General features: G+C 45.2%; 16 protein-coding genes across 26 annotated transcripts in view; 3 read left to right on the plus strand and 13 right to left on the minus strand.

The window, feature by feature from the left end:
- Positions 1-3,203: 3,203 nt before the first annotated feature.
- On the minus strand, positions 3,204-5,768 carry acp5a (acid phosphatase 5a, tartrate resistant). Of its 2 annotated transcripts, none has more exons than XM_067259183.1 (6): positions 5,762-5,768; positions 4,843-4,936; positions 4,526-4,725; positions 4,287-4,411; positions 3,803-4,148; positions 3,204-3,634 (listed from the first exon to the last, which is right to left on the minus strand). In XM_067259183.1, exons 2-6 carry the CDS (start codon positions 4,934-4,936, stop codon positions 3,395-3,397), a joined length of 1,005 nt encoding a protein of 334 aa, XP_067115284.1. In that variant the 5' UTR covers positions 5,762-5,768; the 3' UTR covers positions 3,204-3,394. The 2 variants fall into 2 exon arrangements, with proteins under 2 accessions (XP_067115284.1, XP_067115283.1); XM_067259182.1 differs by lacking the exon at positions 5,762-5,768 and adding an exon at positions 5,134-5,240.
- Positions 5,769-7,381: 1,613 nt separating this feature from the next.
- Positions 7,382-16,804, minus strand: LOC136965151 (interleukin enhancer-binding factor 3-like). Of its 4 annotated transcripts, XM_067259186.1 has the most exons (20): positions 16,790-16,804; positions 15,829-15,951; positions 15,489-15,603; positions 14,918-15,120; positions 14,579-14,747; positions 14,273-14,420; positions 12,774-12,865; positions 11,872-11,967; positions 11,646-11,757; positions 11,399-11,496; positions 11,146-11,248; positions 10,900-11,043; positions 10,521-10,726; positions 9,982-10,104; positions 9,520-9,645; positions 9,057-9,218; positions 8,705-8,852; positions 8,514-8,552; positions 7,925-8,302; positions 7,382-7,632 (listed from the first exon to the last, which is right to left on the minus strand). In XM_067259186.1, the coding sequence occupies exons 2-20, from the start codon at positions 15,936-15,938 to the stop codon at positions 7,496-7,498; spliced, it is 2,709 nt and encodes a 902-aa protein (XP_067115287.1). In that variant the 5' UTR covers positions 15,939-15,951; positions 16,790-16,804; the 3' UTR covers positions 7,382-7,495. The 4 variants fall into 4 exon arrangements, with proteins under 4 accessions (XP_067115287.1, XP_067115288.1, XP_067115285.1 ...); XM_067259187.1 differs by lacking the exon at positions 16,790-16,804 and having other exon boundaries at positions 7,940-8,302; positions 15,829-15,952; XM_067259184.1 differs by lacking the exon at positions 16,790-16,804 and having other exon boundaries at positions 15,829-15,952.
- Positions 16,805-17,390: 586 nt separating this feature from the next.
- Positions 17,391-21,208, minus strand: ptger1a (prostaglandin E receptor 1a (subtype EP1)). Its single transcript, XM_067259439.1, has 3 exons — positions 20,906-21,208; positions 19,041-19,963; positions 17,391-18,828 (listed from the first exon to the last, which is right to left on the minus strand). Exons 2-3 carry the CDS (start codon positions 19,917-19,919, stop codon positions 18,559-18,561), a joined length of 1,149 nt encoding a protein of 382 aa, XP_067115540.1. The 5' UTR covers positions 19,920-19,963; positions 20,906-21,208; the 3' UTR covers positions 17,391-18,558.
- A 27,488-nt stretch (positions 21,209-48,696) lies between these two features.
- wiza (WIZ zinc finger a) lies at positions 48,697-55,096 on the minus strand. Its single transcript, XM_067259884.1, has 10 exons — positions 55,059-55,096; positions 54,470-54,549; positions 53,723-54,247; positions 52,875-53,261; positions 52,253-52,699; positions 51,515-51,877; positions 50,806-51,026; positions 50,232-50,469; positions 49,976-50,141; positions 48,697-49,783 (listed from the first exon to the last, which is right to left on the minus strand). The coding sequence occupies exons 2-10, from the start codon at positions 54,492-54,494 to the stop codon at positions 49,570-49,572; spliced, it is 2,586 nt and encodes an 861-aa protein (XP_067115985.1). The 5' UTR covers positions 54,495-54,549; positions 55,059-55,096; the 3' UTR covers positions 48,697-49,569.
- A 269-nt stretch (positions 55,097-55,365) lies between these two features.
- On the plus strand, positions 55,366-59,147 carry prdx2 (peroxiredoxin 2). The gene is made up of 6 exons (XM_067258795.1): positions 55,366-55,446; positions 56,489-56,606; positions 56,970-57,123; positions 57,792-57,914; positions 58,257-58,387; positions 58,635-59,147. The coding sequence occupies exons 2-6, from the start codon at positions 56,504-56,506 to the stop codon at positions 58,715-58,717; spliced, it is 594 nt and encodes a 197-aa protein (XP_067114896.1). The 5' UTR covers positions 55,366-55,446; positions 56,489-56,503; the 3' UTR covers positions 58,718-59,147.
- A 957-nt stretch (positions 59,148-60,104) lies between these two features.
- junba (JunB proto-oncogene, AP-1 transcription factor subunit a) lies at positions 60,105-61,867 on the minus strand. Of its 2 annotated transcripts, XM_067258794.1 has the most exons (2): positions 61,706-61,864; positions 60,105-61,449 (listed from the first exon to the last, which is right to left on the minus strand). In XM_067258794.1, exon 2 carries the CDS (start codon positions 61,409-61,411, stop codon positions 60,527-60,529), a length of 885 nt encoding a protein of 294 aa, XP_067114895.1. In that variant the 5' UTR covers positions 61,412-61,449; positions 61,706-61,864; the 3' UTR covers positions 60,105-60,526. The 2 variants fall into 2 exon arrangements, with proteins under 2 accessions (XP_067114895.1, XP_067114894.1); XM_067258793.1 differs by having other exon boundaries at positions 60,105-61,867.
- A 23,194-nt stretch (positions 61,868-85,061) lies between these two features.
- LOC136965692 (protein Hook homolog 2-like) lies at positions 85,062-85,937 on the plus strand. 2 transcript variants are annotated; one of them, XR_010879323.1, is made up of 3 exons: positions 85,062-85,246; positions 85,371-85,436; positions 85,674-85,937. XR_010879323.1 is itself a non-coding variant. In XM_067259877.1 (3 exons), exons 1-3 carry the CDS (start codon positions 85,193-85,195, stop codon positions 85,809-85,811), a joined length of 237 nt encoding a protein of 78 aa, XP_067115978.1. In that variant the 5' UTR covers positions 85,062-85,192; the 3' UTR covers positions 85,812-85,937. The 2 variants fall into 2 exon arrangements, 1 of the variants encoding a protein (XP_067115978.1); XM_067259877.1 differs by having other exon boundaries at positions 85,695-85,937.
- A 114-nt stretch (positions 85,938-86,051) lies between these two features.
- Positions 86,052-89,859, minus strand: LOC136965402 (bestrophin-2a-like). The gene is made up of 9 exons (XM_067259540.1): positions 89,708-89,859; positions 89,458-89,552; positions 89,005-89,238; positions 88,612-88,766; positions 88,440-88,517; positions 88,159-88,311; positions 87,838-87,918; positions 87,392-87,546; positions 86,052-87,129 (listed from the first exon to the last, which is right to left on the minus strand). The coding sequence occupies exons 1-9, from the start codon at positions 89,857-89,859 to the stop codon at positions 86,319-86,321; spliced, it is 1,914 nt and encodes a 637-aa protein (XP_067115641.1). The 3' UTR covers positions 86,052-86,318.
- get3 (guided entry of tail-anchored proteins factor 3, ATPase) lies at positions 89,778-97,313 on the minus strand. 2 transcript variants are annotated; one of them, XM_067259542.1, is made up of 8 exons: positions 97,170-97,313; positions 96,327-96,474; positions 95,765-95,913; positions 95,348-95,498; positions 94,985-95,092; positions 94,541-94,738; positions 92,934-93,058; positions 89,778-89,889 (listed from the first exon to the last, which is right to left on the minus strand). In XM_067259542.1, exons 1-8 carry the CDS (start codon positions 97,307-97,309, stop codon positions 89,868-89,870), a joined length of 1,041 nt encoding a protein of 346 aa, XP_067115643.1. In that variant the 5' UTR covers positions 97,310-97,313; the 3' UTR covers positions 89,778-89,867. The 2 variants fall into 2 exon arrangements, with proteins under 2 accessions (XP_067115643.1, XP_067115644.1); XM_067259543.1 differs by lacking the exon at positions 89,778-89,889 and having other exon boundaries at positions 91,384-93,058.
- A 757-nt stretch (positions 97,314-98,070) lies between these two features.
- On the minus strand, positions 98,071-99,000 carry LOC136965628 (noggin-like). Its single transcript, XM_067259811.1, has one exon. The coding sequence runs from the start codon at positions 98,998-99,000 to the stop codon at positions 98,071-98,073; it is 930 nt and encodes a 309-aa protein (XP_067115912.1).
- An 802-nt stretch (positions 99,001-99,802) lies between these two features.
- On the minus strand, positions 99,803-108,115 carry LOC136965287 (target of Myb1 membrane trafficking protein-like). 3 transcript variants are annotated; one of them, XM_067259378.1, is made up of 15 exons: positions 107,862-108,115; positions 105,453-105,537; positions 105,188-105,266; positions 104,877-105,026; positions 103,783-103,917; positions 103,494-103,661; positions 103,004-103,120; positions 102,556-102,689; positions 102,243-102,285; positions 102,003-102,138; positions 101,749-101,821; positions 101,473-101,560; positions 100,834-100,893; positions 100,691-100,730; positions 99,803-100,505 (listed from the first exon to the last, which is right to left on the minus strand). In XM_067259378.1, the coding sequence occupies exons 2-15, from the start codon at positions 105,488-105,490 to the stop codon at positions 100,360-100,362; spliced, it is 1,407 nt and encodes a 468-aa protein (XP_067115479.1). In that variant the 5' UTR covers positions 105,491-105,537; positions 107,862-108,115; the 3' UTR covers positions 99,803-100,359. The 3 variants fall into 3 exon arrangements, with proteins under 3 accessions (XP_067115479.1, XP_067115477.1, XP_067115478.1); XM_067259376.1 differs by lacking the exon at positions 107,862-108,115 and adding an exon at positions 107,032-107,188; XM_067259377.1 differs by having other exon boundaries at positions 105,188-105,537.
- Positions 108,116-108,140: 25 nt separating this feature from the next.
- On the minus strand, positions 108,141-109,747 carry bglapl (bone gamma-carboxyglutamate (gla) protein, like). Its single transcript, XM_067259379.1, has 4 exons — positions 109,613-109,747; positions 109,205-109,426; positions 108,643-108,754; positions 108,141-108,264 (listed from the first exon to the last, which is right to left on the minus strand). Exons 1-4 carry the CDS (start codon positions 109,671-109,673, stop codon positions 108,162-108,164), a joined length of 498 nt encoding a protein of 165 aa, XP_067115480.1. The 5' UTR covers positions 109,674-109,747; the 3' UTR covers positions 108,141-108,161.
- A 5,508-nt stretch (positions 109,748-115,255) lies between these two features.
- LOC136965629 (extracellular matrix protein A) lies at positions 115,256-121,353 on the minus strand. Its single transcript, XM_067259812.1, has 2 exons — positions 115,416-121,353; positions 115,256-115,325 (listed from the first exon to the last, which is right to left on the minus strand). Exon 1 carries the CDS (start codon positions 121,351-121,353, stop codon positions 115,423-115,425), a length of 5,931 nt encoding a protein of 1,976 aa, XP_067115913.1. The 3' UTR covers positions 115,256-115,325; positions 115,416-115,422.
- Positions 121,354-123,364: 2,011 nt separating this feature from the next.
- Positions 123,365-125,970, minus strand: LOC136965545 (endoplasmic reticulum resident protein 27). Its single transcript, XM_067259721.1, has 7 exons — positions 125,913-125,970; positions 125,705-125,790; positions 124,827-124,964; positions 124,572-124,688; positions 124,160-124,285; positions 123,616-123,813; positions 123,365-123,454 (listed from the first exon to the last, which is right to left on the minus strand). The coding sequence occupies exons 1-7, from the start codon at positions 125,968-125,970 to the stop codon at positions 123,413-123,415; spliced, it is 765 nt and encodes a 254-aa protein (XP_067115822.1). The 3' UTR covers positions 123,365-123,412.
- A 6,120-nt stretch (positions 125,971-132,090) lies between these two features.
- LOC136965414 (retinal cone rhodopsin-sensitive cGMP 3',5'-cyclic phosphodiesterase subunit gamma-like) lies at positions 132,091-134,329 on the plus strand. Its single transcript, XM_067259556.1, has 3 exons — positions 132,091-132,277; positions 133,466-133,587; positions 133,746-134,329. The coding sequence occupies exons 2-3, from the start codon at positions 133,478-133,480 to the stop codon at positions 133,861-133,863; spliced, it is 228 nt and encodes a 75-aa protein (XP_067115657.1). The 5' UTR covers positions 132,091-132,277; positions 133,466-133,477; the 3' UTR covers positions 133,864-134,329.
- Positions 134,330-134,942: 613 nt separating this feature from the next.
- rbfox2 (RNA binding fox-1 homolog 2) overlaps positions 134,943-137,815 on the minus strand; it is a 29,415-nt gene continuing 26,542 nt past the window's right edge. For both annotated transcript variants that reach the window (XM_067258896.1, XM_067258897.1), the window contains one exon: positions 134,943-137,815. This exon is cut by the window's right edge and continues 627 nt beyond it. The gene's annotated coding sequence lies outside the window, so the exon portion shown is untranslated.

Here is a 137,815-nt window from a genome sequence, read left to right on the forward strand (position 1 = left end):
TCATTCCATCTGTGCTTTAACCAAGTGCCTGTATTGTAAAGGGAGTGGGGTGGGGGGTGGGGGGGAGGAAGGGAGGGAGAGAGAGATTAGAGAGAGAAGATTACACGGGTGGCTTAGATAGCTCCAACACATCGTCCTTTTATTACTTTTGAGCCAGGGAATTAAATGATCACCAAGCAGCTAAAAGTGAACAGGGAGCTTCAGAAAACATCGCCGGCTGGTTGTTAGGACGAAAGCTTAAACTACCGGAAATTGAAAATTGTATTTGCTGTGATTGATTTCAACTGTGCTCTGATTCTAGGTGTAGTTGGTAGCTGAGTGTATTTTTCTTAGGCCTGCTGTTTGAGGATTATGTTTAGTATTGCAACAAACAAAAAAAATCAGATGATGATTAATCATGGCAGTCAGATCCTTGAAGTTTAAAAATAGATAAGGAACAAGGATCTGAGGAAAAGCTTTTTCATCGCTGTCTGTCCCATTGACAGCAATTGGACACATCAAATGTCTAATAAAAACTTTATGAATATTGAACAAAAATATCAAGTTTTCCAGGTCAGACAAGTTAGCCTTTTGTCCTCAATGTAGGAGTCTCGGAGTCTCGGTCTTAATGCTATTAAGCTCAACAGTGACACCTGGTTTACTTAAAGCTCGGCAAGGACCAGCAGCCCCGTCCGGTTCAGAAGGCTTAACGTTGGTCAAATGAGGATCGAACGAAGGGCAGGCAGAGAGAGAGAACAAGTAGGACAGCAGAATGTTCCAGAGATCTCTGTAATCGAATGTCCGGACGATGTCCTCCCAACATAGATTAGATAACTCATGTAACATTTCCCAACCATGTCTGAAACTGTAACCTTATCATGTGACATGATTATCCATCAAGGTGTTGACTGGGCTTTAAAAATTCAATATTTAGAGATTGTCATTTTCTCTCAGACTACTGATGAAGAAAATCAAAGTACTAAGTCCTTGGGTTAATTTTTCTAAGTTTGAAAACAGCACAAAAACTTCCAGAGTTTGATGCAAAGTGTTTAATCAGAATCCAATACAAAACATGGTGATTCCTTTCAAACGTGAGCCAAATTCTGCAGAATCAGACTGAGAAATATTCTCCGGACATTACATTTTATATCAAAACCTTATCAGTTCTGTAATTTTGCTATTGGTACAATATTGTTTATCACAAATGCATAATTCATTTTACACTCTATTGGTCTCTCTCTCTAGAGGCTTCAAGTTACAGGTGCAAAGAGAAATCCCCTATTTTTTTTAGACTTGCTCTGACCTTGATGGCCAGGCACACTGGGCGCCTTGTTGTTTACTATGGTGGGAACCTAATCTTGTAGCCTTCTTTCACACCCAGCTCCAATCATCAAAAATAACACTTTTGGGGCTTCATTTTCCTTCTATATCTTAGGGGAAATACTAAACAATCAAAGTGGTTTTGCATCAGGCTTTTTCAGTAGTGTAACATATAAAAGTATAAAAGTACAAAGGTGATTAAAAGGCATACTTCAATAATATAATCCATACTCATTCTCCATCTTTCATAATTACAGCAGTGTGATATTATTCCACTTCACTACTGTCTGCAGTTGATTGACCTGCAGAGGTATAAGTGTTAGAATATGCACAAATGGATTCTCTCAATCCAACCAAAAGGGAACCTTTAAACAAAACTGCCTCCACCTGTAGCAGTGGTCTGTCTGGTTGAGGGGGAAAAGACTCCAGTCAGATGACATTTGAGATTTAATCCCAAATGAGATTGGACTCTGCTGTGGAACATGTGAGGGCTGGATTATCCCTTGCATCGGTTTTGGGATATTTTCGGGCGATCTGCAGGTTTGGGACTGAGCTGGAAGCTGGACGCTACACAGCCCACCTAGAAAGGTCTGCTGGTGAAACTGAGTTCATGGTTGGTGGACTGCCAAGTAACTTAACCCTTGTGTTATCTTCGGGTCATTCTGACCCATCAGTCATTGTGACCCACCGTCGTATTGCGACAGATTTACCGCATACAAAGACAAAGTGAAGCATTTTCTTTTAACAGCTAGGCTGTCTTAGACCCCCCACATTGCAAAGGTTAAAATAAAATTATTTTAATTTGTTTTTGTATTGGGTAAAATTGGGTAAACACAACGATGGTTCGTTATGAACCTTTGGGTCATGTGACCCGGAGGCAGCACGAGGGTTAAGGTGAGGTCAGGTGTTTGGTAAAAGATCATGGTCAAGTCCTGTGTTGGCGAAAATATAAAGGTCACCCCCTCCTACGCAAAGGTTAAGCTTCTACGGGATGAAAGACGACAGCCACCTGGCTAGCTGTTGTCAGAACCTTGACATACATCTTAAATGACTGCTGGTACACATTTGGGGGGTAGATCATTTGAGACGCAGGTGTTCCAGCACACTAGTGCCTTAGCTGAGCCAATTTCTGTCATCGTCAGCCATCTTTGCCCATGGGTTGGTTTGTCCTGAGAATTGTAACTCTGCCAATCTGGTCTCATCTCTCATAATCCCCCTTTGGCAGGAAGGGGGTTCTCGCTCCAACAGATAAGAGCTCATTGCTCACCTCAACCAACTTAGCCATCTGATGACATAGGTACGTCCTGGGACAGTCAGGGCTGGGCACAATTCCATCCAGAATTTAATGTGGAAAGCCACCATTTAATTTGGCCATTGGTTACATGTTTAGTTTCAAGATTGATAAAAAGCAGTTTGCATAAAACGTCCCCTACCCTATTAATATTGAACCACTGTGTTTAAGACTGTCATGCATAAACTGTAAACCTTTCAAAAATACCTCATGCTCCTTCTCCTACATTTAACAACCACATCCAAGTACTCTGAATAGTTAACTGCTTTAGTCCTTGTGACTTTGCAGAGATTCAGTCCGAGTACAGAAGCGCACTGATAATCTGAAAAATGGTTCCGGTTCCAAGACGAATCAAACTGCAGTGTTCTTACCACAAGGCATGAAGCCATTATTTGGCTACACTTCATTGCATATGGAAATCCTAGAGTAAAAAAAAAAAAGTATAAAGGCACTAGAGGGCAGAAAGTATACATGACTGTCTCCCTCTTCCTGTCAAAGTAATTATAGGCAAAGGATTAGATCAAAAGTAGTTTTTTTTTTATTTAAAAATTGGTCACAATAAAAAGTTGGCTTTTTAACAACATTACACCCCCCCCCCCCCCTCCTACCCCCATTTAAAATTCTCACTTTTCTATTTATAGTTTAAAATGGCTCTAAAAGTGGTTATTCCAGAGTTTACAAATGAACTCAAACTGAAATGCTAGCCACCAAACTCGACTCATTCATCCACAAATCCTGTACATCAAATAATAAAAATAAAAAAACAAAACACATTCCCTGGCTCCCACCCAGTCACCCCCTCCACTAGGACAGGTCCCTGTGGGGCAGGACAGTTCGGTAGAGTGAGGTGCCTCTGGCCTCGATGAAGGTCAGGATCATCTTGTCCTTTGTGACCTCTGCGTGGACGAAGCCTCCCAGCGTGGACGCCTTGCCAGTGAAGAACTTAATAGCGTCACGGGGGACGTGGTGCCAGTGGCGAACGTCTGGATCCAGGAAGTTGCCTGCGCCGCTCACCACATATCCCACTCCACCCTCCTTGATGAACTAGAGAGAAGAACAGGAGCTGGTTTTTAGCATGGCAAATGCGACCGATCAGATCAGTCACTCAGTCCACCCCATATGGGCTTAACCCAGACTCTACAGTTCCCTGTTCAGAAGGGCCAAATGACCTACACAGACTTATAATATAGCTTTCCAAAAAGCTCCACCAACCTGAAGATTGTGGTCATGGCCACAGAAGTAGGCGGTGGCCTTGTACTTGACGAGAAGGGGGCGAAGCCTCTTGAGCAGGCAGTCTGTCGGGCCGTGCTCCGACACGGACCACACCGGGTAGTGTCCTGCCACCAACAGGAAGTCGGCTTTGGACTTGGCCATCCTCTCCTGCAGCCAGACGAGCTGGCGGTTGGCGTCGGAGGTGAGGAGCGGGCCGCGAGGCTTCTGATCCTCGTAGTCGTCGGAGTTGCCGCAGAGCATCACGGTATCCAGCATGATGATGCTCAGGGTCTTCTTGGTGTTGGGGATGCGGAAGTTCAGCTCGTAATAGTAGTAAGGGAAGCGCCTGGACACGGAGAGATGAGGAAAGGTGTGGCCAGGAAACAGCCATTAGAATCCTGTTTACATGGGAATATCAATTGCCAAAGAACTGACGTCCAACTCGATAGACGAGAGCTCAGAGGGCAGATGGGGGAATACTCACCATCTGTCTGACTTGTGGCTGTACTCGATCTGTGCACGCACATTCCCTGCATGGTCATGATTGCCAGCGAGGATATACCAGGGGATGTTGAGGGACTTTGCCGTATACACCGCCTCGAAAGTGTCCTGACAGAAAGTTAAACACAAATATGAACTTGGAGGCCCAACTACAAAGCTGGCAGCTCTTTCAAGAGACTTCATAGAAGCTCATTAGCCGTCTGAACTGTGACCCGGACTGACCTGGAACCTCGGAGAGTCCACGCTGTCTACTCCTTTGTAGTAGAAATTGTCGCCGAGGGCCAGAACAAAGTCAGCTCCCATCTGCTCTGCTACTCTCCCCATCTCCAGGGCAGTGGCCTTTTCCACGGGAGTGATATACGGAGGAAGGGGCACTCCACCCCAGTCGCCCAATGCCAAGAACTTAATAGACGTCCGGTTTTCTAGAAAGGGAACACAAACCATACAATTAACGAGTCAAGTGAGGACAGTTCCCATTTCCAGAAGCAATCGTTGAAAATGTCAAGTGTATATTATGGAAGTATAAAAAGGTGATTTACTGCTGTCGCCTTGGTCAAGGTCCATGAAGGTGGTTGGGTAACACTGAACCAGTAGGATGGCATTGAGCATCGTGGCTAACAAAGTGAGTGCCATCTGAAAGAAACAAAAGCAAAACCAATGTTAAGAATGCTGTTTGCTCATCAAAATACATCTGCAAAGACATCAAGAGAAGTATTTGCTATTTTGTGTAAAAAAAAAAAATCGAACATCAGCCACTGCAGTTGTCATGCGTAAAGAGTCTCCCTAACACTTTTCCTAGAATATAATAAGTTCTACCAAGGAATACTCACTATGTGTTCCCAAACGATCTCTCTTCCCCTTTCTCCCTCCTTCAAGCAGGCATTGCCTCTTATAGGGCCACAAAGGCTGCTTAATGACTGGTTATACCCTGATTGGACCGGTTACAGCTGGAACTAATTGCTATAACCCAGCTACATAGCTCTAGGTTAGAAAAGGAGGGGTCACAAAGGTCAAAACATCCTATTTCAGCAGTCACCATGGCAGAGTCATTTCAAGTGACCTCCTCTCCAACTTCAATACACATTATGAATCTTGGTTGAAAATTGTTATTGCCTACATGAGATGGTGAGTACAGTGAAAGCTTTTTCTGAAAAACTAGCTGAAAAGGTAAATAGAGTGGCTACCCTCCTTATCCAAAGGAAAACAAAGCTGTCTGACATTGATAATACACCTAATCTTTCTTTGTTGTTGCTCTTTGTTTGTCAGACTTGTTTTTACATTAAATAAGCTGCATCTGTATGCGTGTGTTTGTTTGAAAAAGAATGTAACCCATCCTAAAATTCACTCATGTCTGTAATCAAATAACTGCCCTATCAGATGCACGACAAAACCACTCAAGCTGATTGGGAAAACAATGCCTTCTATCATCCTCCCCACAAAAAGAGATAATACACTCACTCTGAATGGCGATGGTGTCCTGGCTCAAGAAGAGTGCGCAGAGAGTCTATCTCCCTATCCTCCTATCTGCTTCTCTGCCTCTCCACGTCCGCTGCTTTTATCTAGCCGCGCGACGGTGTTCCAAAGCTGGGCCACGCCGCCGGGGCGTGTTCGTTGCTCACCCATGAGTCAAGTCTCGGGACCTGGTGCCCTGACTCCACTTCTTCCACCTCAGTGTTAATCAGTGTTTCTCATTTAACTTCTTCATTTTTTTTGGGCTCCCCTCCCCCCTTTTCCTCTCCCTGCCACTGTCCTCCTTGAATGCCTTTAGATGTAGGACCTGACAATTTAACGACTTGACCCCTTGACAGTCAAAACACTTGGGTGTTAAACGGCCGTTCAAACTTGTTCCAAGAAGTCCTGGTTGACCTCGTCTTTTGATCCGGACGGTCAGCTAAGTCCCTCTCGTCTAGTCACAGAGTGTTGTGATCATGTCTCGTACACCCAGAACCCTCCTGATGTCAGTGGTCAGACGTTTGACCTCGATCGACAGGAAACCCCACCTGACCCATATTGACGTGAACCTGGTTTGACACTATACAAACACACTCTCACGACATGATTTAGTCTGCATGACAATACATGATTCTAGAGGTTGAAACTCATGTCTAATCATCCAAAAGTCACTAAACTGCAACTTTATATGCCACTTATCAAAATGTAATACATGTATTACTGTAAATTATATTGTTGCTCGGAAGCTAATTTGCTTTGCTACAAAGGGCCCATATCCCACATTGAGGACTGACAATCACGGCTATGGAAGTTTATTGAAAAAGCCATGCGGGCAATGCATGCCAGCGCCAACTTTTAACATTTGTCTCATGGGAGTGTCTTGCATGAACTCCCCAACCTCCATGTTGAGGTGAGGAATATCCCTGGTATCTTAAACATTCAGTGACCAGGCCACTTTGTCAAATGGCTTCCCTATGTAGCAAGGCCCTGCAAAGTTTGGGATCTTGGTTTTTCTGCAATAAGATAATTGATTTCGGCTTAAGATAAGCCTCAGATGCAGGAATAGACCCATCATCAGAATGATAAAAATGTTGTTTAGATGAAACTCTCGCTATAAGCTGTTAACATCTTGCTTTGCACAACAACAACAAACATCTTGCTTTGCACAACAACAACAACAAAAACATCATATGACCCAAGAGTTTGTTCTCCATGAAATCTCCCCATCCCCCCTGGCCCAAGGCAAATCTACACACAGCTATCATTCATCGCTCCTGTTTGCAAATGTGTATGTCTGGAACCTCTCCATTTATCTTAAATTTCCAAGGGGTGTTATCAAAGGGCTCATACAAAAATGCGTTTGGACACAATTGGGTACAACCAGGGCAAAAGAAAGGTCATCTTGGGTTTACAAAAATGCCCTTCTCAGATGAACGTTACGTGATTGGCCCGACCAAATTCTGTCCAGAAGGAAATGTGTTTGAATGGGACGGTGGCCAGACGATTCTGCCAGAGCAAATAAAATGAGCTCTCAGATAGCTTGGCAACCAGAAAAATTCACCACTTTATAAATTAAAAAGTCTGTCTTGAAAGGAAGTGAAAAAATAGACCTTGTAGAAACCCACATTTGAAATTATAATGGTTTATTTGGATACATTTATTGACAATGTCCAGAGTACAAACAAATGAGCCTGCTCCAGAGGCAGTTTATGGAAGAATAAAAGAGGTGGGATTAAAGTCCTATTTGAACTGATAGTTTGTGTTTCCGTAGCCAATGGGGAACGAGCCCTGGCCCTCACCTCCGTAGCCCTGGGGTGGGCCCCCGTACGTACTGAAACCCGGTTGGTTGCCCCAATCAGTCGGTTGATTGCCGTAACCTGAGGGGGGGGGAAAATGCAATCAAACCAACCAATGAGACGGAGGAAAGAAGTGATACCATCATTGATGAGCTTCCTAAGAGCAGTAAACTACATCGGATTTTAAAAAAAGAGTGAAGAGTGCAAGCTGTCCTTTATGGTTTCTGTAGTCCTTTATCAAAGCCAATTATTGACACTACTATAATAAGACTTTATTTATACAGCATTAAGTTCTTCACTGGCAAGGTATCTACTACTACTACCACTACTAGACATCCATACACAGTGTATATGTGTGTGACAGTTTACTCACCATATCCCCACTCACCATACACTTGGCCACCGGTGACAGAGCTGGGGTACGCTGTGCTGTATACAGAGTAGTCCACCGCTGCCTGGCCCACCGGCGGGGCCCCCTGCTGGGTCAGCTGCTTCTTCTTGTCCTCCCCGTAGCCGTAGCTGTAGGGGCTCGGCTGGTCCAGGGGAGTGAGGGCCGACCGGTAGCCGGCCCCGCCGCCGGGGGGCCCGGTCTGGGGTGTGGATGCGCCCCCGGGGGCGGAGGGGGGTTTGGGCGGGGCGGAGTAGGAGGCGACGTCTGGGTAGAAGGTGCCGTAGCCGCTGGCGTCGGGCGTGGTGGCCGCCTCGTCGGGGACCGCGGCCTCGGTGGAAGCTCCGGAACTGAAAGGCTTATCTGTGGAGAGGACACAGGAGGATGGGTGTGGGTCGCGTCAGCTCGCTTGGGACGTATCCTAAAAGGAACGCCGCAGTCAGGCTTACTGTATCTAGGTCAAGGGTGGAAGTCGATGACAGCCAGTGACAGCAAGTTATTATGGCAACGATTGATGTTCCCTTTCAAGAACTCCCCTCCCGCCCCCCCACCCCAAAGCAAAGTGAACACTTACGATAGCCAGAGCCTGTGTTGCTACCGTAGGTGTAGTTTGCTGGTAAAAACGGACAAGGAAAACGACTAAGCAAAAAACACACCTAGGTTTGAATACAGTTGCCTTACCAAGTTCGCCGTTAAATTGTAGGACGACAAAATGGCGACTTTGAAGAATTTGTGTGCAAGTGGAAAACGGAAGGCATTCCTTACTTTGGTTGTAGTTGCCGCTGTAACCACTGTTCGAGCTACCGGGGCTGAACGGTTTCCCCCGACCTCTGCCCCGACCCCGGCCACGACCCCAGCTGTTGGAGCTAGGGTCTGACGGAATGCCCCGGATTGTCCCAAAGCCTGGGATATGCTGTGGTGAGAGAAACAGCATAGAAGGAAGGCCGATGGACAGCAATGAGGAGCATTTCCTTATGTGTAGGGATCAGTTACTTCAAGGTTTGCAAATGACTTCAGCTGGGTTTTGCACACTTAAAAAAGGTTTACCCAAGAACGTGTGTGTGTGTGTGTGTGTGCGCAAAAAGGTCCAAGGATTCCAAGAAGATGCCTCCATTACCATGTCAGTGTAAGTGACCTTCTTCTTCTTGCTGGGGTCCTGGTAGTAGGAGGGGCCCGAGCCTTCTGGGAAGAGCTTCTCCAGAGCGGCCAGGGCAGCGTAGGCCTTTGCCTCCTTCTTGTTAGATCCTCTCCCTTTGAACTTCTGTCCATCTACCTCCACCTACAGGCCAGAGGAGAAACAGACATGTCGTACTTAACCAGCGATGTCATAACAGTTTAGACACATTCAGTACATGCATAATGTGAATATTTTACCCGTGTACATGTGTCATATCTATGTATATCTATATCTAGCATCAAAGCTAAAAAAGGGACAGTTGAAACTTAAGAGTGATCAAAAATCTCTGGAGGTTCCTCATTTCAGGCTAAAAACGAACCCAACGACCGTCTCCAGTGTCCCATGTGTTCCTAGTCTGGGAGCGGGACGTGCCTCTGACTGTGGTGTGGAGCGGCTGACTCACCTCCATGATGAAGCACTTGTCGTGGCTGCCGCCCGTCTCGGCCGAGAGCTCGTAGCGGAGGCTGCGCCGCTTCTCGTTCAGCTCCATCACCGGGTTCTTGCCGTGCTTGGTGAGGATGGGGCCGTTCTGTCAGGGAGGGGGCAAACCCGCTCGAGATGAGTTACGGCGCTTGAATGATGAAGTGAATACATGTTGTGTCTTTTGAATACCACCCAGAATGGGATAAAGGCTACAAATGGTTGCCGAGCCCAAAAAATGGGCATGCCACGGTTGCTCACGGGTGTAGCGTGTGGGCTGAGGCCCTAATGTAGAGGACAGTTCCAGTTCCGGCCATCTCTGCATGTCTCCCCCCCCCTCCCCTTTCCCTACATTTCCTGTCCACCTCTAACAGTATTTATCCAATAAAACCCAAAATAAAATACAAAAAAAAGTAAAAAAAAATATAATAATCTAAACGCTAACCTCGACCGGTGCTGCAGTTGCTACAGTTGTGCTGGCTGTGGACGTTCCTGAGGAGGTGGGGTCTTTATCGCTGGGTTCTGTTTTACTCTCAGTCCCCATGGGTAGACCCAGCTCCTGGAGTACCTGGAGAACCCAGACAGAAGGGGGAGGTGGAGGATCGTCAAACGGTGACAGGGTTTTAGAGGATTTATGACAAGCCAGGTAAGTGCCATCTTAAACAATGGCAATGACTTTCTATAAGAATGTAACCTGGTTTGAGTTTGACAGTTGGGTAATTAGCTTTGAGGTACTTAGCCATCTATGCTAACATGAAGAGGAGATATGCCTATAGTTCTCCAACCATGGCAATTTAAATAATTTGTCAATGGTAAATAGCACTCAAAAGGTTGTTGATCAAATGTTAAATAAAATATTAGGTTTGAACTCATTACAGGTCTTAGAAGAGCTTGAAGAGTCAATGGAGATAACCAAATGTTAACAATTGCTGACTAAACAATCCCAACTTATGCTAACAATGCTATCAATTATCCTTGCAGTACCTTTCCAGCTAGGTTGAGCTTCGCGGCACGTTTTGACGGGCCCAAGGCCTCGTAGGTCTGGCCGTCTACCTCCACGGCCATGGTGAAGACCGGCTCGTGGACTGGCCCGGTCTGCGATGCTAGCCGGAATTGCAGACCCGGTTTGTACTGGTTCAGACGCATTAGGTTGTTCATGAAAACGATAGGATCTGTCTTGTCTTCAGAGGCTGGGTAGTGACAGGAAAAAAATGGATGGATGGAGAGAAAGAGAGAGAGAATAAGGAGACATTTTACATTATTAACACATAAATTATTGGCATCATAAATATCACTTTAGAGCTCCCTTAACAGATATTTCTGTAGTCAGTGGATAGCCGTGGTGTGAGAGAGTTCCCCCTACATTTTCTCTGAAACTTCTGTTGTTTCTGGAACTTGAGGATCTTCCTCTTCTTGTTGTCGAGTTGGCTGTCATCCCCTGTAGTGTCGGTCCCTGTGAAAGGCCTTTTGGGTGGCTGGCTGTAGGCACCTGTGGCTGGGATCTGGGCTGAAGGGAGGTGGGCAAGAGGTAAACAGGTTTGAGACAGGATCCTTATCAGACAGGCCACAAACCCTGACAATTATTCATTTAAAGAGTTAAAGAAGGTACCGGAAACATCTCGGGGTCCAATCGGTCGTCGGGCCCTGGCGGCAATGGCGTCCATGCCCAGCACTTTGTACACCTGTCCAAAGGCAGCCAACCGCAAGGCATACTAGGGGGGGGGGGGGGGGGGGGGGGGAGAAGAGAAGCACCCAGAGGTTTAAGATTTAAATGTAAAAGGTCCGGTACACCTAAGAAGGTCTTACCTTGCTTCCTCACATTCTTTTATTGTGACTCAGCATCAGGATGGTTGTACCAATACCTGGGCACTCTGGGTGATGTCTTCACGCTGCTGAGGGTCAAGATGGCCGATGGCGTCCATCTTCTCTTTCTCACAGGGGTCCTTGATCCCAGGGCCGTCTGTGCACAGGGAGAGGTACAGACATTGAAAATGCACAAAGATGCGTCAATGAAAGTTGTACAAAGCTGTACTTTTAGGCTGTTATTCCTTTTGGGGCCTGATCGTTCATGTACACAAAATGGAAGTCCACAGATGGTTGGATGCTTACCAGGCAGGAGGATTCCGGAAGCCACACACTCAAGGACTCGTCGGAAGGCTTCTCCTGCTCCCATTGGCCGGTCGCTGGTTGCAATGGCCTTCTCACATAGCAGCTCCAGTGGCTAGGCAGGCACAATCGAGAAAAATTATTGACTTGGAGCCGAATAACGGCTTAAAAACGTTTTGATATCTTTCCGTCAAAAGACAGCAAATGACCCCATTATGAGGTAACTCACCCATCCACGGAGTGGCGTCCAGGTGGGGACACGGGAGCACATCTCCCTCAGGATACGGATGACGACGACGGCAGACTTCAGATCGTTGACCTTCGCCTGAGGGACACAAACATCGTCCGACTCAAGGTTAGGACGAGGTCGCCTCCGATGACAACCTAGGCACACCATCCTTCAGTACCGTGTGCTGACCGGTAGGGGGGTTGAACACCACCACGCGTTTCACATTTGATTGGAAGTTCTAATCTGGGTGGACGGTTTTGGTTTGCGAAGCAGTTTTTGCTACAGATGCAATGTTTGGAAGATGGTCATGTATGCCATATAAAACAGGTGCAATACCCCTGGAAAACCACCAGGAGTCAAAGAAAGCTCATGCAGAATAACGATGTGGTTAAATCAACCTGTTTCATGAACCACTTTGGCTGTCAGGCTCATTAGAACTGCAATAGGGACATATGGAGAGATTGTGCCTGAGCTTAATTTACATGAGTAGATTATCAGGAACATTGCACCTGGACATACAGTACCACAGGGAACATGGAACTTAATACTGTACATGGGATAAATGCTGTACTGCACTGATCTCTAAGAGAGGGGGTTAGTGCAGAAAGCCTGCAAACATCAACAACAATGACATTTATTCCAAAGGCATGGACTAAAACAATAACTAACTGGTAGTTAGGTACCGAATTGGACCATTTGAATAACAATAATGGGGGGGGAGGGGGGGGGGATATGATACAGCTGGGAGGTTTCAAGTGTTCGTATCAGCAGTGGTTGAGGGAGTCAAAAGCAGGCAGCATACTTAATGTTTTTTTATTTTTTATATATATATATTAAAAAAAAGATAAAGAGTGTAGAACTCAAAAAAGCTTCATGGGACAAGTAAAGACGGGGATGCAAACCTGGAACCACTTGGCGTGGCGGAGGGACGCCAAGGCAGTTAGGCATTTCTGCCTGTCCAGAACGTCCGGCGGATCGCTTGCTGTTTGCGTTTCTATTGGACGAGGGGTTGGTAGGATAAGAAGACAAGGTACGGTTTGACCAAGCGGGGGGATTCTGCTTCTGTCGCCAGCTCAGCGATGAGGCAGCTTTTCCCCAAAGCACCAGCAGCAGGGCAGGGGGAGGGAGGGGGCGGGGGTTCACCCCCCCACGCCTTTTCAAAGAATGGTTTCTAATCCTACTTCCAACTATCCCTCATCCCACAAGCACTTTTCACTAAGAGTCAAAAGTACTATACTCATAACAGGTATAAAGATAATACAAACTTGTAATACGTCTACCTCTTTTTATTTAAAAGTATTTACTTAACTATTTCCATACTTGTACTACGTATATGTAGTGCATCCTAACTCGTCTAACCGCCCCTTCCCTCCGCCAAGCGGCGTGCTGCTTTGCCCCTTTCCGAGACAGAGTCCAGTTGGTCAAAGGTCCAGCGTCCCTAAAAAACTTGACACACTAGAAGGCTTTAGTGGAGAGAATCAGATTTGGGCACCACAGTTGAAATCAGATGCATTAGGAGGTTCGGCTCCGTGCTGCAGCAAAACTGATGGCCTCCCCCCCCCCCCCCCCTCTCACCGTTCCAAATGGCTTCACGTGGTCGAGACCAGGTCTGGTGAGGCTGACTGACCTTTGAAGTCGTCCCTCACCTGCAGGCAGCCTAATTGCATTTCCACATGCAGATCCTTGTCTTGACGCATGCAGTATCCATTCATACGTACACAACACCCCCTCCCCACCCACCCGCACACACACATCCATCCTTTAGTTCCATTTTATTTTGACCACATGATTTCTGCGCCACCCAGGCAGAGTGAAAGGGTCTCTGGATTATTTTCTGTAAACCTTGATGCCGATCAGTTTTGCTGCAACACGAGCTTCAAAAGACACATGCAGTCAGATCTATATACGCGCTTTGTCACTCAAAAAGCCTTCACTTTATTTGTTTACTTTAATGTCACTGACTGGAATAAAGACAATCGATTAATATTATGCGTAATTGGCATCAAACACATGATTCAACAATGCATAGGCGGCTACAGTGGCATCGTACCCAGCGATGGTCTACTGCCATCTTGTTTAATTTCGACGACAAATCCTTAACTTTTTTTTGTATCCGAGCACCAGTGAAGAGCCAATAGTCATTGTCTGTTCACTTGCGCCGGCCCACAGCAGCCACTGTGCACTTCCACTGACCTCCAAAAAAGGCGGATCGAATGAAGCTGCATAACCGACTACAATTCCAGGCATCTGTGCATGATTGGCGGACCAGTGGAGCTGCACAGCACCAGCTTGAGGAGAGAGGCTGATCTGCTTATGCAGGCCTGTTGGAATGTGATTGGAAGGTGTACGGGGGGGGGGCCTGGGTTCGGAGGCCCGGGAAGAGGGGGGGGGGGGTTCGTACCTTCATCCGCCTGAGTCTCGGCCTCCATCCTGACCAGGGGGGAGGTCAGGTGTATGGTGAGGGTCAAGACGGGCTCCTTGGTGCTCCTGACCATGATGGACGCCTCCTCGGGGCACTGGGTCACCTCGTATTTGTCCTCTGTGACCAGCTGTAGCCGGTGGCAAAAATGGATCAAAAAAGGAAAAAGGAGTTATTTTTATTCATAAACCTCTTGCCGTGTTAACAGTTCTTGTTTTCCCTCGCCAGTATACAATTGAAATGATTTAGTCTGTCTCCCCTAAGACAGAGAGACAAGTTGGACCAAACCTTCATTTGTGCCGAGAGGCTTTCAGCCACTTGCTTGAGGAGGGTGACGGTGGGCTTTTGGCTACACAGCAGCACTAGCTCCAGGTCCATGTCCCCTTTCAGCAGGAGGCCCTTGGCCACCAGGCCCACCCTCATGACCCCCCGCAGGACACGTGGGGCAGGGGCACCGCTGGGGTAGGATGGGTGGGTGGATGGATGGGAAGTAAAGATAGGGAAGGAGAAAAACAAACATTAAGCCAACATGTTTCAGTATGTGTGAGTGAAAACTGGAGACGAAACAACATTCCTAACTCTTTGCGAACCTGTAAAAAAAAAGAAAAACTGAAAAAACGTGCTCACCTCTCCATCTCGGCAGCGGGTGAGAAGCCGCTCTGCTCGTCCAGCAGGTCCGAGACGGCCTTGAGGGCGCACTCCACATGGGACACCACTGTCTGGATGGCCTCCAGCTCCTGGGAGGACGGATACACCGCCGAGTGCTTGGCCATCATGTGGCGGTCGTCTGTGATGAACATGCGCATGGGCGGCTGGCGTACCGGAGGGGCCTGGAGATGAGAAGGGGCCAGTTAACTGTGGGTTGTTGGAAGAAGTGGAGCTGAGGCATGCAAGTGGTGTGTATCAAAACATTGAGGCTACATTCCAGACTGTCACAGGGTTAAACAACAGGGGGGGTTGAGGAAGTGGGTGTATTGGAAAGCAGCTTGGAAAACTAGTATGGTGACAGAGCTAAACATAGATGTGGGAATGTGCCAATGTGTCCTTAGATGTACACATAAATCAAAATATAACCACTGACGGTGTCTGTCTGATAGTTTCCATGACTACTTTCCGGCTCAGAGAGAAATAACTGGGACGGATATGGTCTGTTTGGAACCCTAACACCAGCTGGAGAGAGAAAAGCTGAAATATTCACCTCAATTTTGAGACGTTTCACCTCTATCTCCTCTATGGCAGTTATGTACTCATGGTACTGCCTTAACTCTTCTTCGTAGCAGAGACAATCGTACCAGTAACGGAGCTCTTCATACCTGAAAACGATGGGAGGTATAGAAGATGTACGCATTGAGACATTTTTCACCTGAAAGTGTCTGAGCAGATTGTCGAGAACTAGAACAACAATGTGGGAGGCAAAGCTGTTCTACTGTTTACAGTAACAAAGAGGTAGGAGTGTTGCCTCTGTCTGTTTAACTGACCAGAGCTTGGAAGTAGCCTACATTAGTTTAGCCTGGTCTTGCTACAGCTAACCACCTCACCTGTCGAAGTCGTGTGGGAGAAGGCGGTGGCCATTCTGTATCAGGCTATCCCAGTAGAGAAGCTCCTCGTAAGCCTTGCGCTCATCCCAGACAGGCGCTGGCATCGCCATGACAACAAGGACCCTTTTTTCACAACCTAGGCAAAGAAACACCTGTAAGCACGTGAACAGTAACGAATTATTCAGCTAACAGTGTAGCAGTTTGTGTTGTCAGTAGCTAATGACTAGAACATGGGGAAAAGCAGAAGGTCAGTTAAAGAAAGCTTCCTACATTTACATTGATACATTGTATCCAAAGAGACCTAACTAGTCTACTAGAGAATGTACAGAGAAAGATCATGTCATGGATAAGAAGTACATAGTCAGCTACAGTATTTCGGTGGTCAGAACGGTACTTCCTAGTTAGCTTAAGTTACAGTACGGTCTAATAGAACACACAGTCTGGCTATCGTCGTTCACCAATAGTCTTATTGTAAGATGATGCACACAGCTGTTTTTAACGCTCAACCCATGAACACACATACGGCATGGCTATGTAAGCTGCTGCCGCGCTGGTGACCAAAGTCAGACGAGCTACTGTAGCTAGCTCTAGGTCTACTGTACTCACCTAGCGAGTGTTGCAATGCGTGATAAAATTACTGTTTCAAGTAGTCATCGAACTAGTTGTCATTTATTCACTGCTGACGAGGCAAACTAATATAATAAACACTACAAGGTCGCTTGTTTACAGGCTAGCTACGTCCTCGGACTAGCTAGCTAACGTTAGCTAACCTACCTAGCAACTTACTAAGTAGCTAGGTAGGTTAGCTACGCCAGAAGCTGCAGGCCATTTAAACATGGCAACACACATTGCTAGCTAACTGTAATTATTTAAGTACTAGACGAACACGATGCAATATTCAAATGTTTCACTGGAATAGGTGTACAGTCATTACAATACACTAATCGTTGCAGACACTCACCAGTGAGAGAATTCTTAATTTCTGCGAACACGTACGCGCATGCGCCAAGGGTGGGGACAATTTTGTGGACCGACCAACCAACGAGAGCGAGGTGTTAGTGGTTTGTGTGTCCTACTCGTGTGTCGCTGTACTGCAGTTGGTAGACGTGACCAAGGGGTGTCGCTGACACCAGCACTAGGGTACGGGGTTTTCTCATCTTTGACATAAAATGTAATAATCAACATTTCAGATAGTGATCATTTTGGGGAGTTTGAGGGGTGAGGAAAAGACCCATGCCGATGGCTCTAAACGTGTCTTGCGTATTTTCTCTTTGCTGCAGGTTTGGTCCTGTCTCCTTGCAGGGGGACAGTGCAGTAATGCCACCTACTGCACTGACATGGGTAAGACGTACCATGCACCACACAGCAAGTTATTTCCTCTTAACACATCTCAAGGAAGTTTGTAGGCTGGTTAAAACTTAAAAGTAACCGAGAGGGACAAGTTAATTACTGTTTTTGTTGGAATTTAACTTTCTCTTGTGAGTCTTCAATGTGTGAAAATAAGATACGTGGGTACAGAATCAATTTAAGTCAGCACACCATTTTACTATGCAATCGCACGTCATAGCTTTATTTACAGAACTCATTTCATAACTTTTGAAGACGTCCTCAGATAATTGAGGTATAATACAGGCAATAAATACTTTACATTTTGCAATGTTTGACATTAAGTAGCTTTATGTACATAAAGTAATAGGAAATTATAGTTCTAGCTTTGTTTTCCATTTGATTACAGTTAGGAATTTAAATGTGTGATATAGCTTACTTAGCATTTTGTTCATGAAGAATAGATGGTTCTAACCCTCTGATTTGCCCTTCCGTTCTCTGTTTTGAACTCCATACACACAACTGTTTCAACAGATGCATTAAATACCATGCATGTACCTTAGCATTTATCAACATTCAATGTTGTTTTTTGTTTAAGCACGAAAACTAATTTCAGGTGCCCTCTAAGAAAGACATTCTTTCTTGTTCCTGCCATAAATGAATTTTTTTTTTTAGGACCCTAGCATTAAAAATGAACATTCTGGCCAAAGTCACAATTTTCTAAACATCCACATGTCATCTTGGTAGATTTCAGCATCTTTCAGCCATATAAGGGTGTATTGGGAATGTCTTCTGGCTAACAGTGTGCTCTGGCACACATCCCAAACCTCAAAAGTGCAATGTCACATGGAGGGTTCTAGTTACCTCAGGACTCTTCCATCCACTTATTTGTATTTTGAACCTCATGAGATAGAGTACCAGTTTCTGTACGGCCATCCTGGCGAGAAGATGAATGTGCTGAGCAACACATGAGCTTTGTCTTTCTCTGCATGACTGCCCACCGCTGCCACAAGTGTCACTTCAAAGTTGTCAGGCGATTTTCAATCCATAGCATGTTCAGGTTCAAGCAACCTCATCTTACAGGTTGCCTTCGGACTCTCTCTAGTGTCGTTTTCTCCCTCGAGGACCGTAACCCAGGCATCAGATCTCAAGTCCCTTAAACTTACTGAAACGCAAGCCTTCGTCCGGGAGTCACTACTTCAGCCTGGTGTCCTACCAGGCAGCTGCCCTGCGTGTGTGGGCCTATTTCAACTGAGTATCAACCAACTCAACGTGGTCACACCGGCATCCTCTCGGGTCGGACACTGGTTTGAACACTGGAGATTCATACTGCATGCAGTATTCATACTGTGCATGTATGCTGAATGAAATCCCTGTTCACCAGCCATCACAAGTACCACCACTTCAGATCCTGTTGCCAACATGCTTTTCCGAGCTGTGGAATGACGTGCCATCCCATCGCCGCAACACGCTGCCCTTCAGGTCGGCCTGGCGCTTCGTGATGAGGTAGATCTTCCTGAGCACGGCGCGTCGCAGCAAGATGTAGACCCAGGGGTCCAAAATCTGGTTCCAGGAAGCCAGCCGGACGCCCATCACCATCAGAGTTTTGTAGGTAGACAGGTCGTCACCAATGGAGTCTCCGTAGGAGCGCATCACCGTCATCAGGCCAAAGAGCTGGGCACAGGAGACAGCGTGTCATTGTCAAATACAAGCTATGTCATTTTCACATACACGGGTGCCACATCTACTTTTTATTTTTATTCCCGAAACACAGACTTTGGTCTGGGGCCAAATTGACAAATGAGAAATATTAGGTTGTAGTAGGACTATTTGTATCTTTTTGGCCCTACATTTCCCATGACTCCTCAGTATCTACTCCAACTCACCAGCAGGGGGCTCCAACAGATACAGGAGGTCACCATGATGCCCACCAGCTGCACCACCATCTCAATGTCATGAGACTTTGCCGAGCGGTGAGAGCTGGGCTTTCTCCTCATCCGGGCCAGAACCAGAGTCAGTCCGCTGATGGTGTTACAGACCAGGGCCACGGCCAGTGATGCCAGACCCAGTCCAGAAAAGAGCATGACGAACGCCAGATCCCCCTCGCCGGTGTCCCCCAGCACTTTAATAAAACACCACGTTCCGGGGTACTGGTAGGTGTAGGAGCCCAGCTGGAAACAAGGCAGCAGAGCTACACAGAGGGCTGCCAGCCAGATGAGGGAGAGGGAAAGCTTCGTCCGGGTGGTGGTCACCAACGAGGAGTGGAGAAGGGGCTGGGTGACCCCCAGGCAGCGCTCGGCTGCCATGGCGCAACCCAGGAAGAGAGGGCACAGGCCGAAGAAGACCATGCTGCCTCCAAGGAACTGGCACATGGCGTCGGCCGAGTCGCTCGCCTCGGCCTCCTCCTCCGACACACCTCCGGAGAGGTAGAGCCGGAGGACGAGTGCCCCGGGGATCACGTGGCCGGCGAAGTCGGTGGCCACCAGGGAGCTGGCGAACAGGAGGAAGGTGGCTTTGGAGCGTCGTCGCTGGAGAGAGTAGGCATTGGCCAGGATGAAGAGGGCCACGATGTTGGAGATGATGCCCAGGGTCATGGAGAGGACAGCTGCGATGGGGCCACTGGACATGGGCTTGTCCAGGGACAGGTTCCCCTGCTGGGCCAGCACCTCCATGGTCACCTCCCTCTCCAAGTCCCCATGGCTGTGGTTGGAGAGCGGGTGGAGGGAGGCTGGCCCTGAAGAGTTGTAGTGACTCATGGCTAACATCACTGGGCTGTTGAAGTCAGGAGTCCCATTGTGAAGATAATAAGCTGGGGAAGAGAGAGAAGATGACGCTCAATACAATTATTCTCAACTCCTACTCAAATTACAAAAAAGGCCTAGGAAAGTCCAATCAATACAAACATATTATCATGATTTGTGCTGAAGTGATCTGTGAGTGATGGATTTGATGGAAAATAGATTTTCATGTAATATTCATACTGTAGGTGCAATCGAACACCGCCTGCATGCTAAATCACAGGAAAAATATGTCAATAAGGCATTATATGCAATCTAAATGCCTTCAAATGTTCAGTTACTTCACAGATTCACGATGCACACTATTATGATTTACATAGTTTAAATCTCCACAGGCCTCAAATGATCTTCTAAAATCTTGTAAACGCGGATTACCAGCTGTGCCCCATTCTCAGGGACAACTTGGAAGGCAGGCAAGTTATAACAGTTCCCGTTGACAGAACATAACTATCGAAGCACATTCCTCAAGCGTCAACAAGCTTCAGGTGGTGTTGAAGAGCAGGGTATCTATATAGTACATAACTCAGCGCACATGCACCTTGAACAAAACAGTTTTATAGGCCCATTGACAATTAGAAGTGATGCAAGATAGTTACACTTCCATTAGATTGATTACGAAATTAAGTGTTACATGCAAATGCGCATGGCAAACAATTTAATATTATCTTACACTCCATTATATCAAACATCTTTATCAAGCTGTAACCTATTATACGGTGCTGTCATTTACTGTATAGCCTTCTTGTGTTTTATGGAAAATGCATGTATTAAATATAGAAACTTATTTTAAATAATTTTAGTCGGAAACATAAATAAGACAAGCCTAGACATGTGAATGCAAGATTTTGTTGCCAATCCCCGTGTTTAATGAAAGTTTATAACATTTTTAAAACCGAAACTTTAGTTTGACAATTTTGACACTAGTGAACATACGACGTTAACCATTATCTTACCACATGTTGACTGTCAAATGCAATGTCCATAACAAACTTTATGTCCATAAGAAATTAATGTTCATTCCTTTCAGATAATCCAGAGGTAATCCAAATAACACTTTATGAAACACCTTCACTTAAATCCTCAGCCCACTGATGTATAAAAGTGATTTGCTCTTCTAAAACAACCATTTTCCCATAAAATTACAGCGCTTTATTTATTTATTCTTCGAAAACAATAGGTAATCTCCTTCCCGGACTTCCCACTGTTTCTGAATCCGATTCGAAGTTTATGATACGAACAGTGGAACGGATCAGTCCCGCCGCCGTTAAAAAAAACACAGGTTCTCTGAACAAGTTAACAGTAGCGTTTATATAGCAGCGTCGCCTTTTAGTCAGCCCCTAGGAGGCTCCACTTGTCAAAATCAAGTCGCAGTTTTTCCATGTCAGTTCTAGATGTTTACATTTTTCATTTAATTTACATGTAATTTCGTTACTCACCTCTAAGATGTATTCTCTTTTTGTTATGGGTCGACTCACCTGCAGGAAATAATATTTCAAACAGCAGTACGCTACAGTCACAACCTGTCAAACATCTGACTCTTTTATGAGAACACAGATTAAATAAATATTTTACTAGAAGACAAGGCTTGACGAATGTTTTAGAAAATGATCTATATATATTTCTTCTATAATTAGCACACGATATAAGCCAAGGTATGGAAAGTCAACAGTACAGTGAAAAAACGTTACTTTATCTCTATTAAATTGATTTCAAGATAAAAACCAAATTATTCTAAATGTACAAACACCATTAGAATTTAGCCTACGGAATCAGTCAATTCTGATTAATAATTTTTTGAGTGTAGCCTGTTCAGGGGTCTATTAGTGCCATGCAGTTACATATAATTAATATCCTGACCAAGTGGCAAATTGGTCTGTGTTGGTAATTCTGCAGTCTATTACAGACGTTAAATCCAAGTAAATCTGTTTTAATAAGTCATGCAATTCATTTCCTAAGTGTGACACTGTGTTTTATTCATTTTGCTGATGTCATGCCTACGTAAGTTTAACCTAATGAGTTCCGTTGCTGTTTTCCAAGTCCTTGGATAAATATTAGGTCAAATGTATGATCATGGAGGCATGAAGCATACATTTAAGCACTATTCTATACAGAACTGGGGCCATCAATGATCAAACTTGATCACATTTGATTCAGTGTTTTTAAGGCAGACAGACAGGTTAACAATACAGGTTAACAGACAGACATCTGCCCACTAGAAATATGCTTGCATCAGTGGCTCACATATTCATTATTCCCTTTAGTAACTTTACCACTTGGCCCCTACACTGTCAAGCAGTACGACAGAAGGAGAATGCTAATATCTTGTTGCTTACCTGTTAGGATAGAAGTAAAGCACTTTTTAAATAGTTTATTATGTTTGTTTACTTTCTTCTCTATATAATTCTGTTTGTGCTATAGACCCAAATGTAGATTGTATTTTTTCTTCTTCTACATTTCAAACATGTGGGGGATTGGAATATTAGACCAGAGAATTCATATTTTTATAAAGGTTAATTTTCTGTTAAAAGTCCACTCATATATTTCGCAATACACTTTTGCAGTGGTGAAAAATGCCCAATCAGAGCTCTCACTATTTGATTGACAGCTCAGGAGAAAGGATGGGAGAGTGGTGCACCCCTCAGCCGTGGCATTGGTGCTGCCCACTGGACACAGGTGTGCATGTTTGTTTTATTCAGTCAGAACCTGGCAACCCTTGGTGGCAGCAGGAACATGTCTGTGGTCTGGCATCAGATTAAGAGCAACATTTTAGAACGGACAGTAGTTCTGATGGTAATGGAGGGGGGGGGGGGGGGTTGGAGTAATATTCAAGAGTGAAGGGGTAAAGACAAAACGCGTGATGGAAGAGAGATGAGGATTTCTGATGATGTACTGTACGATTCACTCCACAGTTCTTGAAGGAAACCTCTGCAGAATCGGATAGGGCCACCAAATTAGTCAAAACACCTTTCACAGAGGTAAGCTTTGTTCAGGGAAACTGAGAGGAAACTGTTGAGAGTCAGAGCAGTCAGTGCGCTAACGAAACGAGAACAGCCGTAAAACCACAACATCTGTTGAAGGAAAAAAGTTTGGAGAGGGTGTGTAAGATCAATCGGCTCACCGACGCGAAAAGTTGATGAGAGAAACTGAATGGAATTTCACATTAAGCATTTGCAAGGCAATAAAGAGGAAGTGAATGGAGTCCAGTGCCTGTGATGCAGTGCCCCTGGGACTCTTCCATTGACTCCCATTCAAAATGGACATAGGTTTTGGGGGTACAGTGCCTGTGATGCAGTGCCCCTGGGAATCCTCCCATTGACTCCCATTCAATATGGACTTAGGTTTTGGGGGTACAGTGCCTGTGATGCAGTGCCCCTGGGAATCCTCCCATTGACTCCCATTCAGAATGGACTTAGGTTTTGGGGGTACAGTGCCTGTGATGCAGTGCCACTCCTCAGATCTAACAGAATCTATAGCGACACCCGTGAGAGTTCAAATTCATACAAACAACTCCCTCACTTCCTCTCTTGTTTGCAATTAAGGTCATTCGGGAATGGGGCATGGTGGAATACTATGTTCCTTCCAAAATTGTGCCTACGCACCAAAGCTGTCAAGCTCTGACAGGAGCAATATTGCTTTCAAAGCCAACAGTAGCGGTCTAGGGTCTGATCACATCAATGGCAGGGAAAAGCGTGACAACTGCATCCTCACGAGTTAAAAACACTCGCAAGTTTTGGACTACTTAAACACGTTTACATTAGCACATCTACAAAGAAAGCACAGTTTCAAGTCATGTTGATCTTGGGTTGAGAATATTGTCAAGACAACGTGGGTTTTTTTCTTCTTCTTCTTCTTTATTTTTTTACGGGTTGCTGTGTGCCGAGCGTTTGGCCTTTGTGGACATTTTCCTCTGACTTCCTTTGAAAGGAGACCCCTGCCGTCCTAGTTTTCATCTTAATTGGCCCCTATGAACGTTGCCATTTGGCCCCCACAGCCCTGTGGCCTTTCCAACACCAAGTCTAGGGTCTGAGTGCCCCTGACTGACCACAAAGTGATTTTTAAACCTCAGACAGCTCCCCCTTTCTTGAGTCAACCTGATGGCCTTTGAAGTGCTCTTGGATGAAATGGACTTTGAGAATGGAAGGGTTTGGAGAAAGGCATCGAATGTGAGAATGAGATCTCTATCTATTCCTAATGTTGGAAATGCAATAAGAAAAGACAGCAGGATGTCAGTGATCGCAAGTCATTGCATTCCGTTATAGCATGCAAGATTCGTAACTAGTCCGAATGTACCCCCCTCTCTGAATGTTTCTTCCATAACCAAATCCTGTGCTGTATCTAGATGTATTGTGGATCTCACTAATTGTTATCTTCTCTTTCAACTCAACCCCAAAAGTAATGTTGATTTACGATGACGCTTTTCTATAATCTTCTTTGGATTTATCCATCTAATCAACAGGGTACTATCAGATATCACAATGCGTACTGTATCTCTACCTCCTTTGGGTCAACGAGTTTGTTATTTCCTTGTCCACATTTTGCCCCCAGAACAACTTGTGCATCTAATATCTTAAATATGCAGAAATGTTGACAGACTGTCACGGCAAAATTGCTCTCGACTCGCTATCGTCGCCAAACTGTCTAGAAGCACAGTTGAAATACGTTTATTTAAGTAAAACTATGTGCAATCACTTAAGTTATTCAATGAGACAGACACAGAACCACAGGCAACGGGTTTCCACATTCCCTACTAACAGTTCTTCAGAGATATTGGTTATTGTGATTTAAAAAACACATGCTATCTGTCTAGCCACTTTCAAATTAGCAAGTCGAAAATGTTGCACTGGAATGTTTGTACGATGACATGCAGATGATGATGGGGCTGATGGAGGTGCAGGTCATTGACAAACAGAGGTAAAAAGGAGGCATTCTTGACTGTTCCAAAACTGCAAAGAACAGCCCTCAAGCTACCAACCACTTGATTTGTATTGGACATTTTCTGTGTGTATGTGAGTACTTGACACACAGCTGAACTGGGAGCTGATTATGTACATAAATGTAATTTTTCATGTGGAGGAACCAGGAGAAATAAATCGGAACTTCCATGTTTCATTTTGTCCCGTCAGCAAAGGTGTTTATCATGGAGCAACTTGCCCCTCGCTCACAGTACTTAGATTGAATCAGGTGAAGAAAATGTTGGCCTATATTGATCTTGGTGGGCTTGGGGCATTGAGATAACCTCAGGGAATACGCAGGAGGGCTTATCTTTCTTGAGTGGTTCTGTCAGTGATGGATGGTCTTGGATCCCACTGTTGAAAAGAGGAATGAATGCGGTTTGAGTCAAGGCAGGTGTGTTTCACAGAGGTGTTTGGGGAAACCATAGCCAAACATACACGATTACAATTGTCACGGCCACAGCCATGCCCCCCCCCCCGGTTTCAGTTTTTTGTCCTGCCCTAGTGTTTCCCTGTCATTGTCTTCACCTGTTCTCGTTAGCATTATTGTGTCCACCTGTGTGTCGTTTGGTTCTGTGTATTTAGGTTTCTGTTTTGTGTCCAGTCTTTGTCTTGTCCTTACAATACCTGTTCCTGTGAGTGCCCTATCTGTTCCCAGTTTTTTGAGAATTAAAACCCTTGTTTAGACCATGCCTCGCATCTCTCGTGCATTTGGGTCCTACCCCTCCTCACACCCTGGCAACAATTGTAACAAACGGTCAAGACAAAGCACAGACAAGGGCCTTTTTTTTTGGTCATGTTGTGTTTCATAATGACTACATGCAGATCATAAAATGAATAAGTTCTAACCTTGACCTAACCTTAAAAACCATTCGATTTGTAAAACCAGAATGAAGTCAGGACCCTAGTGGTACCGCGTCTTAACAAATGTATAGGATTCGCAAACCAGATGTCCAGGAACACATCCATAACTGAAAGAGGCCATTTAGGTATTTACACAGCTGATTACACTTGGATGCTCCACCATGACACAAACAACAGCTGTTGCATCATCATATAGATTTGAATCGTTGCAGTGGCCCTGAGCCGCGATCCTCAAAACGGCAATACCAACGTTTGACAAGATAAGGAAAGATACACAAGGTGTGAACTGCATTTGAACCGCACTCGCTTTTGAAAAGGGGCCTTTCGTTTTAAATTTCACAGTAGCTCTTCCGATTAAGTGTTATCCTTCACCTGGATGAACATTAAGCCCCCTTTAAGCACCTTTGCTTATAGTACGTTGTCCAAGCTAACACTCTTTCTTAGTGTTTACTGTTCCATGGATTTATAACCACCCCTTTTTCTGGGCCTCACAGTATCGTTGAATGAGGTCCAGGATAATTTCAACATGGCTTGGAGGTACAGTATAGAAGCCAAGCTTCATTTAAAACTTCAAGTTCATGTGTGGCACCTCAGTCTTTGCACAGAACCAAATATAACAACTATTCACCCCCTACGTCCCACATATGCAGTAAGTTGAAAATGGGCCACATTTGTAGGCCACAGACAGACAACACTGCAGATAAATTATTCTCTGCAAAGTCCAGTGACACGTTCCCAAACAAATACAAATCTCTTTCTGGCAATCGCTGGCGCATTTTAAGGAGAACCATGAACTTCTTCTCTAAACATCTTAAGAATGCCTGGTTTGTTTTTATCACAAGTTTTGGTTAGTTAATCTTCGCCCCTTTTCTCCATCACCGCCTCATCTCTGTCTTTGGAGATTGCTGAAATATAAACACTGTATATCTTTCTGTTATGTGGTGTAAACAATTCCTGTGAAATGCAATGTTTTCTCAATATACGAAACACATAGTAGGAGAGGAAGCATGTGTTATCTAAACTCAACAAGTTAGTGTCATGGGAGATGGCCACTAAGCAATGACCTCTGACCTGGTCGACGTCTTTCATTTATATTAGGCTAAATAAACTTGAACTGTTTTTCCTTCTGTAGGGTGCATTGGAAATACATACAAGATCTTCATTGATGATTGGGTTAAATAGCCCCTGAGGGATATTCGAACTTTTCACAAAGAGAAGCATTCACTTGTGTATGATAAATATTTCAAAAATGTGTTTTTACACGTCATTCCTCAACCTGTCATCAGGCTGTGTCAATAAGGCCAAAGAGTCGAGGGGTTCAGTATACCTCAGAGCCCTAAGATCTGCAGTCTTGTTTAACTTAGAAATCTGTGAGACCACCTCCTCTGGGAGCACTGCAGATATTCTCTCTCTCTCTCTCTCTCTCTCTCTCTCTCTCTCTCTCTCTCTCTCTCTCTCTCTCTCTCTCTCTCTCTCTCTCTCTCTCTCTCTCTCTCTCTCTCTCTCTCTCTCTCTCTCTCTCTCTCTCTCTCTCTCTCTCTCTGTCTGTCTGTCTGTGTCTCTCTCTCTCTGTCTGTGTCTCTCTCTCTCTTTCTCCCCCCCCCTGTCTTAGGAACCATGGATTCCGTGGGTATGAATCGAGGGAGTTGGGGTGGTGGTGGGGGGGGGGGGGCATGCCCTGAGATGTGGGAAACCGGGGTTGTTGGTTTATTACCTCGAATTGTCTGTCTGCCTGCCTCCCGGAATTCCTACTCCATCTCTCTGAAAAACCGACCTTTCTGGTTTACCGCACACACATAAAAATGTCAAGGGGCTCCGAAACAAAAACCTATTTTCCATATCTCTGTCCGCCTTTTCTCTTGGGGCAGGGAGCCGATGGGGGTTTGCGGGTTTGGACAAACGCCTCAAAACAGAAGACCAGTGACAGATGTTGGCGGTGCCTTGCAGTTTGAAAATGGGTTGATGCTGATAGGAACGAGCAGAAGGAGGAATGAGGCCGAACGAGTGTGATAGAGTCATGGAAGGCATCGGGTTGAAAGACGGTGGCATTCCCCTCCACCAATCATAGACTGAAGGTCTCGAAGACAGGGAAAGGCAATAGACATATAACAACATTTAACAGCCGTCAATATCGTCTAATCAGCAAATCTTCCTCACGGCCATGGTCCTTATCGCTTCCATTGGCCCGTTTTATAGAGCTGAGTGATTTGTGTGGGTATCCACAAACAGAACTGTAATCCTAGCGCTGAAACCGTTCTATGAATAATACTATCTATACTTAGCCTTGCTGCATGGTATCAGCAGTGGAGCGGTTGCTCTTGACTAATTGACGTGATTACAAGTCTTCCCTTCTCACTTTGTCACCTTCATCCCACAGATGTTTATTGAGCTGAACAGGTGTCGATAACTCTGTGCCTCCTGCTAAGAGGAAGTGTGCCTCTGAATGTGAGACTAAGACCCACCAGATTTGTCTTTCATTTCGAAGGTAAACAAGGAAGACGCATGTGGTTTTGCAATTTGGTCCTTTATTTGAGTTGGGGGGGGCGGGGTTATTGCTTACCGGTTTGCTATCTCTCTCTCTCTCCCTCTCCCTGTCTGTGTCTCATTGGATCAAGATGTTCCAGTAATGGGATACCAAGCCCAACAGGATGAGGCCATTTTGTCCAAATTAATCGTAACTGTCAAAATTCATTCCTGTGGTTACAGTAAAAAAAAAGAGGGAGTGAGAGATGGCAAGAAATAGACAGAAAATGAGACATAGAAAATGTATTCCAATAATTTAAGCAATGAAAGTAGTAACACTTTTATTAAACCAACTGGAAATACTTTTTCAGATATACTAGTTTCTCATATCTTAAAATACCGTTGTCAAACACCTTCTATAACTGACAGCAATTGCATTGGAACACTCTGTTCTGACAACCTGTTAAAATAAATCCATCTTCACTAAACAGGCCTGTAATGGGGTTGAAAGGGGTGCCTGTGCCCTGCAGGGGTAATATAGAGAACCAGACAATCACATGCTGAGCTTAACTGACCTTAGCTTTGACTTTAACTGCCACTTGCTGCACTGAAGATGTACACTGTGGTATTAGCAACTTGGCCCTTCTGTTTCTTTTCAAATATACGTATTTTGAAGACGTTTGTTAGACTGCAAAGGTACTACAATGACAGTTGCTTGTTGTGGATTTTAGGACCCTTTTAGCAAAACGAAGAGCCCTCACTAAATGGCTTTCCTGTTATACGACGCATAATTGCTTGAGTCTTCACTGTCAGAGGCTTGGCAGAGTGGATGGCTCCTAACCCCGGGGGGGGTGTGATTGTTAGATGGCTGAGCGGTTACGGAATCGGGCTATTAATCAGAAGGTTGCCGGTTTGTTTTCCGGACGTGCCAAATGACGTTGTGTCCTTGGGCAAGGCACCCTACTTGCCTCTGGGAATGTCCCTGTACTTACTGTAAGTCGCTCTGGATAAGAGCATCTGCTAAATGACCAAATGTAAAATGTAAATGTAATCCACAAAGAATGAGCTGATGACAACTCCACATTAGGCAAAATTGTTCTCAAATACTGGTTCAATGCCACTCTTCATTTCCCTTTGCCAAGCAAAACCCAATCTATCCCCTAGACAAACACACATCACAAAGCTATGTCCGTGAGAACTCTGGTTCACTTTCCTAGTGTGTTTACTGTTCACACTGAATGGCTTGGCCCAATCCAACTGCATCATTGTTTTTCCTTTCTTGGCGAATATACTAGCCGGTGTAGGGCTGACTGCCAGATTAAGAGAATTGTAAGTTGTAAATATGGAAAAGAATAGTAATGGTGCTAGACTTGATGAGACCCAGAAAAACTTTTCTCTCGGTTCTGCTCTTGAAGTTTCATGAGTGATAAAAGGTGACAAAAATAAATGTAGTGTACATCACTAACCTGTCACCCGGTGAAAGATAAAAGTAAATGGGATTTCCGGTTGACTTGCAAGGCTTGTGGTAAAAAAAAAACGCAGCATTATAGGAACGAGCAGTGATGCATGACGCCACCCTCCTCCATACCTCACAGGTCGTGTGGTAGCTTGGTTGGCATTTGTAGCAATAACATTTGGCAAGCACGTGGTGTTGGGGTGACAAATGAGGGGACAGTGAAGGTACATAAAAGTGGAGGAAGCAGTGATTAAAATGGACCCGGAGTGCAGTGAGATTGATGAGGTGGAAGTTGGTAGCCAAGTCAGCATTATGAATCACCAGTAGCACACACAGGCAGTGCCTACCTCGCACACACTTGCCCTCGTATACGCACACACACACTGATAGGCGTTCAGTCATCATACTCATTCATCCTTCACTCATCATACACTATAAGCTACTCTAACACACGCACATTGCCCATTCCAGCTGCAGTTATTTTGATTAAAAATAAAGATGTTGATCATCTACATTTCGGACACTTTGCCTACTGGCTAGACGAGGGAGTGGGGACTTTCTCATAGACCAACATATTGCCTCTGGACATGGGCATTACCCAGATAATATTATTTGGTGACCATTGCTGAGGCAGTCAGACATCAATGCCAAATAATTACCTGAATAACCCTGGGGGGAGTAGTGTGTAATAAAGACAAACTGGCCCCTGAAACGACCACACAAAACCATTAGCCAGCAACCAGATGGGATCAAACGACTGCAGAATTTGACGGGGGGATAATTGTCTAAAATAGCAGGGGAGGAATTAGAAAATGAGAGCCCAGACGTGTGGAATAAGCTCACGCGGACATGCCAGTCAGCTCGGTGACTTGTGCACGTGGAGTCGATACATAAAGGAGCATTCCCCTCTTCCACAGCATGTAGCCCTGTGCAATAGTTGTGCAAACTATTGACAGGAAGTGGTGCAATTACTTTTTGTTTTGCTTGGCTCCGGATGTTTGCAAGTCTGAGAAATATGTGAAGGCCATTTTTGTATGAATCTGAAGACTTGCCACCGAGCATCACTACTACTGTATTACATACACCACTATGATACCGTGTCAGCCAGAAGTGGTGAGCAAAGGTTTGTTTGAACAAGTTGGTGGATATAAGCTAGCCTGTAGCCTTAGGGAAAAGGTAGCATGATTTACTCAGTCTGAAAACCCCTGGTCTCTTCCCGTTCTAACTCTCTCATAGACGCTTTGTTGAGAACAGCCTCTTTCTCAATGTTCCAGCCCATTGCTTTTAATAACACAGAGAGGGTCTGTCAATATTTATCATGTTGTGCTTCCCGAAACCCCCCACCTGTGAGTACAATTGGCTCTGCTGCTAGCTGCTCTACCTTTATTAACGCTGCGGTATAAATCACTGCACACTGATTGAACAATTAAAAGGTTTTCACGGCTAAGTGTCAGGTACGGCTTTCTTGTTTATCGTAGGCAGGACTGAACATCAGCCATTAGATTGATTTGGTAATAAATATTATCAACAGTAAAAAAAAAAAAGAGATGTGGATGGAAAAAATAGGAGAGAGAAGGAGATTTTACAGTTGGCCCACCATGAGGATCGCTCAACGTCCAAAATAAGTTGTGATAAAATGAGTTCCACCACCAGCTTTGTAGAGTCGTCGCTCGGATCTATTTTAAACGTAGATGATGAAATATTTCTGCCACTGTGCTGTGTGGTGTTCTGACTGTTGAATGGGCAGTGCTGCAAGGCTCTTCCTAACCCTCTTTTTAGTTGGTGCATTCTTCAGTAACTGTATTGTGATGCAACTGTACAAGACTGAGAGGAAGCTCTACAGATGAGCGACAAGATTACACCTGTTACACAACATCCTTAACCCCCGGCAGTATATTTTAGTAGCCTATCGGTTTGTGCATGGTGTGTTGGCTGTTGAACACAGACTGAATAGTAGATGGGGCACAGTGAGGCACACTCATTGTCAAAGCATGTTTTATTTTTTAAAGTTGTTATTTGTGATAGTTGTTCTTATGAGTAGGGGAGACCGGGTTTGGTTGGAATAATTTTTGCTTCAGCAATAAAAGAACAATCCAGAACAATCTCACTCTGTAACTCACCATAACTCAAATACACTTTCTGTTTGACTCAGGAAGACATTTGTGTGTGTGCATACAGTTTATATATAATAAAGAGTATATAATCACGTTGCAGTATATAAAAGTGGTTTGTGTACACTCAGCCAAATCAGCCATGTTTGAACCATTGCACAACCATAAAACCACAAGAAGTCATTTGTGTGTGGATATTGATTTTATAATTCAAACTCAGGGAAATCACCACAATTTGTGCTTAATTTTACATTAAAAGAGTACTTACGAGTGCATACATTCAGAATCTAAATAGACTGCTGACTAAGGAAGACAAACACCATGTTCTTTGTACAGATCATTTACTTTCTTTTTACAAAGAATTTATGGCCCATAAACAGTTGCAAACAATTTTTCTCAGCATAAATGTAATTGTATGAACTTCACCATTTTAATTTTATAGATGCTGTAACAGTTTTTTTTCTGTTGCTTTATAATACCTACATGGATGATCTTGAATCAGTATGCTCAGGTGTAGGCAAGATTTTATTGAAATGATTGAACTTGGGCAACTTGCAATGCGGGCTGTTGTACCATTCCTCAGGCTTATGGGAAAGTCACTGTGTTCCTTCTACAGCTCTGAAGTGTATCTTAGTCAGAACACTTTGCTTTGGAAACTGTTCAGACCTCTACGTGGGTGGCCTCAAATTAAAGAGATGGGGCAGCTATTTATAACTGGTATTGATGATAGAGAACAATAACATGAAGATCTGAGCGTGTGTGCGTGTGTGGGTGTTGTGTGGGTGTATGTGTGTGTGTGCATGCATGCGTTTGCTATGTGTCTTGTGGCATCACGAGAGGACGTGTGGTAGAGGGGCGTTATGTTTCTCTCCAGGAGTGGCTACCATGCCCAAGATGGCTGACGGGAGAACTACGTCTCCCAGAATGCACCACGTGCATTCTCAGTCCTCTGATTGAAGCGGGAGCTCAGGTGTGGGAGAGAGAGAGTACAAAAGACCCACACACCAAGCAGAGGGGAGCGTACCTGGCACAAACGGAGTTCGTTGCCAGAGGAACTTTGATCTTGCGTATACCGTTGGTAGGATCCAAATGAGGAGCAACTTTATGAACCCTCTGTTTTGCTTTAAAATAACTTGTTTGCTTCCTGAATTATTATTTTTTTGTTGGTGAATAAACCGGTTTCTTTGTTTGAATGCACTTTTGCCTGCTCTGTCCGGTTGTGACGCACTGCCCTACTCCCCGCTTAGTGGTCCAGCCTCTCAAGATACCACAGTCTTCATAATCAAATGGACACCAACCTAAACGTATCGGAATGGAAAACTATACAGTATTCAAAAATTAGCATTGGTGTATGTGCTGCAAGTTGCATGTGAGTGTAGACAAGGGCTCGAGCATGTTTTTGTGCTAATATGCTTGTCTGTGTCAGGTCTGTTTTAGCTAAATCATTGAACGCCAAGCCACGTATTGGCACACGTGTGCAATGTAAACCCGAACCACATGTTTGGCGAGGTCCTCTGGCCGTTCCCAAGGATGGGCACCCGCCATAACCTCTGCTGTTACCCTGCCAGGCATGTAAGAGCACTGGAAAACACTACCTCTCTGTGTGGAGGTTCACCCAACCAACCTCTTTTTAGATAGGATCTCAGGCCTGCATGACTGACAGGATTCTGGGGCCCAGAGGTATTTGAAGGGACAAGGGAACTTACAGCGACAACAAAGATGTAGTCATCGAAAGGAAATAATTGAGATGCTTTGGATTCTTTTGTCATTCCAAGAGGCTCCTTGATATTTTTAGACTCATTGTTTAGTGTTTGAAAAATGTATCAAAAATATAAAGCGTTGGAAAAACATAGTGGAGAATGAAGAATGTTGATAACTTGTATAAAAAGATTTGTGCATAAAAAGTGTTGGCCAAATGTTTGAAATTCTCACCTTTCAAACACAATGAGAGCAGATGTTATTGATAAAGAAACTTAACATTTATAACTTATTAAATAACCAAGTGAACAACCTGACACAAACTATAAATATAAGAATGTTTGATCTATCTGTAATGTGTTTTATAATTAGCTGTCATTTTCCCCTACAACCCTCACAGCTCTTTGATAAGATAGTCTCATATGACATCATAAACAAAATGGATGCCATTGTGATTCGATTTGTTAACTATGATTTGCTCTTGAAATGATCTATCCTTTCATGCTTGTTTCCCTTCAGCATACCTGGACAGGATTGAACATGTATCATGAAAACATTAGTCATGCTGTATCTATTGGCACTCTTACAAAAGTTAACTCGGAAATCTATGTGAGCTTTCCGATAAACTCTTGCTCGATAGACTTGTGACAAAGTGGGTGAGAACATCACAAGACTGGACATGGACCCAAAGCTCATGTCAAAACAATGACTGTTTATTTTCTTGGACACCGCTACCATTACCCCGTATCCAAGAGCTACAGACAAGCCACTTCATTGGGTCAACAACATTGCATCAAATGGCCCTTGAGAAGAAGTGTGTGATTCTAGCTTGGACAGTATGACAAGATAACACATTCACAGCCATTGTATTCTCAATGGTGGGTTAGCGAATTGCATCACAGAAAGAAGGAGACTAAATGTATCTCTTTGCACTCATTACAGAGTTACAGTAGAGTTCAACAAGAGATTCGATTCCCTGGAATCATTAACTCAGCAGACAACCCGAATGGAATGAAGGCCAGCAAGTACACCGAATCCTTTGGTGAAACTCATATAAATCACCCCACAATTTTCTCACACAAAACGGGACCGTTTCGTTTAAAGCCTGTCCAAGAACCAACCAAGAAGAGTGTCTTTGATTAGCGCGGACACCCCAGTGTCTCAATGCTTTACTGGCAGCAGCCTCTGTTCTCCCCAGATAGGTCTGTGCCTGTGAGGGTTTAAACAGAGAAAAACTAGTTATCTGCCAGAAACAGCTTAAGCTAAGCTAATACTCCTGATAGCATTCCATTACCATAGCACAACCCTAAAGCACTTCTGCAGTTTTGGCAGAGGATTGTGTTGACTCTTGATGAGGCACATAAACACATACACACAGGGAAGGTACAGCTCAGTGGTTAGAGCATTTTACAGCAGTTCACAGTTGAAATCCCCTCTGTACTGTCTGAAATGAATTACGTTACATTCGCACATTCGAACCTATACGGCCTTTAAGCCCCCGCATCACTAATCAAGGAGTGTTTGGCTACGAAGCCCAGTGACTTGGACTGGTTGAAGATGTTATCTTCACACACGAGCCGAGAGTGGTGTCGTTCTGTGGTGTTTTGACTGGAGCGGACTTTGATACCAGATGTAGAGAGACAGTCACTTAGCATCCAAAAAAATAAAGCATTTGGTGTTTTCCTCCAGCTGCATCCGCAATAGCCCCGTCTGCCAAGAACACTGGGGCTGCCCACAGGGCTTGTCACCGTCCCGCTCTCTCTCCCCGAAATATGTAACCTTGCATAAGTGATGCACAGACATGGAGAGCTGGGGGAAATAGTTGGTGGAGGAGAAACTGGACGTTCCTAGACAAACGAATTCCCGGCATCGAGGCAGACCGATCTCATGGACACTGTTGCTCCAGAGGCTGGGGACGTTTGAATCCCAGTCCGTGAGATTTTCTGGGTGCGCCCCTGCGCCTTGTCCAACCTGTGTAAATAAAGTTAAAATACTTGAGGAAAAAAGTCTGAAGGGGGTTGGACTTTATGTTGTCTATGTGAAAAAAGAAAGGGAAAATGTACAAAGTGTCGAAGGGGAATAGTTCAGTCACTTCTGCATAGCTCTCTGGCCGTGGACCCCAAAACAACCCTGCAGTGTTGGGGTACTGTACATGTGGTGGTATCGACCTGATTGTAATAGGTGTACTACTACTAACCGTTTTATGTCAGATTTTATACCACCGTAATATTATTTGACACAGGTCAGTTCCTGGGGCCCGGATCTGGAAAATCTGACAACGTAACGACCGTGTCCGTCCGATCTCATCAGTCTTTTACCAAAACAAAGTACCTTCATCCATGTCCAACCCCACCCACCGAACCCCCCACCCCACTGTCATCCAACCGTACTCTGCTGGGCCAAGCACCAGGAAATGTAATTTCGTTTTGGTCAATTTGCTGAGGGAGGAAATTAGATTCAGCATGGGTCACTCTGCTTTAACCACCATGGTGCCTTGACTGTAATTCCTAAACCATTAGGGCCACTTTTCATTAACCGAACACACAATCTCTCTTAGAGAGACAGCTCCAATTCAAACAATAATATGAAAATTGGGGCCTCTGCATTTTCCATTAGGCTAATAACATAACATAAATCAAAGCACAATACAAGGTCCATGTAAAGGTGGAAAGGAAGGTGTTGAAATGTAGAAGCGAAGGTTAGTTGTTTTTGAGAGCCAGGTGTTAGCCTGGCACAGCGTGTTTGTGAAAATGGGTCACAACCTTGACAAGTGTTCACTGATCCATCAGCCCAGCACTGAAAAGCAAGATTGATGCACGTTGTCCAGGATTTTGGTTCAAACTGCAGCCCCCATACGTGACTCACAGGCTTGACTTATGACTTAGGGGATTTATGGGAACATGATTCAGCAATTCTAAACAAACAAACTTATATCAACCAAATGCATTTTTTGGCAACAAGTCCTCATCGATACATTTGAAGCAGAGATGACGAGTCAAGGCTCGGCTCGAACAAATAACCCAATCCCCGGAGCTGGCGTTGGGGTAGAGTGACCTGGCTTAGGGTTAGCAGATGTCAGTTGGACAGCTTCAGGCGCACAGCTGCAGATCGGGTCGCTGCCAGAAGGAACACGCTCGTATCCTTTGAACCTCGTCTCCTTGTCCTGGCTGTTCTGTCCTCCCTGCCGCTTTACACATCCAATGAATTGAAATATGGGGTGTTTAAATTTGAAAAAAATAACTCACCCACCTGACCTCAAACAAAAAAACCAGAGGCCATAAACAGTGCTCTTCTGTAAGTGGTCCTAAATATCACTCAGGTTTTACGGGAAATAGCACAGATGTGAGCGTTCATTGTTTTTGCATGTATTAATGTCTAGCTGGTTTTATTAAAAAATCTGGAATTGAGATTAAGTTCGTTGAGAGCTAGACTGAATCACCTGTTGGATTTCAGTATCAGTTCAAATGAAAGGGATGAAGTCAATTTAACGGACATCGAGGATAAACTATTTTGGGAGATGGTTTGTGGGCACAAGTTTCCTGTGTTATAATTGTTAACCACCAAAAACCCTGAGGTTTTTCAGGTCATCCAAACCCGATTAAATGTAATAATAAAGGTATCATCTGACTTTAAACCACTTACAATTCATTTTGAGTTTGAGGAACTTTTGGGGGAAATTCATATATGCACAAAGCTACGTTTTCTTTGTATTTTTGTGTATTGTCAGAATGATTTTTGCTACGGTTAAATTACAGTCGAATGACTTGAAATGCTGCATTGTGGCCAAAAGTAGTTTTTATGCTGTTTCAATGTGGTTTACGGTTGTTGTGTTGTGGATAAATTATTTTGTTTTGTGTGGTATTGTAATGCTGCAGTATTGTTCAGGTCAAACGTTTTCTTAAATGTTTCGTTTCTGTAAATGCTGTGGTGTAGTGGGTTAGTGTAGTTTTGTTGCCATGGTGTGTTTGCTTCACTGATGTGGTGTTACCTTAAGGCCACCTTTATAAATAGATGTGGTAGTCCTTTTACTATTTATGTTGTTACTGTCTGAAACTCTCTTTGCCACTTGCTTTACTGAGAAGGGTCTGTCTGTCTGTCTGCGGACCGCAAGACAGGGGTGGAACGTGTAGAAGGAGCCGTGTCTGGTACTTTTCCCTAACCCGTTTGAGATTGGCATTTAAACCGACCAATGGGTTACTATCAAAGGGAATGTTTGTGCGTTACTTGTACAGGGCTTGTCTGGGCGTGTCTTGTAGTATTGCAGGCTGAAGATGGATACAATTGGCTTAACCAGGCTCATCTTAAAACTAAGAAGAGCAGGTTCTAATTTTGAGATTAAGGTGTTTAATGATGACAAACTATTTGAAAATACTTCCATTTATTATATTATTATTCACAATTGTTAATAAGAAGACAGTTTTACAGTGGTAGTGTATGTAGTAGTACAGTAGCACAGAAGTACAGTTGTCATATTTTGTGTCCTCATTCTGTGAGATCATTTAGTTTGCTCCTTATTTCACTCTTCCTTTTCTTTTCTTTTTTACTTAAAGAAAAAATCCATGCGTACTGTAACATTCAGTGTCGACAGGAACCAGACAGAAACAATAAAAGACATAATCATCTTGTCATTTATTGTCGAATTAGCAATACTTAGCTTCTGGCTGGGCTAAAGTCACTTCTGCTGCCAACGCGGCTAATCTGTAATGATGATAATCTGGAGCTAGACAGACAGATGATATGAACAGCCACTGTTCGTATTAAATGAAAAACTCCCTTTCGCGTCTGGAGAGGGGCAGCCATACATCACTCTCTCTCCCTCTTTTTCGCTCTGCCCGGGAGTTACGAGTCCCTCGTGGCGTCCGTGGAAGGCATTAAGTCATTTCCCTGGCACGCGCTCTGTCATGTATTGGTCAAGCGTTCTGTCTCAGAGTGTCCCGGGGTTATGGGACCTGCAGCAGTGGACCTCCTTGCTCTGGTTGGGCCCCGTTCCACAACCTACAAGCATACATCATGTGGACATCAAGCTCCTCCGAGAAGGAGTCAGAGAGAGAACAGATGGTGGAGGATAGTGAGTGGGAGAGTGGGGTGCGAAAAAGGGAAAAGAAGAAGGGAGAGTGAAGGACGGGTCCAATGCGATGGATATGACTGGCTCACAAGGAGCGAAGAATCTCTGACGGCCTATCAGTGGGCATTGCTCGTTTGTCTTTCCTCGTTTTCATTCTCGCTGAACATCACAAGTCTTAATTTCTTGCCAAGACTCTTCGTGTCCTCTCCTCTTGCCAGGTCAAGTCATATTTCAATTCCTCACCTCCTCTCTCCTTGCCTCCTCCCAACTCACCTCCTTCTCGGGAAACCCATTGACCTGGCTCCCCTCAGACCTCCACGCTCAGGATAGGACCCGAGGAAGCGACCACAGACTGTTGACATACGGCCTTAAAGGATCGTGTGCAGGTGGTGAAGCGGCAGATTAATGGGTTAATATCCCACTGTTCTGCTATAGAGGGCACATATTTCTTGGCAGACATCCACAGACATCTAAATAAAGAACAAAAGAGATAGGAGTGAAAAGAGAGAAAGACGATACGGATAGTGAGAGTAGCGACAGAGAGAGGTGGATTCATACTGGCAAAACTGAATAGGAGACAGAGGAAGATCAGAGCGGAAAGAAAGAAGATGGAGCATAAAAACCGACAAAGGGTTGAAAGGTGGGAATTGGGGGCATCTTTTGTGTGGCCAGTCCTCAGTAAATGGGACTGCAAATATTTAGTAAGTGTTTCCAGCGGCCTACGCCATTACAACAGATATGGGCCGACGGAAAAGCTTTTAGGGGGGCTGAGATACAGAAATAGATGGACGCCGATGAGACGGAGAAAAACAGAAATATCCGACGGTTTACATTTGCACCCACTCTCAGTCTTCTCCCCACACAGATAATCCTTCTCTCTGCGTTGACTCAAATTGATCCATTCCTAACCAACAGCCAATGTAAATGAGACCAAAACCAACATGTCCGCCCAGAGTTTGTGCAGAAGAACATAAACAAAGACATTTCCCAGGAACGGATGCTGCAATTTCTCTTATAGATTGTCAACTGTGGTAGATAGTGAGTAATTGTCTGTTTGGTGCGGTCTCCATGTCAGATAAATAGGATAGCTAGTTCCCATAAATTCTTGTTATAGGTCTCCATATATCCTTATCACAGAAGTTCTAATGTAGAACACACAGATGGACCCACCATGGACATGGAGCTTTACTGAGCGGCTAAAGTGCAGTTGGTGTCGGAACCTCTGAGATTACATGGAAGATTGAGTAAAGACGAAAAGTTTGACAGAAGCAGTCCAAGAGTGAACAAATCACTCGGAAAGCCCATGAATCATGGTGATCTCAGGGCCAAAAACTTCACATGGGTCCCTTGTCCCACTGCCAAGACACCAAAACAAGAACACGAGTAGGAGGTTGCTGGCCAGCGCTTGACATTTAAAAGGACGTTGACCTAAACATTCCAAAATAAAACCATTCAATGACTTGGTTTTGCAACATTTGGGGACCAATATGGTTGTTTGTTTTATTCCTAGTTTAGAGATTAATCTCCCTGTTCAATGTCTTAGCTCCAGAGGTGTTGTGTCTTTGTTTACACCTGTGACATACTCATCAGTGATTCAAGTCTGGCAATGGAAGCACAATCTGTCCTATTCCTTTGCTGGCGGCAGGAAAAGGCACCAGTCATATTATCTCTTTGATTTTAAAAGTAAATGAACAGTTAAGGAAATCAGTAACATAATACGCAGCTGGAAACAGTTCAAAAGGGAGCCCAAAGTTACACTAAAGCAGTAATAATATTTCAAAACCTCCGTTTGGCAGGCATGACCGAACGAATGAGTGAAACAGTGAAGTGCCTGCTATTTGAAAAAGGGAAATAACACGACACATGTCGCGCGTGTGTCGGAGCGGTGGATAGTGTCTCGGTTCCATTTTCTGAGTGACAGTGGGAAGCTGTTAAAGGTTTCAACACAAAACCCGTACCTCCAACCTCCCGCCTTCCGCCTGCTTAAAAGGAGCTTACATCCCCCTCATTTCAAACGACTGCCCCTGAGCGTGCGGGGGGGGGGGAGGGGGGTTAAAGAGTGGGGGAAATAACTTTCCCCACCCTAATCTTTTACTGGAATATGCTCACTTGCGTGACTGAGTCACCAAATCAGTCTTCCTTGGTCTGACCTATCTTCGTTAGTTTGCCTGCATTCACAGTGTCTGGGTTCTTTCATGTAAACATTATGATGTGGGTGGACTCTAGCAAAATAATATTTAACTCCACTTGACTTGGAACCTTCCATTGGTCTACCCAATGTAACTTTCTGCTGTATTTGACAGTGCTTTCTGCTACTCTGTTACCGTTTATTTATCATCCTGCAACAGATTGTTTGGTGTTGCAGGATCTAAATGTAACAACCAGACATATATTGGAGACCCTGTAATCTCCACAGCCTTCCATGTGGTAACATAGAAAAACTGGTTGAAACCAGACTATGAGACTCGAAATAAGACATCGACTTCAAATGAGGTGGAACCAGTTCTTCTCCTCTTCAGTCTGGCAGGATGAAATCCATTGAATCAGAGTCAGTTCTTGGAATCCGGGAACGATCCATCCATCTTGTGTGCGGCTTCAACCTGACAGCTGTTCGGGTCTCACGGCAGCGCCACCCGTTAACGGAGCTTGTGCCGGGTCCGCTCGGGTCCCAGTTCTTCCTCCTCAACGATCTGAGACCTGAGACATGCCAACTCTCTTCTTCCTCCTCAACGATCTGAGACCTGAGACATGCCAACTCTCTTACTGCCAGGATGTTATCTGCTTTCCATTTTGGTTGTGTCTTACTAGGGGTGTCATCCAATCCGCCTGGCTAAAAATGTCGCGGCACTAAAGTTATACAGTGCCGGGGAAAGAGGGAGTGTCCGTGGAATACAAAACAGGAATATAAAGAGACACCCTTGGTGAATTGCTGATTCAGCTTGAGCATTGAGGCTTCCAAAATGCCTTGTGCACTTCTTATTTTAGAGTGGGGAGTTTTGCAGTTTGTTGCATTTTTGCACTTAATTGGTGTGTTTGAACACGAGATTCATATTTGGTTCAAGTTCTTTAGCAGAAGTGGCTATAGGCCTACTCGGTTGTAACCATGGCAATCACATTTCCAAGGTTAGATGTTGTCTTTTGCAGTGCGCTGGGAATCATGTGCCTTCTTTCCAGAAAGCAGCTTGATCAATGCTTTTCATCATGACATTTTTACCTCAATTACAGTCAAAAATGTAAACCATTCAGGATTGTAGAGTAATTCAAAGTAATTATTGGACGATGGAAAGAAACAAGTATTATAAAACTATACAAAAAAAACGGAATGTGTCAAATGCATTGATGAATGTGCGTCGAGTAATTAGTGTGCATTATGTGATGAAAAGTAAATGAGGCTTTCTCTTCTTCTCCTTGTGGTGGCTGTCAGAGTGCGTACACCACCTAAATCTCATTTCTTTCTCTTGGGGGACCCTGGAACCATACCAGGCACATTAGCGTTATTAAAGCCTATTGGCTCTAAGAAAAACCTGGCCAATCGATAGCATTTATTGAACAGCCAATTTTCAGGCTCAATTTGCATCCAAGACACAAGCTTAATTTACCTAATAGCAAATGAAAAGATCCTAATTGTGACTCTGATTTTTTTTTTCTTTCTGCCTGTCTGATGGCCTTTGACACTATATGGAATCAAAGTCATTCGGGGCGGCCATAGTCTGAGGCCTTAACGCAGCTACGCAGGTTCGAATCCGGCCAGGGCCATTTCTGCATGTCTTCTCCTCGCTCTCTCTACATTTTCTGTCTACCTCTAACTGTCTCTGTCCAATAAAGGCTGAAAAAGCTCAAAGATCATTTTGCCTTAATAAGTAAAAGTGGTAGCTTGGGACTTGAATATTCTAACCCAGGTTTTCACTGGGAATACTATCCATTCATTTAGACCATTTGCACCAATTTGTTTGTTGTCAAATAGTAGACTTAACATTTTAGTCATACAAATACTTGGTCATGACAGTATATGAGGTCATTCCTGCTTGCTCTCATAGACATCCTCAGTGTGGTTCACCACATCGGTGATGTTCTGCTATCATTAATCTTTAATGATTCCTCATTAGAAAATGTGTGGTTTCAACACTCTACAAACAATGAGACATATCAACTACTTGGATAGAGTTGAGTGGAGAGGACATTTCATATCATATCGAAAAGTATTTTCATAGAAAAGATTTAAAGGAGAATGTGGTTACACCCATTTTTACAGGGCCAGCAGTAGTTATAGCAGAGGAACAGACATAGCGTTGTATTTACATAGCCTTAATCCATCCTTTCTACAAAACCACAACATCAGTGCCGGGGGATGATATGTTACATTCTCTCATCAATCCATATCCCATGCATGACATATACAGTACATATTTAGCTTAGGAAGCAGTTTCCCTCCTGTCAGGGTTTTCACATTTGACTTATTTTTTTCCTGGCAGAACAGCAATGAAAAGAATGAACATAGTTTATTCCCTCCGTGGAAGGACCAGGGAAGGTGATAAACTGATCACATCTCTCCATTCTCAGCCCGCATTCTTTTAATTTGGCTTTCACTGTCGTGAATCATTCTTTACAGGAAAAACTTTGTTTCCCCATTAATGTTGTTGAGTGAACAGAGGGCTCTACGTTTGCCCTTTGTATTGTGAGGTACGGAAAAGTGGGCCTAAATAGGCTCCATGTTCACTTGAGATGCCACTAAATGCAATGAGTCATTGCAGAGTTTTCCCAAATGCAGCAATAAAATCTATTCTATATTTAGTGACTGTTACCGTAAAAACGTGCGAGGGAAATCCTGACGCCTTTAAATCTGTCATTAGTGGAAAGAAACATGTCACATCAGAGAAGTAGCTCACTTCCTTTCTGTTGTTCTCGCGATTGGAGATAGTCTCTCTATATCGTGCATTGATGTGTATATCTATATCTATTTACCATATCTCAACAGTTATGCAGATTATGCATCACTGCTGTTGACAGAAATTGCTCTTAATTTTATGAGCCATCAGTTTAATTGAAAACACACTTGGAAACCAAAAAAATTGAATGTTTCCATATCCACTAGAGTCCTTTAACAGAGAGGAATGTGTGCTTGTCTAGCCTGGCCTGGCCCCTACTGCCTTCACTTGTATACCGAAAGCAGAACCCGCACCCCTTACTGGAGAAGCCCCTTCTTTTGATGTTTGGCTTTCCTGGCAGCACTGGTGCCCTGCTCTGCTTCACAAGTTGCGTTGTCACAATGCAGTATCACCTGGGGGAATATGTTTCGCTATTCTGTCTTCAAAAGCAACACTATCTTCTCTGAAAAACGACTGTTCGGGGAACAGGGAAAAGAACATTGTGAAAATGGATCAAAAACAACTTTAGTAACACTTGTGTGTTCCCTCTTTTCTGTGGACAGTTCTGTCTCGCTGAAGTGCAAATCCATCAACCCATCCATCCATCCATCATCTTCCGCTTACCCGGGTTTCGGGTCGCGGGGGCAGCAACCTAAGCAGGGAGGCCCAGACTTCCCTCTCCCCGGCCACTTCCACCAGCTCTTCCTGGGGGACCCCGAGGCGTTCCCAGGCCAGCCGAAAGACATAGTCCCTCCAGCGTGTCCTGGGTCTTCACCGGGGCCTCTTCCCAGTGGGACGTGCCCAGAACACCTCACCAGGGAGGCATCCAGGAGGCATCCTGATCAGATGCCCGAGCCACCTCAACTGGCCCCTCTCGACGATCCATCAACCAGCTGTGTGAAATTAATATTGTTGCCCTTGAGGACCCACGTTTTCAATCTCTGTCTCCCTCTGGAAAGTTATTCCGCAAGAAGGGGAGATGACACAGGCAGAACCGACAGAGGTTGTGTAACACTGTTGGATCCCTCTGAGTATCACTTTGGCCGCGGCAAACTGATCTTGATTAGTCCTCGATAATGTGCTGCTTCCTTCCTCTCCTCTGTCCTTCCCGTCTGGCTGACCTGCTGGATGTGTGTTTCTTTATCCCTGACTCACACACTATGTGACTGAGCAGTCTGCCGTGGGCCCTGAGCTCTGTGTCTGATAGAGCAGTCTGCTATGAGAAATGCACACACACGCAAACACACATCGTATGAAGCTATGCACACATATGCATCCACACACAAACATGGACCCACACACACACACACATCCACGAACATAGACCAGATGGGTGACTAACCAACAGCCTCCCAGACAGAAGAATAAATCAAAAGAAAGCGTGCGAGTTTATCTTAGAGTATCGGGACATGAGCAACAATGGTCAGCTCTGTTTCCTGAAAGTATGTCATGTGGCTGTCTAAACTGATATAAAACAATTCTGGAACAAACATAGTAACCAACCCATAAATCATTGACTCCAGTGACTAGCACACAGATAGATGAAGAAGAAAAAAGAACATGTTGACATGCTAAACAATTTAACGTATGACACTGTTTTTCCTCTACCTGACACTGACACATTCACTTCTTCCTCATGCTAAAACATGATCTCCACCCTCTTTTAGGCACGTGTTGTGTGTGTGGAAAAAAAAACATTCTTATGCCAGCCAAGCTGCAAACCCAAGAGGCACTATTCTTCCCTGGTCCCTTGCAGGAGAAACCGCTACACACAGATCTGGAGCCAGTTTGGGTCTCTTCCTCCTTACAGTCAATGTTGGACCTTGATACACAGAACCTTGCCTCAGAGTCATTGGGGCCCATAGGAGAAGACCTCCAGGTCACCTGACCACCCTGGTTGTTTTGATGAGCAGCCACACGGCCCCCTGGGAAGGATACTGGGGTCCGTTCCCTGGTGTCCGGTGTCAGCATATTCTGAGCATGTCATCGGGGCAGGCAACCTGAGACAGACCTCATATCCTGTAGGTATTACAGTACCAAGTACCAAGGCTTTAGACTGTTACATTACGAACAAGGTTAGCTTACCCCCAAGAGTTGTTTGCATTTTACAAGCTCTACTACAGTATAGAATTAGTAAATCTAATAAAATTCTAACATATTCATTGGGGTGGGGTGGGTGGGTTGTTCATATTAATAAATTATAAGGAAGGATTATACCAAATTATGTAATTTCGTCATTTCCATGGACATTGAGTTCAGTTTACTTAGACATTGATACACTACTAAGAATCTTCCTTTGTGTTTTTCTGTGCCTGTTTCTTCAAGCTTTGGTTCTTCAACAAAAACATGGCTCTATTGAGCCAGTATGTGTCTTTGTTTGTTATGTAACATCTCCAAAAGGCTAACGATAAAAACAAATAAACATACAGTATGTAATCTCATCTCCGGCAGTAATTGTTTCCTATGACCCACTTTTTACTGTCCATCTGGTATGGAGAAACATGAGGAGACATTTCTTTAGACTATCGAGAAATGCAAACAGGAACCAGGACCAGGCAGATAGAATCCATCCTTTGAGACTGATTACAAAGCCACAGACCGTGTGAGAAATCAGAGTGTTGCCAAGAAATCCAGAGACATTTAATAAATCACACCAGGAAATATGACAGTTAAGACCCAGTGTCTTAAAACCTGAGGTGACGGGGTGAAGAACGAATCCTACTCCATTTCTTCCAACACAGATGAGCTCGCACAAGCACTCAATTACACAAATATGGAGACCCACACACACAGTTCCAAACCACAGATTGTCACTCAACAGATGTTATTGGCTTTGCACAACTGCCTCGCTGCCGTTGTCAAGGGGACAAGATAGTTCCACACAGATGCTCGTCATAGTGCAAGTCCAGACTCACAGAATCACTTTCCTGGACTTCGGCAACAGACCTTTGATACGGTTGCTAAAAATACCCCTATCATACTGTACAACAGCCGTCTAGATATTACTGTCCAACCCCATGTGTCATCACGGCAGATGATTAGAGGGTTGTGGCAGGTGAATGGCTCCAGTGATTCCTCTCTTCCTCGTCCAAACACTCAAGCGTTCAATGTTAGGTCTCCTTGATTAGGATTACATACAAATGGAACTATGTGGAAGGCTAAGAACCCAGACGTATGATTTTTTGTAAGACTCTAAGAGAACATCTTTGATTGCGATATAGAGTACCAAGATGTATGAGATCAAATGATTAATTACCTGGCACCCTCAATGATGTATGGTGCCTTTGGTTTGTGGGTGCATTAGATATTGAAGGGCTGCAGACGTACTTAAGAGTTTTTGGAAATACCTGTGATGGACCACCATGAATGTAGAACTCCTAAAACCACAAAGTAGCCACCAACACAGGATTAGAGAGTAGAGACCCAATGTCGACAGTGGTGAATGGCCTACAGAACTATCTAGAAGTCTCAGTCAACTCCTTCCAGGGGCGCCGGGATGGAGAATTGGGACATGAAAGAGTCCCCTGTTCAAATACAGTCATTGAACCGTCAGTCATCATTGAGAGAGCCGTGAACCTTTCCATCTGTCCGCCCAGAAATGGCTGCTTCCAGATAGACAGACAAAAAAAGCAATGATTCATCTGCCGGATGCTCTCGGCAGACTAACCGCTCTCTCTCCCTCTTCCTCCCTCGCCTTCATTTCCAGCCCCTTGAGTGGGCCTCACAAGTGCTTAACGGCAAAACGGCATTCACAGAAACGCTAGGGTCCAGGAATATGGAATTAGCGGCCTTTAAAAGGGATCGCTCGGGCCTCTGAGGTTTTTTGAGCGGGGCGGTGAGAAGAGGTCCTCGGGGAACGTCGGCGCGGGCCTCGCCGTCTGGGAAGTAGGAACGGAGGGAGAGAAAGAGAGAGGCAGAGGTGGGCTCATGCTAAATCGATTCTAGAAGCGACCGCGTTTTCAAATAAGACAGGCGGAGCGTGACGACTGTATGGAAGCCCGTAAGTGATCTTGTTCTCAGGTCTCTCGCTCCCGTCTCTGACCCACCTCCCTGGTCGCTCCCTCGCCACTTCCCCTCAAAGAGTCCATCAGCGTCTGGTTAATGTACTGTACATGAAGCACCAAACGTGTCAATAGGGACAGGCATTTATGACTCGCATTCGTGTTGGTGGAGGCCTTTTGGCCGTCTATTACACTTATTTACTGTGAATGATTCAACTGAAACACTTTTACCACCAGCAAATCCATTTAGTTACCCCAATGTGAATGCAAATTCTATAAAACATCATTATCTAGCCTTCATTACCACAGCTAAATCAAGTTCCACAACCTGCCCTCAAGTAGCAAGACAATAAAATGGCCGCCTAAGGTTTCTAATGTTGTTTATGTGCTGGAGGACTGCTGGGTAAGCTAGAAAACTAAAACCTGCCACTTTAACCGCCTTTTCTCCCTCAGTATCTCGGAAAGATTGATGAACCCAGTTGGGCTCAGGCTAATGAAGTAAGGATGTGAGGGATAAGACTGCAGCACATAGAAGAAGCCACACTTCTTGATTTACACAGACAGTAGTGCTGGTGACGTGAGACCACTGTGAGGAAAGGCCCACTGTGTGTATTTTCGGTGTTTGTATGCAGAGGATATGTAGACATTGGTCCATGCTTAGAAACTAACGAAGATTGAGTAGGAGAAAAGCCCAGTTATTCTCTCGCATTGGTTAAGATTGACATTGTTTGGCCTAAAAGGCCCCCTGTTTGACTTTACAAGGATGTTTGAAGCCATCGAAGCACATTTTGGAATGAACTCCATTATACACAGTCTGGTTAGGGGCTTGGGTAAGGTGCTGTCAATCATCAGTATTATACTGACATTCCACAGACATAACAGGAATGAAAGTCTCAGCATTCAACACTAGGGTCTTAGGTTGAAAAGTGGCTAAACTCTAGACATAGGACCAACAGTAGAACACAGATGAGGTTTTGGGGAGAGGAAAAGAGAATTACAGGGTTTGGCTTCTCTGGGGTAACAATAGAGAAAGGTGGTTGTTCAGAAAGAATTTTGAGAAAGTGTAAGTGGTGGATTCAGACATTTGAAGGTCTGCTTTTGTCTCGTTAGTTTATAAGGAAATGGTGTTGTGGTTTTTGTTTGTTTAGCAACCTAAATGTGAGGACGCAAGAGCTGTAATTCACACCTTGAATGACACAGCATCCGGTCGTTAACATCCTACTTTATAGAACATGTCAATTCTGAAATTACATGTTGTAAAATATCCACTCTTTATTTCCCAAGCTAATTAGATAACATTTAAAAGACATAAAATCCTAAAAAAAGCTGATTACAAACTTCTGTAGAGTAATGAAAATAATCCAACACTTAACATCCTTCTGGGAGTCCAGTATGTTTTACAGTTTCATAATAGCAGGTTTCTGAGAAGCAGTCCATGGCAACAGTAATGTAGTTAACGACCATGATAGACTGCATTACACTTGTATGGACCATCACCATATAATTTCACTCAATACTGCATATTGAAATTGCTCTATTCAAATTCATTAATGCATTACATGATTACCGCCCCCGCCCCCCCCCCAAAGTGCAATATCAGCTAAATAAAAAAAGTTAAGGAAAGCACTCTTGCTACGCAACGGTGCACTTTTGGATACAGTTGAACACTGTTGTAAAAACATTACCATTGTGACCACGGAACTTCATTCCTGAGTGTTCGTTAGTGGAGGTGCGCTATTATGGCTCAGGCATGCCCCCTAATGGAGTTATGGAGGTACTACAGGAGGTTCTACAGCAAAACAAATAGGCCCTACGGTGATTTATGTGTTATCAATTATTTTGAGTTTTTTTTTTTGTTGTTGCTGTAACTTCAATTAAAAAGTGATATCTTCAGGAAAACATGATAGATATGATAGAGTGCACAATAATTTAAGAGGATGATTTAAGTGAATTCCTTCACACAGCTAGCCCTGTTTTCCACCAGTTTACAGTAGATACTCTCTTCCTGAGAAGGTTTGAGAGAGCCAACACTAAAATCAATCCGTTTCAGTGGCAAATCATCGTCTTTTCAGAATGAAAAGTTAGGAGTGACAACGTTAGTGGTGGCCTCTGTCCCCACATCGTGCCAGGAGGTCATGGGTTCTAGACGGTCAGAGGGCCCAGGAGGACCGGGGACAAGGTGGATGGGATGGGGGAAGAGACCGGGACCAGGCCCGGGACCATGGGCTGGGGGTCCTGGCTGGGCGTGGGGGGCGGGGAGGGCTTATTGTAGCTCAGGTCCAGGATGTGCTTCTGGAGGTGCCGGATCCAGTCCTCCTGGACCGAGCGAGGCCCGTGGAACACCTCCTCGCAGAACCTTCCGGACGGGGTGCGAAAGAGGGTTCCGTTTAGTATCTATTGATATGATCCTTCACTTGAATCACTGGGTGTGTCGAAATGATGTGTTGTAAGTCGACCACAGGTTACGAAGCTTTCAAAGCTTCTGGAAGTTACCTCTGTGTTAAGTGTACTCTGATCTCTGAGTGGAGAGATATAGGCCCGGACTAACCTGCACTTGAGGGAGTAGACTTTGCCCACCAACTTGACCAGGGGGGAGAGAGGGGGCCTAGGCAGCAGGGCGGGGATGTTTCCTGACCGAGAGGGCTGCTGGGAATTGGAGTCCCCTTCTCCGTCCTCCGTGTGGACGGGCGTCTTAAGAGGACGCCGGTCAAAACCTGGAGATTGGAGAAAAAAAGAATGTACTGGAGATCAAGTTTGTCAGTGTCAGTTTGTGTGTGTGTGTGTGCGCGTGTGTCCACTCTCACCTCTAGGCGAGCGCACGTTGAGGTCACCCCGGCCGGTCTGCATTTGGTTGTGTGTCAGTGTGTGCTTGTGGCCCATGTGTGTGTTGTGGGAACGCTCCTGGGAGGCTTTGGACGACCCCGCAGCGACCCCCGCCACCTCCCGGCCTGCCCGGCGCCCCAGCTGAAGCCCCACGGCCTTCTGGGAACCCGAGGGTACAGACTCGGATTTCATCGACGGAGGAGGGAGGTGGGCCAGCCTCTGGAGAAGGGAGGAAAAAAGGGTTCGAAAGACGGATTCATCCACATGCAGTACGTCATGCCTTTGAGGCTGAATATGCACCGCAGTTCGAATGCGGTTTATTTTACCTCAGAGTTTGCACTGTGCAAATTATACAGCACCGTGCCTAAAGTCTGAGGCACAATTAAAACATTTACAAATGAAGCATAAACACAGAAGACCAAAATATAAATATGTGCGATACAACATTCATGTAAAAAATAAAATCTTGGGAATTCTACACTGCTCTGTGTTTTTTATTAGTCATTTCCAGTCCCTCGTGTCCGTTGGAACCTGAAGCGACCAGCGAGGCCTCACCTTCTTGATGTACAGGTCTCCCACGCGGTAGCGCCGGGTGATCTCCGCCACCTTGGCCGGCTCCCTCTGGATCCACTGGGTGAGGATCTCGATGGGGGAGCCCTTCACGCCCTCGCCCTTCTCCACCACGCCCAGCTGCCGCAGGTGGGCGCGTGCGTGGCTGGCCAGCGCCTTGCGGTTCTCAAAGTCGAAGCCGCACAGCTCGCAGCACGCGTCCGCCGCTGTTTGGGGGGGCAAGGAGAGAAAAGGGAGGTTTAATGCTTGGTAGGTGACAAGTAGGGGTGGGGGAAGGAGGTTGAGAGTTGATGATTTGATGCTATTTGGAAGGGGGGTGATAAGAGATGGACATAGCCCAGTACGGGATAGGTGTAGCTAATGGTAGACCATCTGACTGCAGATCAAGAGGTGGCAGGTTCAAATCCCCCCCCGTACATCTTTTGTTAGGTCATACATCTATGCTGTTAATTTGGACAATCCAAGTCCATGTACAGTTCTTAGTTTTATACATTTTTTAAGATATTTCCTACTTTGTTTGGTCCCTTGGTTACATGTCATAAACACCTATGTAGGTCAGACATGTTGTTGAGGGTCAGCCGCCTTAAATCACTCGATATCTGACACTACTGCTACGGCTGCTGGACAGTGGAAACGATCTGCAAATAGAAACGCTAACACCTCTAGCTTTACACTAGCATTTAGCGCAGCTTACCAGCATGGGAGGCCGAGCTTTTATCCGGAGAGGGCTTCTCCTTGAGGGAGAAGTCTAGGGGAGGGGTGATCGTCTTGGGGGAAGGCCGCTCCAAGGAGAGCCCGTCTGGGGACCTTTTGGGAACCTGGGGGGCCCAAGAGGCCTGGATCCAGGCCGGGCCGGGGCCGCCGTGGACGGGCTCCCTCTTGATGTCCCCCTTCAGCATGACCTCCTGGAGGGTGTCGATGGGAGACTCGTTGAGGGACCAGGTGACGCCCAGCTGGCGGAGGTGGGAGCGAGCGTGACAGGAGAGGGCCTTGCGGCTGTCGAAGAACTGGCCGCAGAACTCGCAGGGGATTATGGGGATGGCCGACAGGTCGGAGGCTGAGTGTACAGAGGAGGAACAGAGAGAGACAGAGAGAGACAAAGGAGAGAAAGAGTGAGAAAGTAGAGAGAGAGAGAGAGAGAGAGAGAGAGAGAGAGAGAGAGAGAGAGAGAGAGAGAGAGAGAGAGAGGTTTTGGAAGAGATGAGCGGAGAAGGTATAGGAATGAGTGTCAAAATAATAGCTAGTTGTCATTTAAGAGGTGGGAAAACAATGATTTGATGCAGCGTTGGTTGAAATGGAACATTTCCAAGGAACGGTTTAAATGGAACATTTCAAAGAAAAGAATGAAAAAAATCTTCAAAAAAAAACAGAATGACAACCACAGAGTTTGGAAAAATGCCTTGTTTACAGCTACAGCTGAGACTTCCTGTACCTGAGGTATTGAGGGACTGAGTGCTACCAGAAGGGCTTGACCACCGCTGAGAGGGAGAGACAGTCTTGCAACCCTCCAGCTCATCCAGAGTCCCGACATCAGACACCTGGACTTCCACAGGCTCAGGTTTGGGCACGGCTAGCCTGGAGCCTTTCTTCGCCCGGGGCCCGCGGACCTCAGTTCTGGGGGGGCCCTCAGGGGACCCAACCGGGCTAGGGGCCGGAGCAGGCGCCGGGGAGCTAGCTTTAGCGCCGACGGGGTTCGCGGCCGCTAACACGCCGCTGCTGACTAGCTGTTGGACGGTGTCGATGGCGGAGGCTTTCCCCAGGAGGTCAGTGACGCCCAGCTGGCGAAGGTGGGAGCGTGAGTGGCTGGCCAGGCCCTTGCGGTTCTCAAACTCCTCCCCGCAGAGGATGCAGGTGAAGACCTTGGCTGGTGCTGCAGTGCCTGAGAAAACGACAGAGAACGAGATTTGAATCAACTTGTATTTGACCGCATCTATCGTTTCGACGTTTTCAGACGCTCGTTCCAACTGTATAGAACTGGACTCATTTGACTTTGTGTCGAAAAATGCAGCTCGTCCAGTAAGTGCAGTTTTTGAACCACTTATATTCGTACTCACCAGAACTAAACATGTAGTCGTGCGCGAGGCCTCCATCCATCCCAGAGAGCTTGGGCCGTTTCCGCGTCGGCGGCAGAGGGGACGAGGGGGACCCTTTGGGCGTGGCGCCTTGTCCCGCGGGCGACGAACCCGAGGGCCGTTTCACCGACGACTTCGTGGGCGTGTGCTGGTTCGGGGCGTCCTGCTTCCCGCCACTGCCTATCGGCTTGAGGTCCTCGGCGTCCATGATCTGGTGCAGGAGCTCTATGGGCCCGCCCCTGGTCTCCGTGTTCTCCGTGACGCCAAACTGGCGCAGGTGGGCGCGGGCGTGGCTGGCGAGGCCCTTGCGCGTCTCGTACCAGGCGCCGCACAGCTGGCACACGTGCACCTCGTCGTTGCTGTTCATGGCTGCGGTACGGAGTAAGGGGGTGGGGGGGTAAGAACATTTGTTGTCAGGCTAAGGTCTTTCATACATATGTAAACAGAGGTGTAATGGAAGGACGTACGTACTGTACAGCACTGCTGTGCAACCGTCTTAGGCGACAAATATTTCCTTCGGGAATATTCTCATCAGTATTCATTTTTTTTGTGTTTTGTATTTGTGCGGCGGTGTAAAGTGTCATTTTTGTCTTTTCACGTCATTATTTCTCAAAGCATTTTTTCATGTGTATTTGTGCCCAAGACTTTTGCACAGTACTGTGTGTACTATATAGTATGTACAAACTGATATGTACAAGTTAGTTATTTATGTAACTCGTATTATATATGTGCCACTGAGTGACAACAGGGCTTCAACAATTTAGACACGAACCAAACACTATTCCCAGGAGAACGGAGAGGACCCCTATGTGGTTGTGGCTGTGACTTACCCAAGGTGAGGGGCGCGTCGGTCTCCTGTGGAGCCCAGAGGGGCTTGGCAGAGGGAGTGGACGTCCTCGGGACCGTGATTTTGGCTTCCAGGGCCTTGATTGGCAGAGAGGGGAGGAGGAAGGGGGAGACAGAGCTGGGCGGGGGATTGGCCTTCGTGGCGGGCGGCGAGGAGGCGGGCGGCGATCCTTTCAGTGCTGCGGCCACCGGGGAACCCTGAGAAGCCGTTTTTGGTTTTGGCGGCGTCGCGACTTTCGCCACGGGCTTGGAGGAAGAGGAGGAGCGTTTTTCCTTGGCCGTGACTTTCTTCGTCGAGGTGGTCGCGGACAAGGGAGGTGTGAGAAGATGGTCTGGGAGGGAGCCATCTCGCTCCTGGACGATGCGGTAGAGGAGGCTGATGGGAGCGCCGCTTGTCTCCGACAGGGTCACTCCCAGCTGGCGCAGGTGCAGGCGGGCGTGGCTGGAGAGGCCGCGGCGGGACTCGAAGTAGGTCCCGCAAACCTCACACATGACCGGGCCCGAAGACGCTTTGAGACGGGTTGAAAGTACAGAGAAACAGGACATCAAGGAACCTGTCACGGGCTCAGTGCAATGTTTACGCTGCAGAACGTGCACGTTTCATAAAAACATGATCATCTTGTTTTATAATCGTTCAATTATAAACCTCAATCGTTCATTCATAAACCTCACCATTCTGTTGAGGTTTGTCTATGTATAGATCTATGCCACGCCCACAGTGGAGCTCTCACCTTTAGTGTCCGTGGCTGTGGACATCTTGTTGGGTTTGATTCCAGGTTTGAATATAGACCTGTCCTAATACTTACTGTTCCTTTCAACACCAGAGAGAAAACAAAGTATTAATCACTAGGGTAACAGTAACTTCAGCGTCTGACCTATTAAATGACAGTGAGTTAAGGGAGTCCTGTAGTTTGAATGCATTTTTGAAAGGACTGAAGCTTCTATCATTTCCATCACACTGGCCTCAAGACTTCCTGAAAGAACAGTCACAGACAACATGCTCCATTCTAGCTAACCTAGCTAAACAAGAGATATTATGCTATTTGCAACAGCATGATGTGCCATTTAATCACACGTTTAAAGTAGTTATCTATGCATTTTGTATGTTGTTTTCTAGTCAGCTTGTGAAAGTATAGCAAGTATAGCTAGCTACAGTTGCTAGACTATGACATTAGCTAGCTAGTTAGCTAACGTTGGTCAAATAAGCGCTTATCGCTGCACTGGACAATACTGTTGGACTACAGCTAACTGCTGCAAGATGTATATGCCTTCTATCTTAATGAATAATCTATATGTAATACAGAATATGTACAAACTCACGGAATATGGAATATTGTTTTCTTGATATGCCAGTTTTGATAGTTTGCTAACACAAAACACCACCGACTCAAAAGTACTTCCGGATCACAACTTTGATACAATCCACAATGGAAGCTAAACAAAGGTTTCTGCCAATATTTCTTAATAAAATCAATCCTTAAATAAAACTCAATTGTCACTGAATCTTAAAAAGTTTAGAAATATTTAGAAAACAAAATGTTCTTCTCATTTTAGCTTTAGTACAACTTTTATTTTGAAATCAAGTGTAGGGGATTTATTTTCCACTTCCTTCTCTCTTCTGCTTGCCTTTTCTACCACTCACGCGCAGCCGTCTCTCCTGACTGCAGCTGAACTCATATTTCCAAACTACACTTCAGTCTTTAAAAACGTATGTATATTTTATCTGTGTCTATTCCGTCCGTTTGGCGTTGGATTTTCAGTGATATCATATGCATGCTTGCGTTTTTCAAAAGTCTTCGCTTTTGGTCAAGTTGTGTGCAGTGCACCAAACAAAAGAAATCGGATAGCACCTAGCTAATGTTAGCTATTGTAGCCAGTGAAGTAGGACAAATCCTTCTCCTCCCCTCTTTTGACTGGGGCCTCTTTCTAGATAGCTACATCGTTCTTTGCCCCTTTGGCACATATTGTGCTAGACGGTATAGATGACGTGTGGCAGTTTATTTTTATGGCTTAGCTCGCTAACTATCTGCAAAGGAATTGAATTGACTGTGTTTAATGGGAAATTCCTGCAGTACAAGTAGCAATTGTCATACATTCGTTGCATTTATACACAGTCGCGCATGCAAACTGACTGTAAAGAGTACATTGCAATGTCACGCGGCCTGTGTCTCAGATTGAATCAAAGGAATCCCATTCAGTTGTACTTATTTTTATGAGACAGGTTTATTAGGATACTGGGCCATCCAGTTATCTGTTGTGCTCATATGGCGAAACTGCCAACGGGAAGGCTGCTACCTCGGGTTATACAGAATGGTAAAAGTCTGGAGGATGCGGAATTTAGATTTTGATATGAACTTGTACTTCACATCTCCCTCTTATGCAAGCCTCTTGTAACAAAAACCTTTGTTCCCTTCCCAACCCCCTGAACAACTGACCGGCATGTGACCAGGCTTGGTTTGCCTCACTGACCCAGCTTTGTGCTAATACTCTTATCAAATACATCTATCAGCCTAGAAGGCCAAAGGCTAAGAATGTTTTTAAACGGTACAAGGACATTCATTTACGGCCATGTGCATGCAGGCATTCATTTAGGTTTAAAGTACCTTTTCAAGCGATCTAATCGATTTGACGAAAAACTGGGGCTTAGTTTGAACTGCCTATTGACAGACTCCTCCCACGGGTAGTGTTGAAGTTCATATTTGTAGCTGTGCATGGACTGTTCTGTTGACTTAAATATCTGTCTTTGCCAGTGAGCCACCGTAACCATGTCTTCGGGAAATGCCAAGATTGGCCAGGCTGCCCCGCAGTTCAAAGCCACGGCCGTCGTGGACGGACAGTTCAAAGACATTCAGCTGTCCGACTACAAAGGTGAGGAGAGTCATTCTCGTTCATGTCCGTCACTTTGCCTGGGCAACAGTTGGCACTCGTAATACGATTGCATGCAGCTTCATGCAAATCTGCCTACTTTACAAGGACTGCAATATTGCGTAACTAGTTGTGCGTGGAAAGATTCTTGTATTGATACCCTTCAGTTTAGGATTGATGGCCACGTGCATTCCACTGTATGTTTCACGCGTGCGTTGGACATCTCCTTTGACTGTCCAGTTTTTGGAATTGTAACATACTCAGAACCCCTTTCTCCCCAACGCTCTTTCATTCATCCCCCCCCCTTTCTCTCTCCTTCTGTCATGCTCTCTCTCTCTCTCGCCATATCTGCATCTCCTCCTCTAGGGAAGTACGTGGTGTTCTTCTTCTACCCCCTGGACTTCACCTTTGTCTGCCCTACCGAGATCGTGGCCTTCAGCGACAGGGCCGCGGACTTCCGCAAGATTGGCTGCGAGGTCATCGCCGCCTCCACAGACTCCCACTTCAGTCACCTGGCATGGTGAGTTCTGGGATTTGGAGTCAGCCATGGCAGAATTGGGAAAGGATGACGAAATACAGCTTTCCGTTTTTCGTGGACAGTTTATAAACGTTCTATTTATTTTACAATTTCAAATTCTTTGAAACATTTTAAATATTGACTTGTGATTGGTTAAGACCTGTCTAGACCATGTTTGTAGGTCACGCCCACTCATGCCGTGTCTTCTGTTGCTCTGCACAAGGGTGATAAGACACTGGCCTGATATCGGCCATAACGGTCACCGTGGTCTTTCCGAATTGCTTTCTAGAAACATCCTCGACCATGAGGTCACTGAAGATTTCATAAGTGTATTTGTAGGCATTGGAAGCTGTATATATAGCTGATGCTCTATTATTACCTGAAGAATTTCAGCTCCAACAATTTTGCTAATGAAGAGGACATTTGGGCCTCTTATGGTAATTTATATTAAGTACACAGTCTAAGACCAAGTGTAGAACTGCCTAGTCAGGGATCAGATAGGATCTGCGGACACACTGCAAAATTCAACTCGCTCCAAACTGTCGACGACAGTCAAATTTCTGTCAGCAAGTCTAATTTCACCTGCATCAGCCTTAATAAGCAGCAACGGGGGTTTAAACATGCAGCCTGTTGTAACACGTGCTGTAATCGTCGTGTCCGCCTTCTCTCAGGATCAACACACCCAGGAAGCAGGGTGGCCTGGGCCCCATGAGCATCCCCCTGGTGGCCGACCTCACCCAGTCCATCTCCAGGGACTATGGCGTGCTGAAGGAGGAGGACGGAATCGCATATAGGTCAGTGGCGACGTCAGTGCGTGGGTGCGGGATTACGGGTGTGATCGCGCACTCACAACGTTGCAGTGAAAACAGCCACCACCCTTAACCTACTCGGGTGAGGCGACTCGAAAACACAGGCGCTGACGGGTCCTGCTTCTCTCTCTCCCTCTCCCTCTCTCTCCCTCTTTATCTCTGTCACTCTTTCTTTCTCTCACCACCTCTCTCCCTCTTTATCTGTCACTCTCTCCCTCCCTCTTTCTCTCACCCCCCTCCCTCTCCTCCTCCCTTTTTCTCTCTCTCTCTCGCTCTCTCTCGCTCTCTCTCGCTCTCTCTCTCTCTCCATCCCTCGTCCCTCCTTAGGGGTCTGTTTGTGATTGACGACAAGGGCATCCTGAGGCAGATCACCATCAACGACCTGCCCGTCGGTCGCTCCGTGGACGAGACCCTGCGCCTGGTCCAGGCCTTCCAGCATACCGACAAATACGGAGAGGGTGAGTAGGCCCCGGGGAGGGGAGCTCCGCAGTTGGATTGGTCAAGACGCATCGGTGGGCCAGTATGTTTTTGTGGGACAGGTGGAGCCACCTGGATGATTGACAGATCACACGTCCTATTAAATGACTGCTTTGTGTCCTTGTATGCCGCCTGTGTTTTTTGGGGGATTGTGGTCAAATGTCCCATGATTACTACCTCATCCTACTCTTTGGTGTTCGCTCATGGCCCCTCCCCTTTTCTGTGCAGTGTGCCCCGCTGGCTGGAAGCCAGGAAGTGACACCATCGTCCCCGACGTACAGAAGAGCAAGGAGTTCTTCTCCAAACAGTAAAAACCTCAAAGCCTCTCACTCTCGGAAATGTCATCCTAGCACTTAACCTTCAGATGGGAGTTCCTCTCACCCCTCTACCAACCTACTCAGCAGTCTTGGCGTCCAATGAACCACACACACTTGCATGTTTTTGTTTTGTTGAGTGAATCTCTTAACTGCTCTTGGTGTCGTTCCAACTTTAAATCTCTGTGTGAATGATGAGCTACTGGTGGAAAGAAAAAAAATGATATAGTCCCAAGCACTGAAATGTATTTGTCAGTTTTCTTTTCTTTTTTCTTTTTTAAATATTACAACGAAAGTATTTTGTACCTCGGAATTGTTAACTGAATCAGTTTACCATCACATGATTACCACCGTGAAAATTATTTACCTTTAGAACATGTTGGCCGTGTTTGGTGTCTGACAAATAAACCAAGTTGAAGGAACCGAATTGAAGGATTTGTGCTTTGTCATTAAGCTGATTAAATATTGTCCACTAGGTGGAGCTACAGCATTTGAGATTTATGGATTGGATGACTACGTTTATACTGGGTTTTTGGCTTGTCAGTGCATGATCTTCATGGGCATTCTTGTTACACGTCCTTTCTATGTAATCGGCAAAAAGCAACCTTGTTATTTATACGTGCTTGACTAAATGGCAGCCCATTTCAGTTACATTTCTAGATATCTCGGATAAAACGTCCACCAGGCTTTTAGTCAATTTTACGCTGCAGTTTGTTTTGTTGAGATGTTACACTGGCTGAGTTGGAATTGTCTATTTGTTAACTATTTGCTGATGATTTACTTTTCATATTGTTATCCTCAGATAATCATCAATGGCACTGTTTCGGCGTTATTTTCATTTTAACTGGCAGCTTCAACACCATATGTTTTGCCTCTGGAAATTCTGGCTTATGAAGTTCTATTTTTATCTTCGTTATAATTCTCAGAGCAGTTGTTATGGGAACTTAAAAGCGGCCTTGAGTGTTTGGGGAAACTCCCCAAACTGTAATAGACTCTTGACAAACCCATTTATTCACCGGCATACTATTCGTAGATATATACCGCTGTTTGACTGGCAATGTGGGTGGGGGTTCCCGGAAATCTTTCCTTCGAATGACGTACGACAAAAAGAAAACCCCATATATGGACATACGTCTGTACGTCAGTACGGGAAACAACCGACGCGGGTACGTCTCCGACGTCAAGGCCCGCTTCTGTTGTAACATCAGTGTAGGCAACATTAAAATTTCTGGAAATATAACTGATTAAAATGCGTGGGTTCCTCAGCTATTATGTAAACAGTCCTGTTTCTTTTAAGTGGGCGAAACTCTAAAGCTGAAGTTTGAAACAGTTACCTATATCCATTTCAAATCGGGCAGAAAAGAAAAAGACTGCGCATAGCCTATATATTTAAACGTATTTACTTAATATATATATAATATATATACTGTACAAGTACAAAAAGACATGATCAGGATCAACCTGACACACAAAATAACTTACAATGGAATGTATCACGGTTGACAATTGTCAAAGTAAAATTGTAAACAGGCAAAGCCAACGAGATGACACTTCAACTAATAAAAATGTACCGAGTGTTCTTATGGTTTTCATGCTTTCTACTATTTATGGAAAGGAAACCATAACCAATCTCATTCCCCAATGCAAAGATAACAAAACTCATATTTTCAACATGAAAACACATAGATGTTAGTCTACATTGATAGCCTAATGATTTCTGTCCCAGTGCTGTAGATGTTTCTTCCACCCCACCCCCCCCACCCCCACCCCTCTCCCCCCTTTTCCAGTGTTAATTGTCCATTGTCATTAATAAGACTTGATCTTGGACGTAATCATCAGTTGACAGCCGCTGTTGACATGTGTCATTACTTTTTGTTTGAGTTGGGCCACCTGCTCGCGCAGGACTGAAGCGGTGCTCGATAGCCCTGCATTGTCCGTCTTGAGCCCTTTCACCTTGTCTTCAAGACGTGAGATGCGCTCCAGCTTGCGCCGCCGGCACTTGGTCGCAGCTAGCCGGTTCCTCAGCCTCTTACGCTCAGCCTTGATACGCTCCTGGTTCTCCATGTTGATTGGTGACATGGGTGGGGAACCATCGCTGCTCTGCATATCAGGAACGGTCTGTGGCTCCTCTTTCATTCCGCCAAAGCGCTGTGTGTGCAGACTCGCTCCGGACAAAGGGTGCTGGAAGTGGTGGGAGGCGTGTGCAGCGGCTTGGTGGTGCTGGTACTGATGGGGCAGGTAGCTGATGGTGGCGGAGGGGTAGCTGGATGCGGAGGTCAAGTTAGTGTTCGGAGTGCAGCTGTTTAGGGTGGTGTACTCAAGGTGCTCCGGCTGCATGGATGACCCAAAGACCGAGGAGGCCACCGGGCATGTGGACGCCCCGCCGTTTCCGATGGACACGTTTGGCGGTGGCATCTGGTTCATCTTGTGGAGGTCGTCCAGTGCTTTGACGAAACCGTCAGCGAAGCCCTCTTGCTCCTCTGTGATTCCCCTACTGTAGAAATACTGGCCAGGAGTTGGTGTTGTAGTGATGACCCCGTTGCTGTTTTGGATGATCAGTCGCTCCAGTTCCGGAGAGGCAAGTTTGAGCGACCCAACGTCTGCGTTCCCAGCCGGATAGAATTCGCTCTCTGCGCGCAGTTGAGATTTGATGTTTTGGTTTCGATATGACTCGGCGAAGTTCAAGTTCATGTTCTGCTTGAGGAGCTTGTAGTCGTGCAGGGCAGCGCCTGAATGACCATAAGCAGAGAGAAACGTGTCGTCATGATAAAAAGGCTGTTCCATTATTGTGGACATTATTCAAAGCAGACAGTAAGAAGCGAGGCTGAAAATATGATGGACACTGCGATGTCTTCAGTGTCGTAGGGCTAGCCCTTTAGTTTGTCTTTTCCAGCACCAAAAGTCCCGCTGTTGCCTACTTTATGTTGAAGCCCAAAGTTATCAAAAACAGAGCAAAACTTCCAAAATAGTAGAACTCTACTGTACCAAGGAAATAGACGTCGTGTTTGTCTTGACTGTCCTGTCAGTGATGTCCGTTGACTATTCTTAGAGGATGTATTATTCCACACAGTGTCGGGAATGTCTTTGAGCACTGACAGCTAGTCCCTTGTTGAAGTGCTACTCGTGTGTTCTGCCTTTTCATGCGCTACGGTCTGCTTTATAGAAGATCTCTTCTGCTTCAGCGATTGGTTGGCTCTTATTCCACGCCCCGAGAAGTAATGACGGTGTTGCCAGGAACCTAGGCGGTAGTAAACAGTGTGGGGAGAGAGGAAAGTTAAGTAGATAGTATGGTGTAACAATATAGGTTCTGCGTCAAACACCGAAGTTTCGTATTTATTTCACCATGTTCCAACCACTAGCCAATAGCAAACTCAGCAAAATATATTAGACTATTACATATTCACTTGTGGCCCATAGAAGTGTCATTAAATGTTTCTTTACATGGAAAGCAATTTTTCTGCCTTCCATCCCTAAAATGAAGTTTATCACACAAGAATGGTTCTATACCGTGAGAAAAGTGACGTTGCATCAAATGTTAAAGTCACGTAAATATATTTATTTTAGATAAAGAACAACGGTCATTGTCCCTCTCCGTTTGCTTCGATAGCCATGGATTCTATCCAGGATCTATTTGGACTTATCGATAAGGCCGGACTGAGTCATACATTTATAACAGTCCATATATGGTTATCCTGGCGCATCAGTTCCTCTGTGTGTGAAAAGCGGGAAGCCAATCCCATTTTGGAGCGCTTCCAGGATCACGCCTCCGAGCACGGAGAGGTGGGGTAGTAGGTCCTGCTACTCCCTCGCTCCTGCAGGCAGAAGAGTGGGCGGTTGAGAGGCAAATGTGGCACTATAGTGCGATGAATCCAGAATAACCCGTCCTGACCAAAAATAACAATCCGACAGCATGACATGAATACGTGAAAAGGCTGAATTGGTCCACTTTTTCAACATCTCCTTCCACTTTTCTTCCCACACTGTTTACGCACAGAGACTTAAAGTTAGAACCTAATGCACTACGTTGTGAGTGCAAGCCCTGTAAGTGCCCATAGAAACCATGTCGGCATAAATAAATAAACAACTTCACCTGAGGCAAGGTGTTGGGGGGGGGGGGGGGGGGGGGAGGGAGAGACTCCCTGCGCACACCTGGTTTGATAGAAGAGAAAGACGTTTCTGTCTCCTGTGTATGATAATGACCTCTGAATCACTAGCATTCATAGCAAGGCATCCACCCACGCGCTCCCCTCTCCTCCTTCGACTTCCAACCTTACCCATTCCCCCGGGTGGATGTTATCATAGTATATACCTGCCTGTTACGGGGGAAAGTTTTCCTCCAGCATCAGTTTATTTTCAATATCCCCTGTAGCCTAAGCAAGACAGGATTTTTAAGCATCCTCACTGCAGTGCTGTAGTTCAGCTTTACTGTTATTCTCGCCTAAAACCGATTGTGAGTAATGCAACTCTAAACCAAATGTAATATTGCACATGTAGGCCTACTGACAATAATACCTGAAATACATTTATGCCTAACCCAAAGCCGCTCATTTCATGGAAGCTTTACACAATTGCATGGACAGCACATTTTGATGTGTTTAGACATTAGGTCATATTTAGATATTTAGAACTATATAGGACATTCTTTAATTTCGGTGTGGTTTCATGACTTGCATGTTTTTCATGTGAATTCTCTGGACACAAATTATTCCTGTCTATTGTTTTCTATTGCTCTCTTCCACGGCTAATAATTGAGTCTGCATTTCACAGGAGAGAATTTAACACAACAGTTGGTTGAGACGACCCTTCTAGAAGGTTTTCTCGTTCATTTTGAATGGTCACATACAAGCTACATCAGCACTCACCCCAACCTCACCCTCCTCTGCTGCTGACTAAACTTCAGAGGGTGATGCACAAACCGACTGCTCTGTCTCGAGAGGGTCCCTGACCTCATTACAAGGTCTATATTGTTGAAAGATCAATGAGAGGACCACCCCCCCAACCCCATTTGATGTGGTTTGCTGTCATTTGGGGATTTACTTCTGACAGGATAAAAAAATGTCTGTATTGTAATTAGTCAACACTTAATAGATCATGATTGAGTATGTTTAGCACAGAGGGTGTTTGTAATTCTGTAAGTCGCAATATCTTCACTACCCTATAGGGAACTATTCAAAATGTGTCGTGCCTTCCACATTTTCTTGGACTGATTTGGTGATTTTGTTTCCGATAAATCGTCAGTGCTTCATAACAATGTTAATTTAAGAAAATCTATACTGACAATATGTGTACATAATGTCGTCTTGCATTCATTTACATGTGGACACGCTCACATCTACTAAAAATACTATGCCATACGCATATGTTCGCACATTGACGACATACATGTGCCACACGTACACACATACGCACACACTTTTCAGCTCATACAGACGATTTTCATCATTCTCGTTGAAGGGAAGGGTAATGTGGCTTGACAGATTTAATTTGGTTTTCCAGAAGGTGAAAGAAAGGAAGGAAATGGAAGGAAAGACGAAAGAAGGGATGAAGGACTGGAGAAGAAGAGCAGTATGGCAGAGCCCATGGGTGCAATCAACCACGGGGGGTGAGCATGATGCCTTTGGCGATGCTGTGGGAGGGGCCAGTTTGAACCTGTTGGCTCATGGGGCACTGGGCAACCAAGGCCCCTAGCAGGCCAGCACAGAGAGAGGGAGAGAGAAAGAAAGAAAGGGAGTCAGGTGGCTAACCAGTTAGGGAGTCGGGCTATTAATCAGAAGGTTTCCGGTTCGATTCCTGGTCGAGCAAAAATGACACTGTGTCCTTGGGCAAGGCACTTCACCCTAACTTGCTTCGGGGGGAATGTCCCTGTACTTACTGTAAGTCGCTCTGGATCAGAGCGTCTGCTAAATGACTAAATGTAAATGTAAAGAAAGAAAGAGAAAGCTAGAATGAGAGAGAGAATGAGAGGTGCACGGGGAGGGATTGGGAAGAGAGAGAAAGGGAGAGGAGAGGGTGAGGTATAGGGAGATAAAAAGATAGAATGACATGAACAGAGAGACATGCAGGCAGAGGGAGAGAGAGAGAGAGAGAGAGAGAGAGAGAGAGAGAGAGAGAGAGAGAGAGAGAGAGAGAGAGAGAGAGAGAGAGGTGAACAGCAAGTGCCAAGTCGAGGAGAAATATGGAATGAGGCCAATATGTGGGAGTGGTAGAAGCTTCAGGTCAATAGTGAAGGTGAAAAGACAAATGAATGTACTAGCAACGTATAAACAAAAGCAAATGAATACAGAGTAATTATACATTATTGATCTATTTACACTATTTTAGGCTTTAGGGCCCATCTACTGTTATGTGTAGAGCAGAGCTTGCAAGGTGCACATGTATGTCGTGGACAGAATTGTATCTTAATTCTGTTGATGTGAGAGTCAAATATTTATATTTACTGTGCATTGACCTACTTGGTTCAAGTCCACGTGACGGTTCTCTGTCCGTTCGCTATAATTAGTTCTGTTACTTAAAAGTTGAGTGCTCAGTTAGGAAAGGGCAAAACAATAAGCAGCCTAAAGGTGTATGATGCTTCTGTGGCCTTCACGCACGGTGAGCTCAACTCCCTCTTTTCTGCCTCCCTCCTTTCTGCCTCCATCCCCCCCTCCCTCCCTCTAAACCCTTATACAGGCGACTGCCGAGCACTTAACACTGGCCAGCGTGGCTAAATGAACCGCGAAGATTGTCCCTGTGCATGTCTTCTTGGGCAAGGTCTTCTGCGGTCGAAGCGCGGTGAACCAGAAGCGGCCTGTAGGTGCGGTGAGTCAGGTAGCAGTGTCTGCCGGGGCAAAGCGCAAACTGTCCCCGCGAGGCGAAACAACTCGCTCCCTTCCTAACTCCACAAATTAAGTCGGGAGGGGGGAGGCTTGTTAGTCAGTCCCTATAGTGCGCGAGGGTCACTAGAATTAGCAGACAACAGCTTTTTCGTAACCCCCCCCTCTCTTCTCATTTCCTCCGCGAAACCGTCCATCCCCATCTCCAAACCCCCTTCCTTCCCCTGTCGTTATCTGGCCGCCCGTGGGAAAAAAAGGACTCGCCTTGTGTACGTAATCGCTATAATGAAGGCGCGCTTAATCGCCATATCCTCGTTCATAGCTCCAAGATAGTGCTAAGGAGCCTTGTAGCGGTGCGAGACCTTTAGCACAAGACAGAAAGCATTGCTGGGGCCAAATGAGCGTGGCAGGAAAAGACGGTCGGCCTAACTGTCCCCTCAGGCAGACAAAACGCATATGGAGCCGTCCTTACCACTTCCCCTTCATCTCCACGGGCGACTAAACTCCCAGTCGCTCTAACAATCTGAACAAAAGGCTAAAAGTCGGAAGTGCAGGATTTATAATTTGATTTCGTCTGATTTTCCAGACTAATTTGATTTAATTAGGCTTAATTTTGGCATTCAGCCCATTCCTAATAAATTAATGGGTTTTTGGAATAATATGTTTATGCTTCTTAATTTGCATGGAAATTCGGTGTATGGGTGGTTATCGGTTTTTGTTGAATTAGGTTTTACTTACCTTAAAGATCCTTTGTGCACTGGCATCCTTTGTATTCCCGACAATGTTTATTATTTCATTATTGAATACGTTCCTGGGGTGCAGAGTGGGCTACAATGGTGTGGAAGGTCAAAGGTCGTTCAGAGACAAGAACCTAGTGGTCTGCTAAAAACATGACTAGGACCCAGAGTAACAGGCCCTGTTCACAAATTAACACAGCGATTCACATTTATTAACACTCAATGAATTTTGAATTCATTGAATAGTTAATTAATAAACCCCAATCCTGGTCAATGGCTTGTTACTCCTCCAAGGTCACTGACAGGTCACTGAGTGAAAAAGGAGGAGAGAGAGGATGACTGTTAGAGCTGAGTAAGAAGCTATTACACACACACTCTTCTTTAAAACACTCCCAAACATTCCATATTCCATACACACACACACACTCAATTACGTGCATACACTAGGCTAAACATCTGACGTGTGTCGATGAGTAATTGCATTTCACAACCAATGTTCTGTTTCTGATTGGCAGCTTCAAACAAACTGTTTCGTATATCTCAGAAATGTCATGTGTGACAGGTGCAGGCAAGATAGGAGCAGAACAACGATGAGAGATTTCTACTGGTAAATGGGACATCTGTTGTGACAAGACTGTTTAGAGGCCGTTCATTGGAGAGTCGCAGTGGAGTCGCATCAGTACAAGCCTCCACAAGGATGTCTGCAACTGGGGGTGTCTGGTTTGATTTATTAGGCAATACATGTATGGATATGTTGTGTTTAGTGTCAGCCTGCAACTGTTAAACACAGAACCCATAGAAAGTCTATCTTCCCTTTTAAATATCAGTACCTTTTGCAATGTTCAGGTCCAGGATAAATATGCATTGAATTTCAGTCAAATTTATTTATAAAGCACATTTAAAAACAACGTATGTCGACCAAAGTGATGTACCGTCAGAACATATAACCAACTAAACATATTTATAGGACATGACAAACAAAAACAAAAATTCCTACCCAATTGAAGACTCAAATGCTAAAGAAAAATGATAGGTCTTAAGGTGGGATTTTAAAATGTTGCTACTAGTAGAGTAGAGGACCTAATATATAAAGCTGTGTGTCCATCATTTTCTAAAGTGTGTAGTATTAATCCTAACTAACCTGAAAGTTGTAGGTTACAATTGGTGAGTAAAGGCAGAACATGACAAAATGATAGAACGGTTGCAAAAGGTGCAAAAGGTGAATAATTGTGAGTGTACAGTTTCCTAGGAACTATTTTTACCAAAACATTATTGTCACATAGTTGTTTTTTTCCCACTTTGCTATAGGTGCAGCCACATGGTCAGTTGTAGATGTTCCTCTTTGAGGGACAAAAGCAGAAGTGAATGTAAGGTGGAAGGGCTGGGTGTGGATAATGGGGCCAACACCACATTTTCATTTCCTAAAATGCTAAAGACAGCACCACAGATTTAATTTGCTAATATATACTCTTTTGGCAAATATGTAGCATTTAGATCCACGTGCCACAATAGAAGATACCTCTGAAAAAAGGTTCCATATGTGGAAATAATGTCTTCAGGTCTGAAAGAACAATTTATGGCTCCAAACATAAGGAGGTGAAAAGAATTAAATTTTTTATTGGAACATCTGCACAGTGGCACCCTTTTGTTTTGATAGCGTACTACCTATCAGTATTCTTCTCCATACAGTATACACAGTTTAAAATTCCAGGTTGTCCTAAAAATAGAATTTAGTACACTACCGTCAACAATTCCATCAAAGCTACTACCAGCTAAAATACAGATTGAAAAAGAGTTTGTTTCTCATAAATGCAGCAATTGCAAATGTCTAGATTAAGGACAGATTTCTCTCACTGAAGAGAACAGTCAATGTAGTTAGTGTGACCGAAAACGACAGTGCTAATCTCTGTTATAAAATGACTGGGCAGTTTGCTATTGTGTCACAGCCTGTAGTGCTGGCACACATTGATGCACGCAGTTTCCCAGTAGCTGATTTGAATGGGAGGTGGCGTATCGTCACATCTTGTATGCAATCTTTAGTGTCATGATGAACCATCACCAATGGGAATGGGAAATGTCCAGTAGCACTGTCGATTGTCTGACTCTTCCACAGTTCTTAGGCTGGCCTGTTCCAAATAATTGTGTGTGTGTCTGTGTGTGTGAGACAGAGAGAAACAGACAGAGGGAGATAGGCAGAGACAGACCGACTGAGACAAACAGAGACAGAGAGACAGACAGAGACACAAAGAGAGACAGAGAGAGACAGGGAGAGAGACACAGAGAGACAGACAGAGACACAAAGAGAGAGACAGAGGCACAAAGAGAGAGAGACAGAGAGAGACAGAGAGACACAGAGAGAGACAGAGAGAGACAGAGAGACACAGAGAGAGACAGGGAGAGAGAGACAGAGAGAGACAGGGAGAGACAAGGAGAGAGACAAGGAGAGAGACAGAGAGAGACAGGGAGAGACAAGGAGAGAGACAGAGAGAGACAGGGAGAGAGAGAGACAGAGAGAGACAGAGAGAGACAGAGAGAGACAGAGAGAGAGAGAGACAGAGAGACAGAGAGACAGAGAGAGACATGGAGAGAGAAACAGAGAGAGACAGGGAGAGACAGAGAGGCAGAGAGAGAGAGACAGGGAGAGACAGGGAGAGAGAGACAGAGAGAGAGACAGGGAGAGACAGGGAGAGAGAGACAGAGAGAGAGACAGACAGAGAGAGACAGAGAGAGACAGAGAGAGAGACAGACAGAGAGAGACAGAGAGAGACAGACAGAGACAGAGAGAGACAGAGAGAGACAGAGAGAGAGAAACAGAGACAGACAGGGAGAGACAGAGAGACAGAGAGACAGAGAGAGACAGAGAGAGACAGGGAGAGACAGAGAGAGAGACAGGGAGAGAGAAACAGAGAGACAGAGAGAGACAGGGAGAGAGAAACAGAGAGAGACAGGGAGCGACAGAGAGAGAAACAGAGAGACAGAGAGAGACAGGGAGAGAGAAACAGAGAGAGACAGGGAGAGACAGGGAGAGAGAGAGAGAGAGAGAGAGAGAGAGAGAGAGAGAGAGAGAGAGAGAGAGAGAGAGAGAGAGAGAGAGAGAGAGAAAGGACACGTACGTCTCACATGTGGGGTGGCTGTGTGAAAGGGTTTGAGTTTGGCTGAAACTGTGTGGGCGGCCGTGGTGCGTCGAGATGCAAGGCTGATCATCATTTAGGCTCAGCACGTCTGTCCCTGATGCTTCCAGGAAACTGGCCAGGGACAGACTGGGGACGTGTCTGTACGCAAACCACTGTTTTTGTGTTTGAGCAGCCATTATACAAACCATCCTGCAAAACCCCTTGACCCTTTTGACTTAACTAGAATAAAGTCCTTATTAGCTTGTTCCTTTTATTCCTATATATAAACACACACACACACAGGGTGGCTGACAATGTATATATAATTTGATTTCATCAAACTCATTCAGCCGGCCTTACAATCAGGAAATGCAACTATTGGTGGCCCAATTTTTGGTGCTCGTCTGTGGTAGTTTGTAAACCTCAGTTGTTTCAACTACAGGATGTCTAGATCTGATGCCGTATGACATTCGGAAGCCATAACTGGAACAGGAGCCAGTGTCTTTGTTGTCTGTTTTCTGTTTCTAAGAATCTTACAATATTTAATTCATTTGGCAATTAAAGGAATGGTTATATTTCAACGAGGTAACTCAAATCATACTTCTAATCTAAGCATTTACGAGAAGTGGTCTCCAAGCCTCTGCCCACATGTGCTTGTGCAGACTCACACTATCACGCATGCATGATATCGGTTAGATAATAAAAGTCTTCCAGTCAAAAGATACAGGTTCAATTCTACACTGCTCAGAAATTGATACTGCAATAGTCATATGCCACCAAACACCTGTATAAGCTAAACCTATTTGACCTGTGAGAACATTGCCTTACACCCACAACCACACACACACACGCGTACATACACACACACATACACCCACACACTTACACTCATAAACACTCTGTGAATTAGTATAACCTGTAGGTTCACACACATCCATCACAAACAGGACACACTTTGTCACACACACACACACAAACACACACACACACACACACACACTGGCCCAAACCCCCTGATATCCCCAGCAAGGTAGGCTACTTGTTAAATCCCCCCCCAGCCATCTGTGGTAATGGGGAAACATGAGTGGGTGTTTTGTGAGAATTAGCACGCAACTTGTAACACTCTCTTGTTCTTTCTTGCCTTTCTGTGTCAGTCAACAGCTGTTTCTTTACCTTTGTAGCCTGCGATGAGAATGCTCTGATTTGTATGATATATATATATATATTGTAAAGTCAGTATTTGCCTTAATGTCGTTGAAATGCACTTCAACAGGTGGATCAGTATGAGCTAGCAGAACGACAATGCAGCTAACAAAGCTAACAACAATCTTGACACTTGGAAGTCTGACAGGTACAGCTGTGCAGACAGGCGTAGCCTCGATCAGTGACCCACCTCCGCCAGCCTGCTAGAGGCGTAGCAACTGCACTCGACACCACTGCATTGACTGAAACTAGCCAGTAAGCCAGGGAGGGAAAGGCTGCTAGCTTTTAGTCAGGGGAGACCACAACGACTCAATTCTGTCCAGCACTGAAACGGTTAAAACCGTGCATTTCCTTTTTTTTGTTTTCTCACCTTGCTGTCTGGTGTCGGTCGCCAGTGGAAGCGGCTGCGCCCAGAAGCGGTAGAGAGTGTTTTCATTTGATCGAATGTGGGAATAGTCGGCTGTTCTGCGAAATATCATTGCTGTACCGTAGCTGTAGGATCTATGAAAATCTTTGCTAGTCTCGCTGCTCTTTGGTTTTTAGTCATGTAGGCTACTTTGGATGGAGGGACAATCTGCATGTTATGGAACAGTCTTCACTTTATGTAGAGAACAAAATAATTAAAACAGGAATTTAAAACTAGTGGTTTGACAGCAGCCTCGCTGCATCGAGACAAGCCATGGGACAGCAACAAGGCCTAACAAGAACCTGTGTAGTGTTATAGACATGTTGTGGAGGGGTTCACAAGTTATTTAGAGTCAATGTCGAGGGGGGGAGGGGGGTGGTGGTGTGTGTGTGGTGGATAAGGAGTGTGTGTGTGTGTGTGTGTGGTGGATAAGGAGGCAATAGCCATGCCCCCCCTCAACTACTCTCTCAGCCAATGGCTTCTCAGTTGCTGTTGATTGAACTGCACAGTGACTTTATGTGACCACAGCATCAGTACCACTATTATCACTCAGGCTTACTGTCCACCTGCTGTGCCAAATTGTGCCAAACATTCCGCCCCAATATCATGTATTAAAAGATTTTTTATTGGTATTCCTCCTATTCAATGTTTTGTAGCCCTTTCCCCCCACATTGGATGTGTCACTCATTCATAATTCGCTGAAACACAACGAGCCACAAACCTCACTTCCTGTGTGAAATGCAGCAGGAAATGCTAGATTTCCTGTAGTGATCACTCTTGTGCGGGGGTGGCAATTGTGCATTGGTGTGTGTGTGTTTGTGTGTGTGTGTTTGTGTGTGCACTTGTATGTTATATGAACATATGTTTATATGTTCATGCAAAATACATGTGAATGCATGCCACGTGAACATGACTCAAACATTATCTTTTCACAACAACATGGAATAACACAAAATTAAACACTTATGCAAACTTGCAAAAAACTGAAATTGCAATTTGTACCAAACGGTGTCAAATATAGCACCTTGTGATGCTAATTATCAAGTCTTTACAGATGTAATAGTGTGTGTGATTGTAAATGTGTGTGTGCGAGACCAACCGGAAGTGACATCACAAATTCCACTGAGCCAAGGATCTCAACGATCAGGCAGTATCAGTATCAGTCAAATCAGTTTATTCATCATTAGCTGTTTTCTACCTAATGCCTCAATATGACGTCAATCGTGCTCCAGGCATTAAGCAATCAGTAAATCTTACAAATTATATAAAAACTGTCGTACCAGATGATAACAACAGGTAAGGTTCCTGAAAATGGCCCACATGACCCCAAACCACTTGAATGAATGACGTAATTTCATTAGGTAGGTGTGTGTTTAAGAGCAAGGGATTCCTGAAAAAGGTTACAGTACAAGTTTGGGTTGGATTTCAACGTTTATTTTGTTCAATAAACAAATATATAACTGTACAGTGGATCATTTAAATGTGGCATCATAATAAAAGGTATCAGCGGATTTGTGTTTTGGCACACCTTTTCGGACAGCAGTAGCCACCTGACACCTGTGAGGTCTTGTTCATCTTAGTGACGCAGCTTTCAGCTCGATCCCCATACCCCGAACGACTAATATAGAACTGTTGTCACGGAAACAACCAAAAGCCAATCATATCGACGCAGGAGAAATTGCGAGGGGTTGATGAAAAGTCAAACCCAAACCCATCGGAAAGATCAAGACTTGCATATATTCCTCAGTCTGAAATTAGACTCTACGCACAGAAAGTGAAGGGGGTGTACATATGTAAATGGGTGTGTGTGTGTGTATCTTGGAATAGCTCTACTGACGCAGGCATTTGTTCACACAGACCAGCTGTAACACCCCCCCCCCCCACCCCCCGCCATCCCCCCAAAGCTACGACACATCAATCTGTCCTCTCTCTCTCCTCATGGTCTCCTTCTACCCTCCTCTGCCTACCCACACTTTCCACCTCTCTCTCCGTCTCTCCGTCTCTCTTCTGGTCTTCAATCTCTAATCATTCCTTCTGTCTCTTTTCTCTCCCCTTTTTCTGAATTTCTCTCTTTCTCTCTGCCTCGGCTTGATGTTTCCCTCGTTCCCCTTCACCCTCTCCTTCCCTCTTTGCTTTCCCACTCTCTTGGTCTCGACATTCTCTCTCCCAGCTCTCGTCTAAACTTGTATGAATATGCTCTGAGAACATACCTTCCTTTTCCACTCTATGGAAAACATGAAGAAATGGAAAGAATCCATTGACCAAAGCCCCTTCATAAGTACTGTTGATTGATTTGACCTCCAAGCAGCTTGGTAAATTAAGGATAACTGAATCGCTGTTGCTATATGTTGCTATATTGAAACAGGCAACTCGCCATACAACAAGGTGTAAGCTACTTTGTATCTTATAGAAGTCATTTGGAGAAAAAGATGTTTTTTCCAAGGATTTACCACAAGACTAAATAATACAAGACTTTAATGGGTAACTGTTTGTTTGTTTTGTCCCCCTCACTGTTAGCAACGGCATTTTATAGGCTGCGTGAGTTGTTTTCTTGGCATTAAAATCAAACGTAAGGGGCCGATGACATTGTGCAGTTTGTGATGAGTGGTTAGCCAATCTCCCACAAGAAGATATACTAGAAGGGGGGGGTCCTTTGGCACCTGAACTGGAAACTTCACCCCACCACCACACCCCCTCCTGCCCCACACCCCCCACCTTCAATAGGGTGAGAAATGAGTACCGCTTTCCCTCTCCACTTCTTAAAAGACATCCCCACACCCACCCCAGACTCTCAAAGGGGTCACCTATATCTGAATGCAAACCGGAGGAACACGGAGAGCTGCAACTCATCAAAACCGTTTTCTGTTTATCTGTCTGCCATTTGGCAGTGTGTGTGTGCGGTGGTGGGGGGAGGGAGGGAACAAGTCTGTGTGTGAATGTCCGTGTGTTTGAGGTTGTTTTTTTGTGGGGGAGGGGAGTATGTGTGTGTGTGTAAGAGATTTTTGAATATGAGTGTGTGTATGCATGAGTCGCTCTGAGTCACAACTTGTCCCCCTGGGTGCATGGCTAGGCACTGAAGTAGACTGTGTGTGTTTGTGTGTATGTGTGTGAACAGCAAGAGGGAGAGAGAGGGGAGCTGTACCAACATGTATGACTCTTCACTCTCATAGGGGGAGAATGTGTCTACTGCCGTATCTTCAACTTCCTCTGTTTAAACACATGTCTGTACAGCTGTGCCTGGACTCTATATGGCTTGAAGTAGGCTGTATATATAACAAATAAGTCAGAATGGAAGCTGTGGATTTGGTCATTAAATAGTAACAGGCCAAGGGAAACAAGAAAGCAGCGAGTCGATAAAGGTGTTGCAAAAAAAATAAATAACAGTAAGCGCACTGGAACACACAGACTGGGAAAATAGATACATTCGATAACCACGGGGTGCTGAGGGTGAAGAGAGCATGAAATAGGCTGCCCATTCTTTTCACCTCCGCGCTCCCATTAAAAAGAAGGATGCGAACCATTCCTGAATCCTAATCTAATTGAATTTGATTTAATTGTAATGGACACATTGAGACATGAATCACACTCTGATCCTGGTGTTGATTAAGAACAGATACTTGAAGCGGTTTGAGCCACCTAAGGAAGCCCAGTCTCTGATTCAACCTCAGCTGTACAGTGTCCTAATAAAACCCAGACCTAACAGAACCTGACTGACTAGCTAGTTCACAGACTGACTGGTTGACTCACTGGCTGACTGGCTGGCTGGTCGACTAACAGGCTGGTCAACTGACTGGCTGATTGACAGAATGTCTGAGGATTGGCTGGGTGACTGGCTGGCTGGTTGGTGGACTGCTGAATAACGTAACCCACTAACATGTTGATGAACTGGTTGGCTGGCTGCTCAAGGGATCTAGCTCCAGGTAGTTAGTCCCTTAACCAACCAACGGTTGACTGACTGTGTGGCTGCTCAACTGACAGGCTTGTTGACTGACTGTTTAACTGTCTGTCAGCTTGCTTGACTTGCTGACTAGTGTGTGGATTGTGCAAGGCGCTGCTGTCAGTGACTCAGGCATCTGCCTGCAGGGTGCTCAGGGGGAGAAAAATGATTGTTCCATCATTTTAGGGTTCCATCTTGAGCAACTAGCCTGAGGGAACAAGGTAGAGGATCTTTCAATAAAATAAAATATATTTCAACACGCAACTTTTTAGGGGTTTCGTGAAAATGTGAAACTCTTGGTAATATTTAATATTTATAATAAATATTATGCTAAACTGCCGTTGTATAACATCATTTTCCTAACCTATGTACTGCTATATTGCTTACCATATTGTGTTAACAGCCAATAGACTCAAGAGATGTCTCAAGTAGAAGTATACTTTTTTAAATCGTCCCAGTTGGTATTATATGCCACTGTGGCACAATAATAATATGTGAGAAAAAAAAATACTATTTAATAAATCGTTGAACAAAAAAACATAAGCATTTTCAACAGGGACAGACGGAAAAAAAGTTTTGAAAGTTACTTGATCTTAATGAGTTTCTGTGCTGGGTGTAATTCTATGTATCTTTCCAATCAGCCATCCAGTTGCCTGAGACCTTTCTACTCAGATACACTCATCTTCCTGCAAATGCATCCAAAGTTGTCTCTTACCTCCCCTTTATTCTTTGGATACATCTGGATTCAAAGAATCATGAGGTTATCTATAAAACAAATATAACATCATACAAACACACACAGACTTGACTATAAATCACAATGTGTAGTAAGGTGACTACCAACTTTTTGTATTAAGTCATTATGGTGACATCAAAGTACTGCAGTTTAGAAACAATTCCCTGACCTTGATGTACGTCTGTTCGAGCTCTCCCAACTTTCTGATTATGTTCAAATGGTGGTGAACCTGTTAAGATCTTCATTAACATGAGGCATTGTGTCTCTGTACCGTGGTCGTGCAAAACCTGCACACTCGTCCACTGTTGAAAGAATCCAGCCAAGCCGGGGGCAGTTGACATTACAGTTTTTCACAATTGCTAAAACACATTTCTTGAAACAGTCACCCATTTTCTCAAAACTGTAAACACAAAACCTCATCTTCAAGCACTAATTACAAAACCTCTGAATCCTCTTGCAAAATGAAACATTCGCCTCAAAACTGATTTACCTGTGCTCAAAATCAAACACTGCCCTCAAATCATAAACAAAGTGATCAAAATAAAAAAATAGAAAACACATTGTTCAAAACATTGATTTTTTACGTAATCTCAATTTCATATTTATCCGTCATTGTCTTTTGATGAACAAAAACATGTTCTATCATAGTAGCTCAAAATGTATCAGAAATTACTACTCTGCTTTGCTCTTTGCAATTGTTTTGTTCTTTCTCCTCTTTGTACCCCTATACAGTACTGTACCCTGCATCTCACTACTCACTCTTGTTCTTTGTTGATATGAACCTGCAACCAGTCAAAATCTATTGAGCAGTCAGTACTGTTACTGTAACAAATGGAAAGTACAATGTTCAGGGCCATACAATTTGTTCATTGTACAGTATACAGAAATGCAGTATATACAATGCACTGTAGGCTACTACAGTATACAATACTACTGTAAAAGGGACAAAAATCTAAGAAGTAAACATGTGATCAATGTGCTTCTTCTTGTCTTTGGGCTGGGTCAGGCCAGAGCACTTTGTCGACATCACAAGCAATATTTTCCCACCTTCAACAACCTGTTTGCTCTCTGAACTTGCTTATATTGGTTGTGTCACATCATTTTAAACAAGTGAAATCAATTTTGTGTGGTTGTGTTTAGTCAATGACATGTTTTCTCTATTTGTATTTGATTGTTGCCATTTGTGTGAACCAGTATGGATGACATGTGCATTAGTGCAGAATGTGTTTTAAAAATGAAAAATGTGTTTAGAGTTTTGCTGAAAATTTTAAGTGAGATCTGCAAATTGTGTTTTACCATGTGAAATGGTTTAAGGTATTGACAACAGACAGGCACAATTAGCTACATGAGCTCAGGCAACTGAGAACTTTGTTCATCCAATGGGTTTTAGTGTTTTAGCAATTGAGAAAAACTGTATAAGTCTGCATGAAAATATACCGTAGCCTCCATTTTTTTATCTGTAATTGGAAAGCCAACCCACTCAAAACCTCCATTGAGGAAACGATTTCAAAACTAACAATTCTGTGCATGGGTCTACTGGGGATTGATGTGGCCGCCTTGATGTGTGTGACTGCGTGAGACTCTGTTCAACTACAAATGCTAATTCTAACCAAAAATTGGGCTGAGCCAGTGTGTTTGTCCAAGTATGCATGGGTGCTTGTAATATTTTTTCTCTTATTTCTCAACCTCGTCCCCTCACGATGCACGTTAGTATAGGCAATCTTATCTTTCAAGTGTGCTTAGAGCGGTGATTTATCTTATCGCGGACACGCCGCACCAAAAAGAGCGACAGCAGTTGACAGACATGCTTCTTGTGAGACGTGGATGACGGCAGGAAACAGTCCGCTGACTCTTTCCCAGAGCGGATGAGGGAAGTTTAAAGCACCGCGCAGATATTCAAAGGCGGCCGAACGAGACGAAAAAAGTGCCCCTTAAAAGAAGTGCTACGGTGACTCACACCCCCCTTTCCCGGTTTTACGGGAAATGGAATGTGTTTTTATTCAGTTTTTTTCCCCTTCTTCCAGGAGCAGGGTCAGGTGGCGGGTTAATGTCTGTCTGTGTGAATGTGTGTAGTCTGCCTCCGGGAGTACAGCTTTAATTATCGCCTGGAGTCTCGAGTGGGTTGAGAAAACCAGTCAGACAGAAAGTAAGCAACGCTTCTCTGTCCAAAGTAAAAGTTATTGATAATACTTGTGGTGTTGTGGATGATGTGTTAAACAAAGTAATTTGAATGTGTTTTGCACAATGTCAGATCTGCATCTTATGTATCTATTTGTTTTGTCTTCGCTCATAAATCTAAAAGGCCATGATTTCTGAGACAGGCAGGCAGGCAGGCAGACAGACAGACAGGCAGACAGGCAGGCAGGCAGGCAGGCAGGCAGGCAGGCAGGAAGGAAGGAAGGCGTGCAGACAGACAGACAGAGACACAGGCAGGCAAACAGGCAGAAGAGCTTAGGAAACTTGGCCTATTTTGGAGGTTGTTGGTCTAGAGTGGGGTTTTTCCAGTCTTAGGTGGCTATTTTGGTCAGATAAATACAATGTTGTGTGGGGAGAGAGAGAGAGAGAGAGAGAGAGAGAGAGAGAGAGAGAGAGAGAGAGAGAGAGAGAGAGAGAGAGAGAGAGAGAGAGAGAGAGAAGAAGAAGAGATGAGATCACCTTTTTGAGCCGATAAACAACAGCAGCAAGACAAGACAAGTATTGACACGGAAAAAAAACTGCGGCAAAGGTGGAAAACATATTTATAACCCCCCTCCCCTCCCTTATACAGAAACATGTGGGGTCGAGCTTGATATGGAAACATGTCAAGTACATGTTGAGGGGGGGTACCCCACTTTATATCAAGTGTACCCCCTTTATTAACTCTACTCCCCACTTTATATAATGTGTACCCCCTTTATATCAAGTGTATCAAGTCTACTCCCTACTTTATATCAAGTGTACTCTCTTTATATCAAGTGTATCAAATCTACTCCCCACTTTATATCAAGTGTACCCCCTTTATATCAAGTGTATCAAGTCTACTCTACGGTTTGAAATTGTTGTTCTATCCTTGGGTGTTTGGACTGTGTTTTGGGGGTACAATTGTATATCATGTATATCTTGTACACAAGATATACATATACACATTATATCAAGTGTACCCCCAAAAAACAGTCCAATCAAGTGGGGTAAACTTGATATAAACACATGTACCCACTCCACTCCCCCCTTCAAAACACGGTCCAAACACCCAAGGATAGAACGACAATTTCAGTTGGAGCAAGCACGGCTCATTGCTGTGTGTTTGTACTGTCTGTTGGGGTTAACTGTAGTCATTGGCTAGGCCTTTACTGTCTGGTTTGTTTAGGTTTGTTTGGATGTGGCTATGGTAAAAGTAGCCTCACAGCTTGGCTGCATATCTATTTGGGGTTTCTGATTGCAATAGATTTCCTTTTGAGCTTGTGTGTGGGTGTGAGGTTAGGATCTGTGTGTATGGTAGAGGAATATTTGGTGTGTGTGTTTGAAATGTTTGGAGAAGGGTGAATAGATTGTTCTTGTTCAGTCATGGTTGTCTGTGTGTGTGTCTATGACTTTGGTATGTGTGTTTGGGTGTGTGTGTGTGTGTGGGGGGGAGAGAGTTGTTACCGTGTGGTTGTCTGTGGTAGGGTCCCAGGTGTGCTTGGTAGGGACGGGCCAGGGTTTGGCATGGCTGCTGGCCATACCACCTGCATGAGGAGCTCTCAGACAACAACAGCTGCACACAGGTGGCCATGATGGTACGCACTGCTTGTGTGTCTGTCTACTGGAAGCCTACACCCATGTCTGTGTGTGGATACCTGTATGTGTGTAGGTGTATGTGTGTGTGTGTGTGTATATTTCCAGCGGTGTTAAGCCTTAAGCACATGGTGCTCCTTTAAAGGGTGGAGGGGAGATTCTAACTCTGGAGGAGAATGAGGTCATCGTCGCTGATGATCCGCACGCCAAAGTCCATTACTTACAGTTGTGCGTCTCGCACTGCACCGCTGTTGACAAGGTGAATAATGTAGGCTGATACGGAGGTATGACATCCTCCCTGCCTTTCTCCTCTCATCTCTCATTCGCTATTTACCGAAGTTTGCTTCATCGTGGCAGTGAGCCATCACTTGTGTGTGTGCGTGTGTGTTTATGAGGGACAGGGAGGGGTGAAGCACGAGTAAGCGTGGGTGTGTAACTGTTTTCATGTTCATGTCAGCTTATGTTAGTGTGTGTACGCGTGACCAGATCCTTAAGAGCGGCCTATTGTTCCATTCTAATCGCAGGGCTAGATTTTCTGTACACTAGCATCAGGCTTCAAGTCTGGCAGGTTCTCACACACACACACACCTAGGGATAGGTTTATTGAGCAATATCAGCACACAGGAAGGTGTCTGTGTTTGTGTGTGTTTGTGTCTGCGTGTAGGTGTGTATTATTGTGTACCACACCCTTGATTCTATTCATTAAAATAACATTCATAGGAACAATTTGATTCTTCCACTCTGGGCGTATTACCTCAATGTAATTTCATTGCTGCTTTGTTAAACCAAGGTAGGAATGTTTATTTATTATCACACTGTTGAACACGTGTCAAACAGATCAAGTCGAGACCAGACCAGCCAAGAAAATGATGGGTTGCAATCAATACAAGAGATGTTTTGACGCCCATTCTAGCTCAAGAGCATTCTTTTGTTTCCAGAATCGTATGGGCAGTTCCATTAAGTTTCAAGAAACTGGGCTGTCAACACGAGTTTGTCAAGCCAAGGATGGGGCCTGATGCGCTTTTGACAGCCAGGGGTTTAGGCGTTAAAACCCTCCACTGTTACTCCACACACACACACACCCTCCAGCCCGCCACCCTTTTGGGAGGTCACCCCCCCCCCCCCCGAGTCTACGTCCCTAAAAGGATTTTGCCATAGGTGATGGGGGCAGGGGCACGTCGGGGAAGCGGAGAGGGGGGGGGTTGGGGGTCAAAGGGGATGAGGGACAGCCGCTACTGTCTCCTTCTATCAGGTACCCCAGGGGAGACGAGAAGCTGTGGGGGGAGAGGGGGGGGGGGGTCTCCCTTGCGGTGCTCTCCATCCTTTATCCTTTACCACTTTGGGGGGGGGGAGGGGTTGTAGACATCTCGCTCTCTCTCCGTTTCCCCCTCTCTCTCTGTCCCTCTTCCTTCTTCAGAGCAGCTGCATCAGAAGTCCCCCGCCCCATCTGTCGTTCTTCGACTGTGCGTCGCTCTCGATCTGGGCTCGGCTGTGTTTTATCGTCTGACTCCCTTATGGGGAGTTAACCAGTCATGCTTGTACAACGAGTCTCAAAGTATGGCGGATGTGTAGACTGCTGCCCACTACGGTCTTAGTCAAACGTTAACCCGACCTCACATACCTTCCTTATCTCTGTTATCTGTTATATTTCTGACATTTTGAATCTACTATCTACTATCCTTGAATTCTATTTTCCTCACTTTTCATACTTGAAGTGCTTCAGGTATTTAACCTTCTCTGACACGCACTCTGACAAGGACGTGAACTCCATTCTCCTGAGCATGTTGGCACAGCCAACGTTTGTTTTCCACCTCTGTTTTCAGACCGCACCTTAATTTTTTTTCCTTTTCAGGACGTCCAACTGACCACCGTGGAACACTGAAACTCAGACATAAACAGCGGTTGAGGAGGAGAGTCGCCGCGAAAAGAACTCTGCGGTCGGCAACACACCACCCGCTCGCCTGTTTCAGGTGTAAACATGTGCCCCTCCTTCCCTGTCCTCGAGTGGCTGGCATGCCGTGTGCCCAGGCTGAGCCCTGAGTGTTCTAGCCTCCCTCCCTCCACCCCCGAGGCTTTGGGAGTGGTTGGGCCCGGCAGGTCGTCGTGTACCTGTAACTTTGCCAAGGCAGTAAATCTGAGACCTGGCAGGGAGGGGGAAAAGAGGAGGAGAAGTAGGAAGGTGAGAGAGAGATGGGGGGGGAGGGGGAGGGGTTGGTAGTGCCTGTCGTTGCAAACCTCCTGTTTAGCATGGTAATGACCTCATGTCTAGAAGTTGTTTTCATGCTGTTGTCGTACTCTCTCTTTACTTATCTCTCTCTGTCTCTTACTCACGCACACATAAACACACACTGTTAGTCATTTTTGACTGACAACTCAAATGCATTCTGCTGAGAGACAGATGAAGGGGTTAGCTTGTGTGCTGACCAAACGGCCTTGTGTGGTAACCATGTCTACATTGTCTAGCCCATAACATTATTCCATGTTAAAGGTCAGTAAATACCTTTAATTGGAGGTCAGGGGAGATGCAGCCATTTCATTTTGAGGAAGGAAGCACATCTGTGATACTGGAAAGAAATAAGAGAATAGAGGAGATTCTGAAGAGGAACCGGTTAAAATTAGCGGCCTCCTGCCCACTCCCAACATACCCACACGCACGCCCACACACACGTACACACACACACTCCATCTCACATACAAACACACAGTCACAAACTAGACAGGGAAACCTATAGACGAGACGAGTGGTATGAGTTTATAGTGGGCATCCAGTTACCAAGCCCCACCCTCTATCCCGTGTTGTCCCCCCAATCATGTATCACTGCTCATTTTATAGTAGGCATAAAGTATAGGAAATCCTTTTGGGCATACGGTTTATGCCTGCCTATGAAGTATACTCCACCCCTGCTATAGACACAAGCTAACCTGTTACATTACATTTACATTTAGTCATTTAGCAGACGCTCTTATCCAGAGCGACTTACAGTAAGTACAGGGACATTCCCCCGAGGCAAGTAGGGTGAAGTGCCTTGCCCAAGGACACAACGTCATTTGCACGGCCAGGGAATCGAACCGGCAACCTTCAGATTACTAGCCCGACTTCCTCACCACTCAGCCACCTGACTCACCTGACCCACCTGACTCACCTGTTGAGTGCAATTCAACAGGAAATTCTTAGTTTAAGCATGAAGTTCGAAACACACACCCACAAAGACTCTTTTCTAACTCACCCCTCGCTGTTACACAAGCCAAGGACACTATTTCACTCTCAGACTTCAAAGAAACAGTTAGTCAGCACAAAAAACAACATCACATACACCATGTAGTTCAGCCCAGTCCACACTAGGGCAGCCCAGACTACAACATCAAGTCTAAGCACCTTTGTGTGTTTATCTTGATAACCCTTCAGTCCTCGACCAATTAGTCCAGGCTGATTCATACTAGAATAGACAGAACAGGAGATAAAGAGATCTTGTCTAAACAGAGACTGTAGAACAGATATACAGATACACAGACAGGCAGATACAGTGAGTCTCTTGTCTGTTCTCAGACAACAATCGCACGGTGGGACCAACAGACAGAACCAGACAGACAGGTCGTCCATGTAGACAGGAAGTCCTTCCCGGACGAGGGTGTGTACAAGACGGGGAGTGCCCCAGACGTGGGCACACACACACACACACACACACACAGAGGGAGGCATGCAGGCATGCAGGCACGTAAGCGGATAAACACATACTCTCCTGTATGTGAATATTTTTCTTGTTTTTGTGTTGTCTTCATCCTACCTCATTATATGGGTGTTATAGCTGACTGGCTTGACTTGTTTCACTTTGACTAGCCTGTACTTTTAGTCAAGTTCTGTTTCTGTGCCATGGGCCTCTCAATCTCAATATTTTTCTTGTTGAATTATTAGTGGCCGAGAGGTGTAGGTTACAATGGTCTATTATACAATATAAGTAAACTTACACGTTTTTTCTAGTGTATATTTAGAAATATTATTGAAGGCAAATGGCTCACCACAAATAAAAAGCTCAGCGGCGCCCTCTAGTATCAAGATTAATCAACGCTACAAACCTCCAATGCTACAGTAGCAAAAATTACTAAAAACGAAATCCCAAAATGATTACTAAGTTAGGCATGCAACAACAAAGAAAAAACTTGTAGGTCTGCGTAAATACAACAACAACAACAACTAATTTGCCCTGAATGGGAAAACAATTATTAGACCTACATGTACTAAGTAGCCTACGTGTAGAGCTACCTGTTCAGACGTGTTCATACAATGAGCTGAAACAATTACTTTTAACAATATTTATTTTCTAACCTAGCCAGCGAAAGTATGAACTCGTGAACTAAGACGTTTCATTTTAACTGTCGTATGCACTTTTTTACCATTGTTATTCACAGTGTGCATATAGTCGTCGCATTAGTGGGAGGAAGGTTTCGCAACATGTGCACTCATTTGAGGCTAGCTAACTGGAATTGATGGCATAGGCTAGTGTTTTTCCGTTGTTTAGTTTAGTTTTTTTTCATTCAATCTCTGTGCTCCATCTTCCTCCTGAGAGAGTTAATGCTGTCAAGTGTCAAGTTTCAGAGATGCAGTTCCATGAAACAGTTGCTAGTTGAGTTTTTACTCATACATCTTTTTTTCTGTTTGGTCTGATGGGAACCCTTTTCCCACACACTTTTAAAATGATAACTAAGCCCACAACACAAGCTGTAGTCAAACTCCAATAACCGCATGGAGAAACCACAATGAGAACTGTTTCTCTCATATGATAAAAGGGTCGTGAACAGGTTTGTTAATTAATACCCAATTCCAGAGAAACCTTCACAAGATTTTTTTCTCACCACAGAATTCTATGAAGCAAGAAATACACTCACACCAAAACTTAGTACAGGAAACTCTAGCCACATTTCCCCCTAATAACACAGGTGCAGAGATACAGGCTTGACCTTTGTATTAACTGCTTCTCTTTGTAGATAATAGAAACAGTCATACAGTGGTCAAAACCTCAACCTGGAAACCCCATACTGCTACAGACCTAGCTGAAAAAAATGTAGTTCCCCCAAAACAATAACATCAACAATTGTCAACTTCCCTACTTTAGCTCTTCATTCTGGATCCAAATTGTCCCTACATCGTTCTAAAAGAACATTAAATGGGGAACAAATTGATCACTCATGTTTTCAATGCAGAGGAACCTCATTCTCAGTCTCTCCTGCTCCCCACACTGCTATGTTGTCTTCTACTCAACCAATGAAAAACATCTTAAAACAGATGCATTTGCCCTGGTCACTTTTAAGTACGTTTCTCAACTCAAAAGCGAACATTCTGTAGATTCCATGCTTTTGGCAGGACACCAATCCAACTCAACCCCCCCCCCCCCCCCCCCCACCCATCCATCATATTACATAATTTGTAATTGGTGCTAGACTGATGTTGACCATGAAGCCTGCTTGCTGTCTAGTGCTTACCAACAAATCCCACTCCTGAATGTGCCCCTGTCAGCAGGACTGCCACCCCTGGGCCGTCGGTCTCTGGCTTGGGCAGTAAAGCCCACCTCTCCATTGTTCTAACTGGAATGACTAAACCAGGGCCTCGTGTTCGACTGAAAAGAGAGAACAGTCAGCCAGGAGCTGGGAAGCACAGCCTGTTTGGTGTTTGTGTTACAGGGTGTGAGGTGAAAACTCAAGCTGGGTTTTGATTCCGGTCGGTTCTTAGTCCGAGTCGAGGGAGAGGGTGTACTGTGATTGGTCTGATTGGTGGTGCTGATGGCGACGACCCAGGACAAGAACCCACAGTGTGTCACGACGGCGGTGCGTGAGGTGAGCGCGTGTTCCGGTTGTCATAAACGTCTTAAAAATATATAACAACAAACCACCTGATAACTTACTCTCATGCCATTTTAATTGCAGAGAATTCTTATTGTTGAAGTTCCTATCTTTGTAGGAGTCCGATGAGAGAATACAGTCAAGACAAGATGAAGAGGTCATTATTGCAGCTTGGTACAGTATGGTGAGCAAACCTTCACTAAAGCTGATTCACTAGAGGAAGAGTCAAATATGCTATTAAATATAAATATGAAAATATGCTATATCAACTCACCACTATTAGTGAAAGTGTTAGTCTGATATGAGTAGCTGATTTCCAAACACAACTTTTTAAAATGTTGTTTATCTGAAATGAATGTTGTCTAGAATGAGTCACAAAGACAGCGTTTACGGAATGAAGTGATTTTGTTTCTATTTCAAGTGTGTGGCCCTCCAACAACAGAGCCTGACTGAAGGGTCCACATCTTCAAGCCAAGCCCAGTCCTTCCTGGCCCAGCAGAGGCTGTCCACCCAGGCCCGGAGAAGCCTGGGACTCACCCCAAGGATCCTGCCCAGGTAGGAGCACCTGAACCTGGGGCAGTGAGAAAGCCGAGGTAGTCCCCCTGTGGCTGTGGTGAGGAAGGAACCTGGAGGAAATCCTCCTGCCCCGTTATTGTGGAGGAAATACACATTTTATGTGCATTGTTGCCCCCTGCTGATCAAAATACAAACTTGCTGTGTCTCTTCAGCTTTTGTGTCTTGAATTTAATTTATTTGTTCAATAAAATTCACACAAAAAGTGAAGTGCTTGTTATTGAAAAGTTTATTTGAAGTTGTCAGGAGTACAACTAGGATTAGTTTTACTTAAGTTCTTAGCTTTGAATTCTACTTTATTCGAGAGTCTGATACAAAAATGAAAAGTTATCCAATAAGAGAGAAAATGAGTGACCATGGTGGATAATTGTAATTGTGTCATTCATCTAACTGTGTCCATCACATCTTTACGTTATCTTAAATGTGTTCACTTCACTACCTGTTCAGTTCAAGCTGAGGATTGTGGGTCAAGGGGATTTGATCCAATAATATTCTAGGAGCCGGTAAACTCTGACCCCATGCTGACGCTGCGGAGGCGCTGAGGCTCGTCCAATGGGACAGTAAGGAAGGACATTTGGGCTCCACCAACGGATCGCTTCAGAATGGCGGGCGTGCCTCTGTTCTGCTCGCCAATTGGCTGGGTGCTGAGGAGGTCCTGGGTGGAGTGGGCCGGTCTGGAGCGTGGCAGGACGGAGGAGGAGCGGGTGGTGGAGGGTGTAGCCGAGGCGGGTCTGGGTGTCTCCTCCTGGGGTTGTCTCACCGGGGCTTCCCTGGAGGGTTGGAGGGGAGGGGGGAGCAGGGGCACGGAGCTCCCCCTAACTCCCTCGTCGGCGCCTTCCTCCTCTGCCTCGCCCTCACCTCCACTCCTCCCTTCCGCCTCTCCATCCTCCTCCATCTGGCTGGGGAGGGACCCCCCTTGCCTGTCCCGTTCCACCCCGAACTGGATCTCCAGGAGGGGGGTACGAGAGGTGATCCCACCCCCGTAGCTGCACAGGGTACTCTGGGTGTCCTGGCCCAGCACTGAAGGCAGCGACACCCCCGCACCCACCTTCCCCCCTCCCCCTCCGGTGTCGTCGTCATCGTTATCGTCGATGGAGGACGGCGGGTCGATGCTGGGCGAGCGGCGGAACCTCATGAGCTGGGCGGAGGTCCGGCGGAGGGCCCCGCCCATGAGGCCGGTGGGGGAGGGGGCGGTGCTGAGAAGGCGGTTGAAGAGCGCCATGTTGGGGTGATGATTGCCAGACTCCTCCAGGTTCTCCGCGATGTTCTCCAGAGGCTGGAAATGCATCTCTTCTTTAGGGATCCTGAAGGGGGGGAATGGATCACATCTGCTCGTCACCTCTGCGTTTGTTGAGCATGCACGCACGCAGACAGTGACTATAGGGGAAAGGTTTTGCACTTTGCCTTGATCAAATGAACTGAAATGATTGCATTCTCGATGGACAAAATTGGGATCCGATCAAGTGAATTTCGACTTAAAATGATGCCCTTAACTATTTCTTGTCATGCGTTTGTGGGCTTGTGTGTGTGTGACTGAGTGTGTGTTTCGGTTTAGCGAGGACGTACGCCATGTCGAAGGTGGAGCCCTGGAAGGAGGGCTTGCGGAGCACGAAGAGCGTGGCGGCGGTGTAGGGCGGCCGCGGGTTGGAGTCGTTCCAGTAACGATCCCTCTCCATGATGGGCAGGTCGGCGTACATCTCGTCCACTGCCATCATGGAGACCTGAGGGATGGACGACACGCACGCACGTTGAACACACGTCTGTTAACACACGTCTGTTAACACACGCGCGTACCTGTTTTGGGCTTGTCGGGTCTCACAATTAGAGTAACTAGTGCACAGTGCCCGTGATGCAGTCGGTGATTAAGATTCCTGGCATTATTAGAGAGTTACCGGTAATGACACACACACACACACACACACACACACACACGTGCACAAAACACCCAAAAGCGAACATAAACCTACACATCGACTCTTAGCAAATGGGAACATATAATCAGAGATGCAGACCTGAAAGTTCCTATCAATCAGCCAGTTGGTCTCAAAGTCATCGTCATCCTCTCCAAAGGGGTTGATCAGCTGTTCTGCGACCTTGGAGACAGAGAAAGAGGCAGATGGGAAACGTAGTTCATATTCAACTCCCTCTTTGAACCACGATTGCCATTAGGCGCATATGCCATGTGAAACACAGGCAGGAGGGGAGTGGGGTGATGGGGCAGCGGCCTCGGTCTGCAAGCCCTCTGGTCCATGGACTCTGGCTGTTTGTGAGGTGACAGTGAGAGGGACCATAATTGGAACTACTTTATGACATGTACAGCCCTTTCTTCTAACCTTGAGCCAGCCAGCGTAGAAGAAGAACTGCAGCAGGGTGAAGATAGGCACGTAGAGGTCCAGGTCGTGACCCGGGTAACCCTGGCTGGGGTCCAGGAACTGGCGGCCAATCAGACACACCAGGAAGAAGCTGTACACGGCCAGGGTCACTACCTGGGGGCGGGCAGAGAAGATGATGTCATGATTGTCACTGACAAGTTTAACAGAGAGGTTTTCAGTGCTTGAACATGTACTCATGCACACTGGTTCACTCGCACCCACCCCCACACACACACACTTACCTGGGTGTAGACCAGAGGCACACTGATCATGTCATAGTGGAAAAGCAAGCTGCACTTTCCTCGGAATTCATTGAGTTCCTGATAATAGACAATGTGCACGTGTTTGAAATACCATGATTAGAACCTACGGCACAGTATCGCGTTTTTCCTGTTAGTGTGTGTGTGTACCAACCTCCAGCAGCAGTTTGAGGGTGCTGTCATCTTTGACCCTCCCCTCACAGCGGGCCACGGCCACAAGATTGGTGAACCACACGCAGGGTATCCAGTACTTGTTGTAGGGAGAATGGAGGCTCTCAAACTTCTTACGCTCCTCTCTGGTCATGAAGCCTGAAAGGGCATGACAGAGAATGATATCCCTATATAGCCCTTTCAGAAGCAATGTCACAGAGGGCTTCACATACGCCCATAGAACTGCCCCTCTACCAACCTATATTACTATATATTATTTAATCTTATGTGATATTGTTATGACAATCGTCTGCAATCTCATGTGTGGGACAGGTAGGCCTACTTTGGGAGTCGAACTGTGGAACATTTTTTACTTTAGTCCCAGCCACAAACTCACCTGCTTCGACGACGTGGTCCATGGTGGGGAAGCGCTTGAACACAGCAGTGCTGACCGAACGCAGTATCAGTAGCGCGGACAGACTGGCGTAGCGCATCAAGGTCCGCCGCAGAAGCCGCCCGCGCTCATCTCCACCTTGTAGTCCGCCCGAGAGCGTGCACATGAGGCGGTCTGGCAAAGGGATGCTGGTGTACTGGCTCCACCAACGGTTGACGATAAGCGTCACGTAGAAACCTGTTGCGGGCACGAATGCATTCCTCATCCGTTTAATAATAATTAATAATTATGGTTCATATTTGATATTGTGGGATTTTGAACTCTCACATGGGTTAGGCGTGATAACATTGATTCCACCCCCGGCTTATAACCCTAATGTTATGCTAGTCATGGACTTCATTAGTTCAGGCCACGAGTGTCTAGTTGAACCCTGGCCCTGGAATGTGTATGGCTCACCTAATACAAAAGACATGGGGATGAGACTGGCGTAATGGTTGCAGTAGATTGCCAGTTTCTCAAAATACCTCTTCTGGTCATCATAAAGGAAGAACCTGATGAGAAGAACATCAGAGAACGATGTAAGAATATTAAATGAAACTATTTAACAGCTGTCGAAGATTAAATATATGCCTAAATCCCTCGTTTTATTTCTGAGAAATGTAAGCTATTGTTATTTGGTTAAAGTTGGGGTAAAATGCCGTCTAACCTGTAAGTGACACTAATGGCCGTGTACATGGCGAAGAAGGCGATGAACTCCTTGTACAAAACTTTGTATATGCTTCCTCTCCAGGCAAGGAGCAGTTTGGAGAAGCCGCAGAAGCGCGCATTGGCCACCCGCGCTGTGTAGGTGACAGTCATGACGTCGTTTAAATCCCCAGAGAGCGGTTTCTTGTGTGAACAGACAAATGTGTCATTGTTGCATTTCAAGCGTCAACATATAGACACAAGTTCAAAGTTTTCGTTAAACATCATATGGTCCAATTTAGGTGTAGGTACATTTAGGCGGACAACAGTTTTGGGGAGGATACAAGGAACTTATTTTGTTGACCACATCATTTACTCTCAAATTAGTGACTGTAACTTAAGCTCGATCGCTCATCATCTTATCGAAACTGGTAGTTATCCATTCATGCTTAATATGTTGAGGTGGATAATGTTATCGTGCTCGTTTCCCGTAATTGTGGGATACACATTTTCTTACCTTCTTTTTGGTGTGGATGGCGCTTCGATTTTGCTTGCAGCCACTAGATGAGTCAACAAATTTTTGGAACGTAATTGGCCCACGTCCTTAATTGGCACACGTTGTTGTGGTAAAATGAACTTCTAGTTCACAGTGAAATATAAGGGTCTTTATAGAACAAATTGAGTACCAGGCAATCCATAGTCTTCAGATCTTTATACTGATTCATCATACAGAAGTCAACCACAAAGCAATAGCTTAATCCATCCAGCCTCATCGGTGCGTTCAGTGGTGGGCGCCCCGGGGTAAATCCGTAAACGGGAAAGAACGGAGCTCGTTAGCACTGCCCCCCGACAGGGAAAGCAGGACTCGGCACAGTGCACTTGAAATCCGTGATGGACCACAAGCGACAGGCCGCCAAGAGCTACCCATAAAGTCAGGGCACGCGTGCGTAAAGTACAGCAAACATAGAAACCAGGACTAAAGACAATGTAATTGAATAAAGACAAATAAAATATAGTAAAAATACTTAATCCCAACTTTTGTGTTTTTAAATGGTTGGCTAAGTATGTGTTCAACCGGAAAGGCTGTTGTTTTCAAGTCAAGTGCCTTAATTTGCCCAGTCCGCGGCTAAATCTAAAGTGTACTAAAAGCACTAAAACGCCTCCGCGGGATGCTTGTTTGTATGACCTGAACAGTAGATGGAGGTTAGAAGCCAAGTCAGGATCTGTCATGGCAGATTTAGCCGGCCGGTGGTGAGTATCCGTGGTTAACTGTGCTTCATGGACTTTGTGTCCTTGCCCATTCAGAAGGGGTACGAGGCTACTTCGGTCATCAATTACATATTTGAACAGTTCATTACCGTTTCGACAGTTTGAAACATGAATCATACATCAAAGAAACACATATGTCCCTGCGCTGATTCATCTCTATTTTATTTCATAACACCGTTAAAAACAATAAGCATAAATAAAAAGTCATTAGCATAAAATTAATCTGGGCCTGCCCCATAAATCCCCCACCTGTATCAGTTATAATCAAACAAGTATTGTATCTACAAAGTATGCAATTAGACCGATAATTCTTTTTTTTATTTTTTTTACGGGCATTCCTTGTGCTTGGCAGTTCTGGAAGAAGATGTGCACAAAGAGGCAAGCGATTGAAAATGCAACATGTAAATGAGTTTTTTTCTCTCCACAACGTAAAGAATCAACGACCTTCTTTTATTTATTTGGGACAAGGGTTCAAGCAACATTCAGTGATCCTTTATTTGTATTTCCTTATAACAATGCACTACTAAGGCATTTGATAAAGCCAACGTCACTCTGGTGTGCCCAAACGGAGAGTTCTGGACTAAACAGGAGAGAAAAGAGAGGGATGGAGAGGAGAGAAAGTGGCACTTTCAAGCTTTACACAAACACCGGAGGGGACACCTATCTCTTTCAAGCATGTGAACCAAACAGATATACGATCGTGACAAAGTGCTGTCTGGGGGTGGACACTGACAATGCCCGTTCTTGCCCGTGATTCTTGTCAATAAATTAAAAAGTAATACTAAGTCAACTCTTCCACAGAGCTAAACAGTGGTGTGAAGATGGTTTGTACACCACTGTTACATGGAGCAAACAGCCAGAAACAATGGAGGTATATACTGTAGATCGGGTCATTAGAGGCCCATTTAAGAAGGGTTTGGCCTGCTTGAGCTCTTAAAAATGCAGCCTTACACATCCTTGCTCTTTTCCTCTCTGGGAAATCCCTGATCTGCAGCAACTGGATGGGCAGCAGCGGTGAAGAGATTTACATGCTTCAGCCTGTCCAACCATGTTAGATCAGATGTTCCCTCAGGGAAGGGAAGGAGACATCTTTAGAGTATTCAAGCAGTCTTGGTCGGATAAGGGGTTCAATACATCACACACCCCCACACATTAGAAGCACCCCCCTCTCTCTTCATTGCAACTATCTATTCACCCCGACACCCCCACACAAATCTTCACCTACAACCAGACAGAAATAAAGCATTCCTCAACCACCTCCTGTTCCCTACTTCCTCTTTTAATAAAAAGAAAAAAGAGCAAAAACAAATCAAAATGGACACAGCCTAAATAGGAACCACATGGCAAAACCAATGAAGCAAACGAGTTGTCTGAGAGCAGGTTCATACTGGAGAAGTCGACAAAGCAGCACCGGACAAACTTTGCCATCGGGGAGACCTGCAACATTACCAAGGCCGGATAACCAGATGGGGTGAGGTGAGGTTGGGGTAACAGTTTTTGGAGGGAGACGGAAAAAGTTGAAATGCTTTGTGGGAATAGTACGCGTTTCCCCCCCCCGGGTGGTTATGACGAGTGTTGGGGCGAGAAGAAAAAAAACACAAAAGAGCCATTCCTGTGTGGAGCCTCTTCGGTGTATCTCTCTCTCACAAATGTGTGACATGAGCAGGTGGTGTGTGTGTTCTCTCCACCCGCTCCATTTGACGTGTTTGTATATGTGCACCATGTGAGAGTGCGTGTGTGTGTGTAGTCTATATGTCAATTATTGGTGTGTGTGTGGCTTGCTGTAGCAGTAGGTTCCGGTTGTTATCTGACAATGAGGAAGTGGAGGGTGGTCCCGCGGTGCGGGGGGGGGGGGGGGGGGGTGGGGGGGGTGGGTGGGTTTCAGTAAGAGGTGGTGAGTTCAGGCTGCAGGATGAAGAGGACTGTGGACTGTTGTTGTTTGTGTGAATGTTGAGGGGAGGGGGGGGGGGTAGTCTCACTTGGTGGGGGGGTTGTAGGGCTCCAGGAGTTGCTGGGAGAAGGTGTTGACCTTGTCGGCGCCTCGTACTTCGTGGGGCAGCAGTGGTAGCTTGACTATGTGGAAATCTTCATACAGGTCCTCCATCTGTGGCATATTCACATGTCACATATCCATGTTGCTATGACACTCTGCAGGTGGCTCCACACACACACACTCTCTCTCTCTCTCTCTCTCTCTCTCTCTCTCTCTCTCTCTCTCTCTCTCTCTCTCTCTCTCTCTCTCTCTCTCTCTCTCTCTCTCTCTCTCTCTCTCTCTCTCTCTCTCTCTCTGCAGGTGGCTACACACACACACACACACACACACACAGACACGCTGGGAAAAGGTTCCCTACAGCCCCCACAAACAAACCACTCTCTCCCTGGTGTGACGTAACACAAACAAAACTGCCGCATAAACAATCAAACACATACAGTACTGTGCAAAAGTCTTAGGCATGAGAAAACATTTTCATGAAGTAAAGCAAAAAAAATACAAATATAAATAGCAAAAATGAAATGAAAAGGCTAAAATTGCACTTTTACTGCCGCAGAAATACAGAAGACAAAAAAAGACAATATTCATGTCAAACATGACTACTAATCATCGGCTACGAATGGCGCGAGGCTGTTCACACCAGACGCACATTTCTCCGCGCGGGTCGTCAAGCCTTTCACCTCCTATGAACTTACCTGTTTCACATGTCACGCTGACATGGTACATAAACATGGCATAGGCTATATTTTGGATCGTGTTATTCCAACAGCCGCCCAGAATTGATCCTTCTCTACGTTGTCCTTGTCAAATTGGTGCTGGGGGGGTCATACAACTCCCTGTGCTTTTCAACTTCGAGAATTAATATGATGTCGTCCATCTCCTTGAATTTCTCCGATTTTCAAAATCGACTTGGGGGTTCTTTCTCGGTAGGTCTACAAGCGGGTGTGTTGTGTGCAATGTGGGACAACTCGTTTCTCTCTGCCAATAGACAGACCGTTCAGAAACAACTGCGGGCATGCTGGCTCAACAGATCCATCCGTTTATTGTCATTCGTTTTGATCAGGGTAACCACATGGAACGGCCGTTCGTAACCAACATTGTGTAGTTCGATAGCTTAAATTATATAGGGTGAATATTGGTAAAGTACGCAGGCCTACAAAGTAATATTTTATAAATAATTATACAGTTTACAACTTTACAAATGTTCACCGTAGTCGACAATTAATGTAGTCAAATCATAATAACATGTTTTTATATTAAAATATATCAACTAATATGGTGTATTTTATCACCCTGCAGCCGACTTCGCAAGTGTCTCGTGGAAAAATTCGACCAGCTGCCGAAACGATCGCTGCAGAGTGCGAGCCAATCGCGGCGCTTCGTAGTGCCTGTGTGGGCGGTCCAATTTGATAACATGAGCGCCGAAAGAAAAAAGGCAGCGCTTCCAGGCGCTTCGCAGCCAGTGTGTCCCAGGCGCAAGACTTCTGCACAGTACTGTATCTTTCTCCATCTAAAACTACCCTCACACACACACACACACACACACACACACACACACACACACACTCTCCCCCCCCACCCAAGCTCCATTACCTGGTCCAGGTACTTGGACTGGATCTTGTGGCGGGCCTCGCACATCTTGCAGGGCCGCTCAGAGTCGGGGAACACCAGCTGGTTGACGATGATGTTGTGCGTGTCGATGCGACACTTGGCCAGCTCCTGGATCAGCCGCTCCGTCTCGTACAGGGACAGGAACTCTGCGATGCACACGCAGATGAAGGTCGTCTGCTCCTGGGAGGGGGTGAGGAGGTGAGTCAGACACCAGCCCAGACAAACGGACGGACACCAGACGGCATCTTAAGCAGCGTAGGAGGTAAATCTCAGGGGGGGGAAAACACATACATCCTCACACACACACACACACACACACACACACATACATCCTCTCTCACCCACACACACACACACACACACACAAAGGTCAATTGTACCCATGGCGGCACACAGTGTGTGGACCTGAGAAGAGGAGGGACTTACGGGGTCCTTGAACTGTTCACTGACGGAGCGGATGACAGGTAGCGTCTCCTCCAGCTTGGAGGCCAGCTGGTCTGCATTCATGTCCCCCAGACCCAGCATGTTACACATCTGAAGAGGGGACACACACACAGGAGGGGGGTGTAAACACAGAGGAAGAGACATAAATAAATCATTTAGGTGGTAGAGATACAAAAGGAAGAGAATATTCAAAAAGGAGAGGCGTCAAAGAGAACAAAATAAGTGTGAGAGACAAAATAGTCAACTTGCAGTTCCACATTGAAAAGAGGAGTTGGAATTTTGTAGGGTATGACTCCATTTCGAAGAAATTACTACAATGCCCAGACAGGTTTGCCTAGACAGTACCTGGGATATGAAGGGACTGATCTGGTTCTTTATCTGCATGAGTCGACCAAGGCCTCGCTCCACGATGGTGGGGAAGTTGAGCAGGCGCAGTGTGTGGCCAGTAGGGGCAGTGTCAAACACCACCACTGAGAAGTTCATGCCTTTCACTAACCTGTCGCCACAGAAGAAGAGACGGCACGATGAATGCAAACAGCTTGAAAAGGTGTCAGACGTTCCCATATTGTCTTGACTACATCTCAAATAAAAGGCCAAATCAAATATTCATCCTGACGCTGTTACTTTTCAGGTTGAAAGGTCTCTCCAGCTAAAATTTCCACACAGGTGAGTCAAGTTCAGCTTAGCTCCTTGAGGCTCAGACAGCTGTAACAGTGTTTATAATGTGTATGGTCCCTAAGTGTTACCCCGCCAGTATCTGACCTCATGACCTCGGCGTAGCTCATGGCCTCGTCGATGCCTGGGAAGGCGCTCATGGCCTCCTGCATCATCTTCTTGCCCATGCTCAGCATGTTGTCCTCCTCGAAGAACTCGTCTGGGAGCTCCGCCACACCCAGGCTGGGGTCGATCTCCTGCGCTCGCGCACACACACACACACACACACACACACACACAGGGATGTACGGAACACACACACACACACACACATTTTGACAGTGTGAGTTTTAATAACAAGTTTTGTTTATGAGACCTCCGGCAGCTTCGACATTTACCAAAACAATGACTAACGAGCATCTCATCTCTTCATGTGAGACTAACACCAACGTGACAAACTGTGCACTAGAAAGGCACATGTGATGCTTTGGCCACATATTTCATTGATGGAATCACACAGGCTTCTTTGTTTGGCAACAGAAATGGATGATGTTTTTTTTCATTCATGTCCGATGCCTCCAAACCTTATTGAGACAACTTAATCGTTCTGATTTTAAAACGGCACAGATTTATTATGTTATATATAGTTCTGTGACCCAGTTCGACTTACCATGGCAAATAGGTTGTCATAACCCTTGACTTTGGTGGGCACCTTGGAGAACTTTTGGTCGAAGGCATCTGAGATGTTGTGCGCGGGGTCAGTGGAGATGATGAGCACACTCTCGCGAACAGCGGCCAGCTGGACAGCCAGACTGCAGCTGTGTCGTGCCAGAGGGAGGGTGAAATTATACTGTTAGAAGCCCTTTGCGTAATAGCCAAACTCAGATAGTTTTATAATGGAGTTTCAAAAAGGAACATGTACTGTATCTTACATTGATAAGGATGACAATCCATTATACTTGTAGGGGAAATTCTAACACGAAGTTAAGTCATAGTCTACCTTAAGTCATAACTGACTGTAATGCGATCTGCTTGTTTGAATGAGCCACTATCTAAAGTTGTGAGATACATTTCATGTACCTTGCTTGTCAAGTCGACGGCTAAAATAGGGAACTTGCAAAGTCTAAACAACACGAATAATTCAGTTGATACTAGTGTCAAATAACTAGCTCTAGCTAAACCAATGTCAATGAATGAGAGCTATCAATCGATTGGCGTTTTGACAGCAAGCTAGCTACAGTGTAGCACTAGACTATCTGGTTAGTCAAGTTAGCTAAACTAGGCACTAACAAGCTATTAAAACGCTTCCACTGACATTAAATTAAAGCCACAATGCAATCTACAAAGAGTATTCTGTTAAATGTCGAAACCATTCGGTTGATTCGGATTCGGTTGTTGCTTTTGTTGTTTACAGCTACAACGTACACCTTGGTGCTAGTGACGTTAGCAACAGCTAGCAAGCGGCGAGTACTGATGTCACCATGTGACGAAGCATATTTCTCCCTTCACTTACCTGCACGTCGTTTTGCCAACGCCACCCTTTCCTCCTACAAATATCCATTTTAAAGATTTCTGCTCGATTATGTTTTTTAACGTCGGTTCTAATGGCTCAACGTCGGGCGCATCTTCAAATTCTTCCTCCAATGCAGCCATCTTGTGTACAGGTCAGCAATTGGAATGTACCAAATTCGATTAGATGCCGTAAAAAGGGTTAACAGACTGTACCATATTTACTTACCATATTTTATGTCTCCAAGTTTCAAAAAATATACGTAGTCTAACTTAAGCGCACTTATCACACGTATTAAATATACTGTATATATTAATCACAATTTAAACAATGATAAACATAAGACACGTAGATTAAAAAAAGACGCTGAATGTAAAACAGCATTTTAATTAGAGGAACTTTGTGTTTGGGTGCTTGTGTTGCAGATGCAGTTGTTGTTATGAACTGGACTTATAGGATCATGCTTATTTATTAGCCGTTGTTATAAACGTTGTTATTCAATACTTTTACTAACATTTGAACAGAGCGGAATAGTTAAATGTGAGGATGAGCACATTTCTTGTAGCCTGCCTAGGCTACACTAGGTGGAGCACGTTATCAAGCAACAAAATGTGCCTACCAGCCTCTGGAGAGCTTTTGTAAAATCTTGTCAATTAAACACTTCAAACAAAGCACAAAAAAAACATTACCAACACTCATTGTTGAAATAACAAACTTTTTTTGTTGATAGCCTTAAAACTAACACTTGGAATATCCTACAATTATCACTTAAGATGGTAATAAACAAATTAATTACAACCTGTATTTTACTTATTACTAAGTCAATAGTAATTTCACAGGAAGTCACATAGAAAGACTAGGCTTACATGAAATCGTTTTTCAATCAAAAAACAGAATTGGGAAATCAAAGAAATTCTTTGCATGAACATTTACACGCGGTAACAACTGGGTAAGGCACCTGCCTCCACATGCACTTTTTGCCTGATGGCCCTGATCCCACCACAATGACCCTGTCGGACACCGCAATCCCCTTCAACCCAACGCCGTCTTCATCCTCGTGTTCCGTGCAATGGAAGGCAAGGATTTTAAGATGAGTAACTTGTGCCCGTCGGCATGCCATGCCGCTGGGGAAAGAGCAACTTTGGGATGCACCTGGCATTTCACAGTCAGTGTGGCGAAGCCAGCGTGGCCAAAATACTGGACCCATATCAACCCACTTGTAGCGCAAGCCACAGGTGGCGTAACTTACTAACCAGTTTCGGACTGAACTAACAACATTTAAGGGCAGTGAGCTCAAGTCCAAATCCTCGGTTTCCTTTTCAAGTTTGCGTTGATACCGCGCTGCGCCCTCTGTCAGTTCTGGAGACGCGCTTAAGTTGAACACCTTGTTTACAGTGTAGTTCGGTAAGGACGCATTTGGAACATGTCCATGAGATCCAGTTTGCCCAGACTTGGCCGCATCATTTTCCCCCGCCAACGCCCAGACCCCCTCTTCAGAGGGACGCTGAATTGACATCCAGAACGGATCAAAAGACGAACCCAAAACGCGTAGGAGCCGGCGTGGGCGAAGGTGTTTTGGTTTTGGTGTGTAATGGTAGTCCTCCACGTTTAACGAAAGCAAGTAAGGTCGGACTGGCTCAGAAGAAGTAACTGGTTTGGAACGTAAAAATGTCAAATACCAGTCAGTGTCCCTCTGGTCATTCAGGGGTTCAGTGTGTGAGGGTTCCTGGTTTTGAAAATACATAGAGGTGCTAGAACCATTAAAACGGATAATCAGAGTCACCCAAAGCAACAAAGTGCGGCTGTTCCTCCACCAGTTCACCGATCTTGTCATTTTGTAGGTTGAAGATTGTCCTCAGAAGCTGAGTTAAATCAACTCACCCTGGCACAGAGTAGGCAACACTAGACACTCAAGTGCATGGAATTCTTACTTCCTAGGTTTAGCCAACTTAAGAATACAAAGAGTGTAACATTTCTCCAACCCACTCTTGTAATAGGATTCCTGGATACTGTGTAATAAATAGCTTCCCAGGTCCCCAGAATCAACCTCCTCATGTTTTTGTACCCAGTGTATCACAGCAGACATCCTTGAGCTCCGGTACAATAACACAGAGAAATAGACACCTTATCACCTGAAAAACAAGCAAATTATCAGCTAAGGCCAGAACTAGGCACTCAATTCTCTCACATCTTTCAGTCAAGGATGTGATGTTTACCCCATTAGCCAACCAATGGGCTTAAGCCCAAAGCATTAGCTATTGTATGGAATTCATTCTGACCAATGTGGTCCTTCAACTCATGGCTAGTAGTATACCTGTAATTTGAGAAACAGCTACTGATAGGCCACGAATAGGTTGTCATTTAAGACAAAGCCACTGGTTGGTTACAAAAAGATTGTCAATTGAGACACAGATACTGCATAGCCCAATATTGAAGTCTAATACAATAATCATAGTAGTGGTGGACACGTTTGCTGTGACGAAAAGCTGATCTGAGGTGAGATCCTAATTCCCCCAATCAGAAGTGTCATGGTGACCCCCAGACACCAGTAAATAAAGCTTGGGAACCCAGATAAAAGGAAGAGACACGTGATAGGCTGCTCTGTAAGCACAACAAACTAGCAAACCCAGACCAAATATGTTTGTCAGGACCAAAGACCCATTTATTTGTTACTGGAATCACTTGTTCATGGTCAAAGCTGTCCTACGACAACTTCAAGTTGCTTTCAACACTGTTTAATGTTAGAATTTCAAACAATTTTGGTTTCCTTCTCTTACATTTTAATATTACATTTAATATGCACAACGACCTATACAGATGCTATACTACAATCAAAGATTATTCCCGTCTAAGGTTTAATGCTGCTTCAGGCATTTCTTTGATAGTCTCAGGATTTCCACACAGTATGGCTACAGCAATTAGCAAATACATATATTGCAGAACTGAAAAGCCCACATGTGATGTGTGATAGTGTGTGAAGGAGAAAGAAAGGGGCACAAATACATACATTTTTGGATTGCAGGCATTCAAAGGCACTTCTGACAAATGAATGTGTCACTGGTTGTTTGTGTGTTTCACTGGTCACGTCTAAAGTAGACTTACAACAGTGTGTGTGTGTGTGTATCCTCCTGTGTGCTGACCAGTTCATGTAGACCCGCCGTGATCAGTCCAGTCTTGCAGTGCTTCTTTACTCTTAGAGTGAGAAAAGCTGGTCATGTGATGACCTGTCTTGTTGCTGGGCAGATTGGGGTGGCGGTCTGGCTGAGGTAGCGGGGGGCTGGCTGCGTGAAGGGGCTTGGTCCCCCACCTTCGCCCTCTCCTCCAAGAACTTGTCAAATTCTGCAAAGGGGTAGGGGGGGGGTAGAGGGAAAAATTTGTCAGAGAGGTCAAGTTAATGTAGCAATTGACACGACTGATATTAAGACTACCACCACAAGCAATCCTTGCTGGAAAAAAGGGTAGCTCTATTTAAAAACAAGATAATGAGGATGACACTGTGGATGATGAAAGATATCAGGCCATACCATCACTAGTCACTCCGTCCGAGACAGCAGAATCAGGTGGCTGTAAATACGAGGCAAATATTTGGTAGAGACTGGCTGTTTTTAAAAACCTTTGAAACTTTATACAAAAACTCATCAAAAAAACAACAAAGAAATAAACTTACTGTGTCTGACGACAACCACCTGTCAATTTCATCCAACGTGGGGTTCTTGGACGACGTGACCTGAAAAAAGAGGATGAGAAACCAAGGCGTGTCAGAAAGAACAAGTGAGAGAGTGTGTCGATGTGTGTGTAACAAAGGCGGGGAGAGGGGGAGATAATTTGTGTCCTGTTTTTAGCATTCGGGAATATTCCTGAACATGCTAAGAAAGCACAAGAAAAAGAAAAAAAAAGAAAAGTAGAGCACGGGCAGAGAGAGAGAGAGAGACAAAGGCTAATTTGTGACAGTCACGCTTCTTAATCTGACATAAGGCGACTCTCCCTCTGGTGTCCGCTTCCCCGGGATGGATGTTGTCATTCGGAACCATTTCTACATTCACTCTAATTGAGCTGTTCCTCAACTGCAGAGCTTGACATTAAAGCTGACATTTAGTTATCTCCTGGCACAGCAAGGCTCCCAATGACAGGATGACTTTCCAACCCCATCATCGCTCAAAGCCACGACATGCTACCACCGTTGATTGATTGGCCAACCTATTCTTAGGTTTGAGTGCAACGACACGGAGGGGAAGCTTTACAGAGACAGAGAGAGAAACAGAGACGGACAGAGATCGTGTGGGAGTACATGGTTGCTGGCACTGACCCGTGGATTGACTGCTCCTGTGACCTGCAACCTGGTGTCCAAGGCCCCCGCGAGGCCCTCCACTGCTCCGGGGTCCTCATACCGCACACTGGACACACACACACACACACACAGGAGTGAATATTCCCACACACTTACACATCCCATGGAGTTATATGGAGTCCATCTCAACTATTCAGTAAACAGTGTGTGTGCGTGCGTGCGTGAACACACATGGTATATACTGTATATAGTACGTATAGTGCCAGTTTCTGGAGAGCCAGGGACCGCCCTCACCTCTTCCTCTGCTCTGCCAGGGAGCTGCCCCTGGTTTGGGCAAACATATCAAACTCCTCCTCCTCTGCTGGACCTGCCCCGACCCCCAGAGGAAACAGGAACCACAGTGAGAGAAGGAAACAGCAGCATTTATACCTTGTTTTTTTTTTATCCTTTAGGATCTATTCTATAAAAAAAGTTATTGGACTTTGCTGAGAGGGGAGAAGCAGGGACGAGGTTCAGACTGAAATAAATCTCTGCTGGATGTTACTTACAGAGTTGAGGCGCCGGACTTTGATTGGCTGGGGAGCCAGCTGCTGGTTGACTGGGAGCTATGGAGGTCACTGGTTGGCTGAGGGGCTTTGGGGTGGGGCTGAGGTTGATGAGGTTGGAGGAGCTGTTGTTTGGGGTCTGTTTGGGACAAGGAAACATTTGGTCGAAGTCTTTAAATCGGTTATGTAAACTATCGAGTAAACTAAAGAGTACAAGGAAATACTTCAAAAGGATAGCGTTACCTGCTGTGGAGTGGTTCTCTGTGACTTATTAAGTCTGTCAAACCTAAAGAAAAACATAGCCATCATTGCAAAATGATTTACTGTTTTACAAACCCTTCAGTTGGTCTAAATAGCAGGCAATAAAACGATCTTCCTCCAGAGAGGTGAACATAACGTAGAGTACCAGTCAAAGGTTTTCCCATTCATGGGATAATGTGTCCAAACCTTTGACTGGCACTGTACCTTCACTCACACCCCACTATGCAGGTATGGGAGGGGTGCCTGGCTTTAGATTGGCCCGTCATGTCAAAGATGGCTGCTTCCTGCACAGTACCTGTCGTAACGGATGAAGGCGTTGTTGAGGTCGTCGTTGACCACCAGCAGCTCCGCGATGAGGCCCTCGTCCACCAGTCTGGGGATGAGCTCCACCACCCTACCCTGCATGCTCTTGCACACCGAGTACAGCTGCTGCTCTCGGAGGGAGGGAGGGGTAAAAAGTAGGAGGAATGGAGAAGGAGAGGTGGGTGCACAGAGACTCAATAATCGCTCTTACTTTTACGTTCTGCACCAAAATGTTGGGAGTTATGACAAGATGGAGAGAGAGAGAGAGAATATCTGCAGTGCTCCCAGAAGAGGTGGTCTCACCGGTTTCTAAGTTAAACAAGACGAAACGAGAGGGGAGAGTCGTCGTACAGGTAGAATACGGTGAAAGAGAGCAAGTAACGAAGCAAGAAGGAAACACAGATATTTCGGACAGACTCCACTCGTGAAAACACACACACCTGAAGCAGCTCTGTGTCTTGTTGTGCACTCTGGCCTGGTGTGAGTTGGTTGAGCATCTCAGTCATTACGGTCAGGTTGCCCCTGACCAGCGCCAACTCTGCACTTAGCTTCTGCTCCTGAGGGCGTTCACAAACACAACCACAAGTTTCATCATTGGATAGTGTCCCTAAAAAAACACAGTTGTATTCTTCTACCGAAATCAGGTCTGTTTGAAACAGCATTTCCTTTCAAAGCCACAAGATACACACAAGTAATTTCCCTTTGTGCTATTGTGGGGGTTAAATAAAACTCTGTGTGGTTTAACCACAGGTTTGGCTGTTTAGGTTTGCTTCTGTGTTTAAACATGCTGGAAGTGCAGACGAGCTAATCAGCATTTTTGAACACTTCCAAGTGGAACACGGCCAGGAATAGTCATTGACTGGGCTATGGACAACGTCAAATGTAACTATCACAAGGTGATTGACAGGTCTGTCAATCAAGCAGCAGTACCTGTTCGGCAGGGATGAACACAGGCCCCTCGCTAGGCCGTGCAAGTGAAGCACTCTGGGTAGGGGCACTCTGGGTAGGGGCAGAGGTGGACGTCGACGCAGCAGGGCGCGTCTGAGCATCAGCAGAAGGCGCGGCCGCGGTTACGTCCGTGCCGTTCTCTGGAATGCTCTAAAAAGACGAGAAACCCCAAGTCATTTCTAGGAAATATCAAGAGGGAGGAAGGAAAGAAAGAAAGAAATAGCGCGGGTGCGATCCATCCAACGCGCATGAATGTGAGTGTCTGGCTCACTCGGTTGGGCGTGTGTATGGGCGACAGGGCATCCAGGTCTGTCATGGGAAACTCCAGGCCCCGCCTCCTCAGGTCCTCGTACACGCCCACCACCCCAGCCAGGGAGGGAGAGTTCCGGAACGCGTCCGCCCACGCCTGGGAGGGAAGGGAGGAAAGAGAGAGAGGAGGAGGAGGGGAAAAAAAGAGAGAGAGGACAGGGTAGAGGGAGAAAGTGTGCATGGATAGGAAAAGAGCAGGATGGTCAGAGAGGAAGAGAGAAAGCGGGAGACCGAGAGAAATGAGGCAGAATGCGACAGGGAGACAGGTAGAGGAATAGAGAGCAGAAAAGGGAAGGTGGAAACGAAATGAGAGTGAGACCTTTTGAAACCCATTGACATTACGAAAGACATCGACACAAAGGCTTTGTCCCATTCAGAAAAGCCGTCTGTTAACCATGTTGTCATTCTGCACAATTTTTCCATTATATCTAATGGGCCATTTAGACAGAGTGGGCTGGAGGTGACATTAAGTCATTGAATGCAACGAGTCATCTTATTATTGCAAAATGAACGAGGAGGCTAATAGTTGGCTGCTGTCAAATAAACTATCGAACAGACATTGTGCAAGGAAACTGGACTCATGACAAATGGTAAACTGTAAACAAAACTGGAGAAGCACTTCATTTGGGGTGACACTGATGGATAGTCACCATCGAAACCTCTTGATGGTTCAAAAGTGAGTTTCCCGTCCTACCATATACGGTATGGTATTGAGAATGCAGTATTTCTGGAGCACACACTTATATTTATATAACAGAGTTGAATTAGTTAAACTCAATCCTTAGTATAAATACCGCCCACACCCGCAAATGGCTAGCTTTTCGGTGGCGTAGCTACTTAAAGGGGTGTTTATGAAAGGAGGTCAACGAGTTTACGAGTCAGAGGACCCGAGTTCGATCCCCGAGTGGGCACGTGAGAGACAAAGCAATACTGACGAGCAACAACAATGACACTTGTTCCACTTACGTAAGGCTCAACACCAAGGAGCATTCCAGCACTCAGTACCTGTGGGTGTACCTAGCACCTCTCGTAAAGCAGAATGTCTGTATCTCACACCTGTATGAGGCTCAGTACTCGGTCGTGTAGAGCTGTGGGTGGGTTGTACTTGGGAAGGATAGAACGGACTAGAACTCCCTCCACAAACTCCTGAGACGCCACCAGAACGTGGAACCGGTGGCCGCAGTTCTTCACGCACGCCTCCAGAACCTTTTTAAAACCACGGTAAAAAAGGGGAGGGGTATTGGGAAACAAGCGCTATCAGAGACTCAGTCCAAATTAAAGACATACTCTGTAGCTTCAATAAGTGGACAGACACAAGTGGGAAAGTGAGAGATGGACCGAACCAAATGAAAGAGAGGTCCACTCACAGTCAGCGCCAACATGATCTCTCTGAAGTTCTTGTTGCCCACGATCTTCCTCTTTATGGCTTTGGTGGCATCTTTGGGTCTGGGGTCAAAGGCAATAACACAACAAAAGGTGGAAGACATTGGACGTCAGTCTGAGTGAAATCGATGTCGCGTTCCTATTCTCCTAATAGTTATCGGCGGCATCTGGCTGTTTGACGTGGAGAGTGACGCGGCAGTAATTGGAAAACGGCAGTTGCAATGATTATTACAATGAAGACCTCCATACCCCTCTTCCGTCTCGTTGATGATGTCACAGATCTCCATATTGAGGCCCCAGTCTTCTGACTGCAGGGCTCCGCTGGTGGCTCGCTCTGTCAACAACCCGTGACACACAGTTAGGACTGGGAGAGCACACAACCAATGTGGAGACTCAGAAGACCATTTATTAACATTTCACAACACAGGAAACAACAGGCTCCTGGACATACAGTAATGATCATTTCAGGAAGATCGTGGGTGAGTCAGGTGGCTGAGCGGTGAAGGAATCGGGCTAGTAATCCGAAGGTTGCCAGTTCGATTCCCGGTCAAGACAACTGATGTTGTGTCCTTGGGCAAGGCACTTCACCCTACTTGCCTCGGGGGGGAATGTCCCTGTACTTACTGTAAGTCGCTCTGGATAAGAGCGTCTGCTAAATGACTAAATGTAAATGTAACACTGAATTCCACAACTTAAACATCCTGAAAATAATATATTCTCTCTCTCAACTGAAAACGTTTTGGAACTTGTAGAAGTCTTGGTATTTGAATTATGCATTTAGTTCACACACAATCAGTGTTATTGCTTGATTGGATTACCATTGAATAATCAGTCTTATTTTTCAGGTCCAACTAAAGCTGAGGTGCCGTGTGATTACTGCCAGCGTCTGCACTCCCCTCTGCACTCAATAGGCCCCTGATTTACCCTTTATAATTCCCTAATTCTCCTTCTCTCCCTCCTACTCCCCCCTGCACACATCCTCCCACTCACTCCCAACCCCCTTACTCTCTCCTTCCCTTTGCCTCACTCACATTTCACAGCCCCCCCCCCCCACACACACTCCTTTTTCATGTGACTGTCAGCTGATTCGGTTAACGTTCTTGGGGAGGTAGCTGATGCATTCATGTAATGGATGAGGGAGTTGGAAAGGATGCCCAGGAAGGAAGACTTTCTTATCTGTATGACGTAGCCTAAATAAATAATCGTTTAATTAGCCTATCGCAAATGTGGATAGTCAGCTTCACAAATCTAAACATCCATCACGTCATCTTTCAATCATCTATCCATCAAGGCCCTTTAAGTAACGGTGTTTGAACTGACTACTGGAACCTAGCTTGAATACATGTACATAGGCCTACATTCAAATACAACTTTTGTCATGTCCAGTTTCAGTTGGCTACAGGAATTAGGTCAAAACAGGGTATGTATTGAAATAGGGAAAGTAGCCTGCAAGTAACAGTCCCCCTACAATGTCGAATGAGGAAGTTAAAAATGAAACTTTGACACTCCTTGTGATTCGTTACATTTGATGTCATGCAAGATCAGATGACGAATCGAATGGGACATTGCAATTCTAAGACCCACCGCTATTTTATTATTGATTTAGAATACATCTTTAAAGTCCAATATTAACCATAATTGATTAACCCCATTACAATTCTACGTTTGGATTTTAAACTTTGACTCTGAAGCCTAGCGAACTTGACTTTAATATAGTTTAATATGATTTAGTTTCAATTTAGATTAGCAGTATAGCCTAACTATAGTGACTAAATTGCACAAGTTTCGTAGTTCTGAGACGAAATAACAAACGTAGCCTACTGCCTACCTATTCTTTGTCCGACAGGCGTAGTGAACGGGCTTCCTATGAGAAACTCCATTTTTTCCACAATTGCCGACATCCAACCAATATATTTCCCCACGATAATTATCTTCAAACGCTATTTTCCCGTTTGGTTAGTCTCTCTTCAGTGCTGTGCGCGCAGTTTCTGAACTGTGGCCGCGCGGTCACGTGAAACCTAAGCCAGGAAACAGCCTACTACCCTGGAGGACTGCCTACATTCTAGACACAGTCGTGACAGGTAAAGAATGCGATAGAAATTTAGATAATTTTGACATCAGCTGAAAAAGGTAATGTGTAAGAACAAACACGTGACTCAAATTCTACTCAAATTCTACTCTACGTCCTCAATGTTCACGGTGTGCCAGTATACCAGCCCATCATACATTTCAGTATGGTTCCTGCTTTGCTGGCTTCCTGTAGGCTACATAGGCCCTATGTATTTAGCTTTTTTGTCTGTTATAATTTATATATTTTTAAACATGTTTTCATTCAAAGGCCAAAGGTTCTGGTCGTCATATCACCTAAATCATTTCTTAGCCACACCTTAAATTGGCCTTTATCAGCCATATACACCAACTCATTAACCAGAGAAAAATTAATAGTAAGGACACTATTAACAAGACAAAATAATGTATTTTCTTTCAGATACAAATAACGTTTGTTACCTTGAAGATAAATGATGTGCATTTCAACTAAGCGTAATACTACAAAAGGATAAACATGATACATCAGGACAATACATTTGCTGTTTTAGCACCATTTGTGATACTATTGCATTCATCAATATACACTTCTATACTGTAGTTTCCACAGACCTTGTTTGGAGTATCTCCTCGTTACCAAAGCTCAATGCGAAACATCGCTTCCTCGTACATTACAAATATACAAACTTACAGTCTGCACTTGAAAGGACAGTTTCACATGGATTCATGGCTTTCAGACAGCCAAAAAAAACTGGTAGTTGGGTTCCAAAACAGAAGGCAGGAGTAGTTCCTCTTTGATATGTTTCTAGCATTGCCCCTTTAGGAACATACACAAAGATGTAGTTTACACCAACAACGTCAGATAATACTCTATGAGTAAAAAAACAGCTTAGGTGGTTCGGATGGTGTCTTTTAGAAGGGGACGGGGCCGTAGTAAGCGGTGTATGCTGCAACGATGCCTTCGGTGTCGGCCATGTCATCGCACGCCACGTTCAGCTCGCACACCTCGCTAAGGCTAAGTGGGCAGAGAGAGAGAGAGAGGGAGAGGGAGGGAGAATGTTGTTCAGAGACTCAAAAATAACTCAGAGGAAATCGCTGATATCATTATATGTTCGGCATTTTACAATACACAGGTTTGAAGCCAGACTGTACTGCTTGTACATGTTATGTCGGGCACGCAAAGACAACATTTGACCTCATGTGGTGTAGCTGCGGAAGCCATTAACCGTACCGCGTTCCCTAAGCACCATTGCGTCAGCACACTGCAACAACCGCCTCATAACCAGTTGACACCCATGGTTGTTAAAGGACTAATTTAGGCTTCTACATCTCAGAAAAGGCCCCATGGTAGATCTTTCCCAGAAGGCCATGCGTGAGGGTTAATGTGTGTTACCTCTCCAGCTGGAAGGGGGTGAGGGCTGCAGGGGCTGCAGGTATGGCGGGGGCGGCCCTCCTCCTCCTCAACAAGATGGAGGCCAGGTCTCTCTTCATGATCACTTCTGGAGCTGAGGGAAACGCACGCGGACCACACACACTTGATTACACGGTTTGGCTTTATGACCCCAAACAGCTACTACCTCAACCGTGAAGGCTGTTTTCCTTCCTCTTCAAGTACACAGGCGTAAACATTTCACTTCCCCTTTCTTAAGGTTAATGCATTGTGTCGTACACACACACAAATGCATACGAACCCTCTCGCAGATATTGATCAGGACCAGAGCCAGAACACACACACACATACCCTCAGTGCTAGCTCCGGCACTGAGGGTATGGAATGAGTGGGGTGTAATTTCAGTTTCTAGTCCAGTGTTCATTTTTGTGGAAGCGTTTCAATGCGGGGGGACAAAGTTTGAAAAAACAATGGCCACAGACTCTCACTCTATTGGTCACAACACACAAACCCTCAAACAGATATTGATCAGGACCAGAGCCAGAACACACACACACATACATACCCTCAGTGCTGGCTCCGGCTGACTCCGAGGAAGAGGAGGAAGAAGAGGAAGAAGAGTCTGAGGCAGAAGAGTCAGAGGCCGATGATGAGGCAGAGTCAGACGCCGATGAGGAAGCCGAGTCAGATTCCGAGGATGAAGATGAGGAGGAGTCCGAGGCAGAGGAAGTGTCCACAGCAGGTGTAGGTTCAGGTGTAACAACAGCAGCGGGGTCGAGTACTACATCTGTAGATCACAGTCGCAAACTCACCAAACAACCCATGGATACAGCACATTATATCATAACGAAGTACATACATGTTTCAATACACCATAACATTAGTTGTATGAGTAACTATTAAATAGAGTTGTGTGTGTGTACACTGACAGGAATAGAAAGGAATGTCGTAAAAGGTTGTTGAGTTTTCATACCCCAAGTGGACCAGGAGACTGACAGGGCAGCGCAGAGAGAAAGCAGGGTCAAAGTCTTCATGGTGCTTGTTGAGTGGTTGTCTCGTTTTCTGGGATCGCTGGCCTCTTGTCAGTCTCTGGGCTTTCCAGCTGTTGTTTTTTCTTCCTTCTTTCGATGCTGCCTTCTCTCTCTTTCCCTCCATTCCTTGTCAATATATACTGTCGTCCGGGCATCCTCCCATCCGTCATGCACACGACCAGATGCCCTTCGGATTGGTTAGGGAATCGAATGTCAGCCCTTCCGTTTGCATCTACTCACATAATGTTCAAACAGACACCTACTCGCCCCCCTGGCACAGGGTTCTATAAAATCTCACCCACACATGCAAACATTTTGACATACACATGGCACACAAACATGTGTGACCCAGACACTGAAGCCAATAAAACAGCACGCTCGCATGCAAGCAGGGATGTGTGATTAGGCAAAGACCACATCCGAGAAACGTCGGGATACATCTAGAGTGAAACACACACAAACACACCCCCACACACACAGCGTAGATAAAAATAAAAACGCTCGGTATCGGGGAATGAATGGCGATATTTCTTCCAACATGCATGTATTTCTACATACATGTATTTAGGGAGTCAGGTGGCTGAACGGTGAGGGAGTCGGGCTAGTAATCTGAAGGTTGCCAGTTCGATTCCCGGCCGTGCCAAATGACGTTGTGTCCTTGGGCAAGGCACTTCACCCTACTTGCCTCGGGGGGAATGTCCCTGTACTTACTGTAAGTCGCTCTGGATAAGAGCGTCTGCTAAATGACTAAATGTAAATGTATTTATGTGCATTCTGTTGAGTAGATTCAATTCTAAATCCAAAACATGCTTTTTTACGTCAATCATTTTGCAGACCAACCAATCATTTTGTGTTTTTTGGGGGTTTGTTTGTGGGGAAACTGATTCATGGCGAACCCCTGAAACATTCCAACCCCACCCTTCAACGTTGCAAAATAAAAACTACCAACAACACCCCTAAAAGGCATATAGGTCACAAGCATCGTTGGCATCTATAAATAACATATCATCCATAAATTGTGATTGGATTCAAGATCAGTGTAACCCAGGGCCGTAGAACGCCAGTCGCTCGCTTGAGCCAAAATTGATCTCCCACCCCCACAAACCCCAAACTACAGTGCGGGTAAACCACATGCTACTAATCGGGTGACAAGGGACAGCACCCAGACTCATTATCTGACGGAAGGTAATTATAGTGTTGCCTAGTCCCACTCAAACCGCAGCCAGTCGCTATATAAAGAGGCCCAGACTCAGATAGATCCACGGCCTTCCCGACCTCGGGGCCTACGCTTTACAAACAAAAAGAAACAAATAAATAAATGACAGGGGGGCGAAACTAAAGACTCTGAACGGCCCTTGCTTGATGTATTTCCACATATGCACGGGTATTTATAGCAAGCCAGACCCATGTGCCGAGAGCATACAGTGATATGCACATCGGTTTGGAAACGGCCAGCTGTAAGCCCAGCGGTCAATTCGCCATGGGGATCAGAGTTCAAGACTGCTAGCGCTTTTTGGGGGTTTGCCTAGGATGGCTTTGAGATGGTTGGAGTGTGTGGGGACATGGGAGGCCAGCCATATTTCAATTTAAACACTGTATAGAAGTTGAATGTATGTTCAGGCAGATATATCACTATATACATAAATATATTTCAGCGAGGGCCTGTTAGTGCCCACTTCTATCGTACTGTGTCAAATACTGCCAAGATCTCAGTTGTTGCAGGTTGACCTTGCCACCCATCATGGTCTGGTGTTATTCTTGGTGACGGATTTGTCTTGGAATGAGTGGGGTGTAATTTCAGTGTCTAGTCCAGTGTTCATTTTTGTGGAAGCGTTTCAATGCGGGGGGACAAACTTTGAGAAAACACTTGCCACAGACTCTCACTCTATTGGTCAGAGCAAACACAGTGTTTAAACGCTTCAGCTTCGGGTCAGTCGTGTTTTATGGCTGTGTTTCGTCCCTGAAAACCCATACAGAGCAAGCCATGTGGTCATCTAGACAAATGAGGAATGCTTGCTTTTTTACTGTCACTGCTGTTTGTAGAGAGTCTAAGGTTTGTAGGCATACAATCACACACAGTCACACATAGACACAGAACCATTCTCTCTCTCTCTCCATGGCATATTGCATAAGAGTGGAGCTTATTCCGAAGACTAAACTAAACCTATTTTTGTGTAAAATTGAACACCACAGACCAAGTACTTAAAGACCTTTCTATATCCTACTAAAGGGCCTACTCTTTTGTCTTTCATACTGAACTTTCATATAAGGTAACATAAATTTATGAACGGGTAGGCTAACATTTGCAGGTGTAGTAATCTATTGAACATACAGTACGTGCTCATCTCATTGCAGGAGCCATGGCAACTGGAGATTATTTGTGTATGCTTTTACAAGGCCTGGACATGGTTTTAAAACACTTGGAACTGCACTCATATTTCTCTCCTCATGATGGAAATGGGAGTCAGATCCACTTCCCTCAGAAAACAGCAGGGAAGAAGAAGATGCTCAAGATAAGTCAACTCCAGACAAGCCAACCTTAAGTGAGATACGGTCAACACTGACCCAATGATGGTGGAGTCACAACCCTAAAGATAACGCACCTCAACTACCTTAACCCTTGTGTTATCTTCGGGTCATTCTGACCCATCAGTCATTGTGAGCCATGTTTGAATTCTAGGTGTAAAATCATCCCCAACTCTTGGCTGACATGTTCATATTGACACTGCCCATGGAATCCACATGCTGTGGATGTGGAACTGCTAATAATAATAATAACAATAATATATTTTACTTGTAATGCACTTTACATCTGAAACCATTCTCAAAGTTCTACAGTTAAGATTGTAAAAACAAGGTAAGAACATCAATATAAAATACAAATAGATAGTGAGGTCGATTAAAACTCATAAGTGCTGCTAAAAAGAAATGTTTTAGTCCTTTTTTTAGTCTCAGTAGTTTGAGGTGCCCTCAGATGGTCGGGGAGGGCGTTCCAGATCCGAGGAGCGTCAGAACAGAAAGCCCGATCACCCATGGTGCTGAGCTTAGTCCTGGGGAGAAGGAGGCGGTTTGAGTTTGTTGAGTGGAGGGATCGTGTATTAGTTATAGGGGTGAGTAGTTCTTTCAGGTGGGGGGGGGGGGGGGGGGGGGGAATTTCCATAGACGCACTGGTGGGTGAGAAGGGAGACCTTGTATTCAAACCTGGCAGAAACGGGAGGCCAGTGAAGTCCATAGAGAATGGGTGTGATGTGGTCGCATTTTCGCACTCTCATCACACCGTATTTTCGCACTGCTGCTGGGAAGAGATGGGGATTCAATTGTTCGGGTAGAGAGAGGGTGTTGCTGGTATAGGAGAGGGTGTTTGTGTGTTTGCGTGGCGTTTGAGATTTGGGCACTGGAATGAATTCATCCCTAGTGGTGATTGGGTGGCATTGTGATGGTTTGTGCGATTTGTGTGGACAGTTAGAAACTGTGAGCCATGTATTGATGGGCTGTGAGTTTTGTTGTGCACAGCAAACTGTTGAGAAGCACTGAGGCTTCAGGGAGAATCTAAGATATGAGTAAAATCGACGTGGCACATGTTCATCCACTACATCACTCATGTTTGGACAATAACCCCTCCCTTAGTTTTTACACAAGTCCCTTGTACACCACCAGCTCTGGAAACAGACAAGGAGGCCCACACAACAGATGGACCAATATCTATCCCTTTTAGTCCTAGAGCAGCAGCCTTAACCCTTGTGTTATCTTCGGGTCATTCTGACCCATCAGTCATTGTGACCCACCGTTGTATTGCGACAACTTTACCGCATACAAAAACAAAGTGAGGAATTTTCTTTTAATCGTCGGGCTGTCTCAGACCCCCCACATTGCGAAGGTTAAAAGAAAATGCTATTTATTTGTTTTTGTATTGGGTAAAATTGGGTAAACACAACATTGGTTCGTTGTGAACCTTTGGGTCATGTGACCCGAAGGCAGCACAAGGGTTAACACCAACAGTCCAACCAAAACCTGTCCCACAGGGGGTTTCATACACTCTGTCAGTACCTCTGCAGTAGGGTGACCATCCATACAACCCTTCAAAGTCGACCAATAAGCCAACGCCAACTTGGCACATCTCATTTCAAACGGCATTTCCCCTACTCCTACCCATAAGGCAGCCACAGGAGTCGTCTGAATAGCTCCAGTGCATGACCGATATGCCTGAGACCATAGTCTAACTAGTATACATTTTTTAAATGATGACGCAGCAGAACCCTAAACTAGACAGCGATAGTTAACGACAGATCTAATCAATGCCATGTATATCCAGTAAGGAAGACTTGTCTGCTCCCCACACCTGACCTGACTGCATGCATGAGGTTAAGAACCCTCTTACATTTCTCAACTACATACAATATGAGCTTTCCAGGTCAGTCCCTAATCAAACCACAAACCTAACTAAGCCTACTTAAACTCTGGGACCCTCTCAAACAGATTTCCATGTAGGCCTAACAATAACTAATGTTTTTTCCATTGTATATATTATAATGCAAGGAATGTCTGTGTGGTTTTATGGTGGAATTTTAGGGCAACAAGTGTCCAACAATTATCTTGCAAAGTTGCCATTTATCAGGTCTCGTTTCAGGACCCAAAGACCACATTTGAAGTTGTTTGTAACAGCGCTTCGAGATTCCCCCAAAATAATTTGCTGACAGTTTCATGATGGATCTCTTATAGCCATGTTAAGCTGGCACTATTGATCTAAATTAGTGTGGAACTCCACTAAACACTTGAACCACTGATCTCAAGACTGAAGTTGAAATGCTGTGTTGCTTTGATGAATGTTCCGTAAAAAGGAAATATTCATATAAAAGTGCATCGCTTTCCATGACACTCACTCAAGGTAAGCAGACTCCGCAATAACACCAGTACAGCCATGTTAGCAGTGCTGACTGTTGGCATAACATTGAATCGGCTTCTTTTCAAAGGGTTTGTCTTTCATGTCGCAAATCTGGCTAGCCAAGTTACAGAAAGACAATATGAAATAAATACTTTAAGTGGCTGGAAAGTTATTAGCTACAATTGTTAGTTTGTAAACTACACAAACGACCCATGACTCCAGTTTAGCCTATATTGACAACAGGGATTTGATGTAATTGCTGTGTCAGGCATCAAATGAAGACTTGGCCTACTTGCTGGAGAACTTTTCAATTGGAAATGTTTCTTGGGTTTACTGTCACAAGTTTGAGTATTGATTTTAAAACGCCAACACAGCCAGGTGAGAATTGCTGACAAATCAGACTCTTCAATGGGTGGCTAGCCAAGTTACAGAAGTACAATATAAAGTGGACTTTGTTTCAGTATAGATCAGTGAATTTAGTATAGATTAGTGAATTTAGTTATATTAATTAAGGTGTTTACTAATGCAAAAACAGCCTGCACATTGCAAACTCCAATGAAGCAACACCAAATCAACTATCCGACATCAGCAGCTGCAACATGCACTTGGGCACTGCATAGCCTACTAAATAAAAACGTAAAAATGTGTGGTCAACAATATATTGGAAAGGACAAAAACCCCAATGACTGACAAGTAATCAAAGGTGAATGAGGCATTAGTGATCATTTATTGGTCAAGTTGCACATGTTCCAGCTTGAAAGCGTGAAGGAAACCTGAAAACACAGAAACAAAGCAATGATTATGAACACAAATGAAACTAATCTAATGCAAATGACTTGCCTCATATTTAAGCCAGCGCTCACCTCTGGTCTAGTGTCTCCAGTACACCAGGAAAGGGTTATGGCCACGATGGGTTTTGAACTCCCCAGGGGTATAGCGCATTTGGGAGAAGTGAAATTCTCTTCTGTGGTACTTGGAGCGGACATTTGAGAAGGGGCGTTTCCTCAGGCCTGTGGTTTCTTGAGAGGCCTCAGCACCACTATCTGGATGGTACTCCCTACTGCCGCTGTCAGTTCCAGCGCCCTCGTTGCTGGTGCTTGTGCCGCCAGTGTCCTTACCACACCCGGATGGGTCACTGCAGCTGACCCCGCCGCTGTCAGTGTCCATACTGCACCCGGATGGGTCACTGCAACCGACCCCTCCACTGGTTTCAGTGTCCGAGTCACACCCGGATGGGTCACTGCAGCTGACCCCGCCGCTGTCAGTGTCCGTACTGCACCCGGATGGGTCGCTGCAGCTGACCCCGCCGCTGGTTTCAGAGTCCGTACTGCACCCCGATGGGTCGCTGCAGCTGACCCCGCCGCTGTCGTCAGTGTCCGAGTCGCACCCGGATGGGTCACTGCAGCTGACCCCGCCGCTGTCGTCAGTGTCCGAGTCACACCCGGATGGGTCACTGCAGCTGACCCCACCGCTGTCGTCAGTGTACGAGTCACACCCAGATGGGTCACTGCAGCTGACCCCGCCGCTTTCAGAGTCCGTTCTGCACCCGGATGGGTCACTGCAACTGACGCCACCGCTGTCGTCAGTGTCCGAGTCACACCCAGATGGGTCACTGCAGCTTCCCCCGCCGCTGTTTGCAGTGTCCGTACTGCACCCGGATGGGTCACTGCAGCTGACCCCGCCGCTGTCGTCAGTGTCCGTACTGCACCCGGATGGGTCACTGCAGCTGACCCCGCCGCTGGTTTCAGAGTCCGTACTGCACCCCGATGGGTCACTGCAGCTGACCCCGCCGCTGGTTTCATAGTCCGTACTGCACCCCGATGGGTCGCTGCAGCTGACCCCTCCACTGGTTTCAGTGTCCGAGACACACCCGGATGGGTCACTGCAGCTGACCCCTCCACTGGTTTCAGTGTCCGAGACACACCCGGATGGGTCACTGCAACTGACGCCACCACTGTCGTCAGTGTCCGTACTGCACCCGGATGGGTCACTGCAGCTGACCCCGCCGCTGTCGTCAGTGTCCGAGTCACACCCGGATGGGTCACTGCAGCTGACCCCACCGCTGTCAGTGTCCATACTGCAGCCGGATGGGTCACTGCAACCGACCCCTCCACTGGTTTCAGTGTCCAAGTCGCACCCCGATGGGTCACTGCAGCTGACCCCGCTGCTTTCAGAGTCCCTTCTGCACCCGGATGGGTCACTGCAGCTGACCCCTCCACTGGTTTCAGTGTCCGAGACACACCCGGATGGGTCACTGCAGCTGACCCCGCCGCTGTCGTCAGTGTCCGTACTGCACCCGGATGGGTCACTGCAGCTGACCCCGCCGCTGTCGTCAGTGTCCGTACTGCACCCGGATGGGTCAGTGCAGCTGACCCCTCCACTGGTTTCAGTGTCCAAGTCGCACCCCGATGGGTCACTGCAGCTGACCCCTCCACTGGTTTCAGTGTCCGAGACACACCCCGATGGGTTGATGCAGCTGACCCCGCCGCTGTCGTCAGTGTCCGAATCGCACCCGGATGGGTCAATGCAGCTGACCCCGCCGCTTTCAGAGTCCGTAGCGCACCCTGATGGGTCACTGCAGCTGCCCCCGCCGCTGTTGTCATTTTCCAAGTCGCACCCGGATGGGTCACTGCAGATGACCCCGCCGCTTTCAGAGTCCGTACTGCACCCGGATGGGTTACTGCAACTGATCCCGCCGCTGGTTTCAGTGTCCAAGTCGCACCCGGATGGGTCACTGCAGCTGACCCCACCACTGTCGTCAGTGTCCGTACTGCACCCGGATGGGTCACTGCAGCTGACCCCTCCACTGGTTTCAGTGTCCATGTCGCACCCAGATGAGTCACTGCAGCTGACCCCACCGCTGGTTTCAGTGTCCAAGCCGCACCCGGATGGGTCACTGCAGCTGACCCCGCCGCTGTCGTCAGTGTCCGAGTCGCACCCGGATCGGTCACTGCAGCTGACCCCGCCACTGTCGTCAGTGTCCGAGTCGCACCCGGATCGGTCACTGCAGCTGACCCCTCCACTGGTTTCAGTGTCCAAGCCGCACCCGGATGGGTCACTGCAGCTGACCCCTCCGCTGGTTTCAGAGTCCGTACTGCACCCCGATGGGTCGCTGCAGCTGACCCCGCCGCTGTCGTCAGTGTCCGAGTCGCACCCGGATCGGTCACTGCAGCTGACCCCTCCACTGGTTTCAGTGTCCAAGCCGCACCCGGATGGGTCACTGCAGCTGACCCCTCCGCTGGTTTCAGAGTCCGTACTGCACCCCGATGGGTCACTGCAGCTGACCCCGCCGCTGGTTTCAGTGTCCAAGCCGCACCCGGATGGGTCACTGCAGCTGACCCCGCCGCTGGTTTCAGTGTCCAAGCCGCACCCCGATGGGTCGCTGCAGCTGACCCCGCCGCTGTCGTCAGTGTCCGAGTCGCACCCGGATGGGTCAGTGCAGCTGACCCCTCCACTGGTTTCAGTGTCCAAGTCGCACCCCGATGGGTCACTGCAGCTGACCCCGCCGCTTTCAGTGTCCGAGACACACCCGGATGGGTCACTGCAGCTGACCCCGCCGCTGTCGTCAGTGTCCGAGTCGCACCCGGATGGGTCACTGCAGATGACCCCGCCGCTTTCAGAGTCTGTACTGCACCCGGATGGGTTACTGCAACTGATCCCGCCGCTGGTTTCAGTGTCCAAGTCGCACCCGGATGGGTCACTGCAGCTGACCCCACCGCTGGTTTCAGTGTCCAAGCCGCACCCGGATGGGTCACTGCAGCTGACCCCGCCGCTGTCGTCAGTGTCCGAGTCGCACCCGGATGGGTCACTGCAGCTGACCCCTCCACTGGTTTCAGTGTCCAAGACGCACCCGGATGGGTCACTGCAGCTGACCCCGCCGCTGGTTTCAGTGTCCAAGACGCACCCGGATGGGTCACTGCAGCTGACCCCTCCGCTGGTTTCAGAGTCCGTACTGCACCCCGATGGGTCGCTGCAGCTGACCCCGCCGCTGTCGTCAGTTTCCGAGTCGCACCCGGATCGGTCACTGCAGCTGACCCCGCCGCTGTCGTCAGTGTCCGAGTCGCACCCGGATCGGTCACTGCAGCTGACCCCGCCGCTGTCGTCAGTGTCCGAGTCGCACCCGGATCGGTCACTGCAGCTGACCCCTCCACTGGTTTCAGTGTCCAAGCCGCACCTGGATGGGTCACTGCAGCTGACCCCTCCACTGGTTTCAGAGTCCGTACTGCACCCCGATGGGTCGCTGCAGCTGACCCCGCCGCTGTCGTCAGTGTCCGAGTCGCACCCGGATGGGTCAGTGCAGCTGACCCCTCCACTGGTTTCAGTGTCCAAGTCGCACCCCCATGGGTCACTGCAGCTGACCCCTCCACTGGTTTCAGTGTCCGAGACACACCCGGATGGGTCACTGCAGCTGACCCCGCCGCTGTCGTCAGTGTCCGAGTCGCACCCGGATGGGTCACTGCAGCTGACCCCTCCACTGGTTTCAGTGTCCGAGTCGCACCCGGATGGGTCACTGCAGATGACCCCGCCGCTTTCAGAGTCTGTACTGCACCCGGATGGGTTACTGCAACTGATCCCGCCGCTGGTTTCAGTGTCCAAGTCGCACCCGGATGGATCACTGCAGCTGACCCCGCCGCTGTCGTCAGTGTCCGAGTCGCACCCGGATGGGTCACTGCAGCTGACCCCACCACTGTCGTCAGTGTCTGTACTGCACCCGGATGGGTCACTGCAACTGACACCACCGCTGTCGTCATTTTCCAAGTCGCACCCGGATGGGTCACTGCAGCTGACCCCACCGCTGGTTTCAGTGTCCAAGCCGCACCCGGATGGATCACTGCAGCTGACCCCGCCGCTGTCGTCAGTGTCCGAGTCGCACCCGGATGGGTCACTGCAGCTGACCCCTCCACTGGTTTCAGTGTCCAAGCCGCAACCCGATGGGTCACTGCAGCTGACCCCTCCACTGGTTTCAGAGTCCGTACTGCACCCCAATGGGTCGCTGCAGCTGACCCCGCCGCTGTCGTCATTTTCCAAGTCGCACCCGGATGGGTCACTGCAGCTGACCCCACCGCTGGTTTCAGTGTCCAAGCCGCACCCGGATGGGTCACTGCAGCTGACCCCTCCGCTGGTTTCAGAGTCCGTACTGCACCCCGATGGGTCGCTGCAGCTGACCCCGCCGCTGTCGTCAGTGTCCGAGTCGCACCCGGATGGGTCAGTGCAGCTGACCCCTCCACTGGTTTCAGTGTCCGAGACACACCCGGATGGGTCACTGCAGCTGACCCCGCCGCTTTCAGAGTCCGTAGCGCACCCTGATGGGTCACTGCAGCTGCCCCCGCCGCTGTCGTCATTTTCCAAGTCGCACCCGGATGGGTCACTGCAGATGACCCCGCCGCTTTCAGAGTCCGTACTGCACCCGGATGGGTTACTGCAACTGATCCCGCCGCTGGTTTCAGTGTCCAAGTCGCACCCGGATGGGTCACTGCAGCTGACCCCACCACTGTCGTCAGTGTCCGTACTGCACCCGGATGGGTCACTGCAACTGACACCACCGCCGTCGTCATTTTCCAAGTCGCACCCGGATGGGTCACTGCAGCTGACCCCTCCACTGGTTTCAGTGTCCATGTCGCACCCAGATGAGTCACTGCAGCTGACCCCGCCACTGGTTTCAGAGTCCGTACTGCACCCCGATGGGTCGCTGCAGCTGACCCCGCCGCTGTCGTCAGTGTCCGAGTCGCACCCGGATGGGTCAGTGCAGCTGACCCCTCCACTGGTTTCAGTGTCAAAGTCGCACCCCGATGGGTCACTGCAGCTGACCCCTCCACTGGTTTCAGTGTCCGAGAGACACCCGGATGGGTCACTGCAGCTGACCCCGCCGCTGTCGTCAGTGTCCGAGTCGCACCCGGATGGGTCACTGCAGCTGACGCCGCCGCTTTCAGTGTCCGAGTCACACCCGGATGGGTCACTGCAGCTGACCCCGCCGCTGGTTTCAGTGTCCAAGCCGCACCCGGATGGGTCACTGCAGCTGACGCCTCCGCTGGTTTCAGAGTCCGTACTGCACCCCGATGGGTCGCTGCAGCTGACCCCGCCGCTGTCGTCAGTGTCCGAGTCGCACCCGGATGGGTCAGTGCAGCTGACCCCTCCACTGGTTTCAGTGTCCAAGTCGCACCCCGATGGGTCACTGCAGCTGACCCCTCCACTGGTTTCAGTGTCCGAGAGACACCCGGATGGGTCACTGCAGCTGACCCCGCCGCTGTCGTCAGTGTCCGAGTCGCACCCGGATGGGTCACTGCAGCTGACGCCGCCGCTTTCAGTGTCCGAGTCACACCCGGATGGGTCACTGCAGCTGACCACATCACTGTCGTCAGTGTCAGTGTCGCACCTGAATGGGTCATTGCAGCTGACCCCACCACTGTCGTCATTTTCCAAATCGCACCCTGATGGGTCACTGCAACTGACCCCACCGCCATTCTCAGTGTCCATGTCGCACCCGGTTGCGTCACCGCTGTCACAGTTATCCACAAGCATTTTCACTTCAGCATTCAACTCAGTGTGAGTGGACTGACCAGCTTGTGGTAGTTCAGCACTCTTATGCAACAGGAAGGCATTACCAGAGCTAGATGAGTGTTTCATGTACTGGCTCGACAGATAAGGTGATTTGCTGTTCCTTGCAAGTCCAAAGATGCCTTTACCATGCTTCAAGCCCCTTGGGTTAGGCGGTTTCTGAGTGACCATGTTGTTGGTGGGCTTCTCATTCTGCTTCTGTGGTGGAATGAGTTGGGGGCTGGATCCAAGGAAGACGTTTCCCATTGAGTTACCACAGTCACCTGTGGAAAGAGAAACATAAGCCAGTTGAAATGCAAACTGTTGAGCTTGACTCAAATTAAAGGATTCTACTTAAAGTAATGGATTCTACCCACCAAGAAAATAAGAACCTTGAAATACAGGAGCACAGACAGCAGCCCCAACCAGCAGACAACCCATCGAAAAAACCCTAAAAAGACAAGACTCGTTAGATGAAATCCCACTATTAGACATCATAGAAACTCATCATGTTATAAACTCACCTTAGGCATATTGCAAAAGCCACAACCATTTTGCAACTCCAAGGGTATCACAAAGGACGGATTTTCACCAAGAAAAAATTACTGGTTCCATATCTGATGCTTGTTTGCTCTCCCGTTTTAAAGAATAGGTCAGTCCCTGACAACGCCTAACTAATTAATCGCACCTGTTACCAATCAATGTGATCACACATGTGGTTAAGGGATCAGCATTGGTAGGATCTCAAATGCAGTAGGTGGCGGTAATGCACCTCTCAGTGTTGGTTGCAATCCGCCAGTTAAACAGAAAGAACATCTAAACACCGTGCCTTATGCATTTTTTGTTAAGTAGGCCTTACTAGGTACATCTCACATTATTGGTACACCTTCCCGATGGTGGCTTCTGTATACCGATGAGTAGCCTATGGTTTGCTGGCGTATGCTATTCACTGGTTCATGCTATTAACATGTATTTCACTGTTAGCAGTATCACCTGCGTTAAATTGTATTGTGCCTACATTACCTGTGTAGCCTATATTCATATTTAGTTTTCCTTTCGTATTTGTAGTCTATATTGCGTTGGCCCTATTTGTAATTGAGCGTTTAAATCGCTACAACGCAATTTCCACCCGGAGATCAATAAAGTGCCTCGGCGATTTGTCCGCCTATAAACCTACTGTTAAGTATTTTTTTATGAAAAAGGGACAATGCCTAAATGTGGATAGGCTACTTGATTTGAAACGTGTCGATTTGACAATTTCTCTGATCTAACGGAGACAATGATCAGAACGTTCTTAAGGTGAGACACCCCTATGCAAATTCTCACCATCAACCTTAAAAGTTTTTTTCCAATGTTATCCAAACTTTAATTACAATACACCACCACAAACACATACATTTGCATCCAAATATTTAGACAACTATAATATATATATATATGGTTTGTGTAGAAAAAGCCCAGCTGCCTGGCAATGTTTTCCCTGTACCGGCTGATGTTTCCGCTTGGCATTCCAACCCTACTAATTATCCCGATTCCAGTCTGGGCCTTGAAATTCCCTTCTCTGTTTTGAGGATTTTTCAGGGGTTGACGCTGAAAGTTTCTTTCACTTCTGGTTTTTATATTTGATGCAGCTTTGAGACCATCTGTTGCTCTCTTTTGGATCTTTTATAGACACCCGATTGCCTGTACTCTCACTTTAGCATGGTTCACTTGTTAACCTCGTTTTGAGTTTGAACTGTGTGACAGTGTGTTCATGTGTGAGAGTTGATTCTGCACAATTTCTCAGTCTACTACTTTTCTAATCAGCTCCTCTACAATTTTCCACTGTGTTTTACGCTTTCTATTCTGTCCCACTCTACTCAGTCCAGTTTCATCCTATTTTAAACCAGTCCAGGCCATGCCAGACTAGTTCAATGGATGCATGTGCTGTCTAGACAATGTCATTCTGAGAATCTCCTTCTTTCGTTCCTACTCAAGATAGCCTCTCCTCATCATCCCTTCCTCTCCGTTCCTCATCCTTGTTTTGCTTCTCCTCTGGGTCAGTCTTTTGCAGCCTGCCAGTTGTGGTCTTGACCATTGGATCAGCAGAACGGTAAAGAGACAATGCCAGCATCAGAATGACCAGAAACCGCAGACACATGCTCGGAGACAAGCACACACAAAACAACACACAAGTCAGCCAAGAAGGTCCCCTGTTTTATTTACAGTTATCTCTTTGTCATATGGAAAGTTTGTTTCATATAAAGCAAACTTTTAAAGCACAGCATTACAGCTCAGTTTCCAGCATTACAGCTCAGTTTCCAGCATTACAGCTCAGTTTCCAGCATTACAGCTCCGTTTTGGACTCAGGGCCTGCCTCCTTCACCTCCTGAGAACAAAAATAGACATTTCATTCCACAAGCTGCCGTATAAAGAAGTATTATTAACGGAACATTGTGAAATTAACTTTTTAGCTTTAGATATTAGCTTTGTTTTGTTTTTATTTATTGCGGCGACTCGGTGACCTCAATGCCTTCAGCGACCTCTCACCTTTAGATCTCCTCGGAGGAAAGACTGACAGAACTCCCGCACGCGCTCAGTAGAGATCTCCCCTTCGGCCAGGAGCCACTTCATGTCCGAGTCGCCATCATAGATGCCGACCCGGGGCAGGTCACCTGACTTCAGACCAAAGTAACCCAACGATCGCTCGTTGGACTTCACCGCTCCGTTGATCAGCACAAATAAGAACTGCAACCGAGTCAACAACCAGGATGTCTCAAGAGCAATTTGTAATTTGACCAGTAACAGCCTGAAATCAATCTGACTCCACTTCATTTAAAAAAAAATTACAAATATTAAACTGAATAAGCACACTCTGTAAAGCTTAAGCTAAAAAAAAATAGCATGATTTAACCAAACATGATTCAGTTGTATCAAGTTCCAGCATGGCAGCAAGTTAAAATGTCAACTTCTTTTAATTCGTACAGATCTTATGTCTGAACAGAAAAGATTCGTAAGCCCAACTCATCTATATACAGTTGAAGATAGAATAGATCTAGAGCAGTGATGTACTGGAGGGCTCATTTGGAATCACCTTGCCGGTGAATTCTGGGGCCAGGGCCCCCATACGGTCCTTGAGCACAGTATAGTCATCACTCCCCCTGTTGGTGAAGAGCAGGAGGTGCGTCTTCACGTCTGAGTTGAAGAGACCCACTGCCGTCTGAATGGAGATGGGTGGGGAGGTGGGAGGGAGAAAGAGAGGTTGAGATAAAGTAGATAGGATGGCAAAGAGAAAATTATGTTGTTTTTTTTAAGAGCCAAACGATAGGAAAGAAGGTATTTCATGATTTTTGTTCCGTGAAAGCAACAGGCCTGCCAGATAGCAGTAGTCCATTGACATAAACCTAGGTCAAATATATTTGAGGGGGCATTTGATTTAACTCTAGGTGAGACCTTCTGGGCGGAGCCAAGTGTGCTGTGAATAGAGAGGGCTGTGCAGGGCGTACCACTTGGTTGTATTCAGTGATGTAGCGAAGCTCATTGACTGTGATGAAGCGGACTAAACCGTCAGTTTCTATCTTTTTGGCATCTGAAAGCTGCAGGTTCTCCTGGTGGTTATCAGCCTGAAAAAACACACACACACACACACACACAGATACACATTCTTTGGGTGAGTACACAGGTTTTTAACTGTGGTTTCAAATGTCGTTTTCAAAATGTCAGGACTTTCAGAGTGAGGCAGATATGGTGAAAGAGTTTACCTTCCGGAATATGGTGATGGTGTCAGAGACGATGCTGAGGTTAGCCCACACTTCCTTCTCACCACACACCGCCACAGGAATGGGCTTCACCTCCTTAGCAGCCTCCACAAACTCCTTATAGCCATGACTGTCCTCCCCCTAATAGAACAAATGAGAGGGTGGGGGCATAGGAGAGATTTTCATGAGAGAGAAAAGTAGCTGGAATGTGAAAGAAATAAAACAACGAAGGAAGGCAAGCTGGTAGACCGGTGTATTCAGGATGAAAACATCCTGACATTAATACACTAGCATGTGCCTTAAAAGTATGTTTTCTTCTTTTTTTACCATATTATATGCATTCCTTCCTAGTGAGTCACTTAGACATTGAACTGTCCTCAAAATTACAGTTCAACCCTTCAACCTCCCATGCTCTCTCCTTCCTTCTCTCTTTCCATTCTCTCTCCTCCCATCGACTCTCTGTTTACACTTGTTTACAGCCCCCATTCCACAGATGCGACCCCGGCTGCTGTCCAGCGGGCCCACCGTCTTCCCCCGCACACAGAGTCTGGCCAAAGGGATCGGCACGCCAGGACGACCGTCTGCTCTCTCTTCCCTTGTCACCACACCACGCAGACAGGAAGGCCCTCCCTTGGCCAAATGTGTGGCCGCAGGAAACAGCCCTCCCAAAAAGCTGGAAAGCATCACAAACTAGGGCTCTCTAGCAATGGCTGTACGGGATGGCTGCTCAGGAATGCTGGATAGCCTAGCCACATGCTAACGGTCACTGTGGTTGTGTCTCCTTCCCGTGCTCGACCTCATATCGGCCTACTGCACACATTTCTAGCGTCTTCTCTATTCCATCCGTCGTCTCTCTCCCCACGCTCGTTTCCCCGACTGACCTCAAAGAACCCAACGACCACGACTTCAGCCGAGTCAATGAAGGCCTCGGCTGCCCCAACATCACCCAGCTTAGGGAGGGCGCCGTCTGTGGCGGGAGAAATGGAGAGAAAGAGCAAGAGAGGAAGACAAAGGAGAGGTGAATATCAGAAGTCATCCCATGACAACAAAACAATATTTTTGAGACAATATCCCAATTCCCAATCTTACCTTTGTCTTCCGCTACAGCTGTGTAGACGAGCAAGGAGAGAAACAAGGCCGGGAACATCTTGAAAGACAAGGTGTTGAAGAGCAACGGATAGACACCTGGAGCAAAGCTGATTCTTTTCCTGGTCTATGGCGAGTCTTTTGTGTCCGTCAGTCCCAACGTGTGTGTACCTCGTCCATCTCCGAGTCCCTCTGCATCTGCCACATGGACTTTTCTCTGGATTCTGATTGGTGGGAGCCTGGGAACCAGACAGGTGTGGTTGATAAAAAAAACTAACACCTGTTCGACTACGTGTCACTGTCAATTTGTGTGAATGGGGTTGCTAAGTGTGTGTTTGTGTGTGTGTGTTACAGTACAGTCACAACGCGCAGTAGTATTTGTAGTAAGCATTTGAATAATAATGATACAAATATTCTAAGCATTTGCTCAGATAATTTATTCAAATTGTTAAGATGTATCTATGAGAATAATCATTCTGTGACACAACTGGACTTCAAAGCTATTCGATGTTAGTGTCCTCATGAACCAACACAGATTAGGGACATGCAGAGCTATATACTGTAGTCGATGTAAAGCTCCCTCCTGTGGTGTTTCTGCCTGACTGCACCATGGTGTATCCCCTCTGACACACCAGTCTTTCCACCACCCCAACTGGTCTCTCGGTAGAGAGAGCTGTCAGGCTGGAGATTCAGGCAGCCAGGTATTTTGGAACGCTACATGCACACTAGACCTTTTATGTAATATATTATGCCACAGAAGACATTCAAAAATAAACACCAGAAGACATGTTGTGAGGAAAGTCACCATCCATCCATTATGTGATCTTTTGACAAGACCTCAAAAAGAGTAATTCTGCTTATTCTATGCAGTTATACATGTAGTATGAATATCAATTATTTATATTTATATTATTATTATTATATTTATTATTATAACTATTTCTGAATTGAAATACTAAATAACATCTCAAAAGGTTTCCTATGCTTGGACATAGACATACAGTATGTAGCATGTGCTGACCTATTTGAAAATGAGCTTAGGATGAAAGCAGTTCCAATATTTGCAAACAGTAAGACTAAGTCAGGAACATCTGATGTGTCACAACACAAAGAACAAGTTTGTCAGAGATAGAGAGAGAGATACTCATAAATAGCTTAACAGCCTTCATACTAAAAGTACAGTCTAAGTGCTAATGTCCTCAACTTATGCAGAACCGTTATCGATGTAATGTTATGTAACTTTACTGTCCATTCATTCACCTTCATAAGTATTCTGTACAATAAGAACAGGCATTTTGTATTGGTTGTTAAGTTGGTTTTCAACCTAATTTACTGTCTTTTTACATTTTTACACCAAACCATTTTATCAAGTGATGTTTTTATTGATAGCTTTTGATAACAACCATACCTTATCAGAATTAATTATGATATTTCAAACAAATCTAGTATATATTTACTTAATCTAGAACATTTCTACAAACATCATCTGGAATAAATCTAAAACATACAGGATCTACAAACATTAACTGGTGTACAGAGAGCAGTTACAGAGTGTTTAACAGTCAAGCTGAGCATTTTAAACGTGTTTGGTCGAGATAAACAGGCAGGTCAACTATCTCGGCTACTTGAGTTTGACACTATGATTGAATCCATGCTCTGTTCTGCAGCACGTACAGAAACAGTACTTTAGAGATGCCTTGAGATAAACATTGAATAATTATGAGTATGTCAACACCTTTCAAATTAAAGTATGTTGTAGTATCCTAATAAGAGCTATGGCTAATCGATGTGTGGTAGGTTGTGGATTGTCTTCTTGCTCAAGGCTTATAGGTTGGTTTAGGAAGTTATATGGGTATCTGCGAAGCCCTTTGTGACATAACTAAAAAAGCTAAAAAAAGCAAATTGTATTTATTGATTTATCACAGGTTAAGGGAACACATGAAATAATGCAATGAAAGAATGGCCATGTCTTGTTGAAGCATTCGTCCGATGCTTGAAATTCCTTGCCTTTCATTGCAGAACAATGAAAATATAGTAACTGTAGATGCCCTGGTGGATCACTGGATGGGGTGTGTACCAAATGATCTGAAAAACTAGCCAGGGTTTAATGCCATCTCTGGCCTATTTCTGTATTTCTTCCCCCATCCCCTCTCTCCTACATTTTCTGTCTTCAATATATCTGTTTCTGATTTAATAATAAAAATAATAATAAATAATTAATTAATTAAATATATATATTTCTTTTTAATTAACTGCAGGAAAGGTCATTGCAGGTAGGTTCTTGTGATAGGCTCCACTGATAAGACCTCATGAGTTTGAATAAAAGTGAACTCAGTGGACACCCAAGGTCGGCATCCATGTGCCTGGTGGCCCGAACTGAATTAGTCTTAAGGACCGTGCTACTTTGCAGTAAGTTAGTAATACTCTTTAAGGGCTGAACGCCTTGAGCCAAAACAACTCTACTCAAATGATCTCTGTGTTTATCCTACTCCCCTGGAATAGAGCAAACAGTATATATTCTTATCACTGGGAAACCCCCAGCTCCAGAATGTTTCACAACAATTCTAGGACATTACTGTTCTCAGCTAGGTATGGCATCATTAGTATCTTCATCTCTGGTTGTACCCGCCTTTGGCGTTTTCTTCGACTCTCGATTAAATTCTATTCTTCATAGCCCTCTCAACTTGAATGATCTCTCCTGTCTTTTAACACCCAGACATTATTTCACAGTCTAGTGCGTTTGGCAGTTCTCTAAACGCACTGGACTGGATAGGACAGCATCTCTCCAAATTGTACAGTTGGTGGAATGCCTTGGACACTAATTGCATGTGCCCATGCAGTTATAGGTCTGGAGTGTTTTAAAACATGTTGTAAAACTTGATTCAGAAAGGCAGCCAAAAACATCCACAGAGTGTGTGTTTCTGTGTGTGTGTAGAGGAGGAAGAAGTGAGTAGAATGAGGGAGAAGTGATCTCTAAAACAGTGAAATCGTCAATTGCATAATCGAGCTCCTGGTAGACCGCTCCAGACAAACAAAGAGGGAGAAGGGTCGAGAGAAAAAAGAAGATTAACTATGAGCAAGCTTTTTCAATCTGACGTCTGGGAGTGGATGGATGACTGGATGGATAGGTAGATTACTGAATTATGAAAGAGAGAAGATGTGAGATTATGAGAGAAAGAAATTAGACATTATATGTTTATCGAACCCTTGTGGAGAGTGTAAAGCAATATATATTATGAGAGTTTGAAGGGTTTATATTGGTTAACACTTAACAGCAGGCAGTAAAGGAGACTACAGAATGTATGACAGTAACGTCCTCCATTTCCCTTTCTAACGGACAAATTGGGCTCCGTAGACAAATACTGAGTTGTGATAGCAACTAAACTGTTTACGCCTGTTATCGAATGCCCTAATTCATGTTTAATACTGTACCCTTAATATAAATTACCATGGTAATTTTACCAAAAGTGAACACAAGTTCTTTCAAGTGTATCAATGACTTACTTTTAACTGTCTTCCAGACATTATCAGCCCATTATATACCCAGACTCCATGTGGTTCATTTGGGGCCATTGGTTGATCTGCTACATGTTGTCCATTTCAGTTAAGAATAGCAAGAGTTAAAATTGAGTCTTGAACTAATGGATTGAACCGGTTAGGATTACAGACAGAGTTAAGGGTAGGGATAAATCTGTCTGTTTTGATGATAAACACCAGTTATGTAACATTTAAACCCACTTAGTAAAGCACAAATTGTTGACACGACTTGTGTCAGAAAACCTTGAAAATTGCCTATCAAGTTTCCCTATCAAGTTCGGTCAATTTCAACATCATACAATTTTAGCATCGTGCAATTCTTACAACACTAAACCTGTACAACATTAACAAGATATGGTGTGGTAGTGTGAGAAGTAAGAGCGGTAACTAATGTTACTTAAGAGTAGATGAACAATCCTTAAAGGCTACTTTAAACTACTCCCATGGTTAGATACCAACTGTTCTTGGTTTTGAAGATCTTACACTAGGATTGGCTTGTATAAAGTGGATATCTCTGTATTTATTAATGGTTTAAGGAGAAAATGTAGATATTATAAAGAGGAAATTGATGTTTAAAGGGGGAATCATGTTTTGGAAAGAAAAATGGAGGATTGTAACAGTATGTCTGGCCAAACATACTGAAACACCTCAATAATAAAATGTGGTCCAGGCAACAACAACAAAAAATATGAAACAAAATGAAATTGTGTTCAGGACAATTTTGTTAACAGGCCTATGTGTTGATGAATCACAGGTTTAATCTATCTTCGTCAGTCACTAATGGTTTTAAGAAGATGACTATGAGCCGGTGTCAAGTATGAGATATATTTCTCAAGGGGGTTAATCACCTTAATGAAACTGAGTGGGCGTTTGACATCTTTCTAAATGTGTCCTGATTTCTATTCTTGGATTGATGATGTGGGGCGACGTCAGATTCATATATTTGTGAATATTTACATTTACATTTAGTCATTTAGCAGATGCTCTTATCCAGAGCGACTTACAGTAAGTACAGGGACATTTTCCCTGAGGCAAGTAGGGTGAAGTGCCTTGCCCAAGGACACAACATCATTTTGCACGGCCGGGAATCGAACTGGCAACCTTCAGATTACTAGCCTGCTTCCCTAACCGCTCAGTCACCTGACTCCCTATATTTAACATATCATTAATACACATAGTACTATGCATATTAGTAAGTAAATAGTTGATTCCATTTTGTCTGCAATGTGATACAGACAGTGACAATTTGTTCTTTTAACTTTTTTTATGACAAAATAATGAACAAATTATTACGGGAATTGTTCTTTTGCACTTCTCACAACTACTCCCCTTTATAAACAGCCTTTTTCATTTGAACACAAACACCTGCTTTGTTTGGACAACTTTATTAAACTGGATGCCTTCACGTTTTAGTCAACATCCTGGCGCTAACATGCGCAAAGGTTTTTCCAATGATACCGGGTTGGGAACATATAGCTGACATCTGTTTAGGATTTTCAAGAGCTGAGAAAGGAGTTACTTAAATGTTCTTCACAATTCAGCTTCCTTTCAAATTTGAAGACTTAGATTTTAGAAACCTAGAATGTAAAACTCAAATATAGTCATGGCCTATATTTCCTTAACCAAACAAGACCACACACCACATTTTGGATCCAAAAACAGTATCGGGGGAAAAAAAACAAACTAAAAAAATCAAAGCACAGCTACTCAACTAACCTTGAGTTTAAAAACCATCCTACTTCTTAAATCCCATTTAAGTATCTCTTGTAGAAAGCAAGCTAAATAAGTACAGTCCAAACTCAATTAAAAAACGAAAACATTCCGTTATCCCCCTATAAATAAATAAATAACCCAGGCTAATTTTATATTAGGGTTACTGGGGTGCCCTCCAGTACACAGATGGAGCAGTGAGTGTGTACTGTAGGCACATTCCCACACACTCGGATCAAAACCCAATCCTGTTAGAGACACTAAGCCGCTAGCAGCACATACAGTGAAGACATGCCCTGGAAGTTATGTCAGAGGAGAGGGGAGCTAGGGATATCACCTGTCCAATGAGAGTCCTTGCCAGTAACCCCCCCCCGCTCCCACACACACACACACACACACACCCCTGATGTAATCTTACCCATGTTTAAAAAATGAACTTTGTGCAATGTGGGTGGTGGTGGTGGTGACAATATTTGCTTCCGAAAGTTGTGTTTGAGTTGCACCTAAACAGATCATGTTTATCTTGATTCACACAGGAATGATGTTCATACCACGGAACCAGAAGTTTCCTGGGTGTAAGTGATACTGTCCGATTGAATGATCAGGCCTTGTATCAATATTAGCAAAGTTCTAAATACTGTTGTTCTAATTTGACTCAATGGGTCCAAAATCTGATCAAACACATCATTTAACAAGGTTTCCTCACAGATACAAAACATCTGACAGGGAGTATACAGCACGTTTTGCACCTATGTGCGCAAAAACACATGCGTGTCTTACTCCACCATAAGTGTACCTTAAAATACACGTCTCATTTCAATCTTTTGATCCCTCGCCCAGAATACAGTATGTGCAAGGGGGCGGGGAGTATCGGTCAGGGCTGAAGAAAAAAAACAAAAACAGAAGACTAAAGCTGAGGAGCATGTGAGCATCGGTGCAAACATCGGAAGGGGATTAGGGAGAGGAGTATAAAATAAGCCAACAGCCAGAAGTAGAGAGAAGAGAAAGAGGGAATCAGCAGATAGAAAAAGACAAGCTCAAAAACTTCTCTTTGCTTCGCATCCTTGCTCTCCGACCGAGAGACATCAAGCATCCAGAACTCCTTGCTACTGCAAAGACAGGTAAGACTTATCAACCGCCCTCTTGGAGTATTGCTTACTTTTGAATGGCCAGCTACTTGGGCCCACCTTTGGGCTATCTTGGATTTTTCCTTCATTCTTTTCCAATAGGATACCTACAAATTCTGGCAAGCAATCCATCACTCTGGAGTGCTTCTGCTGACATGAAATAATATTTGTTTGATAGTTGAGAGGCAATTCATGTTCTTGCTTGTGCTAGACTTAATGTGGAGGTCTTTGTATGGATAGCCTGTTAGACACCTTTCAGTTTAATGTAGGCCTGTGGCACTTGAGACTTGACAGGAAGAGAGTAAGTGTCTTTTCTATAAAGGAGAGGAAGCACAAGAGTTTGTGGTTTTGGATGAAGTGCTGCGGCAAACAGGATACTGACATGGACTTACACAGAATGACAAACATATGAAGTGGTTCAAAAGACGTGGACACAAGTCCACTCATTTAACTACGATCATGATGAAGCTGTCTTGCAGAATGTTCATGCGGTCAGAGCAATAACTGGTGAGATAACATTTTAAAAAGATGATGAGAATCTTAGACCTCTACTTGTTGGGTGGTTAAAAGCACATCCATGATGGAGATGCTAGTTAGCAGTCACTTGGTCAACAGTCTAAAGAGTAATCTCCCATTACATGTTTTAGGTAGTTACAGAATGTCCAATTTAAAATTAACCAGTGAATTAGCGACCAGTAGTTTCTGTTGTACTTTGGTGACTTGTTATGCTGAGGCTGTGCGAAATCTTCTTTATGTAAATATGAACACAGAACAGGCTGTTTTAAACCTGAGGATGTTAAACGGGAGGGGTGGGGTGTTTGTGTAATAGGGTTTTAGACTGAGGGCAGGGATTTAATGGACAGGGACTAATTAGACCTAATCTGTGGGGATTGTAATCCCTGGGTGGCTAAAAGCGGCACATTGGGATGAGTACTAGGGGGTGGATTAGGATGAAGAGAAAAATATAAAGGGGATTGATGGACTGGGAAAGAAAGAATTGAAGAGTTCACGGGGAAGCAAGGAAAAGGATTGAGAAAAAAAATAGCTATTTCTCAGGTATTTTTGATAAATAACTATCCACCCTTATAGGGAAGCGCTGGTTTGTCTTAATTAAGACAATAATGATAAAATATTTCAAAAGAGTAACTCACTAACAACGACTCCTCTGTTGTGCTCCCTTAGTAACCTAACGAAATGGCAGACGCAGCTGTTGCAACTCCCGCCGACAAGAAGGCACCCCCCAAGTTCAAGCAGAGGACCACCCGCACCTTCAAGAGCAAGGCCCCCAAGCCTGGCCAGAAGGGGTAAGATGCAATCCCAGTTTACTTAGAAAAATACACGATAGGCATATAAGTACTAAGGTGACTCCAAATCATGATTATTCACTTTACACTTAAGTACATTAGCTGCCTCACACAACCAATTGTGAAATTTACTATCGTCTCTCCTTTCCTCCAATCAGATTCGGTGACGACATCCCCGGCATGGAGGGTCTTGGCACAGACATCACGGTGGTGTGCCCATGGGAAGCCTTTGGCGACATGGAGCTCAGCGACCTGGCAAAATACGGAATTGTTTAGACTCCCTGCCATTCCTACTTCCTTTACTACTACCACCATTCTTTCCTTTATCCCTACTCTCCTTCTCCTAACCCCACATCCCTCTGGTCCATGATAACGAGGGATTCCCTCATTATCATGCACTTATAAACTAACTATCGTTGTTATGTTACGCCATACTGCACAAAAGACACTTAAACAGCTCGCTGTAAAAAGAAAAAGTCGAGCAGGGGTGTCCAGACACCCAGACCTAAATGGTGCACACACAGGTCAGGACACTGATGCACATAGCACACACTGATCATAACACACTACTATCACACCCTGCCCACCACCGTCTTCCCCGTAGAGATGTGATAGCATGACCTGCTCAGCAATGTGCGACTACCAAAGTCGAAAAAAATTGAGATATACTATACATGTATAATAGTGTCATTTTGCTTGGAGCGGTCTGGTAGGTTCAAATAAAACATTTCTCCCAGAAGCATTCAAAGGTGTGGCGAAGCTGCTTACTTTTCTAGTTTTCACCCCAACACCTGCATTCCAAGAGAGAAATGGACTAGATGACGTTTGAGGGTTCGGTAGCCATTGTTATGACATCTCAACGCTAGTTTCGCTCCCCCCTCCTGCCTTTTGTCTCATCCTCACCCTCTCTCATTGAAGGCACTCTTTCTATACAAACAGAGCTATATTTATGTATGGAGAAGATCACATTTATTTTTTTTAACAATGAACATCTAATGTTTATGATGTAATTTACTGTTCAGTCGAGAGAACCGGTCTTGTGCACTTTGTGAATAGGATGTGAAGTCACCGGAAAGTAGTTCAATAAATGTTATAATTTTCCCAAGAAACTAAAAAATCCGTCTTTGTTATACAGTCACATGGATCCTTACTCAGACCACAGTCAACACATAGTTATGCAGAACTGGATAATGGAACCCATTTCCAAGGCTGAATGGTGACTATACAGTCAACGTAACAAAAGAGGCCCTAAAATTCACCAGCAGGCCCTCATATACTGCAAAACTAACAGAACATTTTCTTAACGTTCACAAATGGGAGAAATCAAAGAAATGTAACCTTCAAATCACAAAACATTTTATATAAAAGATTTTAATATGGACATTCAATAACAAAATAGCATAATGGCAGTCAAGGGATAGACATGACAGAGGGGAATAGATTAAAAGAGGACAGTCACTTTCATTGGAAACCATAGCGATTATGAAGAACAACCACATAGCTAATATAATACAATGACAAGGAAACCATGACAGGGACTTTAAATCTACCCCATGTTTTTACGTCTTGGGGCGGCCATTTTGTCTGTCACCGGGCCTCTTAGCCAAAAAGCTCTGTGCTCTTCCTCTTCACAACATTAGCTAGCTAGCTTTGCGTTTGCATGAAATGGCTAGCTGCCTGGCATTCTCAATGGGGGGCTTTAGTGGTACAGAAGAATGCAACTGGATGCTGCTCAACAAGTCATAATCTTAAAAAGACAGAAAAATCATGCAATACAAACATTTATCAAACTCCTGGAGAGTGTCACTCATGCTGGTTGTCCATGCCTTCAATGGTTCAATAGGTCTTCAGTCTTTTACATTTGGAGTCATTCCTATGTTCCGAGGTACTATGTTCGCCAGATCTATATAGCACATAATGGTTAGAGTTAGACCTTAAAATCAAATCACAATGATTTGTTTTGTTGCCTTATATAGGCTTAGCTGTTTTGAAGCCTTATTCCAATAAATAAAAACGGGATAACATTTATTATATGTATGAAACTTGACATTTTTGATAATCAAATTTGACCCAAAGACAAGAAAAGTGTTGATGTGAATATTGTTAACAACATTTTCAACTTGGAAACATTGGAAGAAGGAAATTTAGGACCCTGGGAACATAGATAAACTCTCGTACATTTCACTGATCATTTCTCCAGTTGGTAGCCAAAGGCGAGAGGGCCTTTTTACAACACTTTGGCTGCTTGTTTTTAGCTATCCTCTTTCAAAGCACTTCCTGTTGCAATACGTAAGTATTGAAAAGTCAAATAATTAAAAGAATTCAACTAAACTCAACAGCAAGATTAGGCTACCAACTACAAAGCACATGACCGTTAAGAAGTTATTGACCTGTTGATGTATTTGATTTCACACTAAGATACATATAGGCAGCAGTAAGATTAAAAGAAGATACAATGCAAAAAATGTTAAAAACAAAACATGACTTTGCAGCATTTGAAATAGTGTTTCATATTACTTAGTTCATGCCCCACATAACATTGTCTTTGTCAACTTTGTCAGTATTGAAACAATTACCATTTACAAAGGATAACACTTAGAACCTTTTTTTAATATCTTTTTTTTTTTTTTTTTTACATCCGCCTTAAACCTACTTTCAACATGGAGGCGACGAAGCAGGCACTCCTCCCTTCCATACAACTCCAACCCACAGGCTTGAGCACTGAAATGTGTGGTTTCTTTTTTTTTCTTACAAAGAGATTGGTGTCACCCCTTAGAAGTGCCATGTCATCACTCAATCATTCAGTCCACTGTAAACTTTGGACGTTGAAAGGAAACGAGACGGCTAGCATTTATGCTTGTCATATAAACGTTGAAATACTTCTCCATACTGTGCTAGCCGTCCCTTGTCTCCACCCATAAAAAAGCTTGGACTATCAGTTCACTCAACAAAGAGAAGAAGTTTGGTAGTGTTATACCCATTCCTTGTTGATCCCTCTGTATAACTACTCAAGTATTCACTCCCCTCTGCCCAGGAAAACAACAATACAAAACCAAACAAAATAACTCCAAAACTTTGATGAATTGAATCACCTTACTTTTGGAGAAACTACACCATTTACAGATAGAAAAATATAACATGAGCTAAAGTAACAAAAAAGGACAGCAATTAGGATTACGAGGATAATAATAATAACCACAATAACGATGATAATATATTTATACATAAGCAAACATGTGCTTTCTACAAATCTTTGGAACCAAAACAAAAACAAAGGAAAAACAACCACAATCGGAAATAGAGTATAAGGATATAGAAATATACACAATAGTATGGTATTTTGCATTAAATATCTTCTATCGACTCATATTGAAGGAATCTCTCGCAATCAATAGTTGTAGACAGCATGTCATCTATAATGACCAACGTAGCTATTTCTTAGGAAGACTGTACTTGATTTTTACTTGCTCTTTTAAAGAAAGAGCGGGTTCATTACCTCCAAATAATAAATGTTCTACTGTAAATTGTGAAAGGAATTAAAAATGAATTTGTTTATCCAATAGCTAAAGTTAATCTAATGTTAGCATTTCATGATTTAAGCTAAGCCAAACATTGCCTACGCAATAATAATTAACCTGTTACTTTTATGGATTGCGATGGACAGTGTTGGATAGAGTTCTAAGTATATTGTTGACTTGTTAATATTAGGTCTTGGCTGTTGTACACTGGTAGGCAAGGATAAAATTGTGTTGTGTTCAATAGTTATCTCCATAGAAGATTGGCATGTGGACAACAGTCCACATTATCATCCTAGCTTCGGGGTCCACTGAACGTGGAACATTTATCTCAGTGCTACGAGAACCAAAACTGCTAAGTAAAGAATGTGTAGTTGAAACTAATGATAATGATGGCAATTATGATGGTAATAATAATAATAGTTTGGTAACTTTTTTCTCTCTAAACTAATTGCTTTGCATATTGTAACAATTACATTTTTAAAGGTTCACCATTTCCACAGACTAAGAAAACTTGAGGTAAGGTACAGCTAGAATAATCATCCTCCTCCTAGTTTTCAGCAAGTAATTCTCTATAGTGTTATAAACTTTCAGTCCACTTATTTCCACGTCCCAACCGTTGAAGTCTTGTAGTTTTTCTGCTAAAATGACATGATTTTCCATCACCCCCCCCCCCCCTTCCTAGAGGAACAAATTGAGTTCAAGTTTGCCGC

Source organism: Osmerus mordax, chromosome 21 (assembly GCF_038355195.1).
Source record: "Osmerus mordax isolate fOsmMor3 chromosome 21, fOsmMor3.pri, whole genome shotgun sequence".
In the NCBI taxonomy this organism is placed as follows: Eukaryota; Metazoa; Chordata; class Actinopteri; order Osmeriformes; family Osmeridae; genus Osmerus; species Osmerus mordax.

Excerpts from the sequence above, each read along its gene's own strand:
- acp5a (XM_067259183.1), bottom strand. The coding sequence starts at position 4,936 with ATGGCACTCACTTTGTTAGCCACGATGCTCAATGCCATCCTACTGGTT. Across the intron at positions 4,726-4,842 it reads CCTTGACCAAGGCGACAGCA|AAAACCGGACGTCTATTAAG; the intron begins GTAAATCACCTT and ends TTCCCTTTCTAG. Across the intron at positions 4,412-4,525 it reads TGGACTCTCCGAGGTTCCAG|GACACTTTCGAGGCGGTGTA; the intron begins GTCAGTCCGGGT and ends ACTTTCTGTCAG.
- LOC136965151 (XM_067259186.1), bottom strand. The coding sequence starts at position 15,938 with ATGGCGATGCCAGCGCCTGTCTGGGATGAGCGCAAGGCTTACGAGGAG. Across the intron at positions 14,748-14,917 it reads CCCGCTGCCGAGATGGAGAG|CGGTGCCCCTGCCCCACGTG; the intron begins GTGAGCACGTTT and ends ATCCTACCCCAG. Across the intron at positions 14,421-14,578 it reads GCCTCTCGGCACAAATGAAG|CTGGTCACAGAGGACAAATA; the intron begins GTTTGGTCCAAC and ends CACCGGCTACAG.
- ptger1a (XM_067259439.1), bottom strand. The coding sequence starts at position 19,919 with ATGTTAGCCATGAGTCACTACAACTCTTCAGGGCCAGCCTCCCTCCAC. Across the intron at positions 18,829-19,040 it reads TCTGTTGGAGCCCCCTGCTG|CTCTTTGGCCTGATGACGGT; the intron begins GTGAGTTGGAGT and ends TCCTGTGCCCAG.
- wiza (XM_067259884.1), bottom strand. The coding sequence starts at position 54,494 with ATGTCCACAGCCACGGACACTAAAG. Across the intron at positions 54,248-54,469 it reads CACAGCCACGGACACTAAAG|CGTCTTCGGGCCCGGTCATG; the intron begins GTGAGAGCTCCA and ends CCCGTCTCAAAG. Across the intron at positions 52,700-52,874 it reads CGACTACATGTTTAGTTCTG|GCACTGCAGCACCAGCCAAG; the intron begins GTGAGTACGAAT and ends TCGTTTTCTCAG.
- prdx2 (XM_067258795.1), top strand. The coding sequence starts at position 56,504 with ATGTCTTCGGGAAATGCCAAGATTGGCCAGGCTGCCCCGCAGTTCAAA. Across the intron at positions 56,607-56,969 it reads TCAGCTGTCCGACTACAAAG|GGAAGTACGTGGTGTTCTTC; the intron begins GTGAGGAGAGTC and ends CTCCTCCTCTAG. Across the intron at positions 57,124-57,791 it reads CACTTCAGTCACCTGGCATG|GATCAACACACCCAGGAAGC; the intron begins GTGAGTTCTGGG and ends GCCTTCTCTCAG.
- junba (XM_067258793.1), bottom strand. The coding sequence starts at position 61,516 with ATGTCCACAATAATGGAACAGCCTTTTTATCATGACGACACGTTTCTC.
- LOC136965692 (XM_067259877.1), top strand. The coding sequence starts at position 85,193 with ATGGCGACGACCCAGGACAAGAACCCACAGTGTGTCACGACGGCGGTG. Across the intron at positions 85,247-85,370 it reads TCACGACGGCGGTGCGTGAG|GAGTCCGATGAGAGAATACA; the intron begins GTGAGCGCGTGT and ends CTATCTTTGTAG. Across the intron at positions 85,437-85,694 it reads TTGCAGCTTGGTACAGTATG|AGCCTGACTGAAGGGTCCAC; the intron begins GTGAGCAAACCT and ends CTCCAACAACAG.
- LOC136965402 (XM_067259540.1), bottom strand. The coding sequence starts at position 89,859 with ATGACTGTCACCTACACAGCGCGGGTGGCCAATGCGCGCTTCTGCGGC. Across the intron at positions 88,518-88,611 it reads CCCTCAAACTGCTGCTGGAG|GAACTCAATGAATTCCGAGG; the intron begins GTTGGTACACAC and ends GTCTATTATCAG. Across the intron at positions 87,919-88,158 it reads TCTACGCTGGCTGGCTCAAG|GTCGCAGAACAGCTGATCAA; the intron begins GTTAGAAGAAAG and ends TCTGTCTCCAAG.
- get3 (XM_067259542.1), bottom strand. The coding sequence starts at position 97,309 with ATGGCTGCATTGGAGGAAGAATTTGAAGATGCGCCCGACGTTGAGCCA. Across the intron at positions 95,093-95,347 it reads TCAGTCCCTTCATATCCCAG|ATGTGTAACATGCTGGGTCT; the intron begins GTACTGTCTAGG and ends TCCCCTCTTCAG. Across the intron at positions 93,059-94,540 it reads AGTCCAAGTACCTGGACCAG|ATGGAGGACCTGTATGAAGA; the intron begins GTAATGGAGCTT and ends AATATGCCACAG.
- LOC136965628 (XM_067259811.1), bottom strand. The coding sequence starts at position 99,000 with ATGACAAGATCGGTGAACTGGTGGAGGAACAGCCGCACTTTGTTGCTT.
- LOC136965287 (XM_067259376.1), bottom strand. The coding sequence starts at position 107,104 with ATGTCGGCAATTGTGGAAAAAATGGAGTTTCTCATAGGAAGCCCGTTC. Across the intron at positions 105,538-107,031 it reads GCCTGTCGGACAAAGAATAG|AGCGAGCCACCAGCGGAGCC; the intron begins GTAGGCAGTAGG and ends GGTTGTTGACAG. Across the intron at positions 105,267-105,452 it reads ATCAACGAGACGGAAGAGGG|ACCCAAAGATGCCACCAAAG; the intron begins GTATGGAGGTCT and ends CTTTGACCCCAG.
- bglapl (XM_067259379.1), bottom strand. The coding sequence starts at position 109,673 with ATGAAGACTTTGACCCTGCTTTCTCTCTGCGCTGCCCTGTCAGTCTCC. Across the intron at positions 109,427-109,612 it reads AGTCTCCTGGTCCACTTGGG|ATGTAGTACTCGACCCCGCT; the intron begins GTATGAAAACTC and ends TGTGATCTACAG. Across the intron at positions 108,265-108,642 it reads ACCCCCTTCCAGCTGGAGAG|CCTTAGCGAGGTGTGCGAGC; the intron begins GTAACACACATT and ends CTGCCCACTTAG.
- LOC136965629 (XM_067259812.1), bottom strand. The coding sequence starts at position 121,353 with ATGGGAAACGTCTTCCTTGGATCCAGCCCCCAACTCATTCCACCACAG.
- LOC136965545 (XM_067259721.1), bottom strand. The coding sequence starts at position 125,970 with ATGTTCCCGGCCTTGTTTCTCTCCTTGCTCGTCTACACAGCTGTAGCG. Across the intron at positions 124,965-125,704 it reads TGGTCGTTGGGTTCTTTGAG|GGGGAGGACAGTCATGGCTA; the intron begins GTCAGTCGGGGA and ends TTGTTCTATTAG. Across the intron at positions 123,455-123,615 it reads TCCTCCGAGGAGATCTAAAG|GAGGTGAAGGAGGCAGGCCC; the intron begins GTGAGAGGTCGC and ends TTTTGTTCTCAG.
- LOC136965414 (XM_067259556.1), top strand. The coding sequence starts at position 133,478 with ATGGCAGACGCAGCTGTTGCAACTCCCGCCGACAAGAAGGCACCCCCC. Across the intron at positions 133,588-133,745 it reads CCCAAGCCTGGCCAGAAGGG|ATTCGGTGACGACATCCCCG; the intron begins GTAAGATGCAAT and ends TCCTCCAATCAG.